The 144,179-nt window shown below is 36.6% G+C and overlaps 1 protein-coding gene and 1 pseudogene across 1 annotated transcript; both read right to left on the bottom strand.

Moving 5' to 3' along the window:
* Positions 1-41,497: 41,497 nt before the first annotated feature.
* On the bottom strand, positions 41,498-133,230 carry AstC (Allatostatin C). Its single transcript, XM_081741162.1, has 2 exons — positions 132,923-133,230; positions 41,498-42,021 (listed from the first exon to the last, which is right to left on the bottom strand). The coding sequence occupies exons 1-2, from the start codon at positions 133,085-133,087 to the stop codon at positions 41,776-41,778; spliced, it is 411 nt and encodes a 136-aa protein (XP_081597288.1). The 5' UTR covers positions 133,088-133,230; the 3' UTR covers positions 41,498-41,775.
* On the bottom strand, positions 58,670-67,029 carry LOC145671993 (uncharacterized; annotated as a pseudogene).
* Positions 133,231-144,179: the final 10,949 nt, after the last annotated feature.

Genomic DNA, 144,179 nt, shown 5'->3' with positions numbered 1-144,179 from the left:
GTAACGTGTAAGGTTTCTAATTAGCAGGTCCGGGTTCTATTCCCGACTAAACGGTTTTTGTATTTTTTTCTTATCTTTATTTCTTCGTATTAGCAAAGTACTTTCTGTTCGTATTGCGAGAACAAAATATTTTCATTATTACATACGTAGAGGCAACTTTTGAGATGGTCCCGAAACGAGGCAGTATGTTCGTGTAAATTTTTGGTGACGATACTCAAGCATTCAAAATCAAACATATGTAGCTTTGGAAATGGAACATCACCAGTGTCCCTTTCGGAAGCAATGTTCGCGGGGGAGTATTAGCCCGGGGGCACTGCTAATAACATTATATTTGTTATTGTATTATAAACGTATTATTTTGATCTTGTCAGGGGCGCTCTGAGGAGGCAGTGTCCCCCAAAAAGAGTCTGAAAGAAACATTGGCATTTTCACGATATAGTGTCCATACAAGACAGCAATACATTTTGTCTCGCGACAACAGTTTCTGCTTCAAACCGAAATGATTGCAAAATATATCTCTCCCCTTTTATGTCCCTCGTTAAGATACATGCGTATACCAAATCTGAAGTGAATACCACAAGTGAAAAGTATAAAATATTAATTTTAAAAAAATACACAAACACACAGGGACGTACGGAGGGGGTGAGTCCTGGGGGTCCAGACCACCCCCGAAATTCCAACTTTTGTGTAAATTTAGCCTAATTTTAGGGACAAGTTTAGGAATTTAAATATAAAATACCCTGATATTGAGTTTGGACCCCCCAAAATAAATTCCAGCGTATGCTACTGCACACACACACACAAAAATTTGCACCTCTTGAAAATTTTCTCGTCGGCAGCGTACATAGTTATAATATATAAGATATGTGTAAACGTGCCCCTTTCGATTTAATAGTTTTAGTTGCGGGTCCGGTTGGAATGAAATGCCGTGTATAATAAAGTCGAGCTTATTTTCAATCACCTATGCTATAAAAATAAACTTTCAAAGAAAGAAAAAAATAAGAGAAAAACTTGTTGCGAATCGAACCCAGGTATCCTGCGCAGTAGGTTCACGTCGTTCCCCTTCACTACTCAATTCCTTACATTTTTGACTTCCTACTTACTGCTCACACAGTACTGGTACCTAGCGGACCGGCTTCTGTGGAATTATATACCTCTATAATCGGAAACACACTTAATTGTTTGCATACTTCCACAAAACATACAAACACCAAATTTTGCATACTTGTTCGTCATGGGATGTGAGTAATGGGAAAATTCCGATATCACGAAAAAGGCGACATTTTCCATGTAAATGAAGTGTCGAAATTTTTCGTCGTTTCGAAATGCTGGTTTTTAGAGTAGTTCCGCACACCATAGAAACGTCATATTTTGTCAGGCAGTGAAGATAGAAACATAGTTTATGATAGAAAAAAGAGCATTAAAATTCGTTTTCGTTTCGCGGCGCAAATCGAAAAAATGTGAAATTTGTAATGGCTGTATCTAGGACGTTGAAATTTCGAGGTGATGTTTATTCTGATGCGTAGTTTGCGAATCTGCCCTTAAACTTGAAAGAAATAGTCATGTTCGGTGTAAGAAAGTGCTAGGAATGTTATAAGGGGGCGTCTAATTCTACACAACTTGTAGATATGGTGGAATCACGAAATTGCGTTCAAGTGTGTAGATTACTGCGCATGTGAGGGGAAAAATCCGACATGTTGGAAAAGTCGCCATCTTCGATTCAAAATGTCGGCTCAAAAATTTGTAACCATGAAAATTGTAAGTTGTGCTCTTGGTAGGTAAGCCAGGTTTCGCTATGTTATTAAGGACGTAGTTCAGTTTAAGTGAAGAAACAAATCATTGGAGAAGTCGCCATCTTGAATGCAAAATTGCCATATTTTTAAATTGCCTTCATTTGGACTCTTATGTGGTATATTGAGGAGAATAAAACAAACACAATTCAACGTAGTAAGTTAGCTCCGCGGTAAAGTGTCTGCTTTCTGAGTAGCAGGTCTGGGTTCGATTCCCCGCCAAACCTTGTTTTATGTTACGTTTTTTTTCTTATCACATTGCTTCGTTTTATCAAAATAGTTTCTGTTTTCATTGCGTGAACAAAATATTTTCGTTATTACAGACATAGAGGAAAAGAATATATTTATACACTAACTGTTGATATCGTCTCGAAACTAGGCAGTATGTTCGTGTGAAGCTTCGAGACGATACTCAACTATTTAGAAAGAAACATATGTAGCTTTAGAGATGGGGCAACACCAGTGTTTCTTTCAGAAACAATGTTCCTGAGGATCACAGTTAGTATTCCCAGGGGCACTGCTCATAGTATTCTATTTATTATTCTATTATACACGTATTATTTGGTCTCCTGCGGGGGCACTCTAAGAGCCCCAAGGAGGCAGTGTACCCCCCAAAAACATTTTGGAAAAAACATTGAGCATCATTTGCACGATATAGTATGATAGCGGTTCAAAAGTTTGTAACCATGAAAATTGTAAGTTGTTCTGACGATAGGACAGTCATGTTTTGGTATACTCTTAAGGATGAAGGACAGTTTCAATGGAGAAACAAATCATTGGAGAAGTCGCCATCTTGAATGCAAAGTTGCCATGTTGTTGAATTGGCTTGATCTGCCTTGTTATGAGCTATGTTAAGCATAATAGAAAAAGAAAAAACATAAATCAACATACTAGCATGGCTCAGAGGTAACGTGTAAGGTTTCTAATTAGCAGGTCCGGGTTCTATTCCCGACTAAACGGTTTTTGTATTTTTTTCTTATCTTTATTTCTTCGTATTAGCAAAGTACTTTCTGTTCGTATTGCGAGAACAAAATATTTTCATTATTACATACGTAGAGGCAACTTTTGAGATGGTCCCGAAACGAGGCAGTATGTTCGTGTAAATTTTTGGTGACGATACTCAAGCATTCAAAATCAAACATATGTAGCTTTGGAAATGGAACATCACCAGTGTCCCTTTCGGAAGCAATGTTCGCGGGGGAGTATTAGCCCGGGGGCACTGCTAATAACATTATATTTGTTATTGTATTATAAACGTATTATTTTGATCTTGTCAGGGGCGCTCTGAGGAGGCAGTGTCCCCCAAAAAGAGTCTGAAAGAAACATTGGCATTTTCACGATATAGTGTCCATACAAGACAGCAATACATTTTGTCTCGCGACAACAGTTTCTGCTTCAAACCGAAATGATTGCAAAATATATCTCTCCCCTTTTATGTCCCTCGTTAAGATACATGCGTATACCAAATCTGAAGTGAATACCACAAGTGAAAAGTATAAAATATTAATTTTAAAAAATACACAAACACACAGGGACGTACGGAGGGGGTGAGTCCTGGGGGTCCAGACCACCCCCGAAATTCCAACTTTTGTGTAAATTTAGCCTAATTTTAGGGACAAGTTTAGGAATTTAAATATAAAATACCCTGATATTGAGTTTGGACCCCCCCAAATAAATTCCAGCGTATGCTACTGCACACACACACAAAAATTTGCCCTCTTGAAAATTTTCTCGTCGGCAGCGTACATAGTTATAATATATAAGATATGTGTAAACGTGCCCCTTTCGATTTAATAGTTTTAGTTGCGGGTCCAGTTGGAATGAAATGCCGTGTATAATAAAGTCGAGCTTATTTTCAATCACCTATGCTATAAAAATAAACTTTCAAAGAAAGAAAAAAATAAGAGAAAAACTTGTTGCGAATCGAACCCAGGTATCCTGCGCAGTAGGTTCACGTCGTTCCCCTTTACTACTCAATTCCTTACATTTTTGACTTCCTACTTACTGCTCACACAGTACTGGTACGTAGCGGACCGGCTTCTGTGGAATTATATACCTCTATAATCGGAAACACACTTAATTGTTTGCATACTTCCACAAAACATACAAACACCAAATTTTGCATACTTGTTCGTCATGGGATGTGAGTAATGGGAAAATTCCGATATCACGAAAAAGGCGACATTTTCCATGTAAATGAAGTGTCGAAATTTTTCGTCGTTTCGAAATGCTGGTTTTTAGAGTAGTTCCGCACACCATAGAAACGTCATATTTTGTCAGGCAGTGAAGATAGAAACATAGTTTATGATAGAGAAAAGAGCATTAAAATTCGTTTTCGTTTCGCGGCGCAAATCGAAAAAATGTGAAATTTGTAATGGCTGTATCTAGGACGTTGAAATTTCGAGGTGATGTTTATTCTGATGCGTAGTTTGCGAATCTGCCCTTAAACTTGAAAGAAATAGTCATGTTCGGTGTAAGAAAGTGCTAGGAATGTTATAAGGGGGCGTCTAATTCTACACAACTTGTAGATATGGTGGAATCACGAAATTGCGTTCAAGTGTGTAGATTACTGCGCATGTGAGGGGAAAAATCCGACATGTTGGAAAAGTCGCCATCTTCGATTCAAAATGTCGGCTCAAAAATTTGTAACCATGAAAATTGTAAGTTGTGCTCTTGGTAGGTAAGCCAGGTTTCGCTATGTTATTAAGGACGTAGTTCAGTTTAAGTGAAGAAACAAATCATTGGAGAAGTCGCCATCTTGAATGCAAAATTGCCATATTTTTAAATTGCCTTCATTTGGACTCTTATGTGGTATATTGAGGAGAATAAAACAAACACAATTCAACGTAGTAAGTTAGCTCCGCGGTAAAGTGTCTGCTTTCTGAGTAGCAGGTCTGGGTTCGATTCCCCGCCAAACCTTGTTTTATGTTACGTTTTTTTTCTTATCACATTGCTTCGTTTTATCAAAATAGTTTCTGTTTTCATTGCGTGAACAAAATATTTTCGTTATTACAGACATAGAGGAAAAGAATATATTTATACACTAACTGTTGATATCGTCTCGAAACTAGGCAGTATGTTCGTGTGAAGCTTCGAGACGATACTCAACTATTTAGAAAGAAACATATGTAGCTTTAGAGATGGGGCAACACCAGTGTTTCTTTCAGAAACAATGTTCCTGAGGATCACAGTTAGTATTCCCAGGGGCACTGCTCATAGTATTCTATTTATTATTCTATTATACACGTATTATTTGGTCTCCTGCGGGGGCACTCTAAGAGCCCCAAGGAGGCAGTGTACCCCCCAAAAACATTTTGGAAAAAACATTGAGCATCATTTGCACGATATAGTATGATAGCGGTTCAAAAGTTTGTAACCATGAAAATTGTAAGTTGTTCTGACGATAGGACAGTCATGTTTTGGTATACTCTTAAGGATGAAGGACAGTTTCAATGGAGAAACAAATCATTGGAGAAGTCGCCATCTTGAATGCAAAGTTGCCATGTTGTTGAATTGGCTTGATCTGCCTTGTTATGAGCTATGTTAAGCATAATAGAAAAAGAAAAAACATAAATCAACATACTAGCATGGCTCAGAGGTAACGTGTAAGGTTTCTAATTAGCAGGTCCGGGTTCTATTCCCGACTAAACGGTTTTTGTATTTTTTTCTTATCTCTATTTCTTCGTATTAGCAAAGTACTTTCTGTTCGTATTGCAAGAACAAAATATTTTCATTATTACATACGTAGAGGCAACTTTTGAGATGGTCCCGAAACGAGGCAGTATGTTCGTGTAAATTTTTGGTGACGATACTCAAGCATTCAAAATCAAACATATGTAGCTTTGGAAATGGATCATCACCAGTGTCCCTTTCGGAAGCAATGTTCGCGGGGGAGTATTAGCCCGGGGGCACTGCTAATAACATTATATTTGTTATTGTATTATAAACGTATTATTTTGATCTTGTCAGGGGCGCTCTGAGGAGGCAGTGTCCCCCAAAAAGAGTCTGAAAGAAACATTGGCATTTTCACGATATAGTGTCCATACAAGACAGCAATACATTTTGTCTCGCGACAACAGTTTCTGCTTCAAACCGAAATGATTGCAAAATATCTCTCTCCCCTTTTATGTCCCTCGTTAAGATACATGCGTATACCAAATCTGAAGTGAATACCACAAGTGAAAAGTATAAAATATTAATTTTAAAAAAATACACAAACACACAGGGACGTACGGAGGGGGTGAGTCCTGGGGGTCCAGACCACCCCCGAAATTCCAACTTTTGTGTAAATTTAGCCTAATTTTAGGGACAAGTTTAGGAATTTAAATATAAAATACCCTGATATTGAGTTTGGACCCCCCCCAAATAAATTCCAGCGTATGCTACTGCACACACACACACAAAAATTTGCACCTCTTGAAAATTTTCTCGTCGGCAGCGTACATAGTTATAATATATAAGATATGTGTAAACGTGCCCCTTTCGATTTAATAGTTTTAGTTGCGGGTCCGGTTGGAATGAAATGCCGTGTATAATAAAGTCGAGCTTATTTTCAATCACCTATGCTATAAAAATAAACTTTCAAAGAAAGAAAAAAATAAGAGAAAAACTTGTTGCGAATCGAACCCAGGTATCCTGCGCAGTAGGTTCACGTCGTTCCCCTTCACTACTCAATTCCTTACATTTTTGACTTCCTACTTACTGCTCACACAGTACTGGTACGTAGCGGACCGGCTTCTGTGGAATTATATACCTCTATAATCGGAAACACACTTATTTGTTTGCATACTTCCACAAAACATACAAACACCAAATTTTGCATACTTGTTCGTCATGGGATGTGAGTAATGGGAAAATTCCGATATCACGAAAAAGGCGACATTTTCCATGTAAATGAAGTGTCGAAATTTTTCGTCGTTTCGAAATGCTGGTTTTTAGAGTAGTTCCGCACACCATAGAAACGTCATATTTTGTCAGGCAGTGAAGATAGAAACATAGTTTATGATAGAAAAAAGAGCATTAAAATTCGTTTTCGTTTCGCGGCGCAAATCGAAAAAATGTGAAATTTGTAATGGCTGTATCTAGGACGTTGAAATTTCGAGGTGATGTTTATTCTGATGCGTAGTTTGCGAATCTGCCCTTAAACTTGAAAGAAATAGTCATGTTCGGTGTAAGAAAGTGCTAGGAATGTTATAAGGGGGCGTCTAATTCTACACAACTTGTAGATATGGTGGAATCACGAAATAGCGTTCAAGTGTGTAGATTACTGCGCATGTGAGGGGAAAAATCCGACATGTTGGAAAAGTCGCCATCTTCGATTCAAAATGTCGGCTCAAAAATTTGTAACCATGAAAATTGTAAGTTGTGCTCTTGGTAGGTAAGCCAGGTTTCGCTATGTTATTAAGGACGTAGTTCAGTTTAAGTGAAGAAACAAATCATTGGAGAAGTCGCCATCTTGAATGCAAAATTGCCATATTTTTGAATTGCCTTCATTTGGACTCTTATGTGGTATATTGAGGAGAATAAAACAAACACAATTCAACGTAGTAAGTTAGCTCCGCGGTAAAGTGTCTGCTTTCTGAGTAGCAGGTCTGGGTTCGATTCCCCGCCAAACCTTGTTTTATCTTACGTTTTTTTTCTTATCACGTTGCTTCGTTTTATCAAAATAGTTTCTGTTTTCATTGCGTGAACAAAATATTTTCGTTATTACAGACATAGAGGAAAAGAATATATTTATACACTAACTGTTGATATCGTCTCGAAACTAGGCAGTATGTTCGTGTGAAGCTTCGAGACGATACTCAACTATTTAGAAAGAAACATATGTAGCTTTAGAGATGGGGCAACACCAGTGTTTCTTTCAGAAACAATGTTCCTGAGGATCACAGTTAGTATTCCCAGGGGCACTGCTCATAGTATTCTATTTATTATTCTATTATACATGTATTATTTGGTCTCCTGCGGGGGCACTCTAAGAGCCCCAAGGAGGCAGTGTACCCCCCAAAAACATTTTGGAAAAAAACATTGAGCATCATTTGCACGATATAGTATGATAGCGGTTCAAAAGTTTGTAACCATGAAAATTGTAAGTTGTTCTGACGATAGGACAGTCATGTTTTGGTATACTCTTAAGGATGAAGGACAGTTTCAATGGAGAAACAAATCATTGGAGAAGTCGCCATCTTGAATGCAAAGTTGCCATGTTGTTGAATTGGCTTGATCTGCCTTGTTATGAGCTATGTTAAGCATAATAGAAAAAGAAAAAACATAAATCAACATACTAGCATGGCTCAGAGGTAACGTGTAAGGTTTCTAATTAGCAGGTCTGGGTTCTATTCCCGACTAAACGGTTTTTGTATTTTTTTCTTATCTCTATTTCTTCGTATTAGCAAAGTACTTTCTGTTCGTATTGCAAGAACAAAATATTTTCATTATTACATACGTAGAGGCAACTTTTGAGATGGTCCCGAAACGAGGCAGTATGTTCGTGTAAATTTTTGGTGACGATACTCAAGCATTCAAAATCAAACATATGTAGCTTTGGAAATGGAACATCACCAGTGTCCCTTTCGGAAGCAATGTTCGCGGGGGAGTATTAGCCCGGGGGCACTGCTAATAACATTATATTTGTTATTGTATTATAAACGTATTATTTTGATCTTGTCAGGGGCGCTCTGAGGAGGCAGTGTCCCCCAAAAAGAGTCTGAAAGAAACATTGGCATTTTCACGATATAGTGTCCATACAAGACAGCAATACATTTTGTCTCGCGACAACAGTTTCTGCTTCAAACCGAAATGATTGCAAAATATATCTCTCCCCTTTTATGTCCCTCGTTAAGATACATGCGTATACCAAATCTGAAGTGAATACCACAAGTGAAAAGTATAAAATATTAATTTTAAAAAAATACACAAACACACAGGGACGTACGGAGGGGGTGAGTCCTGGGGGTCCAGACCACCCCCGAAATTCCAACTTTTGTGTAAATTTAGCCTAATTTTAGGGACAAGTTTAGGAATTTAAATATAAAATACCCTGATATTGAGTTTGGACCCCCCCAAATAAATTCCAGCGTATGCTACTACACACACACACACAAAAATTTGCACCTCTTGAAAATTTTCTCGTCGGCAGCGTACATAGTTATAATATATAAGATATGTGTAAACGTGCCCCTTTCGATTTAATAGTTTTAGTTGCGGGTCCAGTTGGAATGAAATGCCGTGTATAATAAAGTCGAGCTTATTTTCAATCACCTATGCTATAAAAATAAACTTTCAAAGAAAGAAAAAAATAAGAGAAAAACTTGTTGCGAATCGAACCCAGGTATCCTGCGCAGTAGGTTCACGTCGTTCCCCTTCACTACTCAATTCCTTACATTTTTGACTTCCTACTTACTGCTCACACAGTACTGGTACGTAGCGGACCGGCTTCTGTTTAATTACACCTCTAAAATCGGAATTGTAATCGGGCTATATATGCGTTTTTTAGTATGATTAAGGAAATGATGTGTTGTTATTTAATTGTAATAATAAATGGCAAAGACAAATTCTAATACACTGTTCTACTACAATGTAGAAAGTTGTGTTGTTTAAAATGCTATAAACAAATTTTTTTGAAATCCTCCAATAATATTCAAATTCTAAATTACCTAGTAAATAATCGTCTTCATGGAAAATGCAAGAGTAAAAACACAGGAAAACTGTATGCAATTGCCCAGTATATATAAATATTTCAAGAAGTCGTGCTGCCCAATAAGTACATTTGTTCCAAAGGACACCATTGTAATACAGTGTACTACGTTACAGCGCAAAAACTTGTGTTCATCAAATGTTATGAACTAATGTTTAAAAGGCCTTAACAAAATTCATATTTGTAAATCACCTACAAATTGTAGTCTTCATTGAAAATACAAGAATAAATATACAGGGAGACTACAAGAATTTGTGCAGTATATATGAAACTTTTCAAGAAGTCTTGCTGAGGTAATATGTACAACTATGGCCAAGGTTTCCATTATAATTCACTGTACTACATTATAGTACAAAAGTAGTGTTCACTCAAATGCTATGAAAAAAAAATTAACACTCTCCAACAATATTCATATTTGTAAATTACCCAGTAAATTGTAGTCTTCATTGTAAATACAAGAATAAATGTGCAGGAAGCCTCAAATATTTTCCCACTCTTATATCTCCGATATGAACTACTTTTCCTGCAGGTAATATGTACAATTAACAACAACGATACTATTATAACACACTGTACTAAATTACACTGCAAAACATAGTATTAAAAAAATGCTACGAATAAATATTTAAAAGGCTGCAAAAATTCACATTTGTAAACAGTGGGTGTTATCAGAAAATGCAAGGTTTAATAGGTAGGCTATTGGAAGACAGTCTACGCTGTTTATGTTTCAGAAAATAAATTCTGTAATTGTCTCTAACATGTATAGATGTGCGCAAAGTGTACATAATAAGCCATGTACATGATTGCCAGAGTAGAAGTAGTAATAGAGTTCTTTCTAATAAATTGTGTGTTTGCTTTTCAAAGTTGCATGGAAGGAATAATACTGGCTGAATTGATGTATGTGTTGGTAACAGTTGTCTGCTGTAAAGGGAAGTGAATTCCTCAAGGAATAGTTTTCTAGAACTTGACACCTCATTGCAAAGACATGACCAGGGGTCTGGGGGCGGAGCCCCCAGCGAGCTTTAGCGAGTATTATTATACTGTCGTTTCGTTTCTACTCTTAGCTTGTTTTACCCCTTGTGTATATGCATTCCATCATCACACCATGTTCACAACAGAGCAGCGAGCGTAATAGACTAAAATAGTGATGTCGTCATTTCCTTTCCGTTACCATGGTGATCGCCATGTTTTTTTTCTATACAAACGCGTGAAGCGAATGGTGTATTTTAAAGTATAGTAGAAATAAGGACAGCGGCTGTAAAGTTATTTACAATTATAAAATGTTTGAACGACTAATAAAGTTGGTGGGAAAGGGTACATATTTAGAATATAGAAATGCATTTAGGAAATACGAGTAAAATCATGAAAATTTATAAACAAAGACTAATATCTATAGAGCGTCCCACTCTTAGATTGCAGTACAGAGTAAATGGAGCGCGCTGTTGCCACATTTCTTCCGCTGTATGTGTTCTTTCGAAGAAAGAACAAGAAAGACAGAAAGAGTGACAAGTCTGTAAATAAATCCTTCTTAAATTCATATATTTTCAACTCTTTTGTCATTCCAATCGCACAAATTCATTTAGAACGGCGAATTGGAGGGTACGAAATAACAGTCTAACAATTGTGTGTTAGAAGTTTTTTTTTTTTTTTTAATGATGGTTTATAAATCGTTGCAATGAAATTTTGATGGAAGCAATACGAAATCGAGAGAACATATGAAACGAATAGAAAACATATGATTGAAATAAATGGCAGGCTAAACAGTTCTAAACAAAAATTTCCAGCACCGATTGTGCGGCAAATTAAGGGATAGCAATGGGTAAGATACTGCTACTGAAGTTGGATAAGAGTGAAAACTGGAGTACGGTGATAGTGATAAATGACGAGAAAATGTGACGTACGAGAACGCTCATTCGTCTGTGTACGCAAAATATTCGCTAATCCAATTCCGTTTGTCAAACAAGTTACATCATAAAGTATATTGTGAAGGCGGCTTCTCCCCACTTCCAATGTTTAAGACTGTATCATGAAGGACGTGCTAGAGGATATGGTGGCAGGAAAAAGAGGGAGGGGACGAAAAGAGACTACAATTACTGGACGATATCAAAATAGAAAAATCGTGCGTAAAGACGAAAAAGTTAACCGAAGACCGTGGATCATGGAAGCTTCTGAGTTGCAGCAAGTGGTCTGCAAATAAAATATGATAATGATGATGACAAATGCAATGGTGAAATGGGAACTGAACCTCCCTAGTTTCTATACTCACTTCTGACACCTCGGACACACAATATCAATCTGGAAACAGAAGAAGAATGAAAATAAACCCCATTATATCCATTCTAAACAAACGCGCAAGTTGTGACTTTAAATCACGTATAGTGACAGCCAACAAGATACAAATCATTGGGCGAGGAAACAAAACCAAACAGAATTATCAAACTCTGCTTCCTGAAGAAGCATGGGGGGGGGGGGAGAATATAGAGGCCTTTCATTCTGCTTTGTAAGCTCATAAAGTTATTTGTTATGAACGCTTTTGCCATTTTCATCTGTGTATTCAAAGTAAATAAGAGAAGTGAAATTGCAAACGAAACCAACTTTTATTGTCAAAATTGTCAGCATCTGAAACAGCATTAAGGACTACTATAAATGAATCAATTACAAAACTAATAACTTTTTATCACCAGGAATGAGGAGACTTATTATTAATAGATATTGGTCATATTATATATATATATATATATATATATATATATATATATATATATATATATATATATATATATATATATATATATATATGTGTGTGTGTGTGTGTGTGTGTGTGTGTGTGTAGGAAAACGAGCGAAGTAAGTAGTGGAACGTAAGATTGAGTGGAGTTGACGCAATGTTTATCGTAGGTGAGGTCCAGAATTCGATTTTGCGAATATGCTTCCGTTAAGCAGTAGATTCGTGCTCGCATAGCATCAACAGTAAACACTCATCGGTATAGCACAATACTCTACATCAGTAACTTTAAAACAAACATTATAAGGAAAATAGCATCGGCGAGATTTATCACTGCTTTTCTTCTGGTCAGATGCGCGCGCTTTGGAAAGTTGATGCTTAACACTAAAAGTCATAAAATCGAAATGAAGAAAGATATTGAGCTGCGAATTGTTTTAAAAATAATTTCAATCTTTTCTCAATATTTTTCTCGCTTTGCACCCCCATCTCACCTGAAAAATAAAAAAGTTTCTCACTAGTCAACTTTTTAGATATTGAATTGGAATAGTATATGCACTTTCTCTTACATTTTATTTTTTATTTTAAAATTCAAAAAGTTTTTTTGAATGCAAACTTTTCCAACATCGGCACCAAATATTGTGTTAATAGCTGTATAAGTTTCAACGTTGTATCTCTTAGAGTTCCGAACTTATGACGTGATATATTTAATGCGACGTTAGAATTTGCCATTAGCAAGATTTCACTCTTTCAATTTATTTCAATACTTGAAAATTCTTCTCGATGTGAGAAAAACAGATTATTTGATAGAGAATACAATGTTCTACAATAATTTATTCATACCTAGTAAGATAAACTATTTCTAAAATTCAGGATAAGTTTGGCAACAATGGGCATAAGGAAAAGCATTGCCATTTACTCCTGTACTGCAATCTAAGGGTGGGACGCTCTATAGGAACTTTTTTCTTAAAGAGACACATCTCTAAGTGATAAGGTAGAAATCAAATAATTAATGTAAACGTCGTCATTATCATGTAATCCACCTTAAGAAGCAATTATACACAATATAAACTCTCTAACGTGCAGATTGACAAACTGTCGGCACAAGAAAAACTCTTAAAAATATACGATTTTTAAAAAGAAAAAAATTTAGAACAACGCTAATTCTATTGGGACATTTACTTTTCTTATGTTTACTCTTGATAATGGAAGTGCACAATATTAATGTCTACAATATTACAAAAGAAAGGGGGGGAAATCAAGCCTTTGGAAAGTTTCAATCCGGACCATCCGTGGATATAGGTCAGGTCTTTTCTTAAATTCCCTATCAGCTTTTTTTTTTTTTTTTTTAACATTTAGAAACAGTACAATAAGAAAACATCCAATTATGAATGAATCAGCATATATTCTAAACAACAAACATTAATCCTGTTCACGTATGCAAGTTATGATGCTTATATTAATGTATTTTTAAAAAATCCAGAATTATATAAGGTTAATATCTGATAATGAACAAGATGAGTACATTTGTTTAGTCTTTTTTTCTATATATGTTTTTTTAAGTTTCATTGATTAGAAATATTTAGAAAGAAACATAAATATTTCATTCACTCTAATGTTTGCAATTCCGAAATATTTCATCACTGTTTTCGCTTTGCATTTAGGTCCTTTAGGTATTTAGGCTACTTGTTGTTTAGAAAATAAAATGGCGATCACCATGGCAACGAAAAGGATGTGACGTCACACTATTTCAGTCTATAGATTGCTCTGTGTGTGGTACAGAAGGGAAACGCGGGCAGCTGAGGAGAGGAACTACGGTCTCCTGAAGAGTGCTATGAGACACTGAGACAGTGTCTACCCTTTCAAATTAAAAGAACATAGTTTTAGAATTTCTTAATTAATAAGAATCAATACACATTTCATGTTGTAGAAAAACATACAAATAATAGGGTCCGTGATAACTTGGTTAATAGCAATAGTGGTAGAACCTAATTTCTAAATAATTTTATTTTTTAAAACTGGGGAATTAAAGTTCTATCTCCGTTAAACACGCCACAGAGAGACATCAAGAAATCTGTCTCAACGCGGCCGAACAAGTCAGTGGAGCTCCTACTTGAAAGTGGCGCGCGCATGTGGCTGTATGGGGTTCTAGCTCACTGAAAGAACCTGGCAATGAGACATGTTTCAGCTGCAGTGATACCACACTCAGGGCAATTGTACTATTATAAATCCAACACACTTTTTCATCTTCTTTTTAGATATTCAATCATATTTCAAAGAAAATTTCAAGAAATAGAAGAAAAAACTAAATTAACAACTACCGGAACAATTCATATAAATCTTCCATGATTTTAGCTTCGGCTTCTGATTAATCGCAATATCAGAGTGTGTCAACACTGCGAAAGGCAAAACCGAGCGCAAGATGATTTATAATCTGCTGTTCTGTTGTTGCTTTTAAAATCGTTAGCTAACTTGATGTGAATTTGGATATGTGTTAATTATGTATTATGTGCAAACTAAATGATTAGATATAGATTTATTGCAGTCGTATGAAAATTAGTGTCAAGTTTTAAAAAATAGCCAATTTCTGAGCTTACTTATTGAATCAGAGATCACACTTTACAAAGGCTAAGCAAGTAAGATTATACATAGGAAGTAAATTATTAATTCAATTTAACGTATCCATTGTATACTCTTATACTAAGATTCTTCAGAATGAATTAATATCGGTATGCTTGTTTGATTTAATCGTTAACGGTTTTGTTGATGAAAATTAAGTCTCCATATGTTATATACAGTAGTGCAACCTCGCAAATATCAGTTTGTAGCGAAATTTGGTCAGGGGTTTAATATTCCTTTCCAACACCCAGGCTGTATGAGACATGGCCCTACAACTTAATGTTGGTTCCGAACTCGAGAAGAAATAATAATATCTACCAGGCACGCACCCAATTTTTTGTTGGGAGGGCGGAAGGCATGGGCGGAGCTATGGGAGCATGGGGGCCATTGCCCCCAACTTTTTGACAAAAAAATAAAATGCTACATATAGCCTAACTCCACATTTGTCTAGAAAGTGTTCCACAGGTCCGAGACTGACCAAAAGGTCTGCCCCAGCAGACAATTCCTAACTGGAGGGGTCAGGGTTTGGGGGGATCCAAGCCACTACTTCTATGTAGTATTAAACGGATATTATTCTTCACTCGACAAGGCAAGTAATTGTAAAGTACTTTCATCTATATTTTCAGAAAAAAATATGAAACTACATTGTTTTTATAAGAGAAAGTGTACAGATGAAGTGTAAGATCAAATTTTCATGCTACGTAAATCATTTCCATGTTAAACAACTATAGTTTTATTAAGAAAGTGAAAAAAGTATATTGACTTAAGAAGTTTTGGGAATGTCGGAAAGTGGTTGACTCCTCCTCCTCCTCCCCTGTGGGTGCGCCTGTGCTGTCTACCCGTTGCGAAAGTAAACGCTACGCTACTGCGTTCAAATCAAGATTTGCACGAGCAGCATTGACAACACTATTGTTAACTTATTTCCAGTAATGTGGTGCTTTAACCCTGCGTTACTCGCGCACGGTCTCACGTTCCGGGCGTAGGTTTTTTTAAGTTAATTCATCGTTATAAGTTGGTAAAACGTGCGGCCAGTTCGTATAGCTTCCGTTTCTACCTCTCCAAGTCCAGAGCAGCGAAGATAAACCTTCTTCGTGAACTGCAAATGAGAGTTCGAAGAGCAATGGAGTTCCAGATCATCAGTAACCTGCAACTGTGAAAGGTAATGCTGGAAGATACTCGTTTTGGTCGTGGAATCAGAACACAAAAACCCGATTTACAAGTGCCAGATACAAGAAATACATCTGTGGAGAGCATACAGGCCCAAAAGCAATGTTTTTTGGTAAGTTATTTCCAGTAAAAAGTATTTTTTAGTTAGATATTTAGTTACAAGTTTTTAGTAGAAATTTTTAAGTGCAGCTATTATTGTAGGCATGTAATTACGTAAAACATTTAATTGCCACTAGCATACTTGCTATTGTATGCAATATTAAAGTTTTCCGTAAATTTCAACGTTTCCGTTCCATTATAACCCAATTTTAGCAATAAAAAGGAAACACAGTCTTTCAGTCCGTGCGCGAGCATTATTGTAACTTTTCTAGCACGGGTAGCGCAGGGTTAAACAGAATCAAAGCATGAACTTTGTGTTGACAGTTGTTGTTGACTAATTTCCAGTAACGTGGCGCTTTAACACTTTGAGTGCTAACTCCATATTTTTACGGAGTCGCTGATCTTTTGTAGACTGCGGATTCCATATTTATACGTGATGTGATTCAAAATGTATTTCAATGATATTATTTCATTATACGGAGTTAATAGTTTTGAAAGTTCTTGGGCTTATAGTTCGGAATTTCGTCAATAGATGTCGTGAAGATCCTAATTAATACTTTGTTACCGCCAAGTACTCTAAGAGCTTTGCACTCAAAGTGTTAATCAGAATCAAACAATGAACTGCAACTTAACCCTTTAGCGCGCAGCTTTGCATATATGTAAAGTTCACTTTGAAATTGTATTGGTCCACGTAGTTTCTAGTTCGGACTTACAAGGGAAGAGAGGGAGATTATATATCGAAGTGGAAGATGGTTCATATACCAATCGAAAGCACTAGTGACACCTATTATGAAACTGTAATAAAATTTTTCCGAATGCATATATAGTACGAGTTATATGAATATACAGGGTGTCCAGAAAGTCCGTTGCCACTCCTAGAAATCGCAAACGGTGAGACAAATGCCAAAACAGGGAAACACTTTGTCATCATTTCAAAAGTACAACGCATCAAAGTAAAAAGGGTTCTCCCAGGGTCACTTCCAGGGTCACTCCCATGGTCCCAGGTGGGGTCCAACTCAAAAATTACAAATGGTAAGGGGATCAAGTAGCATATCGTTGGGAAGCTGTTGGAAAATGAAAGAAGACAGAACAAGTCTCGACTCTCTAAAATTACCCTATGCAAAATGACGTCCATTCAAAATGTGCATCCTCATTTCGGTTCTCCGAGCGCATTCGCTTTCCATTTTGCAACCAGCACTTTCAACTGTGAGACACTTGCACGCATTCGCTGTTCCTGGTGCAAGAAAATTTTTGTTTGAATCATTTTATACTTGATAATCCAGACAACGAGAATAAGTAGCACTATAGTACATTATATATTAACTAGTCAATTTCGTACTTGAAGATGTCAAAGTTATTTCTTTTCTTTTATTTATTTCTTAATTTCTTTTCTTTTATTATATTTTATTTATTTATTTAGACATTACTGGGTCCAAAGAGCAGAATCTCACATTAGGGGCGTTTCCTTTCTTTCAGTTGAGTACAATAATTAAAGTGGAAACAAACTAAAACCTGACCACAGACAGAAGAACTAAAAAGCAAGATGTTTGCACAGTGTTATCATAGTGCGTCCAGACTTGTTCCATCTGTTTTCATATAGTAACAGTTTTCAAACGATATGCTACATGATCCCCCTTGCCATTTGAAAATTTTGAGGAGGACCCTGTCTGAGACCCTGCGGAGGACCTTGGACAAATATTTTTACTTTCAATCATTGTACTGTTGAAATGATGACACGGATGTTCTCCTGTTTTGACATCTATCTCACCGTTTTTGTTTGTTTGTTCGTTTGTTTGTTTGTTTTTGGGTGGCCATAGACTTTAGAATGACGTTTTTGCAGAAATTTTCACCGGCGGCCTTTTTGCACAGGGTAATTTTAGAGTGTCGAGACTTGTTTCGTCTTCTTTCATTTCCCAACAGCTTTTCAATTCCCTGTTATGTCCGATATGTTCTTCATCCCCTTATTATTTGCAATTTTTAAGTTGGACCCTACCTGGGACTCTGCGGGTGGCCCCGGGACAACATTTTTGCTTTGATGCGTAGTACTTTTAAAATGATCAAACACCTATTTTCCTGTTTTGGCATCTGTCTCACCGTTTGCGATTTTTAGGAGTGGGAACGGATTTTCTGGACAACCTGTATATTCATAAAACTCGCACAGTATATGAATTCGGAAAATTTTTATTACAGTTTCGTAATAGGTTTCATTCGTGCTTTCGATTGGTGTATAAACCATCTTCCACTTCGATATATAATATCCCTCTCTTCCCAGTGTTGGGAAGTAACGTAACGCAAGTAACGCGTTACTTGTAACGCGTTATTTTTTAAATAACGTTTCCTAGTAACGCGTTACATTTTTTCCAAAGTAACTGTAACGGTAACGCGTTACAAAATTTTAAGTAACGTACCTAGTTTGCGTTACTTTTTTCGCGTTACATTTTGGATGAGTAACTGCAATATATGTATATATTTTTTCGGAAACAAATGTTTCTTTCCTGTAAGTGAATTTCTCAGAATGAAACAATCGAGCATGAATTACGTATGTCAGTGACCGACAGACACACAGAGAAACAGATAAGTTCGTAGTGCCACTTGCTGTTTTTTGAAGATGAGGACAGCCTTTGGGAAATAACGTGTACTGATTGCAAGTACCTGGAAGATTTTGTCGTAGATTTTGACAGTTCCAAGTCAATACATTCAGTGAGTGAACTAGGAGTGCAATGATACCGGTAGTCTATTTGATTGGTGTTGTTTTTATAAAGATAGAGAACGAAAATATATTACTGTTCGAACATTTGAAAGAATACTCTTTTCTTAAGAGCTGAGGATGATGATGGACAGAATTTAAAAGTAAAGTGTCTGAAGTGCCCGGTGGAAAATATTTATCAACAACTAGGGTGACATAATTAACGATTTACAGTAAAGGGTTAATATGAATAAACTGTTTTGATGAGCAGGCCTACTTTATTCCTAGAAAATAGTTTGTTGATGGATGTAATATTGGAGTTCTTTCAGATCAGTTTGCTTATACTAGAGTCCCGTTGATTATAGTGTAGTGTAATGTTTCTCTATATTTTTTATTTTTAATTTTACATAACACTGTTATTATTATATAATTACTTTAGCAGAATAATTATAAGCAACCATTTTTTCTAACACATAGGGATATGCACGAGTCAAACTAAAATTCGACTCAACTCGAATTCAAGTCGAGTTTCGAGTCAAGTCAAGGGTAATATCCTCGAGTCGAGTTCCGGGCCGATTCAGTTTTTCGCGTCGAGTTTCGAGTCCAGTCGAGTTTGATAAATGGCTCGTTCGTTTTAAGTCGTCTTGAAATCATGGCCTGATTACACTGGAAAACGAAACTATGAGAAATGTAAGCTAAACAGTAATATGGAATACTCTTAGTGTTGCTCACGAGATGGGACACTGCTTGCATCTCGTCTCGTCTCGATAACGAGACCACAAGAGATTTTTTATAACAAGCTCAGCTCAGCTCGGCTCGAGCTGGCTTGGTAGGGATGAGCCATTTGCTCGGTTCGGCTCAACTGAGCTGTTGGCTCGGCTCACTTCTCGGTTCTTGTAGATAGTGAATGAGCTGTTAGTCGAGCTGCTCGAATCGTTGACATTCCAAACCCGGGCCGAGCAGTTTTAAAGATATTTGGCCAGTGCCCTATAACTTTTAACAGTGTTCGGCTCGAGCCCGAATACTCAACCTAGACCCTCAACCCAAATTCAGAAGCTCGTGAACAATGTCCTTGACTCCTAGACTTTACGACTACCGAGGTTGGCAATCAACTAGCTTTTTAGTATTCAAATACAAACCGCCTATCTTTCTTTTTATATACAGTGTTGTTATAATTAATAATAGTAATAATAATAATAATAATAATAATAATAATAATAATAATAATAATAACAATAATAATAATAATAATAATAAGCTGTAGTGGTGTCATTGATAATAATTATACTGTTTATGTAATATACTTGAAGAATGTACTCGAAACTACACACCGGATTTGGCTCTAGTCGACTCGAAACTCGGCTCCAATTTGAGTCGAGTTGGAGGAAATTTTTCGAGTCGAGTTCTCGGGTCGAGCTCAAAGATGTCTCTTTCTAGTCGAATCGAGTGTCAAAGAAAACTCGCTCGTGTCCATCCCTACGAACGAGTAACACAGTATGGCATTTTATCAATGTTACATTATATGAAAATGTTCATATATCAAGTGAAAATTTGTCCTTGCATTTACATAAAGCGATTCAGAAAGTGCAATAATAATAATAATAATAATAATAATAATAATAATAATAATAATAATAATAATAATAATAATAATAATAATAATAGCGGTAGTAACAGTACTACGGAAAATTGAAGTCATATTTTTTTCACATTTTTAAAGTTTCGGACCTAAAAGTAACGCGTTAGTAACGCGTTACTTTCGAAGTAAAGTAACAGTTACTTTTTGGGGGCAAGTAACGCGTTACTAACGCGTTACATTTTAAGAGAAAGTAAAGTAACTTGTAACGCGTTACATTTTTACAAGTAACTTTCCCAACACTGTCTCTTCCCTTGTTAGAAAAGCAGCTTTGTGTATCAGTTAAGATGCTCTTTCACTAATGAAGTTCTGAATTTCCCGCTAGATGTCATAGTAAGCCAGCGCTGGACTCTGTTATACTTGCTGCATGCGGACTTGTCATCTTATCATCTTTGAGCTTTCTTTGCTCCTTTAGGTGGACAGGTTTTGAACTGTTGACTTTCTTCTGTGTTAAACAGATGTGTAATCAGTGGAAATGTGCAAGTACGCTGACAATTCGTCTAGTTTTATCGGTTTTATATGTTTTTAGTGGACTTTGCAGATGTCAATTCGCAACTTTGCACAGACCCTATATGCAACCACCATAAAATATTCCATACACCACATATTATTTGCATTATATATATATTTTTAAAAAATCATGCAAATAATATGACAAAGACAAGCTCTTCAAATTTACGAGATGACAGAAAAATGAAATCTTTGAATTTTCTTTAGCCGGTGAGGCTAAAGGAGACGGTGATGATGATAAATGAATGAAATGGTAGAATGAAGAAAGTGGGAGGAAACGGGAGAACCCCGAGAAAACACACGCACACGGAGTTTGTTCACCACAAAGTTCACTTGGCGGGGGCTGGGATCGAACCCGGGACCCCAAGCATCAGAGGTGAACGCTCTACCACTGAGCCACCGTGTGAACATAGATATCTCAAAAAAAAAATCTGATAAATATTACTTGGTAAACTGAATGTGTGTGCCAAATTTCAAAATGAAATGAAATATTTGAGTTTTACGTCCCACGGTTATGCCGGTTAGGCTAAAGGAGACGGTGATGATGAGTAATGAACGAAATGGTGGAATGAAGAAAGTGGGAGGAAACGGGAGAACCCCGAGAAAACCCACGCACACGGTGTTTGCCAAATTTCAAGTTTCTATCTTCACTACTACTAATACTAAGGGCGGGAGAAATTTTATCGAGAATTCCCACAATGCCCCAAATTACAGCAAAACACCATGATCTCAGGTAAAAAAATTTCCTGAGATATCTCTATTTACCCTTGGATTATAATCCGCCAATCATTCTCTTCAGAATAGAACTGTCTTCCAGGCGGTGCCATTCACATGTCTCCATCATGTATCTAAGGCGGAAAAATCCCGAAAAATTGGATTTTTTGGTCTAAATATCCCTTTTTCAAATTTTAGCCCCTCTGGACCCCCCTGTTTTAACGAAGAAATCTAAAAAAATCTGTTAAATACTACTCGGTGGACTGAATGTTTGTGCACAATTTCAATCTTCTAGGTGCAAAAATAAGCTCGCCAAAAAAATACCGAAAATGTGCCATATTCCCCTATACAGAAGTATATTTTGATAAAAATTTCCTGACACATCCCTAATTACCCTAGGGTCATGTTTCGCCGATCATTCTCTTCAGAATAAAACTGCCTTTCAGGCGGTACCATTCATATGTCTCCATCAAGTATCTAAGGCGTGAAAATCCCGAAGAAAGGGATTTTTTGGTAAAAATTTCCCTTTTTTCAACTTTTTGCCCCTCTGTATCCCCCCTTGTTTTAACGCAGAAATCTGAAAAAAATCTGGTAAATACAACTCGGTGGACTGGATGTTTGTGCAAAATTTCAATCTTCTACGTGCAAAAATAAGCCCGCTAAAAAATAATAAACATAGGCTTAATAAAATAAAATATATTTTAGAATTATGACGTCATCACCTCCTATGTTTCGACGCAGGAAGATGTGAAACCATACGTAAGGTCTTCTACAATGCCTCTGGACTTGGAAAACAAAAACAACCCGGACGACGAAACAACTCAAATAGGAGAGTTATAACGCAATGTATTATCTGTCAGGAAAGTAAATGTACACCTATTTTTCGAGTCTGGCATTCCTGCGCTCCATTCGTGGAGAGTATGAGAATTAAATCAATCAAATGTTTACTGAGGGGCAAAAAGAAAAGTTTAATCTGAATAAGACATTGCAGAGGGGCACAAGCTGTGAATACGAATAGTGCATAGTGTAAATAAAGGATAACACCGAAAGAGAAAGCCAGAAACGGCTGTTAAACTTAGAAAAAAGACTAAAAATTGTCGAAGTGGTAACATAAAACACAAATACAACAAATACGCCGACAACTAAATGTTCACCATGCCATGATCTTGGTGTAGTGGTTAAGATGCTGGCTTACAAATGCAAAGGTCACCGGTTCGAATCTTTGGTGAAGACATTCTTAAAATTTTTTGTTAATAATACATGCAGCTCATGAGAAATGGGAAAAGAGGTCGTATTTAGTTTTTTGTAGCAATTATTATTGGTAATGTTTAGTACTCATAATACTTTTTGTCTTTGCGTATTGCTTTTATTCTCTTCTTAATTTCAAAAGAGAAGAATATCCGAACAAATGCCACCAAAATTCCTCATATTTTGAATGTAAACGCCATTTGCAATTAGTAAAGAATAAAAATTGAACGTTCCGATGTAGATGCAAAAAGGAAAAAAGAAAAATATGGAAGTGGATCATACTCATGGTTATTAAAAATACAATTTCTACATGCCTTACACCTCTCTACCACGTTTCTACGTTAGCAAGTAAGAGGTTTGTGTTTAGGGTAGTCTGGTCAATACGTTTTGCAAAGAGGCCCGGTTTAGCTCTGACGCACCACAGGTGCGAGCAGGGAGCAAAACACTTTTTCTCTCTCCCTCTGTGTGTCTATGTATCTATCTATCTGTATATATATATATATATATATATATATATATATATATATATATATATATATATATATATATATATATATATAACGCTATTTGTGAATGTCATAACCACCCTAATTTTCAGCGGATTGAGACGAAACTTGGCACAAACATTAATTGTTGAAATATCTTGAGTTCGTTAACCAGAATAATCAGACGAAAATGTTCAAAATGGCGGCCCTTCAAACTCTTAAAAACTTCCAAGGGAACCAAATTTCTCCCATAAATAGGTATTCAGAAAGTTTGAATAACTTCTCCTCTTTTACTGAGATATTTGTGTGCAGGGACTTATTGAAATATTGGACCCGATTAATCGCATAAAGAAGGTTCACGCCCTTTTGCTACGGTCAGGCTTTTTTTTTTTTTTTTTTGCAGAAGAGGATTATTTTCGTATCGGAACAAGATGATTGTTAGTGATGATATGAAATTACACATTGAAAGTGAAATTACTTGTGAAACGTGTTTTTTGAAAGAATATTATAATAAATGTGCTTTCCCCTAACACAGAGAACTGTAAATCATGTATTTAGAGTTCGCGAGGGTGAATGACGAGGAGTGTTATTTGATTTGGTTTTTAGTAACACATTGTATTGCAAATAAAGGTAAACAACATTAGTGGTAAGTAAAATAATAATAATAATAATAATAATAATAATAATAATAATAATAATAATAATAATAATAATAATAATAATAATAGGTGATGTTTGTGGCAAGGCAATATCTTCCTCAATTCTTCTTCAAACGTAATAATTGTAACGACATATCTCCCTTACAAACAAAATATTAGCAATTTATATCGAGAGAACGGGAAACTGTCGTGTGATGGGAACAACGTTGGACAGTATGCACTCATAGTAATCAGAAAAATAAGCGATTTCAACGCAAAATGAACGAAGAGTTTTTGTCATGGGTAGTCTTAGAGCCACGGTAGAGCCCTCTTTAGGAAAAATGTCGATAACTTATATCGAGAGAACAGGAGGTGATAGTGGGATGGGACCAACGTTGGACACCGTGGACCCATAAGGCGCATCGAAAAAATTAGGAAGGCGGACGCCAGCCAGCCTTACTTATTTCCACATAATAATATAAAATCATATTGTCGAAATACATACACGAGTTAGCTACTAATATTTCATATTATTATTATTATTATTATTATTATTATTATTATTATTATTATTATTATTATTATTATTATTATTATTATTATTATTATCGACAGCATCTTTTCATTACGTGTGCATGTTTGACATGAAGCCAAAGAAAAGATCCATCATTCGTAGAAAGAATAAGAATAGCCAGTCACTTTAATTGTGAACGACAGCGAAAAATACGAAAAGAGTGGTTACCTGTAGCGAAAACAAACAATACTTTCTCTCAAATGGATAAAAAATCAAGCCGAGATAGATTCGCACTCGCATGGACGGCCTGAAAAGTCAGTGCTTTGTCCATTTTTTCTTAACTGACTCACCGAACGTGTTTTAGTAACTTACTTATTGCTGATTTTCCTTGCTTCACTCGTTTAACTTGCTTTTTCTAATAACTTATAACAACAGGGACACGAACACAGAAACATCGAGGACAGTTAAAAATCCTAGTTGCTCTCCCGCCGGGAATCGAACCCGGGACACCAGACACGAAAGGCGCACGTTTTAGCCACTAGACCAGAGGGGAGGGCACCGCTCACAAAAAGATAAGATTACGACCACTGTATTGCTAGCTATCACTTCTGTGGGTTGTATACTATGATCACATGTTTCTTCTTTGCTGGAAAAGTTAAACCTACATTCTATGTAATACATGAGGTATTTAGACCTACATGCTCTTCATATAATGTAATAAAAGGGTCATGCTGGGAATAAGAAAAACAACATTCCTTGGACAAAACGAAAACTATTGGCATCAGAAATATTTATCTACGAGGCATGCGCAGTAGTATATTTCAGAATAGTTACTGTTTAGTTCAGTAAACGAAGAAAGGGGTATAAAAAAGCAAATATGTCGCGTCAACGAGATCGACCAGAGTTGACAGGCGGAAGCAGATGTGTAGTAATACAAGAACTTGGTTAAATTGATAATTGGTTCTTTATTCTGTAGTAGATCGTATCACAACTTTACGGGAGAGCAGAGAAAGAGTTACTAACGCTGTCATATAAGCTTTAGTAACACGATTATATAGACACAAATGGATGTAACTGTGAATACTACAACTTGGATTTAACGAAAGCCGTTTAGATATTCAGTGGTTTGCAGGGTTGTATAAGTCACAAAAAGATAAGACACAATACAATTCTTCATACCTCAGCTTCCAGTAAGTAGATACCTGAAATTTCTGGACAGATACTGAAACTGCTGTCGGATTTTAATACATGACGTATTGCAGGATACAAAATGGTTTGCATTACTTGTTTGTTTGTAGACAGCTACTAGCTTAGTGTTCTGAAAGGTTGTGTATAAATTAGAAATAGCCAATTCCGGAATTATTACTTTTCGGACTCCCGAAGGTAAAATCGGACAAATTCCGGAATTCGGAAAATTCCGGAATTCGGAAAAATCCTATTTTTTCGAAATCCGAAGTTTTTCTCAATTCCGGAATTTTCTAAATTCCGGATTGTTTCCGAGTTCCGGAATTCTTCTGAATTCCGGAGTTTAACTGAATTCCATAATTTTCCGAAATCCGGAAAGTGAAAGTTCCGCTTCCGAAAAATGAATTTATTTTGGTTAATATGAATCGTGGCGGAAATAAGTCTTTGACCAGGAAATGGCGACTGCTTTGAAAGAAATGGGGTGTATGAGAATTCAATCTGTCATATTTGTAGTTTCGTGTGAAGAAAAAACAAACTTGTGAACCAGCGGTTTAAGAAAAACTCAAGTTATTAATATAAACTTTTCCGACTTCATAAAAGAATACGAAAGACATTTTGAATCGAAGAAATATAATATACAAGTTTGCAAGCGGAGACAAAGAAACCTAACAGAACCAGACTAAAAACGAATCTTTTACCGCGTAGCGATCGCGGTTCAGTGCCCAAGGTGGTTGTGCGAATGCACATTGCAATTTTTTTTCTTTACTTTAGGATTTTTGATGGCGATTGATCGGCGATAACATACGTTTTATTATATTCAGATATTTGAATAATAGGATGTTTCAATACTTGAACTATCAAATCTTCAGGAATAATAATAGTAATAATAATAAACTAATAATACTTATTATTATCTCGTAGAAGATTAAAAGCTAGGAGCTAATTATCGCTCAGGTCACACCATTACAAGCAGAAACGTGACATTTGGAAAGAATATTTCGGTTTGGTTTAATGTTGCTCACGAGAAGAGAAGTTTCTCATCTCGTTTTTAAAACAAATAAAATAACATGAGAATTAACATTTTACATTCGAGGCGGATCAAGGCTAACTCAAAATTTTCGTCTCTCTTTGGAGATGAGAATCGAGACGAGACGAAAAGTATCGTAAACATTTCCCGTCTTGTCTCGATTCTCGAAATAGTGTATGTCCATTCTTTAAGTAACAATTGCTCTGTAGACTGAATCTCACAGGCTATTTCGTTACATTATATTTCAGAGCTCATTAAATTATGCTCTGTGTAGGTATTTCGTAGCAAAGCTTTTATATTTACCTCTGCATATCCTAAAAATTAGTTTATTATATGCCTTACTGTTACGTGATATTCAGTTATATTTATTACAGTTATTTTCCTTAATACATACAGTAGAATACTTTCTACATGAAACTTCAACGTAACATTGTAGTTTAAAATGTTGGTAGTTGCAGAGGTGTGTCTTGAAGGTACGGAACCCTTTCCCCGAAATCTCTACTTTTAAGTAAGTTTTGCCAAATTTCAACGGCAAGTTTAAAACTTTTATTATTATTATTATTATTATTATTATTATTATTACTATTATTATTATTATTATTATTATTATTATTATTATTATTATTATTATTATTATTATTATTATTATTATTATTATTATTATATCAACACCGTGTATAATCTTTAAAAGATATACGGTTTGTATCTGAAAAGCTAGTTTACTGTCGATCTCGGTCGTCGAGAAGTCTTCAGGAGGGAAGGACATTGGTCAAGTTCTGGGTTTGAGTTCCGAAGGGGCAAGTATTCGGGCTCGAGCCAAAAATTGTTAAAAGTTATAGGCTTCAGCCAAACATGTTCAAAACAGCTGGGACCGGGTTTAGGCTTCTCAACGGCTCGTGCGGCTCGGGTTACAGCTCATTCACTATCGAACCGAACCGAGAAGTGAGCCGAGACAGCAACTCACCCAACTGAGCCGATTTGAGCCATCGGCTTAGTTGAGCTGAATCGAAATGTGCCGATGGACTAGTTTCAACTTAGCTTTCTTGAACCGGTTCACATGAGCCGAGTAGGGGACCCATCCCAACCGAGAAAGTTCGAGCCATCGGCTCAATTCAGCTGAGTCGATGGCTTGTTCTAACTGAGCCGGCTCGGGTTATCGGCTCATCCCAACCGAGCCGACTCGAGCTGTTCGCTCAGTTGATACGAGCCGAGCCGGTTGATATCACTACCCGAGTTAGTCTTCTGCTTGGGCTCAAGAATTCGACAGTGCAGGTCTCAGCCTTGATTTTAAGAACTACAGTATATACTTATATTGGTGATTACGACATTTGAGGCTGTCTCGTAAGAAAAAAAACTCTTCTCTTCTCGTTATCTAGACGCGGTGAGATACACTAAAATTGCCCCACGAGATGCACTAAAATTACGAGACGAGACGCACCCCTGTCGTGAGCAACACTAAAAGTATTCCACATTACTGCTTATATTTCTCATGGCTTTCGCTTCCCAGTCTAATCAGGCCATTATTTCAAAACGAGTTAAAACGAACTGAACGAGCGAGCGAGCCATTATCAAACTCGACTCAACTCGAAACTCGCCCTCGGAAACAGTTTGACCTTGATCGCTACGCGGTAAACGATTCGTTTTTAGTCTGGTTACGTTAGGTTTCTTGGTCTCCGCTTGCAAACTTGTATGTTATATTTCTTCGATTCAAAATGTCTTTCGTATTTCTTTTATGATGTCGTCAAAGTTTACATTAATAACTTGAGTTTTTCTTAAACCCTTGGTTCACAAGTTTGTCTTTTCTCCACGCGAAACTACAAATATGACAGATTGAATTTTTATACTCTCTATTTCTTTCAAAGCAGTCGCTACTACCTGCTCAAAGACTTATTTCCGCCACGATTCATATTAACCAAAATAAATTCATTTTTTGGAAGCGGAACTTTCACTTTCCGGATTTCGGAAAATTATGGAATTAAGTTAAATTCCATAATTCAGAAAAATTCCTGAACTCGGGAAGAATCCGGAATTTAGAAAATTTCGGAATTGAAAAAACTCCGGATTTCGAAAAAATCCGGATTGTTCCGAATTCCGGAATGTTAACGAAATCAGAAATTTCTAAATTCCGGATTTTTCCAAATTCCGGAATTATTCCAAATCGGAATTTTCCGAATTCCGGAATTTATCCGGTTTTACCTTCGGGAGTCCGGAAAGTAATAATTCCGGAATTGGCTATTTCTAATTTATACACAACCTTTCAGAACACTAAGCTAGTAGCTGTCTACAAACAAACAAGTAATGCAAACCATTTTGTATCCTGCAATACGTCATGTATTAAAATCCGACAGCAGTTTCAGTATCTAACCAGAAATTGCATGTATCTAGTTACTGGAAGCTGAGGTATGAAGAATTGTATTGTGTCTTATCTTTTTGTGACTTATACAACCCTGCAAACCACTGAATATCTAAACGGCTTTCGTTAAATCCAAGTTGTAGTATTCACAGTTACATCCATTTGTGTCTATATAATCGTGTTACTAAAGCTTATATGACAGCGTTAGTAACTCTTTCTCTGCTCTCCCGTAAAGTTGTGATACGATCTACTACAGAATAAAGAACCAATTATCAATTTAACCAAGTTCTTGTATTACTACACATCTGCTTCCGCCTGTCAACTCTGGTCGATCTCGTTGACGCGACATATTTGCTTTTTTATACCCCTTTCTTCGTTTACTGAACTAAACAGTAACTATTCTGAAATATACTACTGCGCATGCCTCGTAGATAAATATTTCTGATGCCAATAGTTTTCGTTTTGTCCAAGGAATGTTGTTTTTCTTATTCCCAGCATGACCCTTTTATTACATTATATGAAGAGCATGTAGGTCTAAATACCTCATGTATTACATAGAATGTAGGTTTAACTCTTCCAGCAAAGAAGAGACATGTGATCATAGTATACAACCCACAGAAGTGATAGCTAGCAATACAGTGGTCGTAATCCCTAACGACACAGGAAGTGAGCGGTGCCCTCCCCTCTGGTCTAGTGGCTAAAACGTGCGCCTTTCGTGTCTGGTGTCCCGGGTTCGATTCCCGGCGGGAGAGCAACTAGGATTTTTAACTGTCCTCGATGTTTCTGTGTTCGTGTCCCTGTTGTTATAAGTTATTAGAAAAAGCAAGTTAAACGAGTGAAGCAAGTAAAATCAGCAATAAGTAAGTTACTAAAACGCGTTCGGTGAGTCAGTTAAGAAAAAATGGACAAAGCACTGACTTTTCAGGCCGTCCATGCGAGTGCGAATCTATCTCGGCTTGATTTTTTATCCATTTGAGAGAAAGTATTGTTTGTTTTCGCTACAGGTAACCACTCTTTTCGTATTTTTCGCTGTCGTTCACAATTAAAGTGACTGGCTATTCTTATTCTTTCTACGAATGATGGATCTTTTCTTTGGCTTCATGTCAAACATGCACACGTAATGAAAAGATGCTGTCGATGATGATAATAATAATAATAATAATAATAATAATAATAATAATAATAATAATAATAATAATAATAATAATAATAATATGAAATATTAGTAGCTAACTCGTGTATGTATTTCGACAATATGATTTTATATTATTATGTGGAAATAAGTAAGGCTGGCTGGCGTCCGCCTTCCTAATTTTTTCGATGCGCCTTATGGGTCCACGGTGTCCAACGTTGGTCCCATCCCACTATCACCTCCTGTTCTCTCGATATAAGTTATCGACATTTTTCCTAAAGAGGGCTCTACCGTGGCTCTAAGACTACCCATGACAAAAACTCTTCGTTCATTTTGCGTTGAAATCGCTTATTTTTCTGATTACTATGAGTGCATACTGTCCAACGTTGTTCCCATCACACGACAGTTTCCCGTTCTCTCGATATAAATTGCTAATATTTTGTTTGTAAGGGAGATATGTCGTTACAATTATTACGTTTGAAGAAGAATTGAGGAAGATATTGCCTTGCCACAAACATCACCTATTATTATTATTATTATTATTATTATTATTATTATTATTATTATTATTATTATTATTATTATTATTTTACTTACCACTAATGTTGTTTACCTTTATTTGCAATACAATGTGTTACTAAAAACCAAATCAAATAACACTCCTCGTCATTCACCCTCGCGAACTCTAAATACATGATTTACAGTTCTCTGTGTTAGGGGAAAGCACATTTATTATAATATTCTTTCAAAAAACACGTTTCACAAGTAATTTCACTTTCAATGTGTAATTTCATATCATCACTAACAATCATCTTGTTCCGATACGAAAATAATCCCCTTCTGCAAAAAAAAAAAAAAAAAAAGCCTGACCGTAGCAAAAGGGCGTGAACCTTCTTTATGCGATTAATCGGGTCCAATATTTCAATAAGTCCCTGCACACAAATATCTCAGTAAAAGAGAAGAAGTTATTCAAACTTTCTGAATACCTATTTATGGGAGAAATTTGGTTCCCTTGGAAGTTTTTAAGAGTTTGAAGGGCCGCCATTTTGAACATTTTCGTCTGATTATTCTGGTTAACGAACTCAAGATATTTCAACAATTAATGTTTGTGCCAAGTTTCGTCTCAATCCGCTGAAAATTAGGGTGGTTATGACATTCACAAATAGCGTTATATATATATATATATATATATATATATATATATTATATATATATATATATATATATATATATATATATATATATATATATATATATATATATATATATATATATATATATATATATATATATACAGATAGATAGATACATAGACACACAGAGGGAGAGAGAAAAAGTGTTTTGCTCCCTGCTCGCACCTGTGGTGCGTCAGAGCTAAACCGGGCCTCTTTGCAAAACGTATTGACCAGACTACCCTAAACACAAACCTCTTACTTGCTAACGTAGAAACGTGGTAGAGAGGTGTAAGGCATGTAGAAATTGTATTTTTAATAACCATGAGTATGATCCACTTCCATATTTTTCTTTTTTCCTTTTTGCAGCTACATCGGAACGTTCAATTTTTATTCTTTACTAATTGCAAATGGCGTTTACATTCAAAATATGAGGAATTTTGGTGGCATTTGTTCGGATATTCTTCTCTTTTGAAATTAAGAAGAGAATAAAAGCAATACGCAAAGACAAAAAGTATTATGAGTACTAAACATTACCAATAATAATTGCTACAAAAAACTAAATACGACCTCTTTTCCCATTTCTCATGAGCTGCATGTATTATTAACAAAAAATTTTAAGAATGTCTTCACCAAAGATTCGAACCGGTGACCTTTGTATTTGTAAGCCAGCATCTTAACCACTACATCAAGATCATGGCATGGTGAACATTTAGTTGTCGGCGTATTTGTTGTATTTGTGTTTTATGTTACCACTTCGACATTTTTTAGTCTTTTTTCTAAGTTTAACAGCTGTTCTGGCTTTCTCTTTCGGTGTTATCTTATTTACATCACTATGCCTTTCCAAGCTTGTGCCGCAATGTCTTATTCGATTAAACTTTTCTTTTTGCCTCAGTAAACATTTGATTGATTTAATCTCTATCAATCGAATGGACGCGAAGGGCTGCCAAGCCGAATTGCTCTGGGGGCGATCGAAAAATAGGTGTACATTTACTTTCCTGACAGATAATACCATGAAACACCCGTATGGTACAAATTGTACCATCGGATCCCCAAAGGGTTAAGAAAGTGGTTGTATTTGTTGGTTGTTTTTGATATTGTAAGCGGCACTGTATGTGGAGGCGGATGGACTATTTCGCGGAGAGGTACACTTGTTTTGCTATATGGAACCATAGATTATAAAATGTACAGAAAAATTTGGGCAAGTCTTCAATTTGTCCATTTCATGTTGAGAACAGAACCCAACCAACCCCTGTGAGGCTCCTAACCCAGTCCTCCTCCTCCTTCTCCTCCTCCTCCTATCCCTTCTCCTCCTCCTCCTCCTCTTCCTCCTACTACTACTACTTATTCTTTAAACATATTTGATGGAGAACCGAAAAATATTGAGACAAAAGAATAATTCCGTACAACTAATCAATAATATGAAACAAAGATGGCGCGACGTACTAAACAGTGATAGATTTTGTTTCTATTAACAATTAATGTAATAAATATCAATCTTTCCTAACAATTATTACCTTGCAAAATAGTTGTAAAGAGCATATTCTTAAATGTTTATGTACTTCATAGTAGGTTTCGGTAAATAAAAAATAAATAAAAGTAACATAGATAAGTGATAACTATTTTAATAGTATGTAAATTCTCAGCAATGAGCAAACTATTCATAACGATAGTACTTTTGTATTTCTTAACGTGTTCAGGCGATTTTACTTCTGGAAAACGTGCCCGGGTACCCCAGTATTTATACCAATCACGACTTTGGTGCTCTTTTTAATGCGTATTGCCTGATATTTCCGTGTATTCTGATTTTAGAGATTGATATTCCCGGTGGTAATTGTCAAGCCATTGCTTTCATTTCTGAATAGAATATAAATAAGGGCTGGGGTTCTACAGCAGTTCATGTGTGTGTGTGTGTTTACTTTTGTGAAATCCAGTGTTGTCGGAAATCGTTTTAGGTACTTTACATGTGTTTATATAATATTTTCTGAGGAAAATAAGAGCATGTTGAAACAATTTTTACAGATTTTGTATTGAACACACTTGACCTGAAATTATATATTTCTACAATGAACCAAAATAAAGTAATGAAATCTATGATTTTTACGTTCCACGTTTATGCCGGCTTGGCTAAAGGAGATGGTGATAATGACAAATGAATGAAATGGTGGAATGAAGAAAGTGGGAGGAAACGGGAGAACCCCGAGAAAACCACGCACAAGGTGTTTGTCCACCACAAAGTTCACACAGCGCGAGCTGGGATCGAACCAGGGACCCATGCACCAGAGGGAACCAAAAGGAAGTGTTAACTGGTTTGGTCAGTTGCTAAACGATATAATGTCAGCAGAATAGCGCGTGGCTCGCCTCTGCGTTTTCTTTACGGTATGTTGGATCAGGCTGGTGTTAATGGAATGGTCATGTTCTCTAATATTATAGGTTCGTAACTGAAATCGTATGTAAGAAGCTTCTCAAAGAACTGGGAATGCAGTTAGCTAGACCGTACATAAAGGAGCGCCTAAAGTTGAATCTTGCAACGAATTTGTTTACTGGCATCAAAAATATTCATCATATTAAAAAAGAAAACATGATATCTTTAAGTTTAACGTCCCACGCTTATGCCGGCTAGGCTAAAGGAGACGGTGATAATGAGAGATGAGTGAAATGGTGGAATGAAGAAAGTGGGAGGAAACGGGAGTACCCCGAGAAAACCCACGAGCACGGTGTTTGTCCTCCACAAAGTTCACTTGGCGGGGGCTGGGATCGAACCCGGGACCCCAAGCACCAGAGGTGAACGCTCTACCGCTGAGCCACCGTGCCCCCCATATAATGAGAAATGAGTGAAATGGAGAAAGTGGGAGGAAACATAAGAACTTCGAGAAAACCCATGAGCACGGTGTTTGTCCACCACAAAGTTCTAATGGAGCGAGGTGGGATCGAACCAAAAATACCAAGCACCGGATGTGAACGCTCTACCACTGAGCCACCGCGCTCCCTTATTCATCATATTGAAGATCAACCATCATCTATATGTGGTTCAACGCCTGCTCTTCCGATTCAAACCTCGATGTCGGAAGTGGTTCAGGAACAAGAACAGAAAAACAAAATATTTTTGTACCAGGTGCAAAATGGACGTTTGTGCTGAGCACAAAAAAAGGAAGTATGCATTTTATACAGTAAGAAGTAAACTGTGTTTCCTCCAAATTCGAGAAAATTGCTATTGTGTGTTCTTGCATGTGATAAAGTGATATATATTTGTTGAAGTTCGTTTATTATTGCTTTTAGTAATATTTAATTAAATGGGGTGCTCTGGCACCCTACGTGTGTATTCACGTTAGTATTTTTAGTATATATATATTCCAGGCTTGAGATGCAGCAGCACTTTACTAAAAATGTACTTGATTTTATGCACAGAATCCACGCAGTTTGGGGTATGAAATGATGAGAAATTTAGACGATTTCTTTGTACCTATTTCGTGAGATTAACACATGTTGTGAAACATTTAATCCTGGTTAGTTTAGAGAAATTTTGTTGTACTGCTATTCTAGTGGTTCTGGCTATAGTCGCTATTTTGCTTGTAATGCTTTAATTTGCATGTTCTATATGCATATGGTGTGTAGTTTCGAGTTAATTCATTTAGGTCATTAACTGTTGTAGTACATCTTCCCATCAATGCATAAAGTTGTTATACGGATCCTTTTATTGTAATACTACAACAATAACATTTAAATTGTGATTCTCGATACGCTGGAAAACGTTTCGAGGTGTTGGCCCATTGCGCAGTCGCCATCCCAATTAACTAGTGTTTCAAGAAAATTCCTAAAAGGTCTTAAGTTCGAAGTGACAAGGAAAATCAATAGCTCGGAGAAATACGTTCGTACTTGAATGTTAAGCATGAAACTATGACAATATCATCACACAAGGTAAACATATATAGATATACATATAACTAAATCTATCACAAAGTAAAACGAATAAACAATACAGGTAGCGTACGATATTTGATAATACATAAATACACACACACACACACACACACACACACATATATATATATATATATATATATATATATATATATATATATACATAGTGGCGGATCCAGGATATGATCAAGGGAGGGGCTAAACCATAATTTGCCGTTTTATCCAGTGTAAAGCAAAATTGAAGCCCATTTTATCCAGTGTAAACCTCAGCGTCAAGAGGGGCTATAGCCCCGTAGCCCCCCTTGGATCCGCCCTTGTATATATATATATATATATATATATATATATATATATATATATATATATATATATAGCATGACTTACTTTTGGTTGTAATGCATATATTTTTGGTTATCTTCTTATTTTAGCTGTATCGCCCCTTTGGATCCATCATAATCTGAAGTGGTAAGTAATTTCTTCATTTCTTAAATATTTTCTCTTTTACTAATATATATATTTTATACCATTTAAATATTTCATTAATAGTTATTTTCTTAATTCGTAGCTATTCTTTATATTCTTATTTTTCCATTAATGAAATATTTATATTTCATCTTTCCAGGTTTATGATTTCCACTTCCAACATATATATATTCCTGATAGAAGATACGACTGGAAGCTGTTTCTAGCAGATCTCGATATTTATAACAGTTTCTACTTTGTAAATGAAGTGTTTAATGTTTCACATATATATTTTACCTTAAAATATTAGCCATTTGTATTATAGATGCTACCGTTATATCATGGAATATATGCATATCCATACTATAATCCTAATTTTAAAAAGTTCAAAGTAGTGATAGAATGTCTGTGCCCAAAATTAAAATAATTTAGTTTAAATTTATAATGTTAATTAGGTCATTTTATATATATATATATGGTGATAGATTATGAGGGAGAGAGGAGTCTCCCCCGAACCTATTTTATTTAGTAATCCATTTTATTTTGTTATTATTTCACCACAAAACAACTAATTCATCTCCTAAGAATTGTTACCTTTAGCTTCAAACCGTTTATATCCACAAAAGAAGTATTTGTATTCTTTTTAAAATAATTTTATACTTTTCATTCATTTCTCCTTTGACGATTTCGATTTATGATATACATCTTATTTGTTTACTTTTTCGAATCGAAAAAATTATCTACATATTTTAGATTTATATCTCACGGTGCGGACTAATATCCATATACGAAAAGAAAGTTTAACCGTTTGCGAAGAATAAAAGTAAAAGTAGAAATGCAAATGGCCATTCAATGATTCAAATGAAGAAACTCTGTATCTTAACATCTCTGTCTTAGAGAAGATATAAATTAAATTCCGCATTTTTAGTTTTTTTTAAAATTGTTTATTTGTTTGAATGCAATACCCAAAAACTTATATTAAGCTCCTGGAGAATCCATTCAAGTCAGTATTTTCTAGTGCGAGGAGTTGAGGCCATGTGACCCATTAAGCAAGCACGTCTAAGGTAAGTCTAAGTTTACCTCTAACTTCACTTAAGGAGGCAGAGTGGCTCAGTGGTAGAGCGCTTACATCTGGTACGTGTGGTTTCTGGTTCGATTCCCGGCCAAGTGTGGATAACATCCTGTCTGTAGATTTTCTAGGGGTACTCCCGTTTCCTCCCCACTTTCTCATTCTACCAAATCTTCCATCATCATTTAGGGATGCGCACGAGACGAGTTGAGACAGAATTTTCCTGATAAAATTCGAGTCGAGTCGAGACACAGCTCTTCCAATAGAGAAGAATACATGTTTCGAGTCGAGACGTCACTATTACAGCACATTTTCGAGACGAGACAGCCTCAAATCTTATCTCGTGCGTATCCCTATCATCATTCATTTGCCTCAATGATCGCCCCCTTAGCATAAAAGGACGTAATCGTGTGACGTTAAATTGAAAGATTTCATTTCATTTCGTTTCAATTTTCCTTGATGAACTTAACCTTAGAGATTCTCTTCGTATATGGCTTTGCCAAATGCATTATACATTTTAAGTCACGCTTCGAGTCCAAATATCCTTAACGTATAAATTTGTATTTCGCTTAGACCATAAGTAAGAATGAAGGCTGTACAAAGTGCGTGCGTGTTAGATTTTAACCTTTGAGATTCTCTCTGTGTAAGGCTTTGCCAAGTATAAATTTTAAGTCATGCTTAACAAGTGCGTCAATTTAAAGGAATTTCAAGGCTAGCCTTATATTGCGTGTTATTGGCATGTCTGAACCAAGTTTACAATCGAGGAACTAGTAAGTTTGTTATAATCTTACGAGGGAAGGGCACGATGTCACTCAGAGATAATTCCACCAAATTTGGTGTAGGAGTAGGTAATGGGAATAGAAAAGAACGCGTGGAATCATTCGTTTTGCAGGCGTTCGGAATCAAAAATAATGAGCCCTACAGTTCAGGAGAAGTATGGCCTGTCAATCAAATCTTGATGGAACGGATCCTTTGTTTGCTGTTGCGACCAATGCAGAAGTTGAATAAAGTAGAATAATAAAAAAAAAAAAAACAGAGATGACAAGCTGAACAAAAAATGGGCCAATGTCCGCCCTCAGTCCCACCAGGCGAATGCTGGTATACTAAATCATTAACTGTCCTTGCCATTACCCACGTTATATCTATAAAGAGGATTTTTTTTTTTTTTTTTTTTAGAAAAGCAGTTTCATCCGTTTCAGACTAAACGTGTGTTTTTTTAAACATATTTATTTTTTGAATACAGTTCCTGGTACTATGTGTGCCTGTTATATTTTTTAATGCTTCTGTTAACAACTGTTTCATTATGTCAAAATAAACAATATATAGCCTAACTTACAGTACGGTGTTGAGACCAATTTGGAAGCTAACTTTACGAACATGGCGTGTGTGTAGACAGTGAAGACTTTCTGTCCCATGTGTGCTAGGCAACAGAAGTGAAATAGTCATATTCATTTTGCGTTCACACTATTAAAGTGCAGTATTTGAAAAATATGCGTGAGTTATATTTCGAGTCTTGAACGCAGTTACGAGAGTGTTTCTGTCCAATACATTTTGCTGCTTTCTAGTGGTGAGTAGACCAAATTCAAATATTTCCTTTATCCTTTGCGTTAACATAGTTGTGTTAAATATTTCCTTTATCCTTTGTGTTAATGAACAATCTTGTATGTTTTCAAACAGTTATTTTTGTTATGGCCGTTCACAGTCGTTCCCATTTTAAACATCACTAATCCCGAAATATATATTTAAATTTGCCTCACAAACACACAATACTTTTTATTTTGATGGGTGCCACGTCGTAGATATCAAACACCAGTACAATGAAATCAGTTGATATTGATGGGTTCAAGCATTTAATACTTGTGTACTGACAGCATCTTATAGCGTGAAGAAAAACAGCAACTTCATTTCGACCTCTTTCTTGGAAAACTTTTGTCGACGCCCATGATTAATTTCTGTATATATTTTCTACATTTTTAATATAATTTCATTAAGCTAACTAGTGATTCATACCCAATTGATAACTGCAAGGGTAGAGCAGTTGATAGATTTAGTATCCCGGCATTCGCCTGATGGGATTGAGGGCGGACATTAGCGCATTTTTTGTTCACTCATTTTTTTCTGATTTCATTCTACTTTATTTAACTTCTGCATTGACCGCAACAACGAGCAAAGGCTCCGTGCCATCAATATCTGATTGACAGGCCATACTTCTTTAGAAATGTAGGGCCCATTATTTCTGATTCCGAACGCCTGTGAAACAAATGCTTTCACACGTTCCTTTCTATTCCCATTACCTATTCCTCCACCAAATTTGGTGCAATTATCTCTGAGTGACAGCACCCCCTTCCCTCGTTAGGTAGGTCTGTAATTATGGTACGTGTATCGATTACGGCCCCTGTCCTCAATATGGCCCACACCCATATCTCTACAGATTTACGTTGATGCTACTAAATTGTAATATAAGCTACACCCTCGTGACAACTGAAAACATATTTGCGTTGCTCAATTGTTTTCGAGTGGCGTGACCAGCAGTAGCTCCTGATATAGTGTGAACTGGAAGAAATTATTCTCTTGTTATTTTAGAAAGGTAAGTAACGTTTTGTTTCAGTGTGTATTGTTGAGAGTCTAATCAGTGTTATGCTTGCATAATGTAGCTGTGTTCAAACGTGAACATAAAATATGTGTGAGCCAATGCATTGTACTGTGTAAGTAGCAGGTGATCACAGAAGTAAAGAGGTCAAGTACCACACAATATGGCCACGGTGGAGCATTTTGGGCAGCACTGGAAGTATTCCCCAGTTTTGAGTTCATGTTATTCCCAGGGTTTGACACCCTATGTTAAGGTACTCATATTTTTTCATAAATATTGGTATTCTGATACTAACACCAAAAAGGCATGGAGTATTCCCAATATCATTTGGATCAATTTTGCGTCTTTTGCATTTTGTCGTGTTTCCACTGTACCCTTTTATTTCAATAGTTAATATTTTACACACCTTGCACCTGTTTTGTATTTTTAATAGCAATTTCTTGCACTTCACAAATTTTGGCAGTAAACTTATGTATTAACATAATATTCTTGTATTATGTAGCGGACCATTTGGGAATACCCTGTGGGCCATATTGGGAATAACTTGTTCACAATATGACCCACTTGCAACATTTTAGTTTTTTTTTATTTCTTAAAGTTTTGCACGTCATTTCTTGGAATCAGGCTGTTTATTCTAATTTGCCCAAATAATCACCCAACTTGGATACTTCAGTCAATTCGCACGAAGAAATAGTTTATCTTATTGAAAAAAATGAATAAAGTTAAGGTGGGCATTATTCGGGCCCACTACTATATGTTAATTCAAGTTCTGGAAGCCTACAACGTTAGCCTTGAAAGTTTAAGTAAGACTATCAGCAGCGTATTTAGAATATTGTTTCAGGGAAAAGCAGGGGGCTAATTGCCCACCTAAGTTTCATAATTAAATATATTTTAATTGATTATCTACTAGTATACTTGGAAAAACTCGTATGTCGGTGGAGGATCTTACCCCTCCCCCCCCCAAAGCAAATCTGAAATGACGCTTCTGCAAAAATACGTTGAATACTTGTAATCTCATTTCACCTCAACTTATTTCATTTTAGACAAAAAAATTGAAATACTATTCAGTTTTATCTGTGTACGTTTTTAGCTGAAAGAAAATGTTGAGACAAGTTGAAGATAAAATATACTGATTGCAGTTTTAATGGCAAGAATTGCAGACTGGTGAATCTTATGTGATATGATACATACAAAAATTTAGCAGTGAATGTAACCTTTTATTCTATTCATAGAAGAAAAAAAAAGCATTCTATTGATCCAGCCTATTCCCGATACTGATATAATTTCCCGCCCTACTTATTCCCCCCTCTTGATTTTCTTTAATTCAAACATTTATCTTACTTTATAACTAAACAATGTAAATACTCCTTTGCTATAAGAACTAAAGTCCCGTTATGTAGATATCCGTGCAAGATGGCATGGAACACGAGTTTCGCTTATCACCTCTAAGTTTTAGTGTTACTGGCGACGCGACGGTCGACTTGAATCACAACTAACAACGGTCGAAAGTATAATAAGAGAAACGAAAGAAAGTAACAACTAAGAAAAAGAAACAGAAGAGTAGAATGGACGAAAGAAAGGGAATCTAGTTTTTACATGGAATGAAATTTGACAAATACAGTCATTATTTCTAAACAAAGAGCATAAGAAAATGGAAAGTCAATGAAATTCTTAGAAATTGTAAGAAGGATTATTGTTGTACGTGCAATGCGAAAAACTAACTAACAAAATTTATTGCGGGGACCTTGAGCGCGATAGCTCACTAAATACGCCACTGAAGACTATTTAAAATCTGGAATGCTATTAGGAGAGTGTTTGGCGAATTACATCATGTCTGTAGGGTTTTCTCTCGTTATTTTGCTATTTCCTACGACACTCTCCTTCCAACAACCTTTAGTAATTCCCATAATTTTCACCAAAGGACCGTCCTGTTTCACTCATCTGCAGGGCACACTGTTAGTATGTGAAACAAAATATTCCATATATTTCTTAGTTTTCAAAACAGCCTTTAAATTTTGCAAGGTTCCAACAAAATAAATGGGGTCAAGTCAAGTTATACGCATATATACCGGAGTATCAGATTCTTTACTGAAAAACGAATTAGAAATACAATTTTCATTATGTATTAACATATTTATAACATTAATAAATCAATAAAATAAATAATACTGACACACAATTTCCATGTAAACACATTGTAATTCCTCGATTTATTTATTCTTTAAAAATAAAATAATGTTCAGATTTTGTGGAAAGTCCTGTATATGACTAGATAAACACATGAATGACTTTTTTTTTTTTTGTTAATGTATGATCTGAAATAATATTTTTTTTTTTTTAATTTTTACTTTTTGAAACACGAAATAGGGTTAAAGTAACACTGATGATATCTAATTTGTCGTTTTCTATTCACTGGTCGGAAGTCTTTCATCCAGGAGTCATCATTGCTGGCTGGAATAGAATTGTCAAAATTTCTCTTGGACCATGTAACCGGAAGGCGAAGCATTTCTCTCACTTCCTGTGGGGGATAAGTCTCTACTTGGTTGCAGTCTGGTGTGGTACAAGGCATCTCCGGGAAAGACGAATCATCCTGAAAAGTACAAAAGCAAAACTCACTTAATATGTTATCATTTAATAACACTATACAACAACAGAAAAGTGTTTCATACAATTCAATTTTAATACAGATCAGTAAATTCAACATGATTACCTCTTAAGGATAGTATTTCAAAATTAAGAATTCAGTGTTATGGTTAACACAAGTCTGTCGTTACCGATTTCACACAGAGACGATGTTGAACGTAAGTGATCCCAATATGACTACCACTTTAGCCTATTATTTCATAATCAAGGATTCAGTGTTGCGATTAACACAAGTCTGGTGATACCGATTTCACACAGAGATGATGTTGAACGTAAGTGATCCCAATAAGACTACCACTTTAGCCTATTATTTCATAATCAAGGATTCAGTGTTGCGGTTAACACAAGTCTGGTCATACCGATTTCACACAGAGATGATGTTGAACGTAAGTGATCCCAATAAGACTACCACTTTAGCCTATTATTTCATAATCAAGGATTCAGTGTTGCGGTTAACACAAGTCTGGTGATACCGATTTCACACAGAGATTATGTTGAACGTAAGTGATCCCAATAAGACTACCACTTTAGCCTATTGTTACATAATCAAGGATTCAGTGTTGCGGTTAATACAAGTCTGGTGATACCGATTTCACACAGGACGATGTTGAGTGGTGTGAAAATAACACCGCAGCAGCGTTACACAACTCGGGGATGAACGAATACAGTATCACGGGCACATTTATATACATATTGTAACAACCAAGCTACCATGGTGAACCCAGGCCATCGAGATGCTAATATGAATAACTATATTATAACAAAGATGCCACAGCCGCTTCAAAATCAGATTCATATACCTATACTGTAGTTCTATGTGTTCACATTGCATACTTCCAAGGATATCATGAATATCCAGTAATAGTAATTGATTATTTGTATCAGTTTTTTTTTCTTGCTATAAGCAAAACTCTACCGCAGTATATTTCACATTTTACCTAGTAACGAACAACCTATTACCTAGGTATATTTGTTGTCACTTTTCGCGAAAATAGTGTTGTGATTGTATGAATTTTCTCATAACATTTACGTCATGAGTACAGGTGCTGCAATTTGTTGTTCCTATGTTCACTACATTTTTCTTCGTCGTAACTACTTAGCATTTATTTATGCCACATTTTGTTATCTTTCATTAGAGTCATGTCTTTAATAACAATTACTTTTATGTAAAATGTGTTTATTTGACAACTGTATATTAAACAATACCAATGTTGTGTTACTAAAATGACTTAGGTAATGGATTTAACGGCTACCATTTTAACACTACTCCAAAGTGCGATGTAGTTGAGATAGTACCAGATATATGTCAAAATTTAACACAACCTCAATAACACAGAACCATTGTGTTGAATTGATACACCAATTTCTTTTTATCATGTAGTAGTTTTATATAGGAAAATAGTCTGTCACCCTATACCTCAGATGGTGGTATCTAGTGTAGGGAAATGAAATGGTTGGCAACGAGGAACTTAGGTTTTAACGCCAAGTATGTAATGTTTAAAAGAAGAAAAACTATGTTAGCATGTTGTTTATGGATAATTCAAACTGTAATGGCTAATAAGTTAAGGTGTTAGGAGCTGAGCAATTTATGATAAGATGACGGAATAAATGATCCTCAATTTAAGAGAGAGTTTAGTGATTGTAGAAGTGTTATTGGTAATAATAAAGTGTGATATGATCAAAGATTGAATTGTAATTAGAGATATATAATTTAGTTATTGTCCATTGTACAAGTTAAGCCTAACCAGCACTATAGTTGAATTTTCATCATTATCATCTAGTAGTGTGATTAATCCCAACAACACAAGTAGTGACATTTATTAACTATTCTATCAGACCTTGTTTCCATTTTGTACTAATACACAATAACACACTGAGCATGGCTATGTGATAATATGTAAAAAATAGTATCACGTAACAGTTTCAACACAATAACTGTGTCTTCATCAGACTTCCACTCCCGCCCTTTCATTAAAAAGTAACACTTGTGTGGCTTTCACTTTCACTTTTTAGCTGCACACGTGTCCAATTAAAAGTTTACTTTTTTCGTTGGATACATTCTGTCCTCTAATTATCTTATTTTCCTTATTATTTTTTCCTCTTTCTTTCTTCCTTTTCATTTCTTCTTCTTTAAGCAGAATCTTCTCCCACTCTTTATTTATCGAGAATCCTGCATTCCAATTCATCACCTTGTCTCCTGCCCTCATAATCTCCCTAGCTTCCTTCTATTTTCTCACCAAAGTTCTGTTCTCTACTTCTATGACATCTGCTCCTTCCCACCCTATCCTGTGGTTTGTCTCTTTCTGATGCTTGTATATCGCATTGTTGTCCCTTTTCAATCTTACATCATCCTGGTGCTGTTTAATTCTTTCTTGTATTTTCTTTTTTGTTTCTCCTATGTAAATTTTGTTACACTCCGCGCATCCTACTCTATATATTACTCCCCTTTAATCTTTGTCCGCTACTGCTTTTCTCTTGGTTCTTCTTACTAATTCAATTATTCTGCTTCCTCCTTTCCTGTACGTCCTAATTCCAGCTTTCCGAAGCATTCTCTTTATCTTCTCTGTTTCTTTGCCTAAGCTTTCTATTCCAAACCATTTTTGTTCTTGTCTTCTTCCTCTTTCTTTCCCTCTCTTGCTATGTCTCTTGTGATCTTATCCTCTTCGTTATATCCATTTCTCCTTAGCTATGTCCAGAACTTCTTTAAATCGGTTTTCCTCTGTTCTTCATTTGTGTTTAGGTCTCCTATTCTTTCTTCAATGCTTTTTATGAAATTCTTCTTTGTCGCCTCATCCACATCACTTCGTTTGTGGCAATACACTCCCAATTCACACTCTTTTTGGTACCAGGATGTAATAAACTCTCCTTCTTCCGACTTCTTATTTTTCATATATAATTAGTTTATCTCCTTGTCTACTTCTATTTCATTTTCTAGTCTAATCGTTTTCTTTTCATCTTCCAAGTTCCTTATGAATTTCTCCAGCTGCCTTTTCGTTCCCTTCCATATTCCTAAACAGTCGTCCACATAACGGCAAAAAAGAAGCAATCTTTCTCCTCATCTTTCTATCGTCTCCTTCTCCCATCGACTCATTACTATATCTGATAGTACTGGACTCAAGATCCTATATTAAATCCTTCCTTCATTTTAACAATTGGACACGTGTGCAGCTAAAAAGTGAAAGTGAAAGCCACACAAGTGTACTTTTTAATGAAGGAGCGGAGCCTAATTAAAAGTTGATCTCCGGAGACTATATATAAGTGATGAACAACTCCCAAGCAGGCAGAAGGAGTGGAAGTCTGATGAAGACACAGTTATTGTGTTGAAACTGTTACGTGATACTGTTTTTTGACATTTATTAATATAATTAATCCCAATAGCACATATAGTGACATCTATTAATGTCATTAAACCCAATAGCACAGATAATCGCATCTGTTAGTGTGATTATATCCAATAGCACAGATAGTGGGTATCTATTAATGTGATTCATCCCAATAGCACAGGTAGTTACATCTATTAATGTGATTAACCCCAATAGCACAGATAGTAGCATCTATTACTGTGATTCATCCCAATAGCACAGGTAGTGGCATCTATTACTGTGATTCATCCCAATAGCACAGGTAGTGGCATCTATTAGTGTGATTAATCCAAATAGCACAGATAGTTACATCTATTAGTTTGATTAATCCCAATATCACAGGTAGTAACATCTATTAGTGTGATGAATCTTAATAGCATAGGTAACGACATCTATTAGGATTACAATATTATTATATTTCCTTTTAAAGAAAAAAGCTTCTGTCAGAAGGAGAGAAATTGATGTTTTTCTTCTCTCAAACTATGATTAACGAGTACGAAAAAGAAAAAATTGAAACCTCGTAAGAAAGTTCCTAGTGTGTCTCAAGGTCATCATTCGATTTCATTGCTTGCTTTCATGTTTATAAGAGCATTAGAAAATAAATAGTAGGAGCACTATTTTCAGTTTGACGCAGACATATTTTGATAGACTGAGCCTTATAGCCTTAATTCATCGTGCGTCCATGGTCATAGTTTAAAAACGACTAATCATATTTGAATGTTTGAAAGAGGGAGTGTTCTGTGAAGGATTTCTAACAAGCATAAATTTGTAATTCTTTCGAAAAGGAACAATTATTATCAAACCTTTCGGTACCCTCTAGCGTCAGAGAGACCAGAGCATGCGTGCAGCTTGTTTGTTCTGTAATAATTGCAGTCCAGTCGTTTCAACTCTAACGATATTATTATCATACTTAGAATTTTACTCTAAATATAGCTGAATTTATATCATCCAATTACAACTACGAACAAGAAATAATACACAGTACACGTCATCAACTTGGAGTTATTATAGAATTAACCATAATAAAAGGGGAAGTAAGTACCCAATGAAAATTCCTAGTTTCATATAACCCAATCTTCATTAATTTTACCAAAAGAAATTACTATGAGACTTCCAATGGCACAATGAATTCGGAAACATGAACAAAATTCCGTGCAGGTCAAGTTTTGGCTCACCTCTCCCAACATTTTTTTTATTAAAAAAAATGAAAAATTCTTTCATTTAATTCCTTCTTATTGGGTTCTAAAAGATTCACGCTGGGCTTGGCATATATAAAATGCGGTTTGGGTACAAAACCTCGCGGCCAGAACCTCTTGGCGACAACCTCGCGGACCAAAACCTTGCCTGGCCAAAACCTCGCGGCCCAAAACCTCGCCTTGCCAAAACCTCGTCTTCCAAAACCTCGCGCCCCAAAATATCGCAATACTCAAAATCTAGCCTGACCAAAACCTCGTTGTGAGATCTCGCGACACAGAATCTCGCCTGGTCTAAATTAAGCGAAACGTAGTGTCGCCTGGGAAGAAATGTCAGGATAAAACCTCTTCACGACGATTTCTTCAATGTAGAATGTTCTATATGTTATTATATGTATATATTTAGTAATAACACATAATTACATTAAAATAATGACAAGAAAAATTCTAATGTATGCTTTGGAAATCTATATATATAAAATTTTCAACTATGTTTGTTACATTATACCTCTTGAGCCATCCTACCGATCTCAATCAAATTTTCAACATTGATGAGGTTCGAGCCTAGGATGTCTTTTATAATTTCACTTTGTCGGCACAACAAAAGGGAGGGGGATATATATATATATATATATATATATATATATATATATATATATATATATATATATATATATATATATATATATATATACAGAGCCGTAGCTAGAGATTTCGTCGCCCCTACTCTCACCATACCAAGCTCTTCCTTCCTTTTTTTTTACTTATAAGAAAAGCAGCAGATATTGTTATACTACACTGAATTTTTATTAAGCTGCAGGCGAGATTTTGGCCCACGAGGTTTTGGCCGGCGAGATTTTGGGCGTCGATGTTTCGGCCGCCAGATTTTGTACGTAACCCATAAAATGCATGGAGGTCACCAGAAGTAATTGTTGAAAAACTACAATTCTTTGACAGTTTGTGTACAATTACGGCGTCCGGATATGTGGTATAAAAACTTCAGTGCAAAAAACACAAACTAACCTGGGCTAAGTGGCCACTAAAAACCCCGAATGCTATCTAACCGAGTCAGAGTAGGGCGAAAGTGATGGGACCAGACAATAGCGCGTGGGTGCGTCCGAAGGGAGCAGGCGCATCGGTGACAGTGGGTATACGCATAAGCAAAAGTAGTGAAAAGAAGTTGATTTTGGCAATGATACGAGTAAAGTACAACTTCTGTACATTGTACAGAAATACACTGCTGGTAGAAAATACCATCTAATAGAGTCATCTTTCTATGCACTCACTTATTTTATTCGTCGTAAAACACTTGTAATGATTTTATGCTTGTAACCCTACACTTGTAAGACTAAAATACAACTGTATTAATTTGTATTTAATTCTGTCGCCTACAGAAATTTGTTCCATATAAATATGCCCTTTTATGCAGTGTATTTAATTTTACTTGTAAATTTTCCAACTTGTCATGTGCCAAAACTTGAACATCAACCATTTAAAAAATATATATATATTTATTTGACTACAGTTTAACACGGAATCTGAACAATATGAACTTCCTTTTTTTTTTTTTGTCGAAGGGATGAAAACGTTAACAATCACTTACCTATACAGTCAACAGATAACATGCCTAATGAAGTTTATAAAAAAAATATTATATAAGTAATAAAATATTACGTTTAGTTATTCTTGTCTCTGGAAAATTAAGCACTTCTATTTCCCGGGCGCTGGTTTCTATAAGTGTTTCAGTAATTTAAGGTGAATCATCCTAATTTTAGCACTTATAAAAACTCGTATTTCCTTTCCTATTAGTATTGTATATGTGGACGTTAGACACAAACGATAATGGTGTACGTGGCTCATTAATATAACATTTTAGGTTATAAATTTCCAAATTATGGCATTCATAGGTATGCTGTCTTATAGAACGGCTATATTCGTCTGTCTGGGAACAGGTATCAGAGTAAAAATGGTAAGATGTAACGAGAACGGCTATATTCGTCTATCTGGGAACAGGTATCAGAGTAAAAATGGTAAGATGTAACGAGAACGGCTATATTCGTCTATCTGGGAACAGGTATCAGAGTAAAAATGGTAAGATGTAACGAGAACGGCTATATTCGTCTATCTGGGAACAGGTATCAGAGTAAAAATGGTAAGATGTAACGAGAACGGCTATATTCGTCTATCTGGGAACAGGTATCAGAGTAAAAATGGTAAGATATAACGAGAACGGCTATATTCGTCTATCTGGGAACAGGTATCAGAGTAAAAATGGTAAGATGTAACGAGAACGGCTATATTCGTCTATCTGGGAACAGGTATCAGAGTAAAAATGGTAAGATGTAACGAGAACGGCTATATTCGTCTATCTGGGAACAGGTATCAGAGTAAAAATGGTAAGATGTAACGAGAACGGCTATATTCGTCTGTCTGGGAACAGGTATCAGAGTAAAAATGGTAAGATGTAACGAGAACGGCTATATTCGTCTATCTGGGAACAGGTATCAGAGTAAAAATGGTAAGATATAACGAGAACGGCTATATTCGTCTATCTGGGAACAGGTATCAGAGTAAAAATGGTAAGATGTAACGAGAACGGCTATATTCGTCTATCTGGGAACAGGTATCAGAGTAAAAATGGTAAGATGTAACGAGAACGGCTATATTCGTCTATCTGGGAACAGGTATCAGAGCCAAAATGGTAAGATGTAACGAGAACGGCTATATTCGTCTATCTGGGAACAGGTATCAGAGTAAAAATGGTAAGATGTAACGAGAACGGCTATATTCGTCTATCTGGGAACAGGTATCAGAGTAAAAATGGTAAGATGTAACGAGAACGGCTATATTCGTCTGTCTGGGAACAGGTATCAGAGTAAAAATGGTAAGATGTAACGAGAACGGCTATATTCGTCTATCTGGGAACAGGTATCAGAGTAAAAATGGTAAGATGTAACGAGAACGGCTATATTCGTCTATCTGGGAACAGGTATCAGAGTAAAAATGGTAAGATGTAACGAGAACGGCTATATTCGTCTATCTGGGAACAGGTATCAGAGTAAAAATGGTAAGATGTAACGAGAACGGCTATATTCGTCTATCTGGGAACAGGTATCAGAGTAAAAATGGTAAGATGTAACGAGAACGGCTATATTCGTCTGTCTGGGAACAGGTATCAGAGTAAAAATGGTAAGATGTAACGAGAACGGCTATATTCGTCTATCTGGGAACAGGTATCAGAGTAAAAATGGTAAGATGTAACGAGAACGGCTATATTCGTCTATCTGGGAACAGGTATCAGAGTAAAAATGGTAAGATGTAACGAGAACGGCTATATTCGTCTATCTGGGAACAGGTATCAGAGTAAAAATGGTAAGATGTAACGAGAACGGCTATATTCGTCTATCTGGGAACAGGTATCAGAGCCAAAATGGTAAGATGTAACGAGAACGGCTATATTCGTCTATCTGGGAACAGGTATCAGAGTAAAAATGGTAAGATGTAACGAGAACGGCTATATTCGTCTATCTGGGAACAGGTATCAGAGTAAAAATGGTAAGATGTAACGAGAACGGCTATATTCGTCTGTCTGGGAACAGGTATCAGAGTAAAAATGGTAAGATGTAACGAGAACGGGCTATATTCGTCTATCTGGGAACAGGTATCAGAGTAAAAATGGTAAGATGTAACGAGAACGGCTATATTCGTCTATCTGGGAACAGGTATCAGAGTAAAAATGGTAAGATGTAACGAGAACGGCTATATTCGTCTATCTGGGAACAGGTATCAGAGTAAAAATGGTAAGATGTAACGAGAACGGCTATATTCGTCTATCTGGGAACAGGTATCAGAGCCAAAATGGTAAGATGTAACGAGAGCGGCTATATTCGTCTGACTGGGAACAGGTATCAGAGCCAAAGCGGTAAGAAGTAACGAGAACGGCTATATTCGTCTGTCTGGGAACAGGTATCAGAGTAAAAATGGTAAGATGTAACGAGAAGGGCTATATTCGTCTATCTGGGAACAGGTATCAGAGTAAAAATGGTAAGATGTAACGAGAACGGCTATATTCGTCTATCTGGGAACAGGTATCAGAGCCAAAATGGTAAGATGTAACGAGAGCGGCTATATTCGTCTATCTGGGAACAGGTATCAGAGCCAAAATGGTAAGATGTAACGAGAGCGGCTATATTCGTCTGACTGGGAACAGGTATCAGAGCCAAAGCGGTAAGAAGTAACGAGAACGGCTATATTCGTCTGTCTGGGAACAGGTATCAGAGTAAAAATGGTAAGATGTAACGAGAACGGCTATATTCGTCTATCTGGGAACAGGTATCAGAGCCAAAATGGTAAGATGTAACGAGAGCGGCTATATTCGTCTGACTGGGAACAGGTATCAGAGCCAAAGCGGTAAGAAGTAACGAGAACGGCTATATTCGTCTGTCTGGGAACAGGTATCAGAGTAAAAATGGTAAGATGTAACGAGAACGGCTATATTCGTCTATCTGGGAACAGGTATCAGAGCCAAAATGGTAAGATGTAACGAGAGCGGCTATATTCGTCTGACTGGGAACAGGTATCAGAGCCAAAGCGGTAAGAAGTAACGAGAACGGCTATATTCGTCTGTCTGGGAACAGGTATCAGAGTAAAAATGGTAAGATGTAACGAGAAGGGCTATATTCGTCTGACTGGGAACAGGTATCAGAGCCAAAGCGGTAAGAAGTAACGAGAACGGCTATATTCGTCTGCCTGGGAACAGGTATCAGAGTAAAAATGGTAAGATATAACGAGAACGGCTATATTCGTCTATCTGGGAACAGGTATCAGAGCCAAAATGGTAAGATGTAACGACAACGGCTATATTCGTCTGACTGGGAACAGGTATCAGGGCCAAAGCGGTAAGAAGTAACAAGAACGGCTATATTCGTCTGCCTGGGAACAGGTATCAGAGTAAAAATGGTAAGATGTAACGAGAACGGCTATATTCGTCTATCTGGGAACAGGTATCAGAGCCAAAATGGTAAGATGTAACGAGAACGGCTATATTCGTCTGACTGGGAACAGGTATCAGAGCCAAAGCGGTAAGAAGTAACGAGAACGGCTATATTCGTCTGTCTGGGAATAGGTATCAGAGTCAAAGCGGTAAGAAGTAAGGAGAACGGCTATATTCGTCTGCCTGGGAACAGGTATCAGCCAAAATGGTAAGATGTAACGAGAACGGCTATATACGTCTGTCTGGGAATAGGAATCAGAGCCAAAATGGTAAGATGAAAGGAGAACGGTTATATTCGTCTGCCTGGGAATAGGTATCAGAGCCAAAATGGTAAGATGCAACGAGAACGGCTATATTCGTCTGACTGGGAACAGGTATCAGAGCCAAAGCGGTAAGAAGTAACGAAAACGGCTATATTCGTCTGCCTGGGAACCGGTATCAGCCAAAATGGTAAAATGTAACGAAAACGGCTAAATTCGTCTGCCTGGGAACAGGTATCAGCCAAAATGGTAAGATGTAACGAGAACGGCTATATTCGTCTGTCTGGGAACAGGTATCAGAGCCAAAGCGGTAAGAAGTAACGAGAACGGCTATATTCGTCTGCCTGGGAACAGGTATCAGCCAAAATGGTAAGATGTCACGAGAACGGCTATATACGTCTGTCTGGGAATAGGTATCAGAGCCAAAATGGTAAGATGTAACGAGACTGGCTATATTCGTTTGTCTGGGAATAGGTATCAGAGCCAAAGCGGTAAGAAGTAACGAGAACGGCTATATTCGTCTGCCTGGGAACAGGTATCAGAGTCAAAGCGGTAAGAAGTAACGAGAACGGCTATATTCGTCTGCCTGGGAACAGGATCAGCCAAAATGGTAAGATGTAACGAGAACGGCTATATTCGTTTGTCTGGGAATAGGTATCAGAGCCAAAGCGGTAAGAAGTAAGGAGAACGGCTATATTCGTCTGCCTGGGAACAGGTATCAGCCAAAATGGTAAGATGTCACGAGAACGGCTATATTCGTCTGTCTGGGAATAGGTATCAGAGCCAAAATGGTAAGATGTAACGAGAATGGCTATATTCGTTTGTCTGGGAATAGGTATCAGAGCCAAAGCGGTAAGATGTAACGAGAACGGCTATATTCGTCTGACTGGGAACAGGTATCAGAGTCAAAGCGGTAAGAAGTAACGAGAACGGCTATATTCGTCTTCCTGGGAACAGGTATCAGCCAAAATGGTAAGATGTAACGAGAACGGCTATATTCTTCTGGCTGGGAATAGGTATCAGAGCCAAAATGGTAAGATGTAACAAGAACGGCTATATTCGTCGGTCTGGGAACAGGTATCAGAGCCAAAATGGTAAGATGTGGTGACAACGGCTATATTCGTCTGTCGGGAAACAGGTATCAGAGCCAAAACTATAAGAAGTAACGAGGACGGGTTCTCTGCAATCTTTCGGCGTCCTATTCAAACCGAAAATGGTGTGAATTAGTCATTTTCGTTTTCAACGTTCACCACTATCAGCAAAACCGTTAATAGACTGCAATTTTTCCTCTTGTAAACTGTTTCGGTGTTACAAGAATAGTTTCCACTTCCACTCTTATTTCCAAACCAAAAACGGAAGTGGTAGAAATTCACTATGACTTCCGTTTTCAATATTGATCTTTGTTTATTTATTTTTATATTGGTTCAGGTTTCCAAGAATAAGTACAATCTCTAGCTTTATACCTCTTCCAAATCGGAAGTGCTGAAAGTTTCAGATTTCCGGTTTTAGCATTGATCAACATAGTAAAAGACGGTAATACCGAGAAGTCGTTCTTTGACGTGGGTTTAGCACTGAAAAAAAAAATCTGCCTCCAGCATTACCATTTCCGGTTTCAACCAATATTGATTCCTATTAGAACAGGCATGTGAAAGTTGAAACAGAAGCGGGCCAACCAGAGAGGACTTACTAGCGTCGAGGGCCGTATCAGACAATGTGCATTTTCACAAGAATTGAATAGATATATTCAATTTATAAAATCGGTCGTCATACATTAATATCACATGAGCATTAAAATTCCTCTTATAACGATTAGTAAACTATCAGCTTACCAAAGAAAAGCAGAAAAATCTATTTATCTACCATTTTAGTGCAACACTTGACGAGTTTAACAATGTTCGAAGGTACACTCTACACTGGATATTCCAACGCGCAGGATATTTTCAAAGCGAACATCGGTTATCCAAGGAAAACTTTCAGGTCAGTATAACAGATTAAAAAACATTCATTCCCAATAACGAGTCAGGAGGGCGGATTAAAAGACTCAGGGGGACGGGGACGAGCCGAGGGCCGGCTGTTGCATATGACTACTATAATGCGAATACGGTAATAGGAAATGACAGACAGCCTTTTCATTTGAATTTAAAATCCTAAGAATACGAAATGAAATCTTTAAGTTTAACGTCCCACGGTTATGCCGGTTAGGCGGTGATAATGAGAAATGAGTGAAATGGTGGAATGAAGAAAGTGGGAGGAAACGGGAGAACCCCGAGAAAACCCACGAACACGGTGTTTGTCCACCACAAAGTTCACACGGCGCGAGTTGAGATCGAACGAGGGACCCCAAGCACCGGAGATGAACGCTCTGCCACTGAGCCACCGCGCCTAAGAATACGAGAGGGTATCGAAAAATGTTAACTATTCCCCAGAAGTTATTGAGTAATTTTGATGTAAATTGGCTGGTGTAGATATTTGACCTTACATATAGGCCTATGATTTGAAAATTATTCGTGTATGCCATTTTACTTTCTTTAGAGGTAGCGCCAGTTTTTAATAAGGTGCAAAATAATTAAGATATAAGCTCGTATCGTGATTAAGTTTCTGCATTTGAAAGGTTACCATGCCGACAAATTCATGATTAAAAAAGAGCTTGCATAAGGTGGTGATTGCCTATCTTATGACAGCTGAACGTATAAAGGCTCCCATAACCTTCAATAGCTTAGGGCCTAATCAAATCAAAATCCAACTTTCTATATCCCTTATGACTCAAGGCCTTGACTTCCATCAATCATGGACGAGGATGCTACAGTGAGGAAAATGGAAGTGTCAATTCTTCAAGACCGACGAATATCAGGCAGCAAAGTACACTCAGCTATGGTAGTGGAAAATCCTAGAATATTACTTTCTATGAGTGTTTAACGGCAAAATCTATCCAAGAATCAAACATCTAGCAAGTGATATATTTCTGTGAGTAAAACACTGATATGCTTATACATAGCCTAGTTTTTGAGGAAAAAATAAGAAAATAAATTACCTTCTAGACTTAAAAAATTGATGATGAACGCCACCTATATTAAGGTGAAACTGTCTCGAAATATACTGTCACTAAGCTCTACATTATGATGTTAGGAAGATAACAGTATGCATTATAGTTAGTGAGACATAACCTGAAACTTTGATTGTCTCTTAAATTGTCTTTTCCATTTAACTAAAATATTCTTCTAACATAAGATACGAGGGACGTATATATTAGTTGACAGATCACACGATTTTAAGAAAATAACACGTTAAAGGTTAAATTCTGATGTGTAGTTTCTGAGAAAAATCGGCAAAAACGAACTTTTGTGTAGCTAAAATGTATGACTTTCCCTTGCCAGTAATAACTGATAATTCTGCTAGAAAACATTTTTTGTAATCATAGTTATATACTGTATATAAAACTACTTTGCCAACTATCAGATCGTGTCTACCCTAACAGTCATACAAACACTGCTAATCCATTATTCGAACATTAGAATCATCCATTATTTGAATAGTTGAATTATCCATTATTCGAATATTCGATTTATTCATTATTCGAAAATTAGAATTATCTATTATGCAAGCATTCTAATTATCTATTATTCGAACATTCGAATTATTTATTATTCGAACATTCGAATTATTCATTATGCAAGCATTCTAATCATCCATTATTCGAACATTCGAATTATTTATTATTCAAACATTTGGATTTCTATATTATTCAAACAATTCGATTTATCCATTATTCGAGCATTTGAATTATTCATTATTTGAGCATTTGCATTATCCATTATTCGCACTTTCGAGATACCCATTATTCAAACATTCGAATTGTCCATTATTAGAACATTCGAATTATCCATTATCGAATTATCCATTATTTGATCATTCGAATTATCCATTATTTGAACATTTGAATTTATACGTTATTCAAACATTCGATTTATCCATTATTCGAGCATTTGAATTATTAATTATTCGAACATTCGAGTTATCCGTTATTCAAACATTCGAATTATCCATTCTTAGAACATTCGAATTATCCATTATCGATTTATCCATTATTCGAGCATTCGAATTACCCTTTATTGGAACATTCGATTTATCCATTATTCGAACATTTGAATTATCTATAATTCGAACATTGGAATTATCTATTATTCGAACATTCGAATTATTCATTATTCAAGCATTCGAATTAATCATTATTCGAACTTCGATTTATCCATTATTCGAACATTATGAATTATACGAATTTTAAGAGTGCTTTACTTTATTCTCCATTACAATATTTTTTGTTCAACTGAAATATTAAAGTAAAAAAAGACGCTTAGAAAAAATAGTACTTGTTTGTGCTCAGGCTTGAAAGTAATTTTTCTTCCGCTAGAACACCAATGGCCCAGTTTATTGTGAATAAGGAAAAAGAGAACTGTTGTAACTTATCTACCCATACAGATAGTTTTCTTTTAAGAATATCGTGAATAAAGAGCATATTGCGTGGGCATCTTTAAAAGTTCACATACGTTATTCCAAGCAATTAATCATCTTACTCTAATCAATAAATAGCTAGTCCTTTCCTTGTTTCTATGATAAACATATTTCTATTCGGTTTTTCCTTAGGATTAATAATAGAAGATATCTTTGAATAGAAGGAAATTTTTACCATAAGCAGAGGTCAGTTTTCATTAGGACCGAAAGGAAAGTTTCCTTCGCTTACTTTGCGTAGCTAGCAAAAGCAATCTCAATTGTGCTGACGACATTTCATCTCCCCCCCCCCCTCTCTCTCTCATGTCAACAAGTCCACAACGTTCATCTTCCTTCATTTCGGATAACCAGCATCGATTGGAGTTTTCTTTTTCTTTAATTTCATTCTCAGTATTAGGGTTTTGTTCTGAATTTGTCGGAAAGTACGCGGAATGGCACTAATATTCGTCCAAAACAAAATGAAATATTCCAGTTTAACATCCCACGATTATGCCCTTAGGCTAAGGGAGACGATGATTAAGGCAAGTGAATGATGAGGAATTGGTGGAAAAAGAGTGTGGGAGTACCCTGAGAAACACCCACGGGCACGATGTTGTCCACCACAAACTTGTTTGGACAGGGATCGAACCAAGGACCCGACACGCCAGAGGTAAGTGCTCTAGCACTTAGAGAGTTTGAAAAATTCCATTTCATTTTCAATACTAAAAGTAAGGATATTAAATTTTCTGCTGAACGCGTGGATCTGGGGGCGGAGCCCCCAGCTAGCCAAAGGTTAGTAGGTAAATAAAACTGACCACCAATCCCTCTTTGAAAAACTCTATATCCTTATGCATAGATGAAACTAAATTAAATAAATTCGACCCTACCTTTCCTCAATTAAGTTTTATTTACAAATTTTCTACGTACAGTTGCGAAGTTGTAAATCTATTTTAAAAGAAATGTAGGCGGTCAGATTTCTTTCAACAAGATTCTAACGTACCTAGAAAGTAATTTCGGGCTGAGGGGGGAGCTAAAAGCCTTCACAGTGTGCATTTTATTATTCAGAACTTCCTAATACTATAGAAAAACTCTATATCAATTATTTCAAAAATTAGGAATCATCCCACCTGCAAACCATATGTCCAAGGCAACTTAAGAAATGTATATCTAATGGCTAACATAATGCAGTAATAATAATAATAATAATAATAATAATAATAATAATAATAATAATAATAATAATAATAATAATAATAATAATAATAATGATAATAATAATAATAATCATCATCATCATCATCATCAAATAGCTATCTTTGTGTTTGTTAGCCCTTGGGGCAGGGTGGCTTAATGGTTGAGCGCTTACCACTGGTGCGTGGGATCCCTGGTTCGTTCCTCGGCCAAGTAAGTTTGTGGTGGACATCATAATATCTATGGGTTTACTCCTGTTTCCTCCCACATTTCATTCCACCAATTTTTCCATCATCATTCACTTGCTGTAATCATCAGTCTCTGTGTTAGTCTAGGGGCCACGGTGGCTTAGTGGTAGAGCGTTCACCTGTTGTACATGTGGTCCTTGCTTAGATCCCAGTTCACGCCAAGTAAACTTTGTGGTGGACAAACGCTGTGTGCGTGGGTTTGCTCGGGGTTCTCCCGTTTCCTCCTACTTTCTTCATTTCATTCATCTCTCATCATCACCGTCTCCTTTAGCCTAGCCGGCATAAACGTCGGACGTAAAACACAAAGATGTCATTTCATTTTTCTTTTAGTCTAAAACGCATAATTCTGGGACGTTACACTCAAAAATTTTATTTAATATTTTAATTTTTAGCCCTTGAATTCCTATTTCTTTTTGTGAATACGCATCAGGGTATAACTTTATGAGTAAAAAACTGTGACTAGACCTCATTATTGCAAATTCCTCTCGCATTTGACTGATCCCGTATTCAGCAACGAGATCATATGAGACAAGGATTAGTGTTTATAGTACTTTAAAATAGGATCCGAAACACTGGTTAAGTTTGTGTCTAAGTTAATACCGACCTTCGACCGACCTTCAGGGGCGCACTAATGCGGAAGGGGGGCACGGGTCCGGACCAAAAGCAAATCTTCCTAAATCAACATAAATTTTTACATTTTCCTAACATATATATATATATATATATATATATATATATATATATATATATATATATATATATAGGGTTCAATATGAAAATAATGAGCATTGCTTTAGAAAAACTGTTTTATTGTTCCGATTGTTACAAATCTTTAAAATTCCTGAAAATGCGCTCCTTCTACATCAATACACTTCTGAAGATGTGTTTTCCACGCCTGGAAAGCATCTTTAAAGTCCTCGTCTGGAATGGCTTTTAAAAACCTTGTAACATGGGCTTGAATGTTCTGCACGGAGTCTCAATATTTTCCTTTGAGGTGTCTCTTCAAACGGGGAAATAAAAAAGTCACTAGGAGCCAGGTTAGGACTATAGGAGGGTGGGGGACCACTGGAGTTCTGCTCCGGGCCAGGAAGTCGACGACGATGAAGGCGGTGTGACTTGATGCATTGTCATGGTGGAGTTTCATTGAGTCTTTGATGTCACTTCGAACGCGGGCGACCCTGCGTTTCAGTCTCTTGAGCACTTCTAGATAAAATCCTGCGTTGAAAGGTTGTCCTGGTGGCACAAACTTGAAACGGATGATTCCTCGAACATCGAAGAAGACAATGAGCATAGTTTTGATTCGGGATTTGCTCATGCGCGCCTTTTTGGGGCGGGGGGGGGGGGAATGAGGTGTGCCACTCCGCACTAAGCCTTTTGGATTCTGGATCGTATTCGAACATCCAGGATTCGTTTCCAGTTACGACCAAGTCTAAAAAGTCCGGATCACTTTCACACAATGCCAACAACTCCTTGCAGCGCAAAACTTGAAGTTCTTTTTTGTTCGTTCGCCAACACCTTCGGCACAAGTTTCGCGCAGACCTTTCGTATTTGCAGGTCCTCGGTCACTATCCCATGTACCACAAATGTTGACATGTTTAGGGTGTCCGCGATTTGTTCAATGCTCACACGCCGGTCTGAGCGCAACACTTCACGCACACGGTTAACGTTGTCGTCGGTCCTGGCCGTTGTTGGGTGTCCAGAACGGAGCTCGTCGGCGACCTCCTCCCGACCCTCCTTGAACGACTTGTGCCATTTTCCGACCTGGGATCTTGACAAATACTCCTGCTTGTAGGCCTCTTTCAGATTCTGGTAAGTTTCCGTAGCATTCTCACCCAACTTGACGCAAAATTTTATGGCGTAGCGTTGTTCGAGCGAACCCTCCATCGCGCCGTGTTACAACTTGTAAAAACGTGCTACACGCGGATCGAAATCCACACGTTGTCACTGCTCGCAGCAGACTGACTCCGGGCGCGTTTGGAAGGACAGACCACCCACTACATTTTCAGCGCCGGCAGCGCGCGCTGCGGTGGATTGTTGAGTCAGGGTAGCATCATGCTCATTACTTTCATCATGAACCCTGTATATATATTGCATAGGAATGGTAGATGTAGCGCAAACATTTGATCTTACACTTCATTTATACTGTTTCTTTTCTTATAAAAGAATCAAATAAGTATGATTTCTGTACATATTGTCTTTTCGGGTATAGAATAACATCAGTTCAATGATACATAGAGATACAGTCTTGTAATATTGAATCCGCGTTCAAATTGTAAACTCCTCCCAACAAAAATTTCTGGGTGTGCGCCTGTTAACCGCACAATACTCAAAAAAAAGTGCATGTGTTAGCCACTGACACCCTTGATAAAGTTGAAACTCACTCTTTCAAATAAAAAATACACAGAGCTCTAATAATAATAATAATAATAATTATTATTATTATTATTATTATTATTATTATTATTATTATTATTATTATTATTATATTGTGAAGTTAATATCCAATTATGTATTATAACAATACATAATAAAAATATCAGTCCTTTTACTAAAGTAACAAAATAATGAAGATTATAATGTTTTGCTATAACTAATTAACAAACAAATGAATCAAGGAATTCTTCCAACATTAGTCTTTAAGAAGAGAAAGATATTGGTTAGCCACACTGTTGAACTTTTAAAATCCAATTTAATGCAATTAGTTGCAGAATGGATTAGAAAGCATCTAGTTTAATTTAGGGCTTGTTGCATCTAAAATAAAGTGAAATTTATTTGTTTTTCTTTCTTTCTTTAGATTCTCAAATTGTTTTCTCTTTCCCCGTCCAAGGTTTCCCTCTAAGCACATAATCTGTTTATTTAAAGTTCTTGAATTACATTTAACTCCTTGGCACAGATACAGAAAATTGTTATAGGCGTCAAAGTCAGATCACAAGCGACAAACAGAAAATGAAATGAAATCTTTAAGGCTTACGTCCCGCGTTTATGCCGGTTAGGCTAAAGGAGACGGTGATGATAACAAATGAATGAAATGGTGGAATGAAGAAAGTAGGAGGAAACTGGAGGACCCCGGGAAAACCCACAAGCACGGTGCTTGTCCACCATAAAGTTCACACGGCGCGAGCTGGGAAGGGGTAAACAGACATATATCATTCCGTCTATTACATGACTATTTCGATTTACAATATTTTAGACCTCCAATAGAAAATGAAATGAAATGAAATGAAATGAAATCTTCAAGTTTTACGTTCCACGAATAAAGGAAACAGTAATGATGGGAAATGAATGAAATTGCGGAATAAAGAAAGTGGGAGGAAACGGGAGAACCCCGAGAAAACCCACGCACAGGGTGTTTGTCCACGACAAATCTCACTTGGCGCGAGCTGGTATCAAACCAAAGACCCAAGTCACCAAAAGTGAATGTTCAACTATTTTTTGAAAATTTAACTGATTCACCGAACGTGCCTCATTAACTTGCTTTACTACTTATTACTAGGTTTCTACTTAATTTTACTAATTTTTTTACTTATTTAACTTGTTTTACCAGTAAAATATAAGGACAGGGACAATTAAAATTCCAAAGGCTCTCCCACTGGGAATCAAACCCGGAAGCCCGTACACCAAAGACGCACGTGCTAGCCACTAGACCAGCCGGCAGGGCTATCACTGAGCCACCGCGGCCTCCAATAGAGACGACACGAGAAGAGAAATAAGGTTTTCTCGTCTCGTCTCGTAAACTTTGTAGAAATCTCGTCTCGATTTTTCAAAAAAAAAATCTTTTCTCGAGTTGTGTCGAAAACTTCTCGAGCTCGCTTTGTAAATTTATCTTTCTTAATTTCATCCATACGCTATCAGAATCCTTCCGCATCACGAGAAGTCCATGAACGCTTTGAAATAACATTTAAACCGAATTTATTATTGGAATATATTCTGTAATTGCTTGTTTGTGTGTTAAAATGTGGACTAAATGCTCTTCTTTGTGTTTGTATAATCACTTTATCAATGTATAGTTTTATACTGTGGATCATGTAACACTAAAAATAGTATTTGAGATCAAAGACTTGAGTGAACAAGTTTTTTCGTACGAGACTCTGAAATGCCTCGTCTCAAAAACGTGTCTCAGAGATTTTTCATGCTTCTCATCTCATTTCGAACTTGGAAATTCATTTCTCGTCTCGTTTTCGATATGAGACGAGAAATTACTCGTTATTTTTGAGCATCACTACTTCCAAACTAGTCTGTATACATATAAGTGAAGTCATGGGCGGATCCAGGACGGACTTCTGGGGGGAGGGCGGTGGGTTGTAATACTGCTACTTAGAGCTGCTTTTAAGAGCTTCAAACTCAGGGATAGGTTTTATTAATATATAAAATTTTCTTGTGGGAGGCGATCGCCCCCCCCCGGATCCGCCACTGAGTGAAGTGTTATACAACAGCTAGGTCCATCCATTCATCTGTCATCATGCGTCAGAATTAAAACAGTTAAATGTAGGCCCTACCAACAAATAATCTTTTTTGACATGGATTTCGGTATCCCAAGGCTAGGCTTCATTGTATTCCTTATCCTTCTATTGCAGTAGGGGTCACGGTGGTTCAGTGGTAGAGCGCTTACCTCTGATGCGCGGGGTCCCTGGTTCGAACACCAGCTAAGAAAATTTTGTGATAGACAACATCGTGTCATTAGCGTCATTTCAGATTTAACTAGGGGGGGCAAGACCCCTTGATATATGTAAAATTTCGCGTTTTTCACTGACTTACTACTATTCTATTGATAAAATCTATATAAATCTCAAACTTAGGGGGAGCAAATGCCCCCCCTACCCCCCAAATGACGCCCCTGCATCGTGTCCGTGGATTTTCTCGGGATGCTCCCATTTCCTTCCACGTTCTCATTCCACCAATTCTTCCATCATCATTCACTTGCTCTAAAAGTCTCCTTTAACCTAAAGGGCATAATCATGGAGATCTAAGCAGAAGATCCGGGTTTAAGTCCGAGCAAGCTCGAACTTTTAACATATTTCAACTTCAACCCATACTCAGTGTGATAAGCATGATCTGACGAAAAGGAAAAAGGTGTTGGAATGAGGGGAACGACAACACGCTCCAACACGCCCGTATGCAGGAGGGTCTATGGTTCCGCCCCCCTAAATTTTTACTGGTCCCCTCTAAAATTTTCACAGACTTGCAAATGAACTATAACATGGTGATGAACTATAATATTTTTGGATCGGGACCCCCCTAACTTTCACCGGGACCCCCTACATTTTCGGGCTAGCTACGGGCCTGCGCTCCAAACAATGTAGATTAATCCTAAAATCAAGATTTTTTTGTTTATGAATTGCACAGCAAAAGTTTGTTGAAGTGATCTTCAGATGTTACGTATAAGTTGGGTTGCATCTGTTTAGGCATTTGTGATACTAACAAAAGTATTGGACCCTACACCATGGATTTATAGCAGTCAGAAGTTGAACATTTTTGGCACCTACTGTACATATATTGGAATGGACAGGAATAAATCCAAATATCAAGTTTTTGTAATGTAGGGATTATGAAACGTGAAATTAATTTGTTGCAATCCCAAATTCGATTCATTTTGTCCTCCTGTCGTCGTTCGAACGTAATTAGCAAAAAAATCTTGTTTGAATCCTTGTCATATCTTTCCTCTGCCACAACTGGAAATTTATTTTACTTGTAGAGTCTATTTTCATGTGTGAAATTATTCGAAAAGTTATAAACGATTTCAAAATAGAGCCTACATAAAATTTCGAAAGAACAAAGAAACTGGCCATACTATAAAACATTAAACAATGTGTATCAAAAAGATTCACTAAGTTCTGAATCAGCATCAACAAGCAAAATATATTAACGAACACATGCGCTACATCTAGCGGTAACACTTAGAGGTACTTGACTCAACTTTTACAGCGTACGTCATTACTGCAAGTTCTTCAATTGTGACTGATAATTTCTAAAACAAATTACAGTAGATTTGAGTAACTTATAAAATTAGATCAGTTTAGCTTTTCGGTTCATTATTTATTAATAACCAAATAGATAATATTATATATGACACGCTTCCGGGCTTAACCCCCCCTCCCCGAAATCTTACTATAGTAAAGTATATGAAATATCTTGCAGAATTTTCACATTTTCAGGCAAAGCCCGCTCCCCCCCCCCGAAAGTTAGCAAAGCCCTCCCCGAAACAAAATCGTAAATACGCCACTGATGACACGTATTTAATGCTGACTTTATATAATTACTAGATTTTCAAAGTATGCTGGGCATAAGTATTGAATCTTATAAAAGTCTATCTATCTGTCTGTCTGTCTATCTGTGGACAGGTATCAGAACAAAAATGGTAAGGGTTATCAAGAAGTCATTTTCTGCAATCAATTCAACGTCCGAAGAATTTGTTTCAAATCCTAGACTAACCCTCTATTCGAAATGGAAATGGTAGAAATCAATCGCTTCCGGTTTGAATGTTTATCTCCATGGTGCAACAATGATAATAGATAGCGAAAAATTTCTTTTAAAGGAGATTAGGGATGCGCACGAGACAAGATTTGAGGCTGTCTCGTTTCGAAAATGTGCTGTAAAAGTGATGTCTCGACTCGAAAAATGTATTCTCTTCTATTGGAAGAGCTGTGTCTCGACTCGAAATTTGTCAGGAAAATTCTGTCTCGACTCGTCTCGTGCGCATCCCTAAAGGAGATTCCCGAATAAGAGATAACATGTATAGCATACATGAATTATAGAAGTATAGTACATGCTACTTTCAAAACTTTGCAACGAAATCAACCTCCGTACCATTTATAGGTAACTCTAGTATTGGGAGGGGGCCGCGGTGGCTCAGTGGTAGAGCGTTCACCTCTGGTGTATGTGGTCCCTAGTTCGATCCCAGATCGCGCCAAGTGAACTTTGTGATGAACAAGCACCATGTGCGTGGGTTTCCTCGGGGTTCTCCCGTTTCATCCCACTTTCTTCATTCCACTATTTCATTCATCCATCTCCTTTAGTCTAGCCGGCATAAACGTAGGACGTAAAACTCAATGATTTCATTTTTTTCTACTATGTACAATTAGGAGGGGGAACATGTTCTGTGAAGCGTAAAAGCAACTGAGCTTAGAATAAAAGGCAACTTACGTGGCTGATCGCCCCTACAGTCCTCCCTGCGGATCCGCCACTGATTATTACTCTATCTCGATTATTGCAATAATAATAATAATAATAATAATAATAATAATAATAATAATAATAATAATAATAATAATAATAATACATGTTACTTATTCTTATTATAAAAGGAAAAATGTCTCAGTTTATGAGTAACGCTTTTTCCTAATAGTTAAAACTCATCGCTCCGTTACGTGTGTTGTTTGTCTGTCTGGCTGACGTCAAGAGATGACGTCAGTAGAGTGCAGGCGATTTGCAAATTTTCTGTTTAATGTTAAGAAAAAAATGAGATGAAATCTTTCAGTTTAACGTCCCACGATTATACCCTTTAGGCTAAAGGAGATAGATGATTAAGCCAAGTGATTGATGTTGGAAAAACTGGTCGAATGAGAATGTTGAAGGATATGGGAATATCCCGAGAAAACTCACAGACACGATGCTGTTCATTACAAGCTTACTTGGACGCAAAGATGGTGTGAGTCAAGATTTGGGAGTGGATTAGTGGGTCGTGGGTCAACTAAACGTGACCCACTGTGACCCACCACCCACCACGACACACTCTGAGCCACCGAACCAGTCTGATCAGTGCACTGTAGACAGCATCTTCTGAACTCTCGTGAATTTGTCAACGTTTTTCTTTCAAGGCCTACATTTTTCTTGTTTTTTTCATTTGTTTCTATTTACTTACCCGAGATTAGTATATCTGAGTGAAAAAAGAACTTCAGGCACTTTTGGATATTGCTATTAGTAATTGTAATAATCTTAATAGGACTTCCTACTTAGCTTTAGAGACACAGTCAAACTTTACGCTTCTTTTTCTTCACGTTGGCCTATTTTACCTTGATTTGAGACTCTCAAATTTCATCCTAATTTCCACTAAAAAGTATCTGTAATTCAACATGGAAATAATTATATATGATAATTAAACTTAAATTCATCGTAATATGGCCAATAACAAACACTTTACAATTTTATATCGTAAAGATCAGATCCACCGGTATTGTAACAGAACGTTCCTTGAGCAACTGACCGTAGAAATTCAAACTCTGATTAGTGATAATTTCACAGCCTTGTTTTATTACAAGTGTAAAGTCTTTAGTCAGTGAAGGGCGTGGATCATGGGTCAGAGTTGATGGCGATGGGTTATAGTGGGTGGTGGGTTGGAGTGAGTCACGTTGAGCTGAGTTGATTTTGAGTTTAATGTCCCTTTCAGCAGCGATCCTATATGAGACAGGACCAGCTGATTAACGTGGAATCTGAACCACGTGAGCTCCCGCCGGGAATCGAACCCGGGTCTCCCACGCCAAAGGCGCGGAAGCTAACTGCTTAGCCACGAATGAGCTCTGGGTCGCGGTGAGTCAAGTGGGTCAAAGTAGGTGGTGAGTGAAATTGTGTCAAGGTAGGTCGTGGGTGAGTGGATCATGAATCAAGTTTTCATCGACCAACGCAATCTCTGCTTGAACGGGGATCGAACCATGGACCCCATGCACCAGAAGTAAACGCTCTACCACTGAACAACCTAGCTCTCTGTCTTTATTATTAAAACAAAGATGGCAACCATACTTAGATTTTACCATTAATATTATTTGTGTAACTGCAATTTAGTTGATGGGAAAACTTAAATGAAATATAATTAATAAATCTGCACAATTAAAACTTTTAATTAAAGAGTTTTAACGTATAGTGTATAATGAGGTGAGGGGTTGGAGGAAACAAACTATGTAACTTCTTGAAAACAAAAACTGTGCAACTTGCATGAGTTTTATTCTATAAGTGGTGGTTGCTCCCCGTTCTCTGTGCGTTTGTATTACGTTGTCGTCACTTCCGGCTATGATAGCGTACGACGGCAGAAACTTTTATTAAAAACTTTCTCGCCACAATAGCACCATTTCACTCGTGAATTAACAAAAAAAAGACCAAAAAGAGAAGGAAAGAATGGCGGAAGCCAGCATATAAACGGGAACGTTAGAAAACAATTTCCAGCACGTTTTGTTATTACCCGAGTAACGTTACTGTTCGTTACGGCGTCAACGACCGGTCTTGCCTACCTCATAGTGAATTTTATTTCAACCACAAATCTGACCTTTCTAGACAAGGACAAGAAGAAAAAATATGTAATATCTCAGGTGAATAGATCAGAGAAACGAAGAAAAAGAGAAAATTATTATGAACGAAACTGTATTCTTTCTGCTTTCAAAACAATGGCTTCTTTATCACGAGATTTAATTAGAAATTTCAGTGTTACAAGAACGATTTTGTTTACGGAACCACCTAAGTCTTTTTCCTAGTAATCAATCAGTGGTGTAGTCAAAGGAGGTTCAGAGAGCTTAAACTCCGGAGAATATGAAACAATATCTTATTTATTGAACTAAATTTCGGTAAATCTAAAGAATGTCCTATTGTCATCCCCATTCCAAAGATAGGCCTTGTAGATCACTGTATGCAGTATTATAACTTTCCTTTAGAGTCAGTTTTGAAGGAGGTTAACCTTATCTGTTTGGGAGACAAAAATATGTGTCCATCCTTCCGGGAGACAAAAAAAAAAAAAAAAAAAAAGATATATCCGTCTGTCCGGGAGACAAAAAAGTATGTACCCCTTCATCCAGGTCCGTATTTAGGTAAGTGTTATTCTGTGCTGGAGCACAGGGCGGCAGAATTTAGGGGGAGGCAAAATTTTGGACTTTTAAAAAGATTCACAATAAAGATTTAAAATTAGCAGCCCGCAGAGTTCTGCGCAAGCGCGAGAAAATATGTTCATGTGTTTAATTCGCTCTAATTATAGTAGTAACTAATTAGCTAGCTTATCTGATTATTTTTAAAAAGTCATCCTCTCCCACCCCCACCCCAAGGAGTGAGGAACTTGAGCATCATGAAAACTGATACCGTTAAATTAAGCCACCTCGAAAACTATGAATTCAACACTAATATCTGTCGTTTTCGATGACTTTTAAAATCTCACCCCCTCCCTGGGGAGTGGAGTATGACCTTGAAGTTGAATCGGATTAAAACTGTCACTATTCATCTCAGCGACCCCAAAAACTATGAATTCAACTCTAATATTGGTCGTTTTCGGGAGAAGAGGACAAATTTTGTGCGAGGCGATAAGTTATTTAGAGCACAGGGGCACACAATACATAAATACGGGCCTGCTTCCATCCGGGAGACAAAAAATATATGTTCATCCGTCCGGAAGACAAAAAATATATGTCCATCCGCTCGGGAGACAAAATAGTGTCCATTCATCCGGAAGACAAAATATGTGTCCATTCATCCGGAAGACAAAATATATGTCCATCCGCCCGAGAGACAAAATATGTGTCCTTTCGCCCGGGATACAAAAAATATATGTCCATCCGTCTGGGAGAAAATATATATGTCCATTCGTCCGGAAGACAAAAAAATATGTTTCCATCTCTCCAGGAGACAAATATATGTGTCCATTTGTCCAGGAGACAAATATATGTGTCCGTCTGTCCAGGAGACAAAAAAATGTGACCATCTGTCCGGGAGACAAAAGATATATGTCCACCCGTCCGTGAGACAAAATAAAATGTGTCCATCTATTTGGAAGACAAAAAAAATCTTAAGAAACATTTGATGGATCACCATCAATTTTGACCAAGATGTAAATGGTCAGAAGCTAGAAATCGAGTTCGCTGATGCAGATAATATTCAAACCGGAAGTGGTAGAAATCAGCAATTTCCGGTTTTAACCTTGAACTCTATAAAACAAAAATAGTCATAGATAGCGAGAACCAGTCTCCTGCAATTGATTAAGCATCTCAAGAATACATTTCATCTCCTTCTTTAACTCTCTACTAAAACCGGAAGTGATAGAAACCCACTCCAACTTCCGGGTTCAATATTGTTCTACATAGTGCAAAACTGACAAACAATAACGAGATGCAATGTTTTCACATCCATTTAGCGTTCTAAAGATATGTAAAAAGTGTTTCATAAAGAACGTAACTTTTAAAATGCCCGCCATTTCTGTTCTAGTAAGTTGGCAGCACTGAAAGTTACACGATTTTCATCTGTAGTCTTTGTAGTTAGTTAGTCACGGAACGCCGAATAGCGCGTGATCGTCATCTTTACGGGTACGACCATAGTAGGACGCTTCACGTAGGACAACAATGACAACAAGGTGTTCCGTCGTGAAGCGCTCCATTCCTACCAGTACAGAAAACAGATGACGATCATGTGCTATTTGGCACTGCGTGACTACTAACCACAAAGACAACAGATGAAAATATTGTAACTTTCAGTGCTGCCAACTTACTAGAACAGAAATGGCGGGCATTTTGAAAGTTGCGTTCTTTATAGGACACCTTTGACTATGGTCGTACCCGTACAGATGACGATCACGCGCTAATCGGCGTTCCGTGACTAACTAACCACAAAGACAACAAATGAAAATAGTGTAACTTTCAGTGCTACCAACTTACTAGAACAGAAATGGCGGGCATTTTAAATGTTATCTTATTCCTTTATTCAAACGAAAAATGGCACAAATCAACCATTGTGGTTTCAACGTCTATTGCTATAGGGTGAAAACGGTAACAAATAGCGAGAAGCGGCTTTCTATAAAGCTTTCCAAGAATATATTCCATGAGAAGTGGCACAAATGTAGTTTGCCACTCCGGTTTTAATATCAATTAAGAAAATATCACATCATATAAAGCAGTGGTTTTCAACCTTTTTAAGTCTATCACCCCTTTGGGTGAACGCAATTGTAATTGGTGCTCCCCATCATCTTTAGTCAATTCATCCATGCACGAGGATGAAAGCAATACTTGGACAAAGTTGTTTAATAACCATAAAAATACTTTCACTTCTTAAAATCATCTTTTGAAGAATCTAGATCATTATTTGAAAAAAAAAAACCTAAAGTTTTGACAATTTCTAAAATGTTTAATGGCTTTCGTCCAATAATAAGAAGGAAGTCTAAAAGATCACGAAATCTCAAACGTCTCTTAAATATATACAGTGGGGGATCCAGGATATGACCAAGGGAGGGGCTAAACCATAGTTTGCCGCTTTATCCAGTGTAAAGCAGGATCGAAGCCCATTTTATCCAGTGCATACTTGAGCGTCAAGCGGGGAGCTATAGGCCCCATAGCCTCCCTTGGATCCATATATACTGTATATATATATATATATATATATATATATATATATATATATATATATATATCGCCCCACATGAATCGCTTGTTTTTTTCAGCACCCTCTCTGGAAACGAAGAGGTCCCTAGGGGGCGTTATCACCCATATTGAGAGCCACTATATAAAGCAAACTTCTTCACGTGGTGTACATGTGGCTCTAATACTCGTTCATTACTTGTGTCCCTGAGTTTTACTCGGGAGTACTCCTGTTTCCTCCAAAATTATAATTCCACCACTTTTTTCATCATTATTCACGTGACTTAATCATCCGTCTCCGTTAGACTTCAAGACATAATCGTGGGACGTTAAACTGAAAGCTTTCATTTCATTTCGTTTATTACTTCTACCTTTTGTTTTTCCTATGTTATTATCTTTGTTATAAATTCTTAAACTTTTTAAAAATGAATTTCTTAAAAAACCAGGAGGGGAATTGAATAATGATAGGACACTGTCACTTCATTTGAGCAAAATAACTTCAAATGATCTTTATTGCGACTATTCAATTGTATATGGATTGAAATAGTGAATGAGAAGTTTTTAATTATCGTTTTCCTCCAACGGTTATGCCATCTTTTGGGTAATGAGGTTTTCGAGATTTCGAGATTTTAGATTTATAATTTATAATTTACGGTAATCTTTATAATATGATTTATATTAAACATGAAAATAACAAAATGTCATCTAAGATGATACTAAAACACAACTCACTTTTTTTTCTTTTTCTATTTTTTTCTTTTCTTTTCTTTCTTTCTTTTTTTTAAACTTGAAAGTAACTCTACTATACAGTATACGAAATATATAATCATTACAAGAATTCCATTCTTTCTTGGTGATTTTCTATAGACTGAAGTTTCGAACGTTTGTTCATGCCTCCTATTTGTATTGAATAAAACCTTAACTGATGGCTTGTCCTATATGTCTTGAAGAGCCCGAAATTGATCCGTTTCCCGTGTGTCTTTAAGACAATCCCCTGTGAGCTCCCTGTATGTCTTTGTGTTAGGCGTATTGCTACGGCGGCCGAGGCATTTTGTAGAGATCTCTGTGAGATTTGTCAATGCTGATAATTGCATCTTGTTTATCTTGGAATGTCTGGAGTTAAAAGGGAGTTATCGTGGCCCCATATTTTTCAACTTTTTGGGGTTTAAAATGTAGATTTCAATGAGCTGTGTTCAAAGACACCACTTTTGATTTCTAGAACCGACCGCTTCAACGTCAAATTAGGGGTCTAAAATAAAAAGTAAGATCATTTGAGCAATGCTGACCAGTGACCTGAAATTAACGAAAATCTGGGATTTTGAGGAATGCAGCCCAGTGACCGGCTCGATCAAAACGGAGGTCATTTGATTCGTATTTACACATACATGAATAATTGATATGCCATTTTCCCGAAAATTCAATTTTGATTCGGAAAATTAACGAAAATCCAAGATCCAAAATTCCAGATTTTTCGGGAATAGAATTTTCAAAATAGAATTTTCGGGAAAATGGAATATCATTGTTCATGTATGTGTGAATACGAATCGAATGACACCAATTTCGTCCCAGTCGGTGACTAGTCCGCATTGCTCAAAATCCCGTATTTTCGTTAATTTTCGGGTCACTCATCCGCATTGCTCAAATGGTCTCACTTTTTATTTTTGACCCCTAATTTGACTTTGAAGCGATCTTTTCCGGAAATTAAAAGTTGTGACATTGGACACAGCTCATCGAAATCATTTTAAACCCTAAAAAGTTGAAAAATATGGGCCCACGATAACTCCGTTTTAACCAATGTCTGGATTTCCCTCCAAGAGACGGTTGATCTGTGGTTTCTGGGTGATTCTGATTGCTCTGTTTTACAGTTTTACATTTGGATTGGTCACAAATAACATGCTGCTAAGAGTTGCCAAGCTGAGTGTGCGTACAGGAGCAGGAGCCAAATACTCATCATCTAGACATATCACAAACTTACAGCATGACATTTTTGAGCTAAGACTTACAATGGTCACCGTGTAAGAGTGTCAATCTCTTACAAGAACTCAAAAGATATGTAAGATATGTAACTAACATCCAAAAATAGTTTAAAAGATATGTAACTAACATCCAAAAATAGTTTAGTAACATATCTACAATACAGTGATTTTTTTCAAACTGCAATTTCATCTCCATCTGAAAATGGGCGGGGCCTCAGTGTGTAACGCCTTCATTTGGGTCATCAGTATTTATTTATTTATTTATAGTTTTCATTGGGAGATGGTAACAGGAGTTACTTAATGATTGATTATGGCTGTTTACAATGTAAAATTAAACGCCATGGGATGTTGCAAAAAATAGTTAATAGTGGTTTTGAAGTACAATGATATAGGATAAACATTCATGAAAAAATTAGGTTTGTTGAAAAGGTCGCAATTTTTCTTTTTTCTCGATCACTTTGCATGGATTCACCCAATAGGCTTTGTCATTCAGATTATAGCAAAACGCCTGAAATGTCCATCGACCCGCTGTACGTAGCTCCTCTACTAGTTGCCTTTCACAAGGATATGAACCTTGTTGAAATACAAAACGGTTGACAAGATTGGAAAAAATATAACGTTTTACATTCAAAACCACTTACTTTCTTCAACTTTTCTATCGTTTCATTTTTATTTATTAATTTTTTTTATATTTACTCATAACAAACTTGGCCTATGGCTCCGGATTTTTTTTATTAGTTTTCGTAGTTTGAGGGAAATTTCAGTAATCTAGGTAAATTTCATAGGTAAATTTAGGAATAAGGGAATATTTTAATAAAACATGAAAATCCAAGGAAATTCTCGCTCTGACTGATTGACCAATATAAATGCTTAATGTTTTTTGTTCTTCAGAAATAAACCAATAGCAACAGTGTGTGTGTGTGTGTGTGTGTGTGTGTGTGTATGTGTTGAAAGTAGTGGTGGGCACAAAAACAGATTTTCGGTTTTAGAAAATTTAAAAAACGGTTTCGGTTTTCTCCAAAACCGGTTCGGTTTTTCACCGGATCCGGTTTCTATTTTCTTCAAAACCGGTTCCGGTTTTTTCCTAAATTTATTCTATTTCTGACCAGAATACTGTTTCATTGTTCCCTGGAAACCGAATCCGTTTCCACAGAAATAATTTAATGTGTTTTCCAAATTTTCACCGAAACCAGTTTCGGTGAAAACCGAACCGGTTTTGAAGAAAACCGAAACCGGTTTCGGCGAAAAACCCAATCGGTTTTGGAGAAAACCGAAATGTCGGTTTTTCGGGTTTCGGTTTTTTTAGAAACCGGTTTCCGGTTTTTATTTTTAAAAACTGTTTTGCCCATCCCTAGTTGAAAGTAGCATAATTTGCTCTCATTCTTGCCTGGGTGTATTTGTGTGTATAGTTTATTTTAAAAGTGAACGGAAAAATAGAAGCAAAAAGGAAATGGATAAAAAGAAATCTGGTTGGAACTCCTTTACTATAGCAAAATCAATCTTATCACATAACTTCTGTCACAGTAATTGGACACTCAACCAACTAGGGAAAATTTGATAAGAAAAGGGGAAAAGTTTGTGTCCGTCGAGGGAAATTTTCTTAAGAAGACCTACGAACACTGCTTTTGATACATCCGGTGTATCAGTTAGTTTAAAAACATCGAATTCATTTCTGAACAGCTACAAGTTTGAAGCACCTCGATACAAGTCATTAACCCTTTGTAAACACTTTTCCCCTTTTAAACTAATAACAACTTTTCTTTTTTTTTTTTTTTTTCATTGTTTAGGGATAGAGACATCATTTGACACCATTTTTATTGTTAGCATTTAGAGAGATCATTCATTGTTCATTTAAACCACTGTTAAAAATGATTGATTCGTAATTAGCCTCCTTTCCTTTAAAAGACAATGAAACAGAAATACCGTACATACAGTAGTAATTATTTGTAACTAATTGCATTTGGAACGTAACCTTTGTCTTCAAAAAAGTGGGGGGAAAAGGTTGAAATTAAACGAATTGTTACAAAGAATTCCTTTTTTTTTTAAAAAAAAATACTATTATTTAAATAACAAAGGTCCATTAAAATTTTTTGTTGACATTCAGGACTAATTAAATGGTAGTAACCAAAACTGAATGAGATTACATTCCACACCATCGCTTTTCAATATGAGCATTAACACCCCCGAGGGAACGTTTTCGCTTCCAAAAGGGGCACTGGAACAAATAGGAGCGATTGTGGGACGAAAAACTATTTTAAAGGATGTTTCAAATTTCATGACTTGTTATAGACATTTTTCTTATTTTTGGACGGAAGCCATTATGCATTTTACAAATCATGAAAACTTTAGAGTTCTTTATATAAATAACTAGCAAAATACACGTTCTTCGCATGGGGAGAATAGTTCCATTTTGGACATAAAGAGGTGAATTTGGATTTACAGGCCATCAGAAGTCTCAGCGACCCCGAAATCTATGGATTCGATACTAATATCGGTCATTTTCGATCATTTTTGATAATAATAATAATAATAATAATAATAATAATAATAATAATAATAATAATAATAATAATAATAATAATAATACCTCCTTGTTTTATTACGTCCGCTTTCCAATGATACTTGTAAATAATTCCCGGTTTGTAATGAGCATTTTCATAATTGCTGCTTATCGTTCTAATGACATTTTTAAATGACATTTTCAAATTAAATGTACTAAGGTTCTGACTTTTAGGCTAAAATATAACGCTTTTAGGTGCTTCTTCGCGATCCCCATGCATTCCTCACGGGACGTGGGGATCTCGACCTTCAGTTGGGAAATCGTGGCTTAAGGAACGAAAAAGCTCATCGCAACAAAGAAAAACTCTCCGATTTAAGTCTCAGTGATAATGTATGTGGTTCAATTGGTTACTTTAGAGTTTAGCGTTCGTCTCAACTCCGAGGCTATATTAGACGTGGACCTTCAGCTTAACACGGAATTCGAACCACATGAGCTCTTACCGAAAGTTAATGCTGGTCAAATCCCATGTTAAAGAGCATATGCAACTCTTCATAGGCTCAGTGCACAAAAAAGGGATATTATACCCCAAACAAACAAACCAAGTAACTTACAAGAGGAAACCGACACAGATGCTGTCTAAGTATGAAATTCAGGCATAGAGCGCTTCATTGGTGCGTGGTGTCCCTAGTTCGACTCCCAGCAAAGTAAGTTTGTAATGGACAACATCGTGTGTCTGTGGGTTTTCTCGGGGTATTTCCGTTTCCTTACACATTCTCAGCCCACCAATTTCTTCATGGTCTTTCATTATGCCTTAATCATCGTCTCCCTTACCTTAAAGGGCATGATCGATGGATATTAAAATACAAGATTTTTGCAATTCATTCAGAGTCAAAGATTATAAAATTATAAGTTTCACTTTCTGTAAAATCTATCTGAAAACTCACAAATCCCTGCCATTGTCAGTGGATGAAGTTGAGCTTGAGGGTTATATGTATAGCGCGAATAGAGGTTGAATGAGAGAAAGGAGTGAGAAATGTTAGCGCGAATAGAGGTTGAATGAGAGAAAGGAGCAAGAAATGTTAGCGCGAATAGAGGTTGAATGAGAGAAAAGAGTGAGAAATGTTAGCGCGAATAGAGGTTGAATGAGAGAAAGGAGTGAGAAATATTAGCGCGAATGGAGGTTGAATGAGAGAAAAGAGTGAGAAATGTTAGCGCGAATAGAGGTTGAATGAGAGAAAGGAGTGAGAAATGTTAGCGCGAATAGAGGTTGAATGAGAGAAAGGAGTGAGAAATCTTAGCGCGAATAGAGGTTGAATGAGAGAAAGGAGCAAGAAATGTTAGCGCGAATAGAGGTTGAATGAGAGAAAAGAGTGAGAAATGTTAGCGCGAATAGAGGTTGAATGAGAGAAAGGAGTGAGAAATATTAGCGCGAATGGAGGTTGAATGAGAGAAAAGAGTGAGAAATGTTAGCGCGAATAGAGGTTGAATGAGAGAAAGGAGTGAGAAATGTTAGCGCGAATAGAGGTTGAATGAGAGAAAAGAGTGAGAAATGTTAGCGCGAATAGAGGTTGAATGAGAGAAAAGAGTGAGAAATATTAGCGCGAATAGAGGTTGAATGAGAGAAAGGGGTGACAAATGTTAGCGCGAATAGAGGTTGAATGAGAGAATGGAGTGAGAAATGTTAGCGCGAATAGAGGTTGAATGAGAGAAAAGAGTGAGAAATGTTAGCGCGAATAGAGGTTGAATGAGAGAAAGGGGTGACAAATGTTAGCGCGAATAGAGGTTGAATGAGAGAAAAGAGTGAGAAATGTTAGCGCGAATAGAGGTTGAATGAGAGAAAGGAGTGAGAAATATTAGCGCGAATGGAGGTTGAATGAGAGAAAAGAGTGAGAAATCTTAGCGCGAATAGAGGTTGAATGAGAGAAAAGAGTGAGAAATGTTAGGGCGAATAGAGGTTAAATGAGAGAAAGGAGTGAAAAATGTTAGGGCGAATAGAGGTTGAATGAGAGAAAGGAGTGAGAAATGTTAGCGCGAATAGAGGTTGAATGAGAGAAAGGAGTGAGAAATGTTAGCGCGAATAGAGGTTGAGTGAGAGAAAGGAGTGAGAAATGTTAGCGCGAATAAAGGTTGAATGAAAGGAAGGAAGTGACAAATGTTACATTGAGCTTGAGTGTGGTCAAGGGATCACAACATAATATAGTTAAATAAAAGTTAATTTGAACAGTTAAGTTATAGTATGCCGTTATCATGCCGTGTCCTGTCCACAAATTCTCTTTTCAGACTTAGCCATTGAAAATTCATTGGGTTACGTTTTTTAATTCGCACATAAGGTGTCGTGTCCCGTCAGGCCGCCTTGAAGAGCAACCAGCCTGGTCGTGGCTAGTCAGCCACAGACTTTCGGTTTTCTTCGGAGCACACGAAGCTACACGAAGTTGACCAGAACCAAGGGAAATGGTCTAGAAAGCAGTAGTGGCATGGTATGGTATTTGTGAATGGTCGCGGATAATGTTGAAGGAAACGGGAGTATCTCCAGAAAACCCATGGGCACGATGCTGTCCACCACAAACTTACTTGGCCGGGATCGAACCAAGACCCCACACGAGAGGTAAGCGCTCTAGTACTGAGCCACCATGCCCTCCACGAATGAATTCGAGTTATTTTCACAAGAGCAAAGGAAGCATTCTGTAAAATGCTCCGAGATTATTATTATTATTATTATTATTATTATTATTATTATTATTATTATTATTATTATTATTATTATTATTATTATTATTATTATTAAATCCTACTTAAATACTAATAAGGTTAAATAGCATGCATCGCTATCTTATTTTATTTCAAGACTGTCTAAATGATTCAGTAGTATGGAAGGCAACGAAGTATGTTCAGTTAATTAGTATTTAATAAAATTTATGTGGAAGCAATGGTGACGCAAGAGAGGCGTGATATATGGAGCGCGCTTCCCTCTGTGGCATTGTCTGTCCACGTCTGCCTCCAAAAAATACTGTATTATAATATGGGTCAAGTAATAAGAAAACCATTATCTCCAGTATACAAAAAATTAGTCTCTACTCCACAAAAATGTCTCTTACCCCCCGCTTGGCCTCAATAAAAAATAAAACGTGTCCTCACTGTGCAGTAGAGTCTTGTACAAAAATAACTTTTAAATATATATTGAGCAATACCTTTGATTTTTCGTTTAGCTTCCGTTTCAAATAACGAGGTTATATGAGACGTGGACCTATAGCTTTACGTGGAATCCGATCTACAGGAGCTCCCGCCTAGAATCGAACCCGGATCTTCCACGCCAAAAAGCGCATAAAGTGCGCTAACCGCTTAGCCACGAGAAAGCTCTTAAGGAATAACTATTCATTATGTTCGAAAGTGGATAGTAATAGGATATCCTTATTATGAAAGAGGAAGGTCTCAGTCTGTGAGTAACGATAATGCATAATAGTTGACAGTCACTGCCTCACTGCACACCTGCCTGCCTGCCTTTATTTCAAAATGGATAGTGATTCCGCTGTACATGAACATGCTTTCATGTTTAAGACACGGACCATATTACATGTCAATAACCTTGATTTTTTAAATTAAATAAACTAATTTTTTGGCGATTCAATCGTGTTTTTTATATTTTATTTTAACTTACGTTTCAAACGTATTGCCTGCGTTCATCGTCAGTTTTTCTTTAAAAAAAATACTAACTTGGGGAATTCCCCAAGCTGTCTCCACTCTAATTTCTTTACTAAAACCGGAAGTGATTGATATCTTGTACCACTTCTGGTTTCAATATTAACTGAGAAAATGTCAAGTCGTACAAACCAAATTCCTACACGGGGTATACACGTAATACTGTTACTTTTATGAAACGCCCCCTTGCTAGATATTCATAGAATTTCCCTCGCAGAAGAGAAAATCTGAACATTGATTCATCTCTTTCTTAAAAAATATGATATACACAGATCTAGGTGTTTAGAAACTGGACCCTTCCAGAAAGCCTACGAGCTTAAGACAAGAAGGGTAGGTATATATACTGTATAACAACCTGATATTGAATTGCACCTGATATCTTCGGAAAGAGATGGGAGTTTAAATTGGATATTATATTCAATTTCGAAAGCTGCTAATATTACAAATAGATTTTCTAAGAATCACTGAAGAAATTCATCCTTCTTCCTAAGATTTATTTCGTATTTCCTGGTATACATGGAAATTGCTCATTTCACTTTCACGCTATATGAATAAAAAGCATGTATGAAACTACTTAGATGGTTGAAAGTAACAAACAATTTCCTTTGTGCGAATTATTATGTCTTTCTTGGTATCACTATTCGATATTGATTCGTTCCTAGTAATCGAAGAGTTAAAAAAAAATATCATAGCATCAGCTCTTTATTTACTTACTGGTTGTGTGTCACACAAAAGGTGTCAGTGGCAAAGAAATTTTTATTATTTTTCAAAATGTCATAAATCAATTGCAAACCTCCTAAAGAAATTTCCATACGCTGTTTCAAAGAAAAATCAAATTTAAGAAGAGAATAAAATTCTAATTTATTTGAATACCTGTAATACAGTAAATATACATTTTCCTTCGTTTTCGTTCAGTTTAAAAGTACTTGCAGGTATAAAATTACTTAGTTCAATACAGTAATGAATAAATTATTGGTAATAAATTTCTGTTTTATATAATTCTACAGACAAGAATACTACAACATTTAAAATACCAATCTGAAATTAGAGTTACCACCAGTCCTGTCCGAATTTCCGAGAAAATATCTGAACTTTTATTGTGACTGTCACCAATCAGCTTAGTGACATCGAAAACTATGAATTCCACACTAATCTCGGTGATTTTGGACATTTTATTATTTTATCCGTTCTTACCGCCATCCTATGCCGATGAGAGCTAAACTTGGACTTGAACGGGATCGGAGATGTCACAATTCATCCCAGTGATCCCGAAAAGTATAGATTCAACAGTAATACCGGTCATTTTCGGTTGTTTTTACATTTCACATGGGTGCACAAATGCTTCCTTTTCGAGTTATAGGTGCCGAAAACATGAAAAATGGACTTTAAAGGGCCATAGCTCCAATACTATGGGACCTACCGTAGTCAGATCAAGACTTTACTTAGGAACTAATATGTACGCAATTCCGAAATACGTGTTTCAGAATTTTTTATAGAGGGAGTTGTGCAATACGTGTTTTGGAACTTATCTTACACATAAATTTATCGTTTGTTGAGTTGATTTTGAGTTTAACGTCCCGTTCAGCAGCGAGGCTATATGAGACGTGGACCTACTAATTAACGTGGAATCCGAACCACATGAGCTCCCGCCGGGAATCGAACCCGGGTCTCCCACGCCAAAGGCGCGTACGCTAACCGCTTAGCCACGGAGGAGCTCAATTTATCGTTTGTATATGAAAATATACCCTCTCTATCTATTACTCCACTTCTCTCTCTAAATCATGTGCTGTATATTGTTCTTGGTTCCAAAACCGGCGTCTTCATAACTACTAATAGTATGTCAGTGAAACATGGCAAATATATAACTTAAGATTTCGGGAGGGAGGCTACTTATAATGCAAACAGCTGATCATAGTACCATGATTGAGGCTCCCATTTTTTAATGTCTTTTTCATGAAAAAGTTTGAGATATGTTCTGGAATTTATGGTTCGATACACATGGATGTCGTACGGTTCCAAAATCTGTAAGATCTTAAAGACAAGAATGTACAGGGGAGTACCCACGGGGGGTCCACTGGGTCCGAGTCCCCTAAAAAAACTCAAAATTCGACTTACATTTGTAACTTCATATAGACTAAAGATTTTATCTTGCTCATCATCTGTACTAATTTTATAATTTTTCGTCGGAATATAGATGTCAGTACTTAAAAATCACTTACCGTTTACTTTTTCGACTGTGTAGAGTAACACCCGTTGGATATTACATAAACAGAGTGTCTTGTATTATTGAACCCTTCAAAAAAACCTTGGACCCTTCCAACATAAATTTCTTTATGCGAGCATGAGGACTTATAAATCTTTGAATCTATTTAACTGTAAGTAACAAGTTGATGGTTGGATTCAAGGGCGCCCATCAGGGGGGCAAGAGGGGGCGCTCGTCCCCATAGAGGAAATTAAACTTCGGATGGTCGAAAACCCAATAGAATTTTTAGAATAGTTACAGCAAAATTTTCAACTATATTTGAAATGTCTCATACTTTCCCCCTGTAGAAACCAGAAACATGGTCGCCTTTGGTTGGGTCGAAGTTTAGCGTCCCTGTTAGAGTTGAGGCCATAATGAGATGTGGACGTAGAGCTTAACGTGGCACGTGGATCACATGAGCTCCCATCGTGAATCAAAGACGGATCTTCAGCACGAAAGGCGCGTACGCTAATTATATAACCATGAGGAAAGGCTAGGATAATTAGAATAAAAGCAACGATTCTCAACTACGTAAATTTTGTTATGAGCATATACGTGGCCCCTTAATTATATACTATATATGATGTTTAGTTTAACTGTCTATACAGGGTGGCCCAAAAGTAGGCATACATCTCTGCATTGATAAAGTATAACATTATAGTTTATGATTTTATTTGCTTCGGCTGTTCCGGGTTTAAGGTACAAGTAAAAAGACATTAAAAACAAATAATTAAGAAACAAGATCTACCTGTTTGATAACAGTAAGAAAAAATATGAAATACAGTGAGCAGATCAGTTCGGGACTGTATACCTACTTTTGGGCCACCCTATAGTATTTGCAATTCTGGACAAAACGTTTAGATATGGCAACACTGTGAAACTGAGAGTGGAGACAACACTCACTGATTTCCAGTGTTCGTAGTTTGAGGGAAATTTCTCTAGTCTAGGGAAATTTCATAGGTAAATTTAACAAAAAGAGAAAAGGGGAATTTTTTGATAAAACGTGAAAAATCCAGTGAAATTCTGTAGCTGATTGATTGAGCAATATCAATGCTTAAATTTTACTTTGTTCTTCAGAAATAAACCAATACAATACAATAGCAATAGTTTGTGTGTGCTGAATCGGGAAGCGCACGAGACGAGTCGAGACAGTAATTTTCTGACAAAATTCGAGTCGAAACACGACTCTTCCAATAGAAAAATATACTTTTTTCGAGACGAGACATTACTTTTACAGCACATTTTCGAGTCGAAACACAAATCTTGTCTCGTGCGCATTCCTACACTGTTAAAAAATACTTTCTTAAATCTGAGAAACCGTTTCTTATCTGCGCACCGAGAATATCGTTTCTTAGAAACAAGAGTTTGAAACTCTCATTAATGAGAAATGAAGAAAAGTAGATGAGGTTGTATAAAGTGGAACGAGAAAATATACTGTTAGTTTCCTTATGAATGAGAATTGCCTAATCTTATTTCTAAGAAAATATTGTCTTGGTGCACAGATAAGAAACGGTTTCTCAAATTTAAGAAATTATTTTTAACAGTGTAGTGCTGAAAGTAGGATAATCTGCACTCATTGTTGGCTAGATGTGGGTGACAAGGTGGCTCAGTGGTAGAATGCTTTTCTCTGGCTCGAACCCCAGCCAAGCAAGCTTGTGGTAAACAAAATAATGTCCGTGGATTTTCTCGACGTATTTCCGTTTCCTCCCACTTTCTCATTCCCCCATCATCATTCACTTACTTTAATCATTGTCTCCCTTAGCCTAAAAGGACATAATCGTGGGACGTTAAACTGAAATATTTCATTCCATTTTATTTTGTTGGCTGGGTGTATTTGTGTGAATATTTTTGTAAAAAAAAATGAAAAATAGAAGCAACAAGAAAATATTTGACAATGAAATATATTGGATTTTTTGGATGAGGGACCACAAAAGTTTTGAATGGCCCCTAAATCGAGTTTTCGTATTTTTTACGGAATAAACACATCATACTGAGTTAAGTGGTAGTTTTGGTTTGGCTACACTATATGTAGTTCTCCAGATATAAGGCCTACAAGAAAATTTTTGCCGAAAATATATTGTATCTTTTGATCCAAAAAAGAAATAAATACAACAAATGTGGTTGGTAGTTCTTTTAACATTGCTAAATTAATCTTATCACATAATTTCTGTCATACTGGATACTCAACAAACTAGGAAAAAATTGATAAGAAAAGGGAAAAATTTGACTAATTTGAGGGATTTTTTTTAACAATCTGAACACTGCAGAGAGGATGGCGGAACGGTTGTCTGCGGAACAGTGTGTGTGTGTTGTGTGTGTTTGTATTTTACAACAGTTACGCGGAGGTGAGACGAAGGATGTTTCATGGGGTATTTTAAAGGACAAAGTGTATCAACATCACATACGTACGCAATTTGGTTGAAGTACGGGAAGCTATCACAGAAGAGTTCCACAGAAGACGAAGAGTTCCATATTCAGGTGAGTTAGGTGTGCCGCGTCCCCCTAAAATTTTCACGGTAGGCTTGTAAATGAACTATAATATGGTTGGATCGGGCCCCCTCTAACTTCAGCCGGACCCCCTCTACATTTTTGGGCTGGCTACCGGCCTGTCACAGGATTCCAGTCCAGGTCTGTAAAGCTTCTTGTGACAACGTTGCTCTTCGTCTCCAGGCATGTATCGGGTTGCATAGTGCATTGGTGGACTATGCCATTAAAAAGAGAAATTAAAATTCTTATAAATGATGATTTGGAGTTTAACGTCCCTTTCAGCAGCGAGGCTATATGAGACGTGGACCTACTGATTAACGTGGAATCCGAACCACATGAGCTCCCGCCGGGAATCAAACCCGGGCCTCCCACGCCAAAGGCGCGTACGCTAACCGCTTACCCACGGAGGAGCTCAAAATTCTTATAAAGAAAGGTATGAGACTATGTGTTAGCCTTTGAAATACCTCAGTCTTGTATAATATGCATAATTATAGGACACAGTATATTTTAGAATGTGGCAATAGTTTCGAAAAAAATCCCTTCTACTTCTATATATGCTCTCTCCTGAGTATGTAGATAGGTAACGCGCTTTTGTCGCGAAACATCCGACCTCGATTTCCTGTCTGGTTCGGTTCCCATGTTAAGCTATAGGACCACGTCTCAAATAGCCTCGATACTCAAAAGGAGGAAAAACTACAATTCAACCAATCACGTATATCTACGTACCTACCAATCTTAATCAAGCTTGGTAATCAAGATATGTGCATTGTATATATGGGTTACATTTGGTGCAGGTGGGTCACCGCTAGGAGCATTCACATTGCTAAATAATATATCGGAAAATATTGCGAATTATTCAGGATATACCTGAATTTAAAGATCATGAGGTATATACATGGTATCGATCAAAATTATTTATTTTAAATATATTAGCGTACATGAACTATGAACCTAAGGTAATTGCTGTATCAGCTGAAGGCTCGTAAGATTTTAAAACAAATCATACTGTATTCCTTCCCTATTTGAAATGTATATTTTCGTCGTATTTCAATAATTCACGAGAACAACATAGGTTAGTGGTTAGAGCGTTGGATTTATGTCCGCGTGCTGCCGAGTTCGATTTCTGGCCAGTACTTCCAAATTTTCGGCGTCCACCCAGTATCGTGGGGCAAACTGGGGAGTCACGTGAATGAAAGACATGACGGACAATAGGTCTAGAAATCTGATACTCTTATTAGAGATAAGGTGACTCACTGCGCTGAGCACGCGTTCGCAGCTGTACTGGACGTAGTTCAGCTTTTCACTAGCAGATGGCGGTACAATAACTCAGGCCCACGAAAAGGACTGTTATGCCAAGTGGTTTCGCTTATTTCGATAATTCGAAAAAGTCTGAAGTCAAGTATATATGGTATTGAAGGTATCTTTCGTGGATGTACTTGCAATCTCGGACCCTCAACAGGTTATCAAAAATGATACGGGTTTCCCAATTTTTTTTTTTTTAAGTTCCCGGACAATGCACCAAATTTGTTTCGAGTTTTGCATCCGTGGGACCTACGTAGCCATACATTGAAAACTTAAAAAAAAAATGATAATCACCAGGGCCCGGATTTTGTTGACCTAAAATTTTCTGAAAAGTGACCTATAAAATGACACTAAAATTCCTGAAAAATGACCCTAAAATTCACAAAAATTGACCTTAAAACTTGCGTTTCTTAAAACGTTTATTTCGTTAAATATTGTCATTTTTTGAATATCTATTAGATTTTAATTACCATTTCTCATTCTCAAAAGTTTTGTTTCAGTTAGTTGCAGTCTATTGATCAGTCCATTGTTCGGCATTGTATGTACTGAAAGCGTCAATTTACTCCCGAGTTGAAACTAGGAAGCATACTTAAAAAATAGATGTTCGCAAGTGTAGACTCTATACATAAGAATAATAGATAAAAACCCCGTTTAAAATCTTTGTACGTGTTCTAATCCATTTTTAGTTACTCACGTGATCACATCCTTTGTGGCCAATAATTCAAAACCATCTGTTTGGCCACCTACGAACCCCTACTCAACCAGCTAAAGCTTAGTGTTCATTAACTTTTTACGAATGCTATTTTTCCTCTCCAATAGTCAGGAAGCAGGAAAAGAGGTAACTTCGTATTTTTCAAATCCGTAAAAGTGTTCATTTTAAGATTTCCTTGTGTAGAAGGAAAAGACTAAAATGACCATAAGTAACCTGAAACTTACCTTAAAATATAAAAAATGACCTGAAACTTCAAAACGGCAAAAAGTGACCAAAAGTTGACTCTAAAACAATATACTTTTAGAACTTTGAGTTGAAGGATAACGTCTTTATTTGAAGTTGCCTTGTCCTATGCGTAACAGAAAAAAGTTGACTTGTCAACAAGATCCGGGCCCTGATAATCACAAAGGAAATGATATGCGGAGAATAATAACACAGTACATAAATTGCTTGAATTATCAATCATTCCAAAGATAGTTATGTACAAACAATTAATATAAAGTAATAGAGCAACAGTTTTCTAAATAATAAAAATCTAAAATGGCTTTTAAACTCCTCTGATTTTAAAAGTCGATCTACCGTGCTCTGATTACATTTTATTAACTTAGAAGTAGTTTTTTTTAAAAAGCTATTAATAAAATTGATCGCTTTATCCCTTATCAAGAATTTCACTTTACATTCCTTAGAAGAGAGAAAAATGTTATATTTCCTTTTCGGAGAAAGGGAATTCAGTGAAACAGGATTTCCCGTTTCACTGAAAATGAAGATAACGTTATCATTTAGGTAAGATGATCTCTCCCACACAATTCTGCGAAAAGGAATTCGGTCAAACAGGATGTCACTCCTAACCTTTAACTACATCTTCGTAGAGATCAGCTTTGTAGAGAATTGAAAAAGAAAGAAAAAAACGTTTCCACGGCTTTTTTGCCTGGGATTTTTAAAAAATCAATTCTACTGAAGATTTAAGAATATGTTTGCTCTTTCTTTTCCAATTATAACACGGAAAAACATTTGATTACTGTAATCGGAAGAGAGAAAAATACACATTATAACATAATGTCTCAAAGAAAATCGGACATTTAATAGGAAAGAAAAAGGCACTTCGATGGATACAGGTAAGGGTAAAAGTGAGGGGCAATGCGAGGGTACGTCATTATCCAACTTCCAAAAAATATCTATGGCACTATGGCGTCCCCCCACTTTCTAAAAGGATTACAATGGGCAAAGATAGGCATGGAGGATGGCATGACGTCATGCGTCCCACTACCTTTTCAGATTCACTTTCACGGCTGCACACTAGAGGTCAGCATGGGCTCGGGCCGAGGACCGGGTTCGGGCCTACAAAGCATATATCAATTCGGGCCCGGGCCGTATTTTTTAAAAATATACAACCATATTTCTCGGGCCATTTCGGACCTAATTTTATAAATTGAACCATTTTTCTGGAGAACTTTCAAAGCACAACTGCAAGATTAAACTTCCATTAGCTGTAAATAAAAACACAATTTTTCCTTAATTATTAAGTTTCTGTAATTCGGGTTTATTTCGGGCTCATTTGATTACCACACGAGCTCGGGCGGGCTCGGGCCAAAATGCTAAAACATATTTCGGACTTGACTCGGGCCTCACATTGTAAATTCACGGGCCGGGCCCGGGTCCGCACTAAAAATTCTGGCCCGTGTAGACCTCTACTGCACATAGGACGTGAGTTTCGTAATTCCAAAGAATATTTGAAGAACTAGGTAATGTTCAATGACAAAAGTGTTCTATTGACAAAGTTTAATATAGTGCTAGCAAGAATTATGCTGTAAACATTGTACTTAAGATTTCATGAGACAGAATTATCATTTACAATATATGATGATATGAAGTGCGAACGTACAACAAAAGCAAGGATAGGAATAGTGAAAGGAGTCTTTAAGGAGAAGAAAAGTCTATTCTATGGGTCCTTCAATAAGGAGTTAAGAAAAAAGAGTCATAAAGTGCTTCTTGTGGAGTATTGTACTGTATGGGTAAGAAAAACGATGAAAAAAATGACTAAAATGATGAAAAATGGCTGTAAACTTTTGAAATGTGGGTGTGGAAAAGAATGGAGAGAATTAGTTTGGTCGAGTGAAAAACGAATATGAGGTTGTTAGAAATGGTTCGGGGGGGAGAACGATTTTAGATATCACTAACAAGGCAGGGTACCCAGGTGTAACACACCGATTGTGATAAGATTGCACAGACATAAAGAACATCGAAAAAGAAGCGACACGTAATTTTTTATATCGGCCAACAAGCGCATTGAAAGGGTCAAATAGGGGCATAAAAATGAGGTCAAAATGAGATTATGTGGGATATAGCGAGAACGAGAAGAGATATCGGAAAAGGTTAAACGTACGAAATACTACCCATAGTCGACGCAATTTAATGAGGTAGAACGCACCCATGAGAAGGGAGCAGAACATCCAGAAATGGACCAATCACGTGTACAACATTGTCACAATGTGTTACGGAAATGAGCGAAATGGGTGATAAGGAGCAGGTAGAAAGAAGAAACGAAAACATAAAATACGTGTTTTTGCTTTCGGTGCATACATCACCCATATGGAAAAAACAAAAACAAAAAAGAAACGCAGATTTATCTCAATGCACGAAGATGGGATAACCCGCAGGAAGGATGCAAACGCCGTTCGTATAGGCAGCCAGCGAGACAGTACTGCGCAGTGGGTTTACATATATTGGGTAATTGAAACAAAAATTCATAGCACAGTAGAATGTAATAGCAGGTGGTCCACATGCGTAAGATAAACAGCAACATTAATATCAGTACCACACATGAGTATCAACATTATATTACTACGAAAATACGCGTACAACATAACAGTAATAGTAACAACTTTGTTTTTGTGTTACTATTGCCTACACACATTTTCGTTTTCAACATCCATCTCATCGTTGTTCCCATTACGCGATGTATGCAACCCACCGTGCAGTGCTGTCTCGCTGGCTGTCTGTATGAACGCCGTTTGCATCGTTTCTGCATGTTATCCCGTCTTCGGGCATTGAGATAAATCTGCGTCTCTTTCGCATACGGGCAACATATGTACCCAAAGCAAAAATACGTATTTTTCTGTTTTCGTTTCTTCTTTCTTCCTGCTCCTTATCACCCTTTTCGCTCATTTCCGTAACACATTGTGACAGTGTTGTACACGTGATTGGTCCATTTCCGGATGTTCTGCTCTCTTCTCATGGGTGCGTTCTACCTCATTGAATTGCGTCGACTATAGGTAATATTTTGTGAATTTAAACTTTTCCGATATCTCTTCTCGTTCTCGCTATACCCCACATAATCTCATTTTGACCCCATTTTATGACCCTATTTGCCCCTTTGAATGTGCGTATTGGCCGATATAAAAAATACGTGTCGCTTCTTTCTCGATGTTCTTTATGTCTGCGCAATCTTATCACAATCGGTGTGTTACACCTAGGTACCCTGCCTTGTAAGAAGAGGAAGACAACCTCGTTTAGACATTGGGTAAGAAGGATCTATATCATGAGACGTGCTGTATAGCAGCAGGAAAGAGAAGGAGGGGACGAAGGAGACTACAATTAATGGACAAAATGAAAACAAAAACGATCTACGTAAAGACGAAGATTTTTAGCTAAAGGCTGCGCTGCCGTGTCGTGACAAAACGCTGTAACTTTGGCGGAGAAGTTTTGCGAAAATGAGCCGTAAAGTTTTCATTCGAAAATGTGATCTGTATCATGTAGAACCAGTGTAACTAGGCAATAATGGTCAACAAATAAATTTTCACCAAATTTAATCACACAACATGCATTTACGTAAGATTACATGTAACCACGTGTTTCCAAAGTCAAGATACACTGGTTCTATACGATACAGATCACATTTTCGAATGAAAACTTTACGGCTCATTTTCGCAAAACTTCTCCGCCAAAGTTACAGCGTTTTGTCACGACACGGCAGTGCGGGGCATTGAAACTTTTTAGTTCCGGTAAGTGACGTTCCAATATTGATCGAATACCTATGATGATTTGTGTAAACTAATTTTCAATTACTAATGTATGAGAAGCTAAAGACATATTTTATGTACGAATACGTGAAGTATGTAAGCATATAAGGACAAAATTAATTTATTGAGGCAGTTAAAATTGGAGAAGAAGAAAGTTAGAAACGTTATATATCCCAAAGTTTTCTGTTTCAATCGTAATGGGACGATATAACATAGTGCCCAAAATGACCATAATATTGTGTTGTAGTAAAATATAAGAAGCTCAAAATAAAATGTTTCTGGAACGGAAAAGGAAACTTTATACCAAAAGAAATAATAAAAAATATTTTTATATCTGTTTCTTGGTTTATCGTACTTCTTTCTTGCCTGTTAATTTGAATTTAGGTGACCCGTCAAACACATACGACAAAATGCGTAACTTTCAGGCACTTGGTGAGATGGTTAGGTAACTAAGACAGCACTTACAATATGCTAAGTTGCATAACTTACTCTTGCTGGCAAACTATATAGTACCCCTAGTAGCAGAGACAACTTGCAAATCGCTTGCTGTAAGCTTGAATTGCAAGTCGGCCAAGCTTGCATCTGAATGAATGATTGGAAAACGTGCAAGCATGTTGCAAGCTGGATTACAGTAACGAAGTTACATGAGGTAAGTTTGCAGTGTTCCATTCAAGCTTGATGCAAACGTTTCACAAGTCGAGTCAAGTCAATATCCAATGAACGGCCAGTTATGCTATGACACTTTGCGAAGGGTCTATAGCATCGCTTGCAAGTGCAGTAGAGCGTCGATTATCCGAACGTCGGTCAACCGAACGACCGCTTAACCGAACTGTGTACTCGCTCGCACCTGTTACTCTCCCACCCTACCGTCCATCATCCCCCTCACTCCCAAACCAAGTTTCCCACAGTTGTCGCCGCACTGAGCCACCGCTGGCGGAACATTGCTTCTAATGGGGCCTTCATAAGGCGCTGCTGACCGGCCAAGCCGCCAGTCGCTGTGTTTCAACAATCAGCACACTTCTGTCGGTTTGGCACTGGCTGTAGAAGTACAGTACAGTACAGTACAGTACAGTTCGATTATCCGAACAAACCAGTTTTCCGAACACCCATGTCCCCCAATTACTTCGGATAATCGACGCTCTACTGTACAACAAAAGAGAGATTGTCTGGAAGTATGCGTTTCAAGTGTAAGAGTAGGAAGGCAAAAGCCAAGCACGTGCCAACTGGTCGAAACCTTTCGTGCTACTAAGGACTAGTTTGAAAGTAAATCAAGATAGCCAGTGCGCAGCTTTTTTTTTTATTGTAGAATCCATTACGTTAAAACAAAAGTTGCACTTAAATGAGGAGATCGTAAAATGTCAAAAAGTGAAAAGTTTTTTTTTTTTAATACTAGCTTTTAATGGGAAAGAAAACACTCCAAAAAGCCATCCTTTTTTGTATCTCTAATTCTTCGATCTCTTCTATCGGTCGTGAAACGAAGTAAAATTTTTACTTTTATGTTTACGGTTATAGCTCTACTGACTGAAAGAGACAAATTATTATTGAATATAAAGGACAATGAACGACAGTGACAATGTCAAAGAAAACAGGAGAACTCCAAGAAAATTCAACGACAGATGTTAGTTAGATGATTAGTACAGCGTCCTTTTTCAGCATCGAGACCATTTCACACCTAAACCTACAGCTTAATCTGAGATTCTGAACCACACGAATTGCCACCGGGAATGGAACCAGGATATCTCTCGCCTAAGAAGTATACAGGTTGCCCCCAGATGCTGTCCCTCAGAAATTCGCATATCTTGAAATACTTAAATCAAGAATCTCTCACACCAGAGGTGAGTGGCCAGCTTCAATTTAGCTAATCTGTGGACTATGGATATACGAAGGTTGGCTAAAAAAAAACAGGACTAGCAATCCTGTCAGTAGTATACGTGAAGCAGTGGGAACCGCATGCGTACAGAGCAACCTTGAACATTCGAGAAGAAAATCATATACATAAGTTGTCGTTCTCAGATGGGTTTAGTCTGTGAGTATTTGGTGTTTAGGGTTTAGTGTTTAATTAGCGATTGAAGACAGACGTGTACAGTTGTGTTGCTGGAAGAACGGCAAATGTGAAACGTGAGCAGCGTATTAACTTCAGATTTCTTGTGAAATTAAAGAAATCGCCGAGTGTTTGAAACTGTACCGGAATATGTATGGTGATAATACGATGTCACATACGCGACTGTTTGAGTGGCATAAACGCTTCAGCGAGGGACGGGCAAGAACGTTGATGATGATAAAAGAGTGGGTCGTCCTGTCACAGCAGTAACAGTAGAAAATGTGTTAAAAGTAACGGATATTGTCCGGATAGATCGCACGCACAGCATTCGAATGATAGCAGACAAGGTTGGTATCGATAGAGTGTCTGTCCCCTCAATTCTGCACAACCATTTGAGTATGTGCAAAGTTTGCGCTAAAGTGGTACCAAAAAACCTCACCCAGAAGCAGTGTGACTTCCGAAACCATGTACTCATAACACAATGGAACGCCTAGAAGCAGAATCGGTCTTCTTAACGAAAGTCATCACTGGTGACGAGACGTGAATATTTCAGTGTAGTTCTGGAACGAAAAGCAAACCATACACTGGAAAACCCTCATCACTGTGAACGAAAAAGGCACGCAAGAGTTAATCGAAAGTGAAGTTCACCCGCATTGTGTTCTTTGATACTACAACGCCTCTGCTCTTGATTGAATGGTACTATCATCAAACAGTGAATAAGGCATTATTAGCAGGTTTTGGTAAAGTTGCAAGAATCCATTACAAACAAAAAGGACCCTCTTGTGGAGGAACAGTGAATAAATTGTGCATCACGACAATGCTCCTTCGCATACTGCTTTGACCGTTTAGCAGTTTCTGGCAGCTAAGATGACTTGTGTTGAAGCACTCACTTTATTCGCCAGACTTGGCATCGTGTGATTTTATTTCTTTTTCGAAAAGTGAAATATGCCCTAAAGCGAACTCATTTTCAAACTGTGGAAGAGGTGAAGCACAAAACGGCGGTGGGACTCGAGACCAAGGATGTTAAAAAATAGAGGATCTGCCCATACAACAAAATCGTGAAGCCATACGTCACAGTTCCGCCACACCTACTCTGCTCTCTCCGCGCCACTAAGATCGCAATATTTCGAGCCAACAAACATGGCGGAAACGAGAGTAGCCAATCAGACGTACCAGCTCAGGCGATGTTCAGTTGTTTTTCGGCTTCAGTGAGTTCCTAGGATGAAGATACGTATAGGCAGATCCTCTATTTTATAACATCCTTGCATAATACCTGAAAATTTCCACAACTGATTGAAACAATAAAAACTTCGTGTATAAGCGTGTATAGAGAGGGGATGGAATTATATTGAAAGGGATTACTTTTAATTTGTAAGTTTGTGACATTAAACCCTATTTTTAGCACCAGTCACGTTATTTTTTAGTGAGACCTCGCAGACAGTAATTTCAAGACAGACGACCGAAGTTTTGTAAAATGAAGATTAAAACATTGTAAACAAGTGGAAACGTGAATATTTTTTTTTCTTTGCTCATTTAGTTCGAAAATCTAAACTTTGCCCTGAAGATACGAATTGCGCGTGTGATGTATTTATCAACTGAAACAAGCCCCTTTCGCTTTTATCCTCTTGTAACACCACAATGGAAATATATATTATGACGTAAATTCTCTCTCTTTTCTTTATGTTAACAGATAACCCTCACTTATGCACTACAATTTTATGTATAGGTTACAGATAAGTGTACAATCTTTTATATATTTTTTATTTGCATATTATATAAGTCAATGCTGTTTATATATTTTTCTGTCCTTAGATGGATTCTATAAAAACACTATCATTAAACAGCTGAAGTTAAATTTTTCAAAAATTAATAACGACAAAATCAATGTTGTTTATGCAATGTAAATCATTCATTTCTTCTTTGGTTGTGGGTTTTTCTAGCATCCAGGCGACATCATGCTTGAATACATAGCTTAAAGTGGAGTACCAACTAGGGCGATGTTTTATTTCCAATTCCATATATCGATCGACGAGGCCGTTGTAGCTCAGTGGTAGAGCGTTCACCCCAGGTGGTTTTCTCAGAATTCTCCCGTTTCCTCCCACTTTCTTCATTCTACTCTTTCTTTCATTTCTCATCATCACCGTCTCCTTTAGCACACACGGCAAAACGTGGGACGTGAAACTCAAATATTTCATTTGATTTCATATATCGATCGAAGATCGATCAATTAATATTTTCAAGTATCAACAAATATTTTCCGATCGATACATCGTAATTTCGTACTTGTTTCATTTTTCGATATAAAGCATAAACGATAAGAGATAACGCTTCTTTTAATATATATATATATATATATATATATATATATATATATATATATATATATATATATATATATATATATATATATATATATATATATATATATATATACATATATATATATATTAACGTAAATTCGGAAAAAATCCGGCCTGTAGAATGTATTTCTAACACCGAAGATCTGGCAACTAACTTAAACCCAACTGTCTTATGATGTGAAGCCAGTGATTCTCAACTGGTGTGCCGCGGCATACAAGTGTTCTGCGGAACTTTAAAGGTAATGTGACTGAAGGTAAGAAATAAATAAAGGTAGTATAACTCAATGTAAGTTTTTTTTTTTTTAAACAAAAAAAGCAACAAGAAAAGTATTCCAAGGTTATAAACATGTTTGTTTTCCAAAGATGTTCAATAATGAATACTAGATATTAATGAGTGTTCCTAACACGTATGTTAGTGTCGCGAAAAAAAAAAAAAGTCGAGAACCACTGTGCTAGGTTTATTCCGAAAAACTTCTGTCGCGATAGATATATAATAATAATAATAATAATAATAATAATAATAATAATAATAATAATAATAATAAAACATATAAACAAATCGAACAAATGTAAAAATTGAATAATAATGATAATAATAATAGTTATGACTAAAGTCAGAGCAAACGCCCAGTAAGAAAAGAGTCTTTAACGAATCTATTACCTTCAATCATTGGTGGTTGAAGTTAAATGGATTTGTAAGGTTGTATTTGTTGTAGACAGATGCATACTGGGGATACTGTTTTGCTGGTGCGCAGCACTCTCTCCGTGCAGCGCTTCTGCGCGTATGTGCCTTACTACACCCCTATCCGCATATCAAAATTCGTTAAAATTTATACGAAAATGCTGAAAAAAAGGTGTATATTTTTTTAAAGTTTTGTGTAAAAATGTTTGTACGTCAAGTTGGGGGGTGTAAAAAACTTTTCGGCCTAGAGGCAGAAAAATATTAAATCCTGCCCTGTATATGCGCAAAGTATTGACTGCTGAACAGTTAGTTGCCTAACCCAGAAGGAGTAGTAGATTAGTGAAATTGTGCAGCTTTAAAATACATATCTCTGTGTTAACAAATACAAAATTTTCATATTAATAGCGAAGTTCTTATTGTCTTTTTCAGGGCTCTGAATTAATCACGTGTGCCCAACAAGAAAAATTTCACGAACATCCAGATCAGATCTGCCTTCAAATTTTTGGTACACCAAGGAAAGACACAGCTAAACAAATTCATGAGGAAATCAGTTAAACACTACGGGACTCTCCTCTGTCATATGCAGTGGTGAAGAAGTGGGTGGCACAGTTTAAACGTGGCGATTTCTCAACAGATGCATGCTCCCCGTGCAAGAGGACCAAAAACAGTTACTGTTCCCAATTGCGGATGAAAATCGTGACATTATTCTTAGATATCTCAGAATGAAGGCAAAATGTGTGGCAGAGATTGTGGTCCTATTTTTTCTGGGAATGATTCGGTGGCACAGTTTATAATGGCTTGGGCATGTGCAATCTATTGGCAAAATGGATTAGTAAAAATCTATCAGTAGAACAAAAGTGTCAAAGAGCGAGAGCATGATGGGAAATCATATCCCATTTTGGCCGCAATGCCCACCAATTTGTGTCACGAATAGTAAACCATGGACGAAACATGCCTGTGCCACTGGAATCCTCAAACGAAACAACAGTCAGCGGAGTGGTGGCCCTCCAGTTCCCCACACTTAAGAAGTTCAAGGGACAGAAGTCAGCTGGGAAAGTAATAGCAACATTTTTCAAGGATAAGGGTGGAGTCGCACTCATAGACTACCTGCCCAAGGGTCAGAAATTTAATACAGAGTATTACTCTGCATTACTCACAAAACTGAAAGACAAATCGAAAGTGCAATACCGCGGAAAATTGAAAACAGGAATTGTGTTCCTTCAAGGCAATGCTCCTGTCCATCGAACATTGCAAACACAACAGACATTACGGTGTTATGCATCAATTGACCAAGCGCCAATACATGGTTCTGAGATATTGAAGGAAACACAAACACGTTACCATTACGATCCAGTTCTTGGCGCTTGGTCGAATAGATTTTCCTGAACGTTTAAGCAAATAGTAGGGTTTCAAACCATTTTTTACATTATTTACATTGTCTTCTACACACTGATGTAAAAATCTCGAAAATCGAAAAATGGCGCTTGGTCAATTGATGCATAACACCGTCCGTATGATCTAGAGTTTCAATGGATGATATCAATAAAACGGAGAAGTAACTTATTAAAACCAATTTTGGAGTAGTTACTCACATTGGTATCAATAAAAAGAGAACTGAGCACTAGTCGTCTCGGCTGACCTCAGAAAAGCCCTGCCCCTTTGTAACCACACCTCAATTCTCGAGCTGAGTAAATATTCCGCGTATGGTATCAATATAATTCAGACTTCTCTGTGGTGCGAGTAACTTCTTCAAATTTGTGAAGATATCTCAGTAGATGACTTCGTTTGAAACATGGTAGAGTATATGATTGTTTTGCAGCCTAGAAAAACTTATAAACTGCGTAGAAATGTTGCAAATGGTGATTACAAAAAACTTTATAGGTTCAAGAAGGAAAATGTGTAATGGTTAGCACAACATTCTTTAGGAGAATCAACCGAAATCGGGATTCAAAGTCGGAGTGTAAGAAGTTTCTGGTGTGGCTCAGAGTACTGTGTCTAACTTTTACAAGTTTAATGGATGCGATTATTGCGAAATCTGAAAACTGAATTAAGTTTCCTTGCGTTAGCAGCATACTTGAATATGTCTAAGTGATGTTCTGTCCGAAGGCTGGTCTTTGAGGCGCCTGAGATGCCTAAAGGTCTAAACTAAAGCCAAACTTAAAACTAAAGACCAACGACATGCGGCTTTTAATGAATTTATGAATCTTCGGCTTCGGAGCGATAGAACTTACCTTTTAATCGTGATATTGCTGGATTCGAATCAGCATCCACCAGCACCAACAGCATTCGTTCCCATGGTTTCAGAATTACTTTCTTGTTTCCTGTTTTATTTAAATCAGTTTTTTGTTTCTATAGACTATTTGGTATTTCGAATATTAAAGATTTTTTCTTGGATTTGTGTCTCAGTCGTTGGTGTATTTGATATTTCATTGCATTTCACTGTAATTGCTTCGACTTTTCTTCGTTTACTTTCTGGTAGCTGTGACTTTGAAAGTACCACTGGAAACTCTCTTATAATATCCACAAATGTACTTTGATTGAAACTGTTGTTGCTACTTGTCCCTTCCAGGAAGTTTAGGGTACTGCGCCATAGATTAACCACAACGAAATGACCGCCCGACAGATGGCAGAAATGAGTAATCACTCCTTTTATTGATATGACTCAGGGCTACGCGTATACGAAAGACGAGTAAACATTCATAAATCTGGAGCAGTCTCGACCTGAGTAGTGGCTTGTATTATTGATACGAAATTGAGGGAGGAGATTACTCCAGGAATAGTTACTCCGATTCTCGAGCAGGACTTCTCAGGAGTAGTTACTCATTTTTATTATTATGACCCATATCAAAATTATCAACCTCATTCCCCAGATCTAGCTCCATAAGACTATAACTCATTCTACAAGCTCAAACAACACTTGAAAGGACGCCATTTAAGATCTGATAAGGAGGTGATTAATGCTACAAAATAGTGGTGCGAGGAGCAGTCTTTAGCTTTATTTTTAACTTTTTTGCAAAAAATTGGAGCATTGTGCAAGGAAGTGTATTGAACTTGGGGGGTTTAAGTAGAATAACTGTAAAATTTCATCATTTCACGTGCATTTCTTCTGAGTTCGACTACGAACTTTTCCCCTGGTATCAGAGCCGAGTTAAACAAGGAAAAGATTCTTTACATGTGAAATCGACTTATATCATTGGAGAATGAAATTATTGCCTCCCTCCCTCCCCCCCCCCCACACAAGTCAAACCTAAAATGACGCTTCTGTTTCAAATTCCTTCCTACCTTCTTTTCTGTAAGTAGTAATAAGTGTTTAGACTTTAATCTCCTTTAACTTGAAGAGTGATTATTGTGCAAATGGGTAAACACGTGCTTTCGAACTGTTCTGGGTCATGAGTGAAACTGAAATGATCAGATTAGCATGGCAAATAACGTGATTACTCACACGTTTTAAGAATGATATTGAACCATTAACATTGCAAAAACTACACATACAAATCATATAGTTTTATGAAACAATTTAAACTTTAACGAAATAGAGAATGAAATATTTTTTTTTTGTCTTTATTGAAAATCTTTAATATAATATTCCACGCTTATGGACTTTAGACTAAAGGAGATGGATAAGTGAATGATAATTAAGAAATTGGTGGATCTAAAACTGTGAGAAGAAATGGGAGAACACTGAGAAAAGCTACAGACATGATGTTGCGCACCACAGACTCACTGCGCCTAGGATCGAAATAGGAAGGAACCCCCCACATCAGAAGTAAGTGCTCTCTAATGAGCCACACTTTTCCCCTTTTATCTTTATTAATACGGGACTTATATATTGCAATGTTCTGATTTGTAGAGTCTTAAATAATGTATACGGAGTTTCAATCCTTCATGTTTTATTTAAAAAAAGGAATTGCTTTATAAGAATTTTGCAAAGTTCTTGTAAGTCTTTTCTCTAAAAATGTTTAATGTTCCTCGGCACACAACGTGGCCTCAGAATACAGGATGATTGTCCTAGCCTACGGAAGCGGCCTCGGTAATACTTCGTAGCTCATAGCAGCCCTAGGAAATGGTTTTTAAAGAATAATATACATCGTAGCTTATGGCATCCTCAGGAGTAGGTATTAAAGGGATCTCCGTAGCCCATGGCGACCTCGTGAGAGGGTTTTGGTAGGTGACCGATCAGCATTAAACTGGTAATTTCCTCGTCTTGTCGTATTCTTTTATAGCCATCTTCTTGGAGGGAGAACCCATGAAGGGTTAGTCGGCTTTCTTCGTAGAGTTCCGAATCCTCTTCGTTTCTTCCTGAAGCTGTAGTATTCTTCCGTCGTCTGCTATTGAAAGTTTATGGTCGTAAAAGCACGTATTTGTAATGAAAACACGTGACTTGCAGTGCGTGTAGGTATATGGATCTTTACAATATTTAATGATTTCATAGAGTCTTAGTGAAGGTTGGTTTGGTTTTTTGGTGCCTACGAGATTAGACGAATTTACATGACGAGGTAGAGAGAAATGTATGATCTTCTTGAGACGGCACATCACTTTTAGAACTCCTTTTTGAGATTAAACAGCTTCAACTCTTGTCTCGTACATAACTCTTGTCAGTTCATGTAAAGTTTAACGTCCATTTTCCGGTTCTTGTAAAGTTTAACGTACATTTTCGGTTCTTGTAAAGTTTAACGCCCATTTTCAACATCAAGGATATATGAGACGTGAATGCAGAGCTTAACGTGGGATAAAAAGCACACAACCTCCCACGACGGTGAATTGAGCCTTGATCTTACTCACTTACTAGCCCTCATGTTAATAGTAGGTATGTCCTTCATGTCCTTGGTATCGCATAAAACATAAAAAACTCAACTTGAAAAAAGACCTCAGAATAGGCGAGAATTTGATGGCTAGGCCTGAATGCATTGACTGTGTGTTTGAGTCACAACGGTATAGAGGTAGGTTAGCAAAGGAGCGGCATAGAGAGCCAGGAGAGGATGAGGGGAGGGAGGCCTGAATGCATTGACTGTGTGTCTCAACGTTAGATAGGCCTTTGCCTATAGCACAGCGCTTCTCAACCGCTGTGTCGCGACACATTTATGCCACGAATACATGTCAGGATTTTAAAGTTTGATGTCTTCTTATATTTCTGATGGTTATATTTCTTTCTAATATTCCTGCTTAAGAGTCGGAAGTTTCTTTCATGTTAATAAGTTTCTATTCAGGAGTCTCATGTAATTTGTATCTCATAGTCGTTCCGTAATTTAAAAGATGCACTATATATATTTTTACGTGTTTGCTTTTTCGCATCTAGGGAAAAAATCACATGCAGGGGGTGTCGCGATAGTTTGAAACGTACTTTGGTGTGTCCCAAAGGAAAAAAGGTTGAGAAACTCTGGTCTAGCACATGGTCGAATAAATAAGGATTTGTTACCTTGCTCACAGTACTGAAACTCGGTTGTCCTATATTCTGGTCAATAAAGGGCGGCCTTATAGTGTTTATTATGTGCAGAATGAATTTCCACAAAAACTAAGAGGAGTTACCAAGACTTTCTAGTGCCAAACTTCAGCTGTTATCTGCTAAAACAACTTAATAGGTCAAAAATGACTTTTCAACGTCAACTGACGGAGTGAACAATATTTGTCCAATGGTACACAAAGTTCGGAGCATTTGTCTGGTAAAGGTTTACTGATTCCTTGCGTGTATTGGTTGATTGACTCAATCTTTGATTTGAGCTTCTCGTGGCTACGTCAATAGAGTATGTGCCTTTGGCGTAGGAGACCTGGATTCGATTCCCAGCGGGAGCTCATATGGTTCGGATCCCACACACGTTAAATTGTAGGTTCACGTCTTATATAGCCTTGCTGCTCAGCTGGACGAGAACCTCATATCCAATCCAATCGGTCTTTGGTTTCAGCAAAGCCTTTTATCTAAGTTGTCTTTAACGTTTTTCCCAGTTTTGCCCGTGAGACAGATCTTAAAGAAGTTGTCTTCATAGGAAGTTCAAGAGACTCGTGGATAGCGTACGCGCCTTTGCAGCGGGAAACCCTGGTTCGATTCCCGGAGAGGGCTCGTGTGGATCAAATTTCATATGAAGCTATAGGTCGACATCTCATAATAGCCTCGCTACTGAAAGGGACGCTAAACTCAAATTAATCTAAAAAGACCGCATTGGCTGAGTAGTAGAGAGTTTATATCTGGTGTGTGAGGTCCCTGGTTCGATCCACGCTCAAGTAAGTTGTGGTGAACAACATCGTGCCCGTGGGTTTTCTCGAGGTACTCCAGTTTCCTCCCACTTTCTCATTCCACCAATTATTCTATCAGCATTCACTTGCTTTAATCATCGTGTCATTTAGCCTAACAGGCATAGCCGTGGGACGTTAAATTCAAAGATTTCATTTCATTTCATTTTTCAAATTAAACCTTCCAAAAAATCGTAGAGGAATGGATCTCGAGTTTCTAGACGCTTAAATTGTTTTAAGAATTGTTGAAAAAAGAAGATAAATGAATTTAATATCTCAACATTAGAAACGAGCATCTATTCTGATTACTCACAAATAGAAAAATATTTTCTTAGTGGATATCCAAGCACAACACAATACCGATTCAGGACGTTAAGAATATTGAAATAATTCCCAACTTCAAATACAGATAGTATAACCTGTAATGTGCAAATCTTCTTAAAATATGCACTAACCAGTGGCGTATTTAGATTTTGTTTCGGGGGGCTTTGCTAACTTTCGGGGGGGAGGCTTTGCCTGAAAATGTGAAAATTCTGCAAGATATTTCATATACTTTATTACAGTAAGTAAGATTTCGGGGTGCTTAAGCCCGGAAGCCCCCCTAAATACGCCACTGTGTATTTTTTTTTAATCGAGCCATAGTAATGACAGTTACGATTGGGTTGGATTAAATTGACTCGGAATAAATTAAAAAGTAAGCCTCCCATCCCGTATATTCCTAGATAACCTTGATTTCACTCAACTCAAATTTCCATATATTCACAGTATTTGAAAGACGCCTCCATTTATCTTATCTATAACAGGCAAAGAAGAGCCTTTTCTGCTAGGACAGTGTGAAAAAAAAAAAGGAAAATGATTTACACTTCCTATATATCTTGTTTTGATTTTCATGTAAAACGTATTTTTCCATCGAGAAACTGACAGTTACCTCAGTTAATGAAGAGACCCGAGATTAAGAAGGTCAGAAAGAAAAAGCAATCTGTATCAATGAATAATACGGAGGTCAAAGTCACCCGTAGTCAATCAGGACCTTTGGATTGCAGCAGTTTCCATGGTAATACTTCTATAGTTGTCCCTTTCTCTTATCTCAAGAAACGGAGAAAAGAATTCTGCATTCTGTATTTAAAAAAAAAAAAAGTATTTAAGAGTAGTGAGAAAGTGTAGATTTCTTAATAGCTTAATAGCAGAGCGTTTCTCAAACTGTGTTCCACGTAATCCTCAAATTCTGTCCTTGTTAGTCCCCTTAAATTTAATACTAGACCAAAAGACAGAAAAGTTAAATTCAAATCGATTGTTTGTTATACACATAACACAGTCGAGAATCTCAAAAAGGTAATTATACATTGTACTATCTACACACTAAGTTTGTGACTTAATAACTCTTGAACCATGCGCCCGATCTCAATCAAATTTTCAACATAGATGAGGTTCAAATCTGGGACTGTTTTTATCATTTCTCTTTGACGATGCACTTAGAGGAGGTGGACCGGGGGGATATTACAAATGATCGAAATTAACCAATAGTAGTGTAGGATCCATTATTAGTGTAGAATAATTTTCGGACTCACTTAGGTCAAACAATGACATTTCCGATGCTGTTTAAATCCAAATAAACTCCCACAACTAGGGGAAGAGGGATATATAAAAATGATTAAAGATGACCCATATTAGTGTTGAAACCATATTTTTCAAGGTTGCTGAAATGAACAGTGACACTTCCGATGCCGTTTAAATACAAATTCACCCCTTCATGTCCAAAATGAAACGTATTCTTCCCTTGCGAAGAACGGGTATTCTGCTTGTAGGAATAAATCCATCTTTAATAAACCTCTGTAGTCAGTAAAAAGGATCATACACTAGAAGTTTCAATTTCGTCGACCACTGAAGGACGTTTGATGCTATGTAACGGCGAGATGTGTAACTTCTACTACTTTTGCAATGATTCGCTTTCGTTCAAAAGATATTGTGTAGAAGTAACGGACGGGAGTAACTCACCGTTATCCGTTATACGCTAATAGATTGACTTAGTTAACGGACTCGGCTGAGAGAATTGCTGTCTCTATTGCAAAAAACAGGATTCAAAAATTTGCTTTCGTACAGGAGTTATCATGTACTTTAACGGACGGTGGATTGAGTTGATTTTGAGTTTAACATCCCGGTCAGCAGCGAGGCTACATGAGACGTGGACCTACTGATTAACGTGGAATCCGAACTACATGAGCTCCCGCCGAGAATAGAACCCGGGACACTCACGCCAAAGACGCGAACGCTAACCGCTTAGCCACGAAGGAGCTCTTGTAACGGACGGTGGCTTAAAAGTTGGGATCGAAACCACAGAACGTATGTAGGTTGTTTAATATTGAAAGTGGATTGTAGATGGCAGGATAGGCTTGTTTGGTATGTACCATTGAATTGAAATTCGTGGGTATGTTGATCCTTCTTTTTCAGATTATTCGGAAATTAGGAAATTTGACAAACCATCGTGTTCCTCCAGTCATTCATATATAAAACAATTAAATTGAATACGGTAAAAATTTCTTCTCTCTCGTTTCCAAAAGTGAAATATTTTTGAAAGACCTGACATACGTTTATGGTCGTTTTTGCTTAAAAGGATTCATTGTTCTTCCTGATATTAACTGATATTAGTAAATTTTCACAATTGACCAATTTCTAATTTAAAAAATTAGAAATATGAATATTATAGAAGTTTCAATCCTTTGTCTCTTAGGAATTTTTCAAAACGGTTGAACATGTAGTTCATTACTTTTAATTAAAAAATTAGATACAAAAATGCACACTTCATGATTAAGCGAATCCTTATGTTGAGCATTTTCTGAATAAATAATAGAAACTTTGCAAATTATAGGTGTCACCCTTGTTGCCCCTTTGAGGAATTTTTGTAAACGCTGGAACAATTTTTCAAGTATTTTTAACCCTTAAACTAACTTTGTGTGTGTGTGTGTGTGTGTGTGTGTGTGTGTGTGTGTGTGTGTGTGTGTGTGTGTGTGTGTGTGTGTGTGTGTGTGTGTGTGTGTGTGTGTGTGTGTGTGTGTGTGTGTGTGTGTGTGTGTGTGTGTGTGTGTGTGTGTGTGTGTGTCAACATGAGGATTATTTTATATATAGGATGTCTCATAAAGAATGCAACTTTTGAAATGTATGTAATTTAAATTCTAGTAAGTTGACACTACTGAACGTTACACGGTTTTCGTCTGTTGTCTACGTACTTAGTAGTGACGGAACTCCGGATACCGCATGATCGTCATCTGTTTTCTGCACATTTACATTTATATCACGATTAATCTTTGAAATTCGGTATATCTACAGACAGTTTTGAAAATTAAACTATCTGTTGGTCCCATCTGAACCAATAGGAGAAATATATGTGTACTTTGGAGTTATATACTGTATGTCCCATTCGTGTGATATACTCTACTAGCTTTACCAGAGTTTATTTATGTCTATTACCACGTACATCCTGATTTTATTTAAACGGACAATATTAAATGAGTTGGATCATATACGCGCAGGACAGGAAGGGGCAAACGAATGGCTAGAGGAAGAGAAAAATCGAAGACGTTCCTTCTTTAGGAAGTGTAATATCCTCGGACGGAACAAGTGGAAAAGACGTTAGTTCAAGAATAAGGCAGGCTAACCAAACATTCAAAAGGTAAAGAGGACTGCTAACATAAAGAAATGTATCTTTGGACGTTCGGAAACGCTTTATTAAGACTCTGGTATGGAGCGTGGCGCTTTACGGATCAGAGACGTGGACATTGAGAAAAGCAGAAATATCCAAGCTGGAAGCATTTGAAATGTGGTGTTGGCGTAGAATCCTGTGCATATCATGGACGAAAGGAAAAGGAATGAAGACGTACTAAAGGAAGTTAATGAAGGGCGACAGATCATGAAGATAATAGAAAAAAAGAAGAAACACCATGCTTGGCCATCTTATTCGGCACTCCGATTGGATCACTATATTGATAGAGGGAAAGAGAGAAGGAAAGCCTGGAAGAGGAAGACCAAGGATAGAAATGAAATGAAATGAAATGATTGAGTTTTATGCCGGTTAAGCTAAAGGAGACGGCGATGATGAGTAATGAATGAAATGGTGGAATGAAGAAAGTGGAAGGAAACGGGAGAACCCCTAGGAAACCCACGCACACGGTGTTTGTCCACCACAAAGTTCACTTGGCGGGGGCTGGAATCGAATCCGGGACCGCAAGCACCAGAAGTGAACGCTCTACCACTGAGTCACCGCGGCCCCAACAAGGATAGAATATCTAGATGCAGTTGCGAAGAAGGGACCTTATCAAAGTATATAATAGCTATTCCAATGGAGAGAAATGGTTTAAAATTTCCATGTTGCCCACCAACCTGTGAGTGAGGAGAGAAAGGAGAAGGTCATATAAGTACTACTACTACTATTAGTACTACTGCTACTAACTAAGCCAGGAACAGAACAAGTGAAAAGTGAACCACTGCTGTGTGCTCGATGCTCTCTCACAGGGAATCGAAGACAGGACATCATACACTAAAGGTGCACGCACTAGCCTGTAGACCAGCAGGGATGCCTTTATAAATATAATTCATCTGCGATAAACTTAATAAGATAATTAAAAGTGTGTTAAAGTTTGAGATGTAATGTAAAGTTAACATTTCTGGACGTAATTATATTCCCCACGCGAGAAGACAACACGAGAACACCTTATTTCACGTCTAGTCTCGTAAATTTTCTATAAGTAAAATCTCGTTTTGACTCTCGAAAAATTCTTTTTCGTCTCATCTCCAAATTTATCTCGTTTCGTTCTGTAAATTTAAACAAAATTTCTGATCTATTCCTTAGTATAATCGAGAAGTTAACAGCATCTTTCCGCGTCACGAGAAATATACGAAGGGTATGGTATAACAACATTTAAACATTATTTATTTATTTATTTATTTATTTGAGTATATTGTGTAATGACTTGCGTATCTTTAAAGTTTGATGGGAGGCACGATGGCTCATTAGTAGAGCGCTCATTTCTGCTGCGTGAGGTCCCTGGTTCGGTCCCCGGCCAAGTGAGTTTGTGGTAGACAACATCGTGTTCGTGAGTTTTCTCAGAGTTCTCCCCCTTTCCTCCCACAATCTCATTCCACTAATTCTTCCATCATCATTCACTAGCCTTAATTATCCGTCTCCCTTAGCCTTCTAAAGGACATAATCGTGGGACGTTAAACTGAATGATTTAATTTTTATTTTAGGTTTGATGCCTCGTAACTACTTATAGATAATTTATGTCACACACTTTATTATAATAATACAAATAATGTGTTAGTAAAATCACTTCATACTTCAAATGATGATGTCAAGTTGTTGATCGAACCACTGCTATTTTAACAATTTACTCGAAAATCTTATAGAGTTGAAGTGGCACCAGACATGTTGAAATTTAACACAAACTGGGTAAGAAAGCACCATTCTGTTCATTTAGACCTAATACAATCATATTTTTTTCTGGATAGAAGTGATCAAAAGATTTTCTAACAACGTCAGAGTACACCCTTCTCCCACATCTTCATTCCACAAATTCTTGCATCATCATTACTTACCTTAATCATCGTCTCCCTTAGCCTAACAGGCATAAACGTAGAACGTTAAATTGAAAGATTTCATTTCATTAAAAAAAAAAAAAAACCTTGATAAACGCTCTTCGTTTTGTTCGTATAATCACTTCATCAATTTATAGTGTTTATGCTATGAATTATTAACACTAGATTTGTGCCTGAGAACTCAAAAATGGGTGAACTAGTGTTGTTCACGAGACTCATGAACTGTCCCGTCTCATCTTTATCATTCTTCTTATCTCGTCTCGAATTTAAAAAGGTAGCTCTCGTCTCGTATTGGAGACAATAATCGAGACGAGACACTGATGCGGATTTAGAAGGTAAGAACTGGGGACTGGCAGCTAGAACTCAGCTTATGATAGATATATAATCAGGGGCGTCATTTAGGGGGGACAGGGAGGGGCATTTGCCCCCCCTGAGTTTGAGATGAATATAGATTTTATCAATAGAATAGTAGTAAATTAGTGAAAAACGCGAAATTTTACTTATATCGAGCTGTCTTGCCCCCCAAGCAAAATCTGAAATGACGCTCCAGTATATAATGAGTTTACTTTAAAGTTTTTAAAATATATAAATAATAGCTTCAATTATTTTGTCACTCGAAAAAGGGCCCCTTGACCCCGGACTAAATCCGCCACTGGGCCACTGTCGAGACAATAAATCTTTTCCTTGGTGGCAGCACTAATTGTAATGTTCGATAACTAATTATTTGCACACCTTTTGAGAAAAGAACTGAGCGCAAGTGTACTTTTATGGGGGATTAATCAGGCCGGTAGCCAGCCCAAAAATGTAGGGGGGCCCGGCTGAAGTTAGGGGGGCCCGATCCAACCATTTATACTTCATCACCATATTACAGTGCATTTGCAAGCCTACCGTAAAAATTTTAGGGGGGGGCAGCGAAAATTTAGGGGGGCGGCCCCCCTAGACCCTCCTGGATACGGGCCTGGATTAATAGAAGTATTACAATAGCTGACTAGTCTCCATTGAGTTAATGTGGTTTTTCGCACACTGACATAGAATGCGACCATTCAGAATAAGGAAATGTGGGGAAATATTTAAGTATCAAAATAAAGGCTCATCTTTCCACGAATATAATAGCTCCCACGCACAAACTTCGTCAAAAACACCTCTAACATAGCTAATAAATTCCTTGGACAACAAAAGGAAACCAAACAACCATGCAGTATTACGACATTCCTAAACGGTACACCTTTCAAAAAGACATATAGATATATATAAAAATGTGGAACATACGTCGGTGTCCTTTAATAAATGCATTCCTGACGAATTATTGTTATTTACATATATATACCCCTATCTGGATGCAAATGCGTTTTATTATATGTGGGATAGAAAAAGACAAAGATGTGTGTTGCGTAGACATACTTTTGAGTATTGAACTACGGGTAAGTATGTAGGAGGAAAATTGTTTGCAGAATGCTAAATTTACCTCTGTCCACGGAAAAACTGTCATTCTCAGAGCAAAGTTCTCTCTCTCTCTCTCGCTATCTTTCTCTTTCTCTCTCTCTCTCTCTCTCTCTGAGCGAAAGCATGAGTTCTCAATTAGCCAATACATTATGGAAAATTTACTCTTCCATTCTAGAGTGTATCACATCATTGTGGCTTTTCTTCATACGCATTAACATATATGCATTCTCATATGTTATCAATGCACAGCAGGCGCACACCTAGAAATTCTTTGTTGAGAGGAGTCCGAGCTGTAGAGGGGGCAGTCCAATATAACAAGCCAATATGAATAAGTAGTATTGAATCGGTATTATTCTGCAATCGAAAAGACCATAAGTAATTGTAAAATATTCCACTTATATTTTCAGAAAAAAATTTGAAAGAAATAGATTGCTTTATAAAAGAAACTGAGAAAAATTTCTTATTAAGTATATTGTAGAAATATACGGAATCATTAAATTTACTACGGAAATCTGTACGGAACATACATCATCCATATGCTACATAGGTACTGCATTTTTTTTTAGCTAAGATGTTGCATCATGCCGTTGCAGGATGTCTGATAGCTAACAGTCTTCCTTATATTACATACATATATGTATGTTAGGATTGTACACTCATGTCCAAAATGATTGTCGCATATCTATAACTGTCTTCTTGTAAGAATATAATTTGATAATGATTTTGCATGGTACTTTTAATCCTGATACTATGTGTATAATCGGGAAATGTATATTTGTGGTAAATTTCATAGGAAAAGAATTACGAAAGTTAGAGTGAGTAAAACAAAATGTTGCTAAATGGAAAAGAAAGTTTTATTTTCGTTTTATTGTTCTTATTTACAGCTCTTTTGACATGAAATTTGCCACATACATGTCTTTGCCGATTATACACATACTAACATTATAAGAAATACCGGTTGAATTCGTTATCAAATTATATTCCTACACAACATATTTATAGACATGCGACAATAATTTTGGACATGAGTGTACGTCAAGTCCGAAAATTACAGGAAATACGCACGTAACCTACGTTTTTACATACGCCACATACGTTTTTTAATCTCTGTGTGTGAAAGTACAGATGAAACGTAAGATCCAATTTTCATGCTACATCAATCCCTGTTAAACAAGGATAGTTTTTATTAAGAAAGTGTACAAATGTACGTTGAGTTAGGAAATTTTGGGAGATCCGGATCCAGTGGACCTCGTCACATGGGGTTGCCCCTGATTCATAGGGAGTTCTATGTTTTTAAAAATTGAATTCATAAGATGATGAATAGTTTGCATTTTGTTCGGGCGTTGCTTTCGTATGATAAATTTGTGCAACGTTCGCTTCAGTCGAGGGAAAATAAATAAAACTTAATTAGACTTTTATTAGACTTAATTCATTTTTGTTTTAAAAGTCATATTGAAATTAAATTAAATTAAACTTCTAGTCTCACGTCTTACGATTATGCCCTGTACGTTAAAAGAGACAGAATCAAAGTGGATAATTTATGAAAGAATTGGTGGAATAAGAAATTGGGAGAACCCCCCGGAAAACTCACGAGCACGATACTGCCCTAACAGACTCTTTATTGTGATACAGGTTGCATACTGTTCGGTCCGTGCTAAGGACAAGCACTTCTGCTAGTAGTTAAGTTGTGAAATTAGACAACCCAAACTACCTTATTGTGTTGTAGGTTGCATACTGTTCAGTCCGTGTTAAGAACAGTCAAATATGCTAGTAAAGTTGTGAAGTTAGACAACCCAAACTGCCTTATTGTGTTGCAGGTTGCATACTGTTCAGTCTGGACTAAGAACAGACACTGCTGCTAGTAGTTAGATTGTACAGAAGGGATTAATGTTTTAGAGAGCAGTCTATTAGGAGGGGTCCCATTAGAGACATCATAGGAGTCAACACAACACAAAATACTGTTATTGTGTATATGTTTTATTGTTTTATCTTATATTTTGGAAATACACATCCACTTTTTTCCTTTAATTTTTTTGAAGCTTCCTATAGAATGGATCTCTAAGCTATAGCTTATTAAGCTTATACTTAAGTCCAGCACTGGGCATGTCTTATAGAACCTCGGTGCTGAAAACGGAACGTTAAAATTCAATCTATTAGAAATAAAACTTATACTTCAATATTTCCCTTTTCCTTAGGAAGGCAGGCTCTAATGATTTCATTACTAGCATGTTGCGCTAGTATTCTCGGCTACACAGACTCTAATGAGAACGTGATTATCTTGTACACACAATTTTACTTATTAATTAGCTGAAACATTTCCACTTACTTTTCCTAAAATCTTATTGACACAGAACCTCTTTTCCATCTTATAAACATTTGCGCGTGAATAGAAAATGGTTTAAAAGCGAAAATAAAATGAAAGCCAACTTATATTTGTTACTCAATATATTTTTGTTTCTCGACGTTAAGTTAGAACATCATAATGACAGGGGAAAAAAAAAGATGAAATATTCAAGAGATAAGAAAATCTATACTCTCACATAGATACATTCAATAAGCAAAGTGTAGTTGGTATAAAAATAAACGGGTAAATGCCATGATAATTGTTACACCCTCGGGAGTAAGGAAATAGCTATCAAAAGCACACAACAACCTTCTGCGACATTTGTTCTTCTATTGTTGCATTCCTTTATGACAAAAGACATTCTGCCGTGTCAACTTTGCCCTTTTGAAAAAGCCACAGACATCTGTCGTAACAAGTAGGAAAAATAAAGAAAGCTTTCATAATAAAAATTATTATTATTATTATTATTATTATTATTATTATTATTATTATTATTATTATTATTATTATTATTATTATTATTATTATTATTATTATTATTATTATTATTATTATATACAGACGAGCAAATAGTTTACTTTTACATACAATATTGTGGATAGACGCTGTTTAGCATAAAATTAGAATATCTAAGAAGAATTTTGTAAGCGGATGCTTTTCATTTCCTGATCTTCCCAGAACTAACAGCATGACATTTCTTGATTAAATTTGTTGTTTAAAAGTATGCAATATCTTCTGAACAATCTGACGTATAATATCTGAGAATTTGACGCAAAACCTTGGGCGCCCGCAGTAAATAGTAAGGGATTTTTTTCCCTTGGATTTTTTTGGAAGGATTACAGTTTTTGGAAATAGATATCTAAACAAATCAGAGTTGCTTTCTTGTTCACTACAGTATTTAATAGATTTATTATAGTTTATCAAATTATAGAATGTGTATCAGTGATAACTATTTTATAAGGAATACTAGCACAATACTCGTTCTTCCTATAGGGAGAATACGTTTCATTTTGGACATAAAAGGATCATTTTGTATTTAAACGATATTGGAAGTATCACTGTTCGTCTCAGAGACCCCGAAAACTATGGATTCGACACTAATACCGGTCATTTTCGAACATTTTTAAATATCTTCTTCCCTCCTCTAAGTTGCACTGTCAAAGCAAAATGATAGAAACAAGGGCGCCCATCAGGGGGGGACAAGGTGGGGCACTTGTTCCTCCTAGAGGAAATTGTACTTCAGAATATTGAAAATCCAATAGAATTTTTACATTAGTTACAGTAAAATTTGAAACTATTTTTGAAACGTCGCTTATACTTGCCCCCCTTGGAAACCACAACATGAACGCCCTTGGATAGAAACCATCCCATTCCCGAATCTCATCTATCTGGCAAATTTGATCCAGATAAGTCGGATAGTCCAAAAGGTATGAAATTACAAAGATAGTCACTTTCATTTGTGTATATTATATGTATCAAGGTGTAATATTCGCGACTTCACTTCTGGTCAGTTCTTCCCTCACTCTCTCCACCCTCTGGAAAAATACTGCAATTATTTCTGCGCAAAAAACTTTTTTCTCTTTTCTTAGGCTTCCAAACTAAGCATGTAGATATAGAAGTCTTATAGAACTGTCCGTCCATTTCAAAGTATTTCGATTACCCAAAAATGTGGCAAAATATCGAAAACGAAATTTAGTTTTCCTAAAATTCAGTGCATATAAGTTTCTGAGATTACTGATGTTGAATTTGATATTGTTCTTTTTGAAAAACAAAAATCAAAAACAAAATGGCGGATCCAATATGGCGGACTTATAATTAAATAATATTTGATTTCAATAAAAGTTGCTGTTTGGGGTTTCCAGAGGTCGCTCATATTACTTTTTGAAAATATAAAATGACGATATTCAGTGGCGGATCTAAGCCCGGGGCAGGGGGTCTAGCCCTCAGTAATTTGAGTGACAAAACTAATTTAAGCTGTTATTTGTACTGTATTTTTTTTTTTAAAGTTTATATTAAACTCATGATATACATATCATAGTCTGGGTTCTGCATGCCCTTTCCCAGATTTTACTAATAGATCCGCCACTAGCGATCTTAAAGTAAAAATATTTCGATTTCATGAAAAATCGATAGGCCTATTAAGGGATTTCTCACATCGTTAATTTTGAATTTTAGATTTAGTAATGACAAAATAAATTCGTTATTTTTTTTATTGAATATTTTTATTTATTTTACATCAAACAAAAGGAAAGCTTGCAATGTGGGCCTGAAATCAGTGGCAGGTTAACCATTTTCGGTGCCCATAAGTACAAAATTAATGAGCGTCCTTATCAAAAGAAAAATAGTTTTTGCAATACTTCCGCAGGATAAGACAAGCCGGTGCAATTGTATGGCCAATGGAAACTGAAAAATATTAATTACAGCCTGTCAGATTTTCAGACTTGTGACAAGGGCCGCGGTGGCTCAGTGGTAGTGATGGGCAGTGGAAATATTCCCGGTGGGAAGGAAAATAAAAAATGGGAATATTCCCGGTTTTTTCCCAACATATAAATTCCCGGAAAGGAATTTATTTCATTTTTTTTACTTTATCTTCCAAATTATTAAAACCATGTGTCTAATTACTTTATTTTCATTTATAATTATTTACTTCTAGATTTTAAATAATTTGGAGATTTAAAAAATAAAATTATTTGACAGTACTTTAAATAACTAATAATATGATATTTAAAGTTTCATTTCCATTGGCACTAAAAGGTAGCAAAGTACCAATTTACAAATGATGAAAAGGAACCAGTTTGTAAAGCAATGTAGAAATTATGTAGAAATAGAAATGAAGTACTATCAATACACCCCAAACCACCGTTAGTAATAGACGTCGCTCTGTCTCCTGGCTCTGATTAAAATTTCTGCAAAGGTGCTCAGACTTCTCTTACATGTGAATTAACGCATAAAATTTCGAGAAACAGGTAGGAAGAAAGATCGTGTGTTACAATGTTATGTGCTAAGTTATAAAACTAGGTCAGTATCATCAAATATTGTGAACATAAATATGTATGCGCAAATGTGTCTCCTGAGACATGGTGAGAGATATGTCTTCTGACAGTTACCCAACCTAATTTGTTTATAACATATAAAAATTTAATATGTTTATAATATCAATAGTAGAGTCAAGTTTAGAAAATCCACTTACACATAAATATAAACTGTCTAGCGGTGCAAAAGTATGTGGGTTTACTATACCATTTTTCCACATATTTACTTGCATAGAACATATTGTAAGTAAACATACATTTATGCGTATTCTCTAAATACAATAAAATATTAATAAAATAACATAATGCCGTTCAGAATATACATTTTGAAGAATCCTCTGGACATAACAGTAATAATATACGGTGATAAGAAACGAATTTACCTTTGAAATCATAATATAGTAATAGAATTCAATTTTCTTTGTGTTTGTACATAAGTTCCCGGAATATTCCCATTTTTGGGAATCTTTCCGGGAATTTTCCCAGGGAATATCTCGAAAAATATCTTCCCGGGAATTTAACCATTACTACTCAGTGGTAGAGCATTCACCTCTGGTGCCTGGGGTCCTTGGTTTGATCCAAGCTCGCGCCAAGTAAACTTCGTTGATAAGCACCATGTGCGTGGGTTTTCTCGGGGTTATCCCGTTTCCTCCCATTTTCTTATTTCCACCATTCATTCATTTCTCATCACTGTCACCTTTAGCCTAACCGACATAACCATGGGACGTACAATTTAAATATTTCATTTTCATTTCAGACTTGTGACGTAGGTTTGATAGAAATGAACGGAAACGTTCAATAGGTTTCCCATTTTTAATGACATGTTTTGACACAAAAACTAACTGATTATTATGGGATATATCCGGAGTTGAATCAATCATCGAGAACTATTTATTTTGCTTTATTTTACTTTTACCCTGCCAACCAAGTAGGCCTATTTTAATAACTCGATTACAACTTATAGAAGATAGGAGTTCGTACTACCATCCCCTGGATTTCCATACCGCTGGATAAGAATCGAATTCTGCAATAAACTCTAGACAGCATGTTACTCTTTGCACAGAGAAATGAATTTTTCTTCGTGACTGTATAAGAGAATCCCATAACTTGTTAACAGAGAAAACTTTCTTTAACACATTAACTCAGTACATTAAGACACATGGAAGCATATGACTAAAACTAGTTTTTGGAAAAATCTGAATTTCGGAAAAATCCCGGGATTTTTCGGAATTCCAAAGTTTTTCCCAAAATCTGGAATTTTTCTAACTTTACTTTCCGGATTCCGGAAAGTAAAAATTCCGGGATTGGTCATCCTTACAATATACATACAACACTTGCTCGTCTTGAAATAATAATGAACTTTGACGTCTGAATCTTTACTCCGTTAATGAGACACTGGTGCATGGGGGTCCTTGATTCGATCCCAGCTCGCGCCAAGTGAACTTTGTGATCGACAAACACCATATGCATAGGTTTTCTCGGGGTTTTCCCGTTTCCGCCCACTTTCTTCATTCCACTGTTTCATTCATTTCTCATCATCACCATCTACTTTCGCTTTGCCGGCATAATCGTAGGACGTAAAACATTAAGATTTCATTTCTTTCTTTTTTCGTTAATGAGATTCTGTGTAGGCCACTTGTTACGCACAGTATAGTTTGGAAGTGTAATAGAAATTGTGTAGTTAATATCATTTGCATATAATTACTGTAGTGTGTACGAGTGCCTGACCTTGTAAACACTTTATTATTGGTAGTGAAAGAAGCCATAAATCAATAATAAAATGAAAATATCACCCCCATCCAACTTTCATTATTTCATTTTATGATATTGGCATGTAGTAAACACCGAGCGTATCGTTGATTTCTCATTACGTCAATATTATTCCTCAACGCCATAAGTTTTTTTTTCTATCCTCTGCATTCATTATTATCTACAACTTCTTGTTATTTCCCTTCTGACACACATTACTATGTAAACAAATTAAGAAATGTTTCATCCCGTGGCTTGTTAGTTACACAGAATGTTTAGTCGTTTATCTACAATGAAGACACAGCTAAGGAATAATATATATGTAGACAGAGCGAGAAAAAACAATGTTAAGCTTTGTGGGAAATGGATCAACCAGCATTCTGTTTAATCAATCAAGTGTTATCAAATCATTTTTTCACACGAAATATTCAACACTAGAAGCCAATCCATTCACTTTTATCTTGTTTGCTTTAGGTCTTTAATGCTATAGGGAAATTTAAAAAAAAAAAAAAAAAAGAAAGAAAGAAAAAAAGAAAAAAGAAAGAAAGTAAACCTTGGCAAATGTTTCAAAATAATCGAACTTGATCTTGTGTTTAAAAAACGTAAAATTATGTAGATCTAATAATTTCCTATGAAAGGAAAGAACGGTAGCTAATTATAAGCTATACCTGTACCTTAAACCCATTTATGACTAACCACTGTGCAGTCAAGAGCTTCTCTTGGTAGGGGCCGCCGCTCATGAAGGATACGTACAGAGGGGAAAAATGTATTATTTATCAATTGAAGGAAAGGATACAAGGATGGATTCGAGCCTTCAAGTAGGAGGTCACATCGGCCCTTTAGGAAAGTCTAGGACTTGGGAAGCAAGTCCTCCTCGCCTTAGAGAAGGTACCCTCCCGGTAGAAAATATTCAGCTCGTTGGACTGGCTAAATTCAAGGAAAGGCTCTGGGTAGTGATGGGCAGTGGGAATATTCCCGGTGGGAAGGAATTTAAAAATGGGAATATACCCGGGTTTTTTCCCTGACCTATAAATTCCCGGGAAGGAATTTATTTCCATTTTTTTATTTTATCTTCCAAGTTATAAGAACCATATGACTAATTACTTTATTTTAATATATTATTATTTAACTCTATCCATCACGACTCTGGAACTCACTAAAGAAATAATAAACACTTCTGACCAGAGTATATACACAGTTTATTAAAAACTAAATTCCAGTGTAACAGTTTCAACAACGTAACGTTGTCTTCATCAGACACTAACTGCATCAGCTGTGCTGTGTGGGCGGTGGTTCATTTGTAGACCTTTCATCTTTCGTGCCTTGGGTCCTTGGTTGCCTTGGGTGCCTTGGGTCCTAGCTCGTATCAAGTAGGCTTTGTGGTGAACAAACACCATGCGCGTAGCTTTTCTCAGGGTTCTTCTGTTTCCTTCCACTTTCCTCATTCCACCATTTCATTCATTTCTCATCATCACCGTCTCCTCTGGCCCACACGGTATAACGTGGGACTTAAAACTCAAAGATTTCATTTCATTTCATTTCATTTTAGCTTCTCGTGGTTATATGGTAAGCGTATGTGTCATTCGTGAGGGAGAGGCGGGTACGTTCCGCAGTGGGAGCTCATGCGGTTTGGATTCCATACAGTGTTCGTAGGTTGCCTTAAGAAAATTTCCCTCGTCTAACAAAATTTTCCCCTTTCGTATAATTTTTTTTCAAGTTTGTTGAGTGTCCAATTCCTATGACAGAAATTATGTGGTAATATTAATTTAGGCATATTAAAGGAAGTGCCAATCACATTTGATTTCTTCATTTGCTTTTTGCTTCTTCTTCTTCTTTTTTTTACTTTCTCTTTCAGTTTTTTAAGGACGTATCTCTCCTGTTTTTGCTATTAGGGCGTAGGGAATATAATTTAATGCGCATTAAATTAAGAAATGCCTGTAAATCAGGTCTATAGTTTATATTGAGCAACGTTATGAAGATGATCAGGTGAAATGTGCCACTAGAATCACGAGTAGGAAGCCTGCTTTTCACATGAAAGTGCAAAGACAGATAGTTCTGTATCAGCGTTTCAATCTTTGTGCACTTTGAGATGTATATGTAAGCATTCATCCTAGAAGCATCCATCAGTTTAGAACTTTTCGTCGAATTTTACAGCAAATTTTAACGTTTTTACGATACAACAAATTTTATATATCTATCTCTATATATTTATAAAGTAGAAGTTCTGAATGACTGATGAATGTCGAGGACAAATCATTTAATCTAAAAATTTGAAATTCGGATAGTGCATAGGATTTCCTCGAATCTCTGAAGGTTAGAGCAGTGGCTCTCAACCGATGTGGTGCGGCACACTGGTGTGTCACGCAGTCCCCTAAGGTGTGTCGCAAAATTTTAGAATTTAAAAATCATGAATAATTTAATAATAATCAGTTAAAATCGAGACAGACTGTATCAGTCAACACCTCCAGTGGTGGAAATAATGCTCCATGCTATATAGAGTCACTACTTTATAGAAATTTTAGAATTTAAAAATCATGAAGAATTTAATAATAATCAGTTAAAATCGAGACAGACTGTATCAGTCAACACCTCTAGTGGTGGAAATAATGTTCCGTGCTATATAGAGTCACTATTTAATAGAAATTTTAGAATTTAAAAATCATGAAGAATTTAATAATAATCAGTTAAAATCGAGACAGACTGTATCAGTCAACACCTCCAGTGGTGGAAATAATGCTCCGTGCTATATAGAGTCACTATTTAATAGAAATTTTAGAATTTAAAAATCATGAAGAATTTAATAATAATCAGTTAAAATCGAGACAGACTGTATCAGTCAACACCTCCAATGGTGGAAATAATGCTCCATGCTATATAGAGTCACTATTTAATAGAAATTTTAGAATTTAAAAATCATGAAGAATTTAATAATAATCAGTTAAAATCGAGACAGACTGTATCAGTCAACACCTCCAGTGGTGGAAATAATGCTCTGTGCTATATAGAGTAACTATTTAATAGAAATTTTAGAATTTAAAAATCATGAAGAATTTAATAATAATCAGTTAAAATCGAGACAGACTGTATCAGTCAACACCTCCAGTGGTGGAAATAATGCTCCGTGCTATATAGAGTCACTATTTAATAGAAATTTTAGAATTTAAAAATCATGAAGAGTTTAATAATAATCAGTTAAAATCGAGACAGACTGTATCAGTCAACACCTCTAGTGGTGGAAATAATGCTCCGTGCTATATAGAGTCACTATTTAATAGAAATTTTAGAATTTAAAAATCATGAAGAATTTAATAATAATCAGTTAAAATCGAGACAGACTGTATCAGTGAGCACCTCCAGTGGTGGAAATAGTGCTCCGTGCTATATAGAGTCACGATTTAATAGAAATTTTAGAATTTAAAAATCATGAAGAATTTAATAATAATCAGTTAAAATCGAGACAGACTGTATCAGTCAACACCTCCAGTGGTAGGAATAATGCTCAGTGCTATATAGAGTCACTACTTTATAGAAATTTTAGAATTTAAAAATCATGAAGAATTTAATAATAATTAGTTAATATCTAGACAGACTGTATCAGTCAACACCTCCAGTGGTAGGAATAATGCTCAGTGCTATATAGAGTCACTACTTTATAGAAATTTTAGAATTTAAAAATCATGAAGAATTTAATAATAATCAGTTAAAATCGAGACAGACTGTATCAGTCAGCACCTCCAGTGGTGAAAATAGTGCTCCGTGCTATATAGAGTCACTATTTAATAGAAATTTTAGAATTTAAAAATCATGAAGAATTTAATAATAATCAGTTAAAATCGAGACAGACTGTATCAGTCAACACCTCCAATGGTGGAAATAATGCTCCATGCTATATAGAGTCACTATTTAATAGAAATTTTAGAATTTAAAAATCATGAAGAATTTAATAATAATCAGTTAAAATCGAGACAGACTGTATCAGTCAACACCTCCAGTGGTGGAAATAATGCTCCGTGCTATATAGAGTCACTATTTAATAGAAATTTTAGAATTTAAAAATCATGAAGAATTTAATAATAATCAGTTAAAATCGAGACAGACTGTATCAGTCAACACCTCTAGTGGTAGGAATAATGCTCCGTGCTATATAGAGTCACTACTTTATAGAAATTTTAGAATTTAAAAATCATGAAGAATTTAATAATAATCAGTTAAAATCGAGACAGACTGTATCAGTCAACACCTCCAGTGGTAGGAATAATGCTCAGTGCTATATAGAGTCACTACTTTATAGAAATTTTAGAATTTAAAAATCATGAAGAATTTTATAATAATTAGTTTAAATCGAGACAGATTCTACCAGTCAACACCTCCAGCGGAGCAATAATCCCCACCGTGACACCACCGTTAGATTGCAAAACAGATTTTATTTGTCTTGGACTGGTGTATAGAAGTCATCATTGGTTTCCAAAGGGATATTGCACCATTACTTAGTACAGTACAGTACTTAGATGTAGTCCAGTACTGAGTTCCATCACTGATAACGGGGGAGGATATTTCCTCAAGAGTCAGAGTTCCAACATTGATTGCAGGTGTTTAATAACGTTGACGTCTGTGGATTGCGCTGACCACGGAAGGTGTTTTAGCTCATCCTGATCTTCACAAAACCATCCCAATGTCTGGACCATCGGATGCACGTGATCACGTAAAATGATCACGCAATCAGTGACAATAATGAGTCATGTGAATGTTATCACAATATCCATTAAATACTTGGAAATCACGGCTCATAACATTGATCACTGTATTAGGTGACAGTTCCGACTCTAAGATTTTTTTTTGCGTCCGCCATATATAAACACAACTTGTTGTTGGAAGTAAGGTGCAAGAAGATACATTGGAGTATAGGTGAGTACCCTCATGAGGTTATCCTTCAATCTCACAAACCCTCAACGTCTATGCTTGTGTTTGAGAGGGAGTAAGGTGAGGCCGTGAGGAAAATAAATGAAGCTTGGAGTTTAACGCCCCACGATTATGCCCGTTAGGCTACGGGAGATATTTATTAAAGCAGGGAGGAACAGGCGGAATGAGAAAGTGGGAGGAAACAGGAATACTAAGAGATAACCCACGAGCACGATGTTGTCCAGAACAAACTTACTTCACCGGGGATCGAACCAGATGCCCTAGGCAGAGAGGTCATGAGGGTGAGTGCAAATTAGGTTCAGGTCAAGTTTATGATTTGAGGTTGAGGTTGACTCAGCTTTGGAGAAAGTGCTTGCCTATGCATCGGAAAATAATGTTGCGCGTTTCTAAACATTGGTGTTGTTCAACAATTTCGTCACGCTAAAGCATTGTTGGTGTTGATAAGCAATTTGGAAATTTCAATCCAACTACGGATGTCAATTTTATGTAACTGACGTTGAACTGTAACTATTATCGCTCTCGGTTGCTTCAGGTAGAGGTCTGCAAGGCTCGGGTTGAGTTCGCGGGCTTAGGCCCGACTTGGCATAGCCTACAAAGCATATATCACTTTGGGCCGTAAATTTTTAAATATACAACCATGTTTCTCGAGTCTTGTCGTACCTAACTTGGTAATTACACCGTAAAACGATATTTAATGGACGATATTTATTAGACAAGTCAAAATAAAGCGAAAACACTATACTCTACTGCAGTGGCATATTTAGGGGGAGGGGATTCCGGGAAGCCCCCCGTATAGTAAATCTTACTTACTATAGTAATGTATATGAAATATCTTGCAGAATGTTCACATTTTCAGGCAAAGCCCCCCCCCGAAAGTTGGCAAAGCCCCTCCCGAAACAAAATCATAAATACGCCACTGCTCTACTGTATAATGGTATACTCTCCGGGGGCCTCATTCAGTCGCAGTGAGGAATCAAAAATTTTACTATGTGGCAACGTCGTTGATAACTTGAAACCATCAGCATTGCTCTACGAACCCATCAAGTAGCATTTATATTGACTGTTACACTAATAGGTGGTGCTAGTGTCAATATCTATCGATTTTAAGTGCTATCTGAAAAGAATTGATGTAGCTATTTGCTAATAGGTGGTGCTAGTGTCAATGTCTATCGATTTTAAGTGCTATCTGGAAAGAATCGATGTAGCTATTTGCTAATAGGTGGTGCTAGTGTCAATGTCTATCGATTTTAAGTGCTATCTGGAAAGAATCGATGTAGCTATTTGCTAATAGGTGGTGCTAGTGTCAATGTCTATCGATTTTAAGTGCTATCTGGAAAGAATCGATGTAGCTATTTGCTAATAGGTGGTGCTAGTGTCAATGCCTATCGATTTTAAGTGCTATCTGGAAAGAATCGGTGTAGCTATTTGCTAATAGGTGGTGCTAGTGTCAATGTCTATCGATTTTAAGTGCTATCTGGAAAGAATTGATGTAGCTATTTGCTAATAGGTGGTGCTAGTGTCAATCTCTATCGATTTTAAGTGCTATCTGGAAAGAATCGATGTAGATATTTGATAGATTGATAGATCTACTCTATGGCTCTTTATCTGCGACATTGCCACATAGTGCAATTCACATCTCGAAACGAGGACCCCAAAGATATACAATCATACAAATTTTTCGATTTATTTTGACTTGGTGAGTAGTGCTCTGTAGTCCTTCTGTGCAATTTTCAGAACACCCTGTACATACATATGACGAAACGACGAATTTTAAGAATCTCAGGGAGAGAACATTAATTCACCCAAATCTTAGACTTCAAGCACTGTTTTGGTGTTACTTGACTAATAGTATAAAACTATATATTGATAATGTGTTTATAAATAGAATGAAAGTGCATTTATCAGCGTTTAAAGATACGCAAAGCATTACACAATATGCTCCAATTATAAATATGAATTAAATGCATATCTTGCAATTAATCACACTATTATTGTTCCCATTTCTTATCTCATTTATCATTATCTAAATGCATAGTACATTTAATTTGTTCTTGTAAAAACTAAGAAATAATGAAGGACTGTCAGACGTTATTGCTTGATTTAATGCTTTAGGCTTAAAATATTTAACCAATATTATTTAATTATTGAACTATTTAAACTACTTATGTAATATATAGTTATTCTTTTGTTAAGAAAATACTTTTCGGCATTAAAAAATTAAGACACGCTACTTTCTACATTAATGAATTATAATGGAATGCTTTTTTGCCTTGAGCGTTCGATTCTCGGCGGGAGCTCATGTGGTTGATTCCACGTTAATCAGTAGGTCCACGTCTCATATAGCCTCGCTGCTGAAAAGGGACGATAAACTCACAATCAACTCAACTCAGCTTTTTGGCTAATATTTGATTCGGTGTATAAACATATCAAACAAAGCAAACAAATGTACGAATTGATAATAATAATAATAATAATAATAATAATAATAATAATAATAATAATAATAATAATAATAATAATAATAATAATAATAATAATAATAATAATAATAGACATGAGTAACTAACTCACTAACTGTATAGCCTATGGAACCCGGAGGTTCAATGCCGCGTTCACAAAAGCTCTCCACTGACTTATGTCCTTAGCCAACTGGATCCAGTTTCTACTTTGTATTCTGCGAGATCCATCTTAATATTACCCTCCTATCTGCGCCTAGGTCTTCCTAATGGTCGTTTTCCGATTGGTCTTCCAGTCAAGACTTTGAAAGCGTTTCTATTTTCTTCCATTCTAGCTACATGACCTGCCGACCTAAGCCTCCTAGACTTGATGACCTTAACAATGTTTGGTAATAGACATGACTAAAGTCAAAGTAAACGCTGTCTAGGAAATAAATAATTTTATCGAGTCTATTGGCTTCAATGGTGGTTGAAGCTGAGTGGAATTTTTGGGGTCGTAAAAATTAAAATGAAATCTTTCAGTTTAACGTCACACGATTATGTCCCTTAAGGCTAAGGGAGACGGATGATTAAAGCAAGTAAATGATGATGAAAGAAATTGTAAAATGAAAATGTGGGAGGACACGAGAATACTCCGAGAAAACCCACGAACACGATGTTGTCTACCACAAACTTACGTGGTCGAGGATCGAACCCTGGACTTCACGCATCAGAGATAAGCGCTCTACCACACAGCCACGGTGTCCTCCTTCAATTTTTTTACGAGACGAGATGAGAAAACTTTTCTTCTCGTCTCGCCTCGCGTCGTGGGTAACGCTACTTAACGTTTCACAACTATGCTCTGTATGATTATTAGGATGCGATTGATTTGACTTGTGTGTCGCTTTTCAGCACCGCAGCACTAGGTTCTGTTTCAAGCGGGATCAGAACTATAGTAACGATGCCAACATTACTTTTTTTATGGCGGCAGTAGGGGCAGAGACATGTTTTGGAGGCAGCAATTCGTGTGTGTGTGTATGTGTATTAAAACAAATTATGTCTACACAGAGAAAAACATATGTGGCGTACGTAAAAACGTAGGGTATATGCGTAATTCCTGTTGTTTTTGGATAACGTACAGCAGACGTATAACTGAAAACGCATGTTTTATAATACTTTCTGCATAAGTGTTCCATCTATATGCACTTTCTGCATGAAACAATGTAGGCGGGCAGGATCTCAGATACAAATAAACGTATATAACATATAGCCGACGAAGGTAACATAAGTATAAGCATGTGATATACGGAAAATTGTTAGATGTCACACATCCTGCAATGCCATGATGTAACATCTAAAGGCAGTGCCTATGTAGCATACGGATAACATATGCTCCGTACTGATTCCTATAGTAAGCAAGAGGATACCGTATATTTGCACAATATACCGATGTCCGGAGAACGGATTTTTCTCTGTGTATAACTGAAAATGTATGTTTTATAATACTTTCCGTATAAGTGTTACATCTATACATACTTCCCGTGTGAAAGAAAGAACTGTACACTCATGTCTAAAATTATTGTCGCATGTCTATAAATATGTTATTGTAGAAATATAATTTGATAACGAATTTTCCCGGTATTTCTTATAAAGTTGGTATGTTTATAATCGGCCAAGACATGTATGTGGCAAATTTCATGCCAAGAGAACAGTAAATAAGAACAATAAAACGAAAAAAAACTTTCTTTTCCATTTAGCAAGATTTTATTTTACTCATTCTAATTTTCGTATTTATTATTCTTTTCCTATGAAATTTAGCACAAATATACATTTCCCGATTATACACATAGTATCAGTATTAAAAGTACCCTGCAAAATCATTATCAAATTATATTCTTACAAGAAGACAGTTATAGATATGCGACAATCATCTTGGACATGAGTGTACATAGGCAGTCAGGATGTCACATACAAATGGTCGTATATGGCATGTTACTGATGTATGTAAATACGTACAGGCATGTAATGTAAGGAAGACTGTTAGATATCATAAATCCTGCTGTGGTATTTAACAGAAACATCATGCAGCAGTATTTACTAGGATATAAAAGTATGAAAAATTGTTTATATTTTTTACCTGACCCACCCCCCAAAAAAAACTTCCTAACTCAACATACATTTGTGCACTTTCTCAATAAAACTATTCTGGTTTAACATGGAAATAATTGACGTAGCATGAAACTTTGGTCTTAATCTTTATGTGTATTCTTTTTCTTATAAAAACAATCTAGTCCATCATTTTTCCTGAATATGTAGGTGGAAGTATTTTACAATTACTTATAGTATTTTTGAGTGCAGATTAATACCCGTTGAATACTACATGAAAGTGGTGGTTTGTAGTATTAGACCCCTCCCAAGAAAAATTTCTGGGTGCGCGCCTGATATAGTGTATAATCTTCTATATATTACAATGGATATCAAAGAAACAAACATGTCTCTACGTGCTAATAGCTGTAAATTTCGAGATTTATTACGAGCAACTACGAATTTATTACAGATCAGTAGCGTTACTGTAATAGATTTTGTCCATATTTCCAAATCTCCGTATTTCCAATTTGGATACAATAGCCCCAAATTTACCATTTTCTCTTCCCTCCCAGAAAATAGTATCTAGTAATGGAAACACGACTTTATTGTGACAAAACTAGGATGACTTGTTTTGTAGACGAAATTTTACTCAAATTCGGAAAATTTTGTCATTCCTAAAAGCATCGTTTTATTAATGCCCAATTGTGCAATTTTCAATGACAACTTATGTTTCCTCCCCCCCCCCCCACACACACAAAATTCATGAGCGCAACCTGCGCCCTAAAAGCGATCTGTGGGCTCTCCTGTGCAGAGATGGCGTGAGTCAATGAAAACTCGACCCATAACCCACTGTGACCCGCTCTGCCCCATCATGTACACTCATGTCCAAAATTATTGTCGCATGTCTATAAATATGTTGTTGTAGGAATATAATTTGATAACTTATTCGCAAGGTATTTCTTATAATGTTAGTATGTGTATAATCGGCAAAGACATGTATGTGGAAAATTTCATGTCAAAAGAGCAGTAAATAAGAACAATAAAGCGAAAATAAAACATTCGTGTCCATTTAGCCACATTTTGTTTCACTCATTCTAATTTTCGTATTTATAATTCTTTTCGTATGAAATTTACCACAAATATACACTTCCTGATTATACACATAGTATCAGTATTAAAAGTACCCTGCAAAATCATTATCAAATTATATTCTTACAAGAAGACAGTTATAGATATACGACAATCATTTTAGACATGAGTGTACAAACGACCCACCACCAACCGTGACCCACTCTGACTCACCACCAAACAAAACCCATCGTCACAACTGTGACCCATTATCCATGCCGTTCTCTCCACTGACTAAAGAGTTTACACTTGTGATAAAACAAGGTTGTGAAATTATCACCAATCGGAGTTTAAGTTTCTATGGTCAATCGCTGAAGCACCGCTCCGTTACAAAACTGGTCAATCTGACCTTTACGATATAAAATGGTAATGCCATTGTCACGAACCGTATTACGAGGAATTTTAATTTAATTATGATATATAATTATTTCTTTGTTGATTTACAGATACTTTTCAGAAAATAGGATGAAATTTATGTTTTTCAAATCAAGGTAAAGTAGTTCATCGTAAGGGCAGTGTAAAATTCGACTTTATCTCGAAGGTCAAGCAGTAAGACCTATTGCTATTATTACAATTACAAATATCAATATTCAAAAGTGCCTGAAGATCTTTTATTCACTTAAATGTACTTATCTCAAGTAAGTAAAGAGACAGGAATGAAAAAGAAGAAAAATTGAGGTCTTGAAAGAAAAATGTAGACAAATTCACCAATGTTCAAAAGATGCTGTCTACAATGCACTGAGCAGAATGGGTCACGGTGCATGGCATATCACAGTGAGTCACGTTCTGTTGACCCACCACCTACCTATCCACTCACAAATCTTGATTCACGACCCATTGATCCAGTCCATCTCTGCTCCTGCATCTACATAGTATTTAACTGCACAGTTTTATTTGTAATCGACGTCACTTCTTCACATTACTCATATTTCAAAATTCAAGTTTGCTATTGCAGATTTAGTGCAAAGTTCAGTAGCTACTTTCGAAATACAGTGAAACACATTACACTTTGCAAGTATTCAATATTGATTAGTGATATGGTTTGAATCAAATCATGACGAAATCCACTACTAAGAAATGTTACTTCATACTGTCCAACTAACTACTCGAAAACTGCAGATCATTTCGATTTTGTAATTCATAAAATATTTTAACAAAAAGGCTTAGACAAACACAATGCCATAGCTTGAGAATTTTCCTGGAAGGAGCATACATTGATATTTGGGCCCTGAAATTGGGCCTCCTATTACAATATGAAATATTAAATTTCAACCCCCGTCCTAGAGAATTTTAAATCTTAATTAATATTTTTATTACTTCTAAGAGCCCTAATTAGCGTTTTACTAAAGTAGGTCCAGATATATTTATTCTTCTTCTTAGGGAAATATAGTATTTGTTCAGATGATGGTGCAGTAGCAACATTTGAAATTACTTTCACCTTTTTTTTTTTTTTTTTTTAACCATTCCATACTTTACAAGTTAAAATTTCCTTCAAACGATTCCTTTAAGAATTGAAAACTTTTCTAGAAGTTTCTAAGGAAAAGATAGACAGTACCCTTCATTTGAGACAGTCCGAGGTGTCCACGAGCTACTCAGAGAAAATGATCTGGCCCACACTTTTCTTGACTTCAAGACGTACAGCAGGTAGGTGATATAAACAGCCTTTTTATTTGTACCGTCATATGCACTTTTTACAGGAGCTAAGTGAAATCCTGAATCAATATGAAACGAGTGTAAAACAGGATATTAATTATTACCGACTGCAATTGAGATCGAACTCAGGACGTCCAGTTGGAAGACAGACGGTTTACTGAATACATGACAGTAATCGATCATAATACATGATGTGACAAATTTGGTAAGGCATCTACTTACCAACAGATGACCTGCTTTCGATCTTGATCTTAGGAATTTTTTTCTAATGATATCCTTGTTTAAAAGCACCTCAGAAAGTCATTCTTCCTCTATTAAACGAATACCTGTCCAGGTGGCAAAAGACGAATGGTCTCAAGCAGTGGCGTATTTAGGGGGGAGGGCTTCCGAGCTTAAGCCCCCCCCCCCCCCCCGAAATCTTACTTACTATAGTAAAGTATATGAAATATATTGAAGAATGTTTACATTTTCAGGCAAAGTCCCCCCGAAAGTTAGCAAACTCACCCCGAAACAAAATCGTAAATACGCCACTGGTCTGAGGTATTTGACATCGGACTACGAGGCTCAATGCGTAATGCGTTCGAAAAATGAAAATCTTTGAGTTTTACGTTCCACGATTATGCCGACTAGGCTTAAGAAGACGGTGATGATTAGAAATGAATGAAATGAAAAAAGTGGGAGGAAACGGGAAAGCCCCGAGAAAACCCACAAGCACGGTGTTTGTCCACTACAAAGTCCAAGCACCGGAGGGACCCCAAGCACCGGAGGTGAACGCTCTACCACTGAGCCACCGCGCTCTCTAGAAAGATTAGAGTGTACATGAAATATACTATTGGAGCGCTTAGTTAATTAGGGAAAAACTACTTCCCTTTGGGCCATTACCGATTTTACTCTATACCGATCACCCTTAAAACAGGAAGTCGTTGATTTCTACCTCTTCCGGTTTGAATATAGGATAAAAAGAGAAGATGGATGGATCGTTATCGGGAAGTCCTGAATGTAGCTGCCAGTTGGTTGATATGAGTATTATTTAGTTAAATTTAGCAGAGAATAGCGCTCTAGCAAATTGATGTTAAGTGAATGAGGTGTCAATCCCATTTTAAGTGTGTCCCTGTATACATTTTAAGATTACTATAAAAGTACAGGGATCTTGTCTTCTGTCTTCCGCATAATCAGTATGTCTTTATATAGTCGAATCTATGACCTACACCATTTCTAAATTTCAAAAATTGTGCCAGTTTCTTCTACTCAATTCTAAGACGCATCCTAGATACTCAATGAAGCAACTCAAAAGCGATTCCAAGTCGCAACCCCATTTTTAACTGAAATTTTGGCAGAAAAATGTGCATCTTAAATTTGAGTAGGTCCTATACGATATGTCAAGGGAAAAAGAGGAAAAACGATGTTATGGGAAACATTAAATTATATTCTCTTAAACAGACCAGTGGCGGCTCGTGAAGATCGGTAAAAATCATTATTTTATTGCTACAAGGTAAGAGAATAATTAAACCTTAGCTAACGTACGATGGGGCATCAGGTAATTTTTCTCTCCTTAGCGTGTAGCAATAAAACAGTAATTTTACCAGATTTAAATTACCTTCACATACCGGCACCGAAAAGAGAAAAAAAGTGTTTAAGAGAAATATCGATTTTTCTGCTCAAGAGGCTTGTAAAAGAAGATGGGTTCTTTGGTTCGTTCAGAGTTTAGGATCTATTTCAGCACCGAGGATATACAAGACGTGGACCAACAGTTTAACATTGGCTGTGAACCAAATAAGCTCCCGCGCAGAACTGAACCCAGGTCTCCTGCGCCGAGGGACCGCAAGAAGGCAGAGAAAAGACGACTAATGAGTCTATTAAATAAGGAAAGATAATTAGCGTACAAGATAAGGGACTACTTGGCGAAGCCCCAGATAAAAGATTTCAATATTGACTCTAAAAATTCCTTTCCTACTTAATAGTTTTTGAACTTGATTAATAGATAAAAATTACATGTATTTCCTGTAGAGTATGTCTGTCACAGTTAGAAATATCCGTATTAACGTTAGAAATGTGTGTACCACCGTTAATAATATGGTATCACCGTTAGGAATATTGTGTCACCGTTAGCAATATATTTCATAGTTAGGAATATGTGTATCACTGTTAGGAGTGTGTATTACCATTAGAAATGCATATTAGCGTTAAGAATATGTGTCAACCGTAGAAATTTGTATCAGTGCTAACATTATATATTACCGTTTGGAATAAGTGTATCACCGTTAGGAATGTGTATTGCCGTTAAGAATATGTATATGACCGTTAGGAATGTGTATTTGTGTTAGGAATATATGCCACCTATATGAATATGTATCAGTGTTAGGAATATGTCATCGTTTCGAATATGTGTTTGTATCATCGTCAGAAATATGTGTCACCGTTATGAGAAAGCAATCTGTCATTTAACGTTCTACACTAAATAAATAAATAATCTGTTTCAGCAGAAGGTAAGGTGGCACGTTGGCTCAGTGGCCGAACGCTTAACACTGGTGCGTGAGGTCCTTGGTTCGATCTCCGGCCAAGTAAATTTGTGGTGGACAACAATAGACAACATTTTGTTCGTGGGTTTTCTCAGGGCACTCCGGTTTCCTACCACATTCTCATTCCACCAATTATTCCATCATCATTCACTTGTCTTAATAATAGGCTATGAGTATCACCGTTACGGATATGTGTGTGACCGTTAGGACTGTATATCACAGGAATATGTGTATCACCGTTAGGAATGTGTATCACCGTTAGGAATCTGTATTAGCATGAGAAATATATGTCACCGTTAGGAATGTGTATCACCGTTAAGAATCTGTATTATCATGAGGAATATACTATGTCACCGTTAGGAATATGTGTCAACGTTATGAGACAACAAATAACAATTCATATACAATAGCATGAGGAATATATGTCACCGTTAGGAGTATGTGTCACGGTTATGAGACAACAAATAACAATACATATACAATCTGCCACTTAGCACTCTACACTATATAAATAAATAATTTGTTTCAGCAGAATGGGACACGGCGGCTGAATGGTAAAGCGCTTACCTCTGGTGCGTAGGGTCCCTAGTTCAATTCCCGACCAAGTAAGTTTGTTATGACCAACATCGATCCGGTGAGTTTTCTCGGGGCACTCCCATTTCCTCCCACATTCTCATTCCATCAATTTTTCCATCATCATTTACATTCCCTTAATTATCTGTCTTCCTTACTCTAAAGGGCGTAATCGTCGCACATTAAACTGAAAGATATTTCGTTTCATTTGTTTCAGCAGAATTAAAAGTGTATATATATATATATATATATATATATATATATATATATATATATATATATATATATATATATATATATATTATCTGATATACAGTGTGTTTCTTCTTTGGACAATATTATATTTTCAATTTACAAATAAAATGAAATCTTTGAGTTTTACGTCCCACGATTATGCCGGTTAGGCTAAAGGAGACGGTGATTATGAGAAATGAATGAAATGGTGGAATGAAGAAAGTGGGACAAAACGGGAGAACCCCGAGAAAACACACGCACACGGTGTTTGTCCACCACAAAGTTCACTTGGCGGGGGCTGGGATCGAACCCGGGACCCCAAGCATCAGAGGTGAACGCTCTACCACTGAGCCACCGCGGCCCCAATTTACAAATAAACTTTAAGAGTTAATCATAACTTTAGGGTATAGCTCATTAATCCTACTATATACCGTCGTCTTGGTCATGCCATAATGAAGTGTTCCATGAGGATACACTTCAGAATCACTTTTGAACTTAACATGTGGTTATACGCATCAACTTTTAGGTAGAGCAAGGTCTGGCACATGTGTATTTGCACGGGGCAGTAAGTTTCAATGGCGGCAAAATCTGTCATAACTATATTATTTAAAACTAGCATCAATTACTCGCGTCGCTAGGTTAAATTAAGAAAAAAAATAGTAACATATTTCGATAATCAATCACTTTTTACTGTTACTAAAGCGCTCTTTGATATCGGTCACATTAGATTATTTTTATATATTCCCCTCCCTTTCTCATGTTGCAGGGCACGGCCTCGGAAGTGTCATTGTTCATCTCAGCAACACCGAAAACTATGAATTCGACGCTGATATCGGTCCTTTTCGATCTTTTAAAAATGTCTGTCCCTCTTCCCCTCCCTTAAGTTACACCGTCAAAGTAATATGACAAAAACCATCTCAGGTTCGAACTTCATCTAGGTTGAAAATTTGATCGAGATTGATCGTTTGGTTCAAGATTTATTAAGTTTTATTTATTTTTTAACTCCTTCCTTCCCCAACTCTATGTGAATAGGTAAATACCGTCCCAGACCCGAATTTCATCTATGTTGAAAATTTGATCGAGATTTGTCGGGTGGTTCAAAAGTGATGAAGTCTCAAAGACAGTCACTTCCATTTTTAATTTTTACATATATCTCCTCCAGCCCCTCCCCACGTTGCACTGTAAAAGTGAAATGAAGAAAACATCCCAGGCCCGAACCTTATCTATGTTGAAAGTTTGATCGAGATCGGTTGGGTGGTTCAAGAGTTGTTAAGGTTTATTCATTTTCATATATTTCCCCTCCTCCCGTCCCCCTCTCCTAAGATTTACCGTCAAAATGAAATGATAGAAAACTTCCCAGGTTCGAACCTCATATATGTTGAAAATATGATTGAGATCGATCGGGTGATTCAAGAGTTAATAACTCACGAACAGAGTCACTTTTATTTTTATATATAGTGATTTTGTATATCTCCGTCTCCTTTCCCTCCCCAATGTTGCTCCGTCAAAATGAAATGATAAAAAACACCCAGACACGAACGTCACTCACAAGTTTTATTTATTTTTTCTATCTTTCCCTCCTCCCCCTCCCCTAGGGTCTACCGTTAAAATGATTAGCTATAAACCTCCCAGGCCAGAACCGCATCCACATCAAAAACTTGATTGAGAACGGTCCGGCGGTTCAAGAGATTAAGAATCACAAACATAGTCACTTTCAATTTTATAATATAGATAAATATTTCTTGTTGGGAACAAGCTTCGTGATGATTGTAGTTAAATTTACTAAACTGACCTTCTATTTGAATACTACCTTCATAAATCAAATTTTGGGTCTCATTAGTTTAAGGTCAGATGGACAGTGCTAAAACAAATTATGAAAACAAATCCCAGCATGAATTCCTTAATTGTTATCAAAAACAAGAATTCAATTCTCGAACAATAGCGAACACCTGATAAATTAAGTTACTTATCACAGTTTTTATATGAAAACTAGTCTTGTCTTTATCACAAGCAAGTTCCTTCCCATTGAAGGTGGAAACAAGTTTTTAATTTTTTTTTAATAGATGTTGAAGAAAAATAAAGAAATAAAGACAAAAGAGCTATTTGCATTGGAATTGCAAACTGATACATTGAGATTGAAGCTCGATATTGAATTCTATAAAAAGAATTACCATCTTTCCTCTGCAGGTGTGTTTGATTTATCTTTCACTAACATAATATATTACTACTTAACCCTTTCCGGCCCAGTGGTTTCAGTGTGAAACCACAGTTTTAACTCTTTTCTCCGTGCAGCCTAGTGGATTTAGAATTAAACCATCTCTCAGTATGAACTTTGCAAGCCATCTAAGGACAGGAGCTTAAATTATTTCCAGGATTTTCATTCGCGATGAAACTGTACAGCCAATTGACGTTGAAAGTTAGTTGTTTTCTTTCTCTTCATAAATTCATTCTTTGGGAAACAAAGGGTTAAAGAAAAAACAGACAAAACGAGATCATATTTGTAGTGTTTGGGTCTCTCTGAGTGTGAGTGCACTTTTCCTCCCCTTGGATGTCCATGGTAGGGTAGCATATGTAAAATCGTGGCTTTTAAGATTTGTTCTTTCTGGAGAAAGGGAGCGGCAAAATTGTCTAGAGCCGACCCTGCTTTTAGATCTACAAAAAAAAAAAAAATATATATATATATATATATATAATAGCTCTTCTTGACTATCTCGGAAACTACTCATAAGAATTTATACTTAAACATATCACTGTGTCCAGCATAGTAAGATGTATCAATTGCCTTATGTCATTTTTGAAGATTTTTTCGAGGTTAAACGCTTAAAATATTTTAGAAGTAGTGATAATTAGACCTACCTCTAAAAGAAACTGCTGTTGGCCGGATCTGAAGTCGGGTCTGGCATCTGCGATCACAATTCCTATCAGGAACACCACAAATATTCGAAGACCAAGCGATAACGTCAGCGAAGATCTAGACGAGTGACCTGCGACCTCTTGTAGTGATGCGGTTGTGGATGTCATGTTGATTTAAAGTTCTTTCTAAGGGAACTTTGATCGTATCAGTCCCTGCTTCCACCGGTGGAGAGTGGTGATCTGAGTGGCAAAGAGCGTATGGGATGCTCACGCGCCGGGTCAGCCAAGAAAACTGCCGCGTACGCTCTCGTACCACGCTCAAGTAGTAAAGCTCTCCACGCTTTTAAGTCCACCAATAGGATCTAAAGTTTCCATTCTTTCTTTTTAGGTCCGCCTATTCACTTAATTTCACATCATTTTCTATTATTGGTCTCTATATTTCATCAGTTTTTCACGTCATACATTTCGTTTCTAGGAATATGGCTTTTTTTTTATTTCTTCTTAAAATTTAATGGACACAGGATGTACCTTATCTGCTTCGTATCGAAAATAAAGTATTAATATTATAACTAGAACTAGGTAAATATACAGGTTATCTTGAAAATGTAGGGATTCTCAGTATTTTTTTATATCCTTATACCAAGATTATGAAGTACGGGAGAAGGAGCGCCCTGACTCAGTAGTAAAGTGCTTAATTCTCATGCAAAAGATCACTGGTTCGATCTCCGGCCATTCAGTGGTGGACAATATCGTATCAGTAAGTTTCTTGTCACTTTTTCATTCCACCAATTATTTCAATCATCATTCCAGGGGCGGATCCAGGACGGACTTCTGGGGGGGGCGGTGGGTTGTAATACTGCTACTTAGAGCTACTTTTAAGAGCGTCAAAAAATAAACTATATATTTTATTTATATATAAAATAAAAAAGCTTCCTCTTCTGGGGGGGCAATCGCCCCGATCGCCCCCCCCCCCGGATCCGCCCCTGCATCATTTAAATGCCTTAATCAACCGTCTCCGTTAGCCTAACGGGCATAATCGTGGGGACGTTAAACTGAAAGATTTCATATCATTTTTTTCCCCTTTAGACTAAAAGGCCTATCCGTTAGATGCGAAACAAAAATCTCATATCTGTTTATTACACAAAAAAAAACCTTCTGCGTGTTTGCTCAAAATGGTAGGTGAGCGGTACCGGGTTCGATTCCCGATGGGGAAACTTGATCGTAAAAGTGTTAAAGGTTTTTTTGAGGCTAGCCATACTGAATGAGGTTTTCTTGGGTTTTACTCATTCCCAACAGGCAAATGCCGAGATGGTACCTAATAAATACATGTCCCAGGCCGCTTTCTTCTCTTTCCTTGGATAGTGTGATTGCCGAGGTGTGTATCATCTCTCATACGTGATAGGCTAACATGGCCATAGATGCCAGAAGCCCAAAAATCTAATTCCTAAATCCTAAATCAAAATTGTCGAATTTTTAAAAAAGTTTAAGTGTTTTTGTCCTTATGTAATACCCATGATATAAAGAACAAGGCCTGCTATTAACGTACATACACTAAGAACCACAACCTACGGTTTAAATACGGTGCAGCTGGCGGGTGTTGAGACCAATAAATAAAATCAATCCTCACTGTAAAGGACATTCCTCACCATAGTGTCTGGCCTTGAAGACTGGACTACAGAGGTCCACAAAATCCAGGCTTTTAAAATTTAGGTGCGTTCTGGGTAATTTTGGAAATAAATATAGTTTACTGCACACAATTAAAATTAATAATAATAACTGTGGTAGACAGTGCAATAGATCATTCCTTTGAAGTTTTAATTTCTTCCGGTAGATGTCAACAGATGAAAAATGTTTGCTGCCATCTAACGGCAAGATGTGAAACTGATACTTCCTTTGAATTGGGTTGATTTTGAGTTTAACGTCCCTTTTCAACAGCGAGGCTATATGAGACGTGGACCTACTGATTGACGTGGAATCCGAACCACATGAGCTCCCGTCGGGAATCGAACCCGGGTCTCCCGCGCCAAAGGCGCGTACGCTAACCGCTGATACTTCCTTTGTTTCGACAGTAGAAAAGGAGATACCGATAGCTGCAGTTAAAGTAATTGTTATACTTAAAGATCTTAACGGATATGCTACACTAACTAACTTGGCCGAGATAATCGATCAAACTAACTCTGATTAACTCCATTAACTAACTTGGCCGAGATAATTTCTCAAGCTATCTATAGTCCCCCCCCCTTGACGCTCAGGTATACACGGGATAAAATGGTCTTCAATCCTGCTTTAGACTGGATAAAGCTGCAAACTATGGTTTAGCCCCTCCCTTGATCATATCCTAGATCCGCCACTATATACATATTCGAAAAATAAAAGTGGTAGACCGTATTTAGACCTTCTCTCTCTCTCTCTCTCTCTATATATATATATATATATATATATATATATATATATGTGTGTGTGTGTGTGTGTGTGTGTGTGTGTGTGTGTAGACAGAGAGAGAGAGAGAGAGAGAGAAGGTCTAAATACGGTCTACCACTTTCATTTTTCGAATATCAATAAAATGTTCTAAGGAATGTACGAAGCAACAACTGCAAATATGTTAAATGATGTTAACTTTATAACAGAGTTATGAATATAGATGAAAATCCTATGACTAATAATAATAAACACAATTTTCTGAAAGAGGCTATAATGTTAAGTTTTGAAAGTATGCTCTAAAATAGAATACCTGCCAAATTTGCCATTAAGAAAAATGCTTAAGGGTACAAAATAAGGTGAAAGAATAGTGTAGAGGTGATGACTGTCTATTTACAAAAGTCACAGACGTAGTCTTTCTTTTCCGCACTAGCACATTCGTTATGCTCCCACATTGAACACATGATACACCTAACCCATAGCTCCCCTTGTGTATCTTCAGAGAATTTCCTATCACAGAATATATAATTTGCAGCTTCGTTGTCAGGCTTTTCGTATCCAACAGGCGTGTCTAAGGTAGTATCTTGATGATTACAAAGATCTAAATCAGAAAGTACCATCCTACATTCTTCTGAGTCTGATTCTTGTTTTGCAAATTCTAGAGCTCCTTGTCTTTTGTCCAGTAGTCTTCCTTTTTACCTTTGCGGATTTGTGATCAACGATAATGTCTTCTTGCATTTACTGGACATTTTATGGAAGTAAGAATTGTTTCTCTTTGAGGAATACCCGTTATAATAGTAGTACGTGCTGATTTTCTACCTCGGTTGGTGGTCTTTTTTTATTACAGGATCTGTTGAAATATGAAATATATTTACTAGATTTGAAGTACTAATTACTGTGTCTTCAATATCTGGAAATCTAAGGCAGGGAAACTCTTCAAAGGAACATGTAGAAGGGACAAGGGACAGGAACTGGAGAATTGATATTTTGGCTCGGATATTGGGCCGCCATAGGCCGCCATCTAAATCACTAAAAATATTTGCATTCAGAGGGAAATTCTCATCCTCCTTAAGTAGTACATTTTTCGTTATTCCCCTAGATGGCACTGTAATCGGGATTCTAAACCGTAAGTACTGCTGTGAACTTGTGTATTACAAATACTGACCTGGGATCCTCCGGACCATTTTTTAAAGTGATTTCTTTGTTAAGTGATACTTCCAATGTACTTTTCTAACGAAACTAAAGTAAAGCAAATTTAGTTTTTGCCTTTAACGTTTTGTTAAGTTCAACAAATGTGAGTCTCGAATTGTAAAGTAAGATATCTGTAATTCTAAGGATATCTGTAAGGTATTTCTTTTTTTAGTAAGCGATATATGACAGATATTGTTCATACATTTTTTTTGTAAGAAGCACAAAATAATTTCTAATTTTTTATCAGAAGAAAGGTAAAACATATATAGGAGTCTTGGTCCATCTCTTATAAATTTTCTAACCATTTTTAAAGATTGCTATTTGGAATCGTAGTAACATACAAAATTACTACGGTTTAACAGTATATGAAATCCAGCATAAACGTTTTAAAAGGAAAAATATTAATAATGAATCAAATCTAAACAAAACGCTAAGGTCAATTCAATTTACAATCATTTCTGAATATAAGTTATGATACACATATGTATTATATACTACCCAAAGAAAACCACACTGGGCCGCGGTGGCTTAGTGGTAGAGCTTTCATCTCTGGTGCTTGGGGTCCCGGGTTCGATCCCAATCCTCGGCAATTGAACTTTGTGGTGGACAAACACCGTGTGCGTGGGTTTCCTCGGGGTTCTCCTACTTTCTTTATTCCACCATTTCATTTATTACTCATCATCGACATCTCCTTTAGCCTAACCGGCATAACCATGGGACGTAAAACTCAAAGATTTCAATTCATTTCATTTTTCCAAATAAAAACCACTGTGCATTAGAGCAAATCACTTATCACCAAACGACTCTACGCACACGTTTACGTTGAATATAACAACAGTTTATCAACCAAACCGTCTTAGATTTTTCTCCAATCCAAAAAAGCAGGTGTTTTTCGTGATTAAGAGATGATTAAGCGGGGGATGAATTTAGGAATTGAAAATCGGGTGGTATCGCTAAAATCGGGTAATATGGCAACCCTAAACGAAGACAGGACAACATTTTGAATTTCATATAAAATGGACTGCATCAGTGTTCAACGCAGTTAAAGATATGTTAAAAACCAACCATGCGCAGTTAAAGATATGTGTCAGCCAGCCCTGATAATTTACCTGAATTTTGAGTTGGGTAAAGCATCTACTGTCTCTGGGATTATGCAAAGAGTGTGCCAAGAATTGAACTATGAGTTTGATGTGTGTCGAATTACAAAAAGGCACTCATATTAAGCATCTTTGACATGGAGCATGTATTTAGAAACTTTTTATTTTTATTTTTAGTTTTTCTCTCAAATAACATCAACTGCATGTCATTATGACTAAATAAATGTGAGTTATGAACGTTTGAGATCGGAAAGATCATTTACAATAGTCAAGGATATCAATTCAATTTCTTTGTGCTTTATCTATTTTTGTAAAATTATTCTCCTGTGACATCTCCTTTGTTACTTGTGCTTTTACATGTTAGTGAGAAATAATGATTTTACTTACAGATATGTACCGTACGTGTCACGTGATATTTAACGAGGATATTTCAGGAGCGTCATTTCAGATTTTGCTTGGGGGGGCAAGACCCCTTGATATTAATAAAATTTCGTGTTTCTCACTGATTTACTACTATTCTATTGATAAAATCTATATACATCTCAAACTCAGGGGGGGCAAATGCCCCTCCCTGCCCCCCCTAAATGACGCCCCCTGATTTGTCTACTTATCATCATACTTCTAAAACATGATAACTTTGCTTTTCACGTGGTAATGGTTTACCACAGTTGTGTTGAAATAAAAATGAAAGCAATATAATTTTGTGCTAGACCTTTTAAAAATATTGGATACGTTTCCGTGATTTTTGAATCTCGTGTGTATTTCTCGAGGTATTAAGTTTAATATCAATTTTAGGTGGCGTACGATGATATTCACTTTTTTGCGAATATAGCGCCATCTAGAAAGATAACGACTAAGTATTTCAAGTAAACATTACGTACTTTTGGTCGCAGAATCCGAATCTACAATAAAAATAAGGAGGTTCTATTTGAAATTTGAAATTTGCCCCTCCTCCCTTCCTTAGGGAAGGGGGAAGGCAACATCATTTTATGTTGGTTGAATATATCTTTTTAAAATAGTGGACATGTGTTTCGTGGTTTTTGAGTCTCAAGTGTATTTCTCTAGATATTTTAATTATTATCAACCTCTGGTGACGTACTATGATATTCACGTTTTTTGCTATTACAGCGCCATCTAGAAAGATAAAGAAAAAATAGGCTCTACTTCAAGTAAAAGTTGCGTATTTTAGTCCCTGAATCTAAATCTGCAATAAAATAGGGGGTTTCCATTTGGAATTTAGAAGTTGCCCTTCCTTCCCCCCTTAGGGACAGGAAGGCAACGTCATTTTGTGTTAGTTGAATAGATCTTTTTGAAATATTGGATACGTGCAGTTTCGCAAGTAGTGGGGGCAGGGGGCAACTGCCCCCTCAAGGGAAGCTCCCGCCGTTCGAGGGGAGCCCAATTTAATACATAATTTTCTTACTCCATATGCGATACAAACATGAAATTATAAATGAAGCATCAAAAAGGTTCACTACATTACATAAAACAACACACAAAAGGTAAATAAAACAAAAATGAGTCGTCGGTCCCTTTCACTAAAAAATATCTACTATTTGGGGCCCTAGAAATAATATTTATTCGTATGGCTTTGAGATTTGTCAATATTGTCCCATTAATTAATTTGTGATTTATGGAACGGGTCCAGGTAAGTAAGTAACGGCCCCGCAGACCTTGCCGTGCAAGAAGACTCACAGGCTCCGGTGGACCCATAAAGAGTAAGAGAAAGATGGAAAGAGAGGGGCCCAAGAATTAGAAAAACAACTTTTTCTAGGGGCCCAAATACGAGGAGTAATGCTTACCCCAGAAAAAAATCTAAGTAGCGACGCTGCATACGTATTTCGTTGTTTTTTGAATCTCAATTATATTTCTCGATATATTTCCATTGTTATCAACCTCAGGTGACGTAGATCATTTTCACATTTTTTGCGATTATAACGCCATCTAGAAAGATAGCGAAAAATACTTTAAGTAAAAGTTACGTAGTTTTGGTCGCAGAATTAGAATCTACAATAAAAAGAGGTGGTTTCTATTTCAAAATTTTAAATTTATCCCTTCTCCCTCACTTAGAGAGGGGGGAGAGCAACTTCGATATATGTTAGTTGAAAAGACTTTTTAAAAATATTGGACAAATGTTTCGTTGTTTTTGTATCTCAACTGTATTTCTCAAGATATTTCGATTATATATATATGGTAGTTGAATTGATTTTCAGTTTAGCGCCCCTTTCATCAGCGAGGCTATGTGAGACGTGAACCTACTGATTAACGTGGAATCCGAACCACATGAGCTCCCGCCGGGTATATATATATATGGTGTTTCAAAACAACACCGACAACGTTTGGGAGGTGATTCCTGACAACAAGATAAAACGAAAAGTATAGGACCAACCTGGGTGCACAAATGCTTTCTTTCGGAGTTATACGGCTGTCGGAAACAGAAACAAAAATTAACTTTAAAGATCCATACCTCCACTACTATGGACCTACCATAGTCGGGTCAAGACTTCACTTTGGAACTAATATGAGCGCTATCCAAAAATACATAGTTCAGAATCCTAAGGTACTCACGCAACAATTTTTATAGAGGGAGTATGTCTATGGGCATATAATTTGGAGTGCTCACCATCTATCTGCATAAAAATTGTTGCGGAAGCACAACATGATTCTGAAACTTGGATATTTGGATAGGGCGCGTAGTACATTTGGATAGGGCGCATAGTTCATAAATATAGTCTTGACCCATAATTTTGGAGATAATGGACCTTTAAAGCTCATTTTTTCATGTTTTTGGCAGACTATAACTCCGAAACGAAGCATTTGTGCACCCAGGTTGGTCTACACTTTTCGTCTTATCTTAGTGTTAGGAATCACTTTCGAAACGTTGTCAGTGTTATTTTGAAACACCCTATATATATATATATATATATATATATATATATATATATATATATATATATATATATTTCTTCTACCAAACAAAATTTTAAAAGAAACATTTGTTAAATACAAAGGATATGAAAGTGACTGTTTTAAGTGAATACATTTGTTGTCATTTTATTTGTTTGCTGTTGTTGTTTATATCACATATATATTTTGTTCAAATAAATTTCTGTTATTTATTGAAAATCCAATTTGTTTGTGGAAAAAGTGATATAGTACAATTATTACGGTAATCAACAATAGTATTACTATGAAAAAGTAATATAAATGAATTACCTGCTACACTGGTTACATCTTACTAGGCTCTCTAGTGCTGATGAGTTTCTGTTCTGCATTTCCTCTGGCATAATTAATTTATTAAGTGGGAAATTGCTTGTGCAATTTACTCAGTAATGATAGTTTCCTGGGGCAATATATATATATATATATATATATATATATATATATATATATATATATATATATATATATATATATATATATATATATATATATATATATATATATATGTATATATGTATGTATGTATGTATATTCGTATTAATGTTACACATAATTTTAGAAAGGCTTACCACACGATTGGGAGAGAAACATTGTACAACATTCTTATAGAATTTGGAATGCCGAAAAAACTAATTAGATTAATTAAAATATGTTTAAATGAATCCCAAAGTAAAGTTCGAGTAGGAAAATCTTCGTCAACTAGCTTCTACGTGGAGAATAGCCTGAAACAAGGAGATGCGTTGCCGCCATTAATATTCAACTTTTTTCTGGAATACGCTGTAAGGAAAATCAAAGATAGCAACCAGGGCTTAGAGCTGAACAGTATTCACCAGGTTATAGTATATGCTGATGATGTAAATCTGATAGGAGATGATAAGAGAACAATAGAAAGAAATGCAGAGGCCGTATTACGCGCTTACGGGGATATGGGTTTAGAAGTAAATGCAGAAAAAACTAAATACATGGAACTTCTCCGAGATCGAAATACTGTAAATTATGGATGCGTCAAAGTATCAAATAATACTTTCGATAAAGTGGATACTTTCAAATATATAAAATCATTACTAACAAATCTAAAATCATATTCATGAAGAAGTTAAATGTCGGCTAAAAGCAGGGAATTCGTGTTCAGTTCAAAATCTTTTGTCGTCGTGAATTCTGTCGAAGAATTTCAACTTTAAAATATATAAAACGATAATCATGCCTATAGTTCTGTATACATGGTTGCGAAACATGGTCGCTCACCTTGAGGGCAGAACATAGACTGAAGGTATTTGAGACCAAGATCCTGAGACGAATGTTCGGGCTAGAGTAGAACGGGGCTGGTGGCTGGCGGAAACTTCATAACGATGAACTGCATAATTTATACCGTTTACTAGCTATTGTTAAGGTCATCAGATCTGGGAGGCTCAGGTGGGCAGGTCATGTAACCAAAATGGAAAAACTAGGAACGCTTTCAAAGTTTTGGCTGGAAATCTAATCAGAAAACGACTATTAGGAAGACCTAGCCGCAGATGAGAAGACAATATTAAGATGGATCTCGCAGAAATAGGAATACAAAGTAGAAACTGGATCCGGTCGGTTAAGGATAGAAGTCAATGAAGAGCTTTCGTGAACGTGGCATTGAGCCTCTGGGTTAAATAGGCCATAGAATGTGTAATATTTATATATTTAATTATTACTATTTATTGTAAGAGTTATAGCAGAGTTGCATTTCACCTTCTCTTTCCACTTAAAAAAAAAGTAAGCAGAAGCGAAGAAGTACAAGTGGAAAATATATTGTCGCTGCGCCTCGAAGAACCGCTATGTGACATTTTTGTCGAAAATGAGTTGACGTGCAAATATACCAGAATGCTGTCAGGCAGCGTCCCTTATAATGTTATAAGTTAATATTCAATTGTTCCGCCAGAACAATGAAAATTTACAGATTGAAATTAAAGGCTTCTGGTTCTCATCACGTACGCATTGATTAATGTATACAAATCCGCTATGTGCTTATAAAGGCACAAAAGATAAACCAACATGTGCTACATAAACACAAAAATAGTAATATAATACTGTTGAAGCAATCTACAAGAATCTCCAGTGCATAATATACACACAACCAAGTTTATTATAGTTTTCAAGTGTTTCCGTGTATTTGGCAAAAATTTAACAGTTCATAATGTTTTTTGCTTCTGAAAAGTTGTGGTTTTAACACATAGCGATTCTTCGAGGCGCAGCGACGATATATGAAATCTGCAGTCACTGATGTTACTGTGTTTGTTGTATGTTATATCATTAATACAAGGACTTTATTAATATGGCTCAGATTAATAAAAGAGAACCAATATTGAAATTACGTAATAGTGATCATTAGTATTAGCGACGAATTTTTTGGACTATTAATATGCTAATTCTTTATACGGAAATGAAGCTAGTAGTAGCAAACTTCTGCTTCTTCAAACATGGAAAACAGAGCACATGATTGATGTACAAGGAGCTGGCTTTCACTAACACAGAATTTCACTGAAACCATGTTTCGGAAGGCATATGTAAGTAATAATGAAAGAAATAATTTACCAGTTATTGATGTTTCAGATGTTGAACCCAAGTTCAAATTCCTAGTGAAACTTGTTAGTTTTCTCAGAGGGCGGAAACTTCCATTAAATTTAATACCGTACTTATTCCTGTCTTTCTCCTACTAAAGGATATAATTATATATATTAGCCCTAAGTTCCTTATTTCAGAATTTCTGGAACTAATTATAAAATAATTTACTCACTAAATGTTTAATAATAACATTCAATATAAAATATATTTAAACTAATGTACTTTTCGAAGATTTTCTGCATTTCCCTTTTTTATTTTTCATAAAAATCCTTCTTTATAATTCAGAATACAGCAACGATTAATGGCTTCTTTACGTATTATATTCAGAACTGTGTAGAAAAACATGCTTATACATGCCTTGGCACAAAACTTAACAACTTGAATGTTCAGGTCCGGTCATAAAGAAAAATATCATACGATACGGAGTGTTGTCCATATCAACACATACATATTTATAAATGTTTCCATTGTTATAAGGAGAAATGTAGGAAATGGTACAACCTTTGATTAGAGTTTCACTTTCGTGGGAAACTGCTTGTAGGAATATTATGCTACGTTTCATATCTACTATAGAAAGGATACAAAACAAGAAACTGTATTTTTATACTACTACAGAGTATAAGTGAAAATTAGATCCTATATGGATTTATTGACTCAAAACTGTCAATTGTTAGCATCCTTCATATAAACTTTGATGAAAGTATAATTTGGAGTCTTATTGTAAATATGATTAGCCCTCAGACGCACATATTTTTGTAGAATATAGGCTTCCTACCAGTGGCATAACTAAAAGTTTGGGGGCCTCCCCGCAGACAGCGTGGAGTGGACCCCTTCTCTACTTCTCACTTCACGATTTGGGGGCCCCTGAAGGCTTGAGGCCCCATTGCAATGCGGGGTCTGCAGGGCCCTTATTTACGCCCTTGCTTCCTACAACATTTGAAAATTTGTTAACTCTTGCGGCACGTTATGATTCACTTCATAGATATAAAACAGATTATTACAAATTACGTACCGGAATT

This window comes from Thermobia domestica, chromosome 15 (genome assembly GCF_964235325.1).
Source record: "Thermobia domestica chromosome 15, izTheDome1.hap1.1, whole genome shotgun sequence".
NCBI classification, from domain to species: domain Eukaryota; kingdom Metazoa; phylum Arthropoda; class Insecta; order Zygentoma; family Lepismatidae; genus Thermobia; species Thermobia domestica.
The sequence above is the reverse complement of the archived record's forward strand: the minus strand, read 5'-3'. Positions and strand labels throughout refer to the sequence as shown.

Coding starts and splice junctions, on each gene's coding strand:
- AstC (XM_081741162.1), bottom strand. CDS start 133,087: ATGACATCCACAACCGCATCACTACAAGAGGTCGCAGGTCACTCGTCT. Junction 42,022..132,922: donor AACAGCAGTTTCTTTTAGAG/GTAGGTCTAATT, acceptor TGTACTTTTCAG/GATGATTCGTCTTTCCCGGA.